Here is a 133,629-nt window from a genome sequence, read left to right as displayed (position 1 = left end):
ATAAACAATATGGATGAATATCTCAACAATTTTATCTTCATACATTTCATGTTCAGTTCAACCTTACTGTTAGGCAGGATCTGGAGATTATAAAACGGTAAATAACATTCCCCGGAAGGTAGACACTCTACCCTAACAGGCATCTGAAAATGTGTCATTGAAAAAAAAAATTGAAATAATCCACCCCCAAATATTTTGCATCACATAAGGCTGCTGAGGGGAGAACGGCTCATAAAAATGTCCGGAATGGAACAAATGGAATGGCATCAAACACCTGGAAACTATGTGTTTGATGTATTTGATACCATTCCACAAATACCGTTCCAGTCATTCCCATGAGCCCGTTTTCTCCAATTAAGGTGCGACCATCCTCCTGTGCTTTGCATGTAGCCTCTTACCTCCTACTGGCTTCTTGTTTGAGCCACAATTTCAGACAAAGGGTCAGGGGATTTAGATAAGTAAGTACGGGCCTCAGCAAGTTGTAATAAAGTCTGGCTGCATGTACTGATTACTGAAGTTAAACCACACAGTTGTCACACACACACACCGCTCTGCAGATTTTGATATTAAGAAGAGCAAGGGGATATATTTTTCAAAAACTAACAAATAGCGACACTCAGTGGTTATGAAAGTGAAACTGCGGCTAGACAACCAACATCATCGTCTCCAAATCTTGCCAAATAAAAACACAAATTCAATAACAGATCGGAAAGCGTATCACCAACGTTTTGTCTCTCAGACATGGTTGGCATAGCCGTCATTGCCATCCTCTGTGTCCAGAGTTTTGGTGCGGTCCGTTTGCACTGAGGCATAGAGGTCAGAAAGCACAGAGACCGTGTCAGCGTTGTTGTTGGCCACATTCACCTTCTCCACTTCCTGTGGCCCCTGTAGTGTCACTACGTCAGAGTACTCAATCTGGGGCTGTGGGGAGCTGCGGCCAGACACCATCTTTGGGGCCTTCAGAGTCAGGTTGGCATAACAGTCCTGCCTTTTAGAGGGCGCCTGACAGGAAGAAGACACATGGTAAATGTATGTTTAATAAAGGTCCAATGCAGCCCTTTTTATCTGAATATCAAATCATGTCTGAGTAACGGCAAAGTACCTTACTGTGATTGTTTTAATTAAAATAGTCAAAAAGAAACAAAAATAGCTTCTTAGCAAAGAGCAATTTCTCAAGAAAGAATTTAGCTAGGACTGCCTGGGAGTGGTCTGAATGGGGAGGAGAAAACGGAAAATTAGCTGTTATTGGCAGAGAGGTTTGGAACTCTTTTTCCTATTGGTCTGCTAACTAATTTACCGCTTGGTGATTTCACCAGGCAGGCCAAAACTTCATCCTACCAATACAGGCTGAAATTTCAGGTAGTCTTTTCAAACAGTTCTTACACAAAAAGGGTATTATCATAATTTCCACAATTTCGCAGTATAATTCCAACCACAAAGGGAAATCACATTTTTGACTATACTGGACCTTTTATATATAATCTTGTCGACCAGCCAGCACTCTCTAGCAATTGAGCCTGGGGACAAGGTTAGGTTTAATATACTATAGGACCTTTTGGTATGGGCCTATCCATGACACAAAGAGATAGGTAACACAAATAATGAACAATAACAGGAGACATCTGTGTTTCACAAGGAGAAGGTGTAGAAAAAGTAGCACCTGAGAACCACTTTTGATCGGACGATCTCTGACGGATGAGGAACTGAGTGGAAGTTCTACTCCTGTCAACAAAGAGAAACCAGTTGTGAAAAAGAGGATAATTCAACCCTGGGTCACTCATCACATCGCAGTGCACATATTCCATGCAGTAAGATGGAATTGTATTTTCTTGATGTTATTACATGTAACTACATAGTAACTATACTACAAAACACATTTGAAAAACTAAATTACCTGTTTCATTACATTACGATTCACAATGCTTTGCTTTCGGGTGCTTATGATATACTCTGACAACAGTGAAACATTGACATTGAAAATGAAATTCAACTGAAATTCTGCAAGCAAGCATCTTCTGGGAACTTCTTCTCACTTGTCTGGGTGTAGCTGATGTTCCCATAGATAGGGTTGTCCTCCATGTCCCTCAGTCTCAGACTAAGACTGGTTGATTCCCATCGAGGATGAGGAGAGAGGAAACAGTGAGGTCATTAGCAAAACAGATATTAGCATGTAATAATAGTCCAAAACCATCATGATCAAACCAGATAAACAACTCTAAAGATGAATAAAGACAAAAAATCTGTGATCCAGAGCCATGTAGATACTGTATCTATATCTGTCTATATACTGTATATATGGCTCTGCATCATTCATTGCAGCCCCATCAGACAGACAATTAATCTGTCATTAAACCTTTGTGTCCCTTTGTCCCTCATTTGTCCCTCTGTCTAATCATTACAGTTTTTCTCAATTGCCTACAAGCATTTTTTGGAACAAAACAGTAAATACATTTTCCAGATGTAGTTGCCTTCTCAAAACATAAATACATTAATCAAAACTATATTATACCGTCAAAATTGCAAATTCATGAATCAAAATAACACGAATGCCTGCAAAAAGAATAACACAACCATATTTCCCTTAGTCCAAGCAGACAAAACACAGTTAGTCTGTCTTTTAAATATCCCAGTAGATAAATACATTGTTTTTGCAGTCACTAAATCATGAAGATCAAATTTGGAAGAGCAACTATCCAAAGGTGCAGAATTATGGGCAATTACTCTCCGTTTTTGCATATTTCAGCAAACAATTTCATACACATCAAATTATTCAAATAAAAATAATTTAAAAAATACATTGTTTGCAGGATTCAGATTGAGAGATTCAGATTCAGAGTGTTTAATAGTCACATGTACAGGGTTGCAGGTGTTATTGCAGGGTACAGGGAAAATCGTAGGCTCCAAGCTCCAGCATGCAGGACTTAGTGAAATAAAATAATTAAAATGGTAATAAAAAACAAAACAATAGAAATAGCCCTATATACATCCTAACTGTAGTAGTGATGAATAAATAAGTGTTCATTGGTGTGGAGGCAGAGTAAAGACTGTTTAGGGGTGTGGGGGAATGACCATAGGGTGAGAAGCATGACCATTGAGGGGGTGTGAAATAAAAACAATCAAAATAATATACACTGCTCAAAAAAATAAAGGGAACACTTAAACAACACAATGTAACTCCAAGTCAATCACACTTCTGTGAAATCAAACTGTCCACTTAGGAAGCAACACTGATTGACAATAAATTTCACATGCTGTTGTGCAAATGGAATAGACAACAGGTGGAAATTATAGGCAATTAGCAAGACACCCCCAATAAAGGAGTGGTTCTGCAGGTGGTGACCACAGACCACTTCTCAGTTCCTATGCTTCCTGGCTGATGTTTTGGTCACTTTTGAATGCTGGCGGTGCTTTCACTCTAGTGGTAGCATGAGACGGAGTCTACAACCCACACAAGTGGCTCAGGTAGTGCAGCTCATCCAGGATGGCACATCAATGCGAGCTGTGGCAAGAAGGTTTGCTGTGTCTGTCAGCGTAGTGTCCAGAGCATGGAGGCGCTACCAGGAGACAGGCCAGTACATCAGGAGACGTGGAGGAGGCCGTAGGAGGGCAACAACCCAGCAGCAGGACCGCTACCTCCGCCTTTGTGCAAGGAGGAGCACTGCCAGAGCCCTGCAAAATGACCTCCAGCAGGCCACAAATGTGCATGTGTCTGCTCAAACGGTCAGAAACAGACTCCATGAGGGTGGTATGAGGGCCCAACGTCCACAGGTGGGGGTTGTGCTTACAGCCCAACACCGTGCAGGACGTTTGGCATTTGCCAGAGAACACCAAGATTGGCAAATTCGCCACTGGCGCCCTGTGCTCTTCACAGATGAAAGCAGGTTCACACTGAGCACGTGACAGACGTGACAGAGTCTGGAGACGCCGTGGAGAACGTTCTGCTGCCTGCAACATCCTCCAGCATGACCGGTTTGGCGGTGGGTCAGTCACGGTGTGGGGTGGCATTTCTTTGGGGGGCCGCACAGCCCTCCATGTGCTCGCCAGAGGTAGCCTGACTGCCATTAGGTACCGAGATGAGATCCTCAGACCCCTTGTGAGACCATATGCTGGTGCGGTTGGCCCTGGGTTCCTCCTAATGCAAGACAATGCTAGACCTCATGTGGCTGGAGTGTGTCAGCAGTTCCTGCAAGAGGAAGGCATTGATGCTATGGACTGGCCCGCCCGTTCCCCAGACCTGAATCCAATTGAGCACATCTGGGACATCATGTCTCGCTCCATCCACCAACGCCACGTTGCACCACAGACTGTCCAGGAGTTGGCGAATGCTTTAGTCCAGGTCTGGGAGGAGATCCCTCAGGAGACCATCCGCCACCTCATCAGGAGCATGCCTAGGCGTTGTAGGGAGGTCATACAGGCACGTGGAGGCCACACACACTACTGAGCCTCATTTTGACTTGTTTTAAGTACATTACATCAAAGTTGGATCAGCCTGTAGTGTGGTTTTCCACTTTAATTTTGAGTGTGACTCCAAATCCAGACCTCCATGGGTTGATAAATTTGATTTCCATTGATCATTTTTGTGTGATTTTGTTGTCAGCACATTCAACTATGTAAAGAAAAAAGTATTTAATAAGAATATTTAATTCATTCAGATCTAGGATGTGTTATTTTAGTGTTCCCTTTATTTTTTTGAGCAGTGTATAATATATATATATTAATAACTGCAAAAGTGATGAATGTCGTCGGTGTGGGGGCAGAGTAAAAGTCCCTTGGGGGGGTGTCCATAGTGGGAGTAGCAGGGGAGAGGGGGGAGCAGGTAGCTGACTAGTGGTGGCTATTCAGCAGCCTGATGGTCTGAGGGTAGAAACTATTGGCCAGTCCTCCAGTTTTTACCATGATTCTCCTGTACTCTCCACGTCTGAGTGATTGAAGCAGGGAGAACAGGCCATGGCTTGGGTGGCTGGAGTCCCTGAGAATCGGCCATCCTGCAACACCTGGTGTTGTAGGTGTCCTGTAGGGCAGGCAGTGTGTACCCAATGGTGCGTTCGGCTGCACGTATCACCATCTGAAGAGTCTTGCAGTCCGCAGAGGTGGAGTTACCGTACCAGGCTATGATGCAGCCCGACATTATGCTCTCAATGGTTCTCCTGTAGAACACTGTGAGGGTTCTCGGGGACAGGCCGAATTTCTTCAGCATCCTGAGGATGAAGAGTCGCTGTCGTGCCTTCTTCACCACGTGTCCATGTGGTTAGACCATTTCAGCTTCTCTGAGATGTATACGCCGAGGAAATAGAAGTTATTGATCGTTTCCATGGCGGCCCTGTTGATGAGGATGGGGGCGTGCCCCAGCCTGGTTCCCCCTGAAGACCACAATCAGCTCCTTTGTTTAGCTAACGCTGAGGGAGAGGTTGCTTACCTGGCACCACACCGTCAGAGTGCCTACCTCCTCCCTGTAGGCTGTCTCGTCGTTGTTGGTAATCAGGCCTACTACTGTTGTCGTCATGGAACTTGATGATGGAGTTGGAACTGTGTGATGCCACACACTCGTGGGTATACAGGGGAATACAGGAGGGAACTGAGAACGCACCCTTGTGGGGCACCCGTGTTGAGAATCACTGTTGAGGAGGTAATGTTGCTTACCTTCACCACCTGGGGGCGCCCGGTCAGGAAGTCAAGGACCAGTTGCATAGGGAGGAGTTCAGGCCGATCGCTGTGAGCTTTCTAATGAGCTTATAGGGCACTATGGTATTGAAGGCCGAGATGTAGTCGATGAACAGCATCTTATGCATTTCTTTTGTCCAGGTAGGTGAGGGCAGTGTGCAGTGCAATGGCGATTGCATCGTCCGTGGAGAGGGTCGAGAGTGTTGGGGAGGGAGGAGGTGAGTGCTACTGGTCGGTAGTCGTTCAGTTACTTTCCCTTTCTTTCATTTTTTTATAGCAGAGTTTTGACTGTTAGATGCACATCAGCTGTAGTGATGCATAAAACAGTGGAAAGAGGCATGCTGCTAGCCACCATTGTAACGGAGAACAAGCACCCACACGTGGACTATTTGGCCTCCCCATCTTTCCAGACCAGATTTATACCCCCCAGAAAGGCTGGATGTTCTGCCCCTGCCTGCTATGAGAGTGAGTAAGTGAGCCAGCCAGCCAGCCAACACTTTAGCCAGATTCATTCATCGGTATCATCACAATCTAATTCCATGTAGTCAATACATAGGCTGATTTGTTCATAGTTTTGGAGACTTTCCTTTGGTGCACAGAAACAAAATCCACAGTAGAAATAAGGAAAGGTGAATACAATGGAGGAACACAATTGATATGAATGTATAGCCCTCAATCTATACCAAAGTAATTATCTATAATGGAATGTAAAATTGTTGGAGATTATGATTTAAGATTGCCGGAAACAGAACACAATTGCCCACATTTCTCCTCTGACAAAAACGTTGTGTTAATATTCTGATGACATATGTATTTAAAGTTTTGCAAAAGGTGGTCTAAGATATGCAAGTCAGGTACAAAACCAAGAATATGATCAGAAGATCTGTAAATGGATTTGAGCACAGATCAAAAAATTGCTTGTATGAAATTGAGAAACTGCAATTAGATACACACCTCCTTCTGAAGCGGGGCAGAAATGTATTTCCTTTATCTGTAACAACAAAAGAGTGTTCTCTGTCAGTATTTTCTTTTAAATCAGAGGTTGTGTTAACCATTGACTTCAGTCTTACCTGTACAATGTGTTGCGATACAGCAAAGAATATTCCAGCACACTGAAAAGACCAACATTGTGCTGACAACTGACAGTAGGATCCACAGCTCAAAAGACCCGCAGAAAATACCAAAAACTATGGGGAGTACAACAACAAGAAAGAGAACAGGTGTATAACCGTTAGTATATGTTGTTTTCTTTGCATTGGGCTGACAAGACTTTATGGCAAGTCTGACAAAGACTTTCGGGTCTAAATTTTGCACAATAAAACGGCAGGTGCATGGAATAGTGTGTGGGTATTCATCTTTCTTTCAAGATTTGATGGCTTGTCATGTGTAATATGTCTATAGCTCCAGAAGACACTGAATTGAATAAATAGTTCAAAGTAAACTAAATGAACCAACACACTGTTGTATTTCCTCCCACATGTCTTTTGGGAGCCTACAACAGTGTGTGGGTTCATTTGGATTACACTGTGTAATACATTTTCAAAAATGTAACGTTGACACCTTTGAGCTTGAAGAGTTTTGAGTTTCATTTTTTTTATGGCATGTAAATTTGACCTTTTTGACCTCTTGATGAGAATAAAATATTGTCTAACTTCAAACAAGCTTTTAAAAAGGACACCACAATATCCACTGTTCCTAGGCCGTCATTGAAAATAAGAATTTGTTCTTAACTGTCTTGCCTAGTTAAATAAAGGTAAAAAAATAGAATATTGTGAGTTAAAATAGATCAGACTTACCTGTTGTTTGAGTGCTGCTGTTACAGCTATCTGCCATGATTGCGAGTTTATAAACCTGATAAATTCAGACTCGCTTGACAAAAATAAAATAAAAAATAATTTAATCCTTCCCTGCGACTCTCTAAAATATTGATCCAAGATGTAATTGTATTGAAGCGTAATTCTGTACTAAACTATTATATTTGTATTTTAAGGTGTTGGTTTTAGTGATGCAGGTTCATCTAGGGTTCTTTCTGGGAGTTTGCTGCAGGATGTTAGCTTGTCATTTCTTTTGTGCATCAGCAGGGCAATCTGCAGAAAACCACAATCCTTCCTATGAAAACAACTCATGCTGAGCCACATTTTGCTAATGCGCAAAAGAGAGAGAATATTTTGTGTGAGTTTTATACCAAGGGATGCAGCACCGCTTTATTTTTGACTGAAAGATTAGGACACATTTTAGGTTTTGTACGTTTTGGGACATGTACTAATGTGTTTGCTAGTGTGCTAAAAAAAAGAAAAATATAGTGTCTGCAAAGATATTTAAAAAATATTATAAATATTTAGACAGCGTAGGCCTAAAATGATCTACAATGGTTAACTATACTGAGAACCCCCCCCCCCCCCCCCCCCAACATAAGTTAATTTAATTGTCGATTATGGATGGAAGAATGACATGTGCTTTTGTTGTTGTTGATTCAATCAATTTCTCCTAAACAGTTTGACAATACCTATACGTGCTTAGTATGGGCGTGACTTAAAACTCTTATCCCACGTCTTCTCTAACTTTTCTTCCTTTTCCTGAGTGCTGATGTGTATGTAGCAAGCTACGAACTTGACGCAGCAAAATGTTCAATTTCGGATCAAAAATACTTTTACTTTTACTCGTGGCTTTCCCATGTGGCCTGATATCCTTCGGTAAGTCATTTTATCCTTCTGAATTTGTATTCGTCACTCCAGCGGTGCAGAGTTCATTGCAATAATGAAACGTTAACAAAGTTAACATTGACGTGGCATAACGCAGTTTTTCATTCAGTGATATTTAACGTTTGAAGACTGCATTGTCTTAAAGCTTCGTGCTCAATATCCATATTTGATTAATTAAGTAAACAAATGCATTTAACATAAAATTATAGCAGGAACATAAAACTTTGGGAAGCTTTCTCAATATATGCTTGTTGAGACATCGCATGCTTATGCAAATGAAACATTTCCATAGATGTAGTTTTATGGTGAAAGACAATAAGAACCTTAAATAGAGAAACAAAAATGTCACATTTTTCAGGACAAAATGTGTCTGGTAGGCAATATTGTTTCTATACACAACTAGTATTCTGCACTAGAGCGCAAAAAAAAATGATATTCACAAAGTTTAGCATATCTTTGCAGGGGGGCTCTTATTTTGAATTGTGCTGCCAGCATAATATACTGCTGCTAGGAGAACGGTAATCTCTACTCTGAGTTCCCCTTTTTCTATGGTGACGTGTCCCAGGATCATCGTTGCGTTAGTACTGTGTTGATGCATTGTAACACCCGTGTGAGGCGCTGACTTTTACGTTGTATCTTGCCTGTTACATAGTGTTCAAATTGTTACAATAGGGCAGGCCTACTACTAAATGATTGGCTTTGCAATTTGTTATACAAAGTTTATACAGCATTTTCGATTAATTAGGCCTACCAATCATGAAGCATAACAGGACCTAGTTTTAGCCTTTAGGCTAAACATTCTTTGTGAACGAGCACAATGAACTAATCTCTTTTCATGATCACTTGTATCTATTTAGTAGTGTCACTAGTTTACATTTATTTGATCCATTGTATCCTATGTGTATTTTTTGTGAAGATGGACAAACTAGGGGTAACGTCAGGTTAAGAGGCCTGGCCTTTTTAACAGGTGGCGAGTTGAAGTCACAATTATCATCAGATATTATAGCAATTTATGCAATGTGTATGTGTTTAAATGCACACATTGCTAATGGCTTCTTCTCTCTGTTTGGACAGGCCAAGTATCTGCAGACTCTGAGTCTGCGGAGGACATTTCCCCAGATTCAACAGTCGATGAGGAGGAGGAGGAGGAGGAAGAGGATGAGGTGCTGGTGGAAGAAGATCAGGTCCCAGGCTCAGTATGTGACGTTGTTCGAACTGGGATGAAAGCGGCTTCTATTGTCCCTGCCAAATGAACCAGACAGTTGTTTGACATATTGCTATTTGATTTGATATTTTGAAATCTCTCAGGAAACAGAAGATGACATAGATGAAGATGCTGCAGTTGGAGATGTAACCTCTCACCCTGATGCTGACACCACCATTGTCTTTGTGACTGGGGAAGGTTGGCCTTCTCTTCCTTGATGAAGACTTTCATATCATTTTACACTCAGTCATTCATTGTAAATTTAAAGGCTAATATGCAAGACAGTGTTGAATGTAATTATTCATTCACATCAATGGTTTAATTTGTATATCTTTGTGCCCTCTATCCAGAGTTCCCAGCCAATGAGATTGTGAAGTTCCTGGTGGGTTTCACCAACAAGGGAAGCCAGGATTTCACTGTCCATTCCCTGGAGGCCTCCTTCCGTTACCCTCAGGACTTCCAGTTCTACATACAGAACGTGAGTCTGGGCTCTCGGATGCATGACGCCTGCATGCCTCATCTGAGGAATAGAAAGTCCCCATGAAAACACACATGATTCTGTAACACTTCATACATTATAATGGGGTTTGTAATCTGTTTACTTCCAATTTATTAACTAACAATTACTATAATATTAACTTATTATAAAGCCTTTACAAACCCGATAACATATGTATTACCTATTATAGATGACAGTTAGTTCAAAAACAGTGTGTTGTATTTACCAAATATACATGGAATGCCCTGTAAAATGTAGTATTGGGAACTTTCTGCCATTGTTGATCAGAAAAGTAGACAAGATGTTTTTGGTATCTAGTTCACAGCCTTGCCCCTGAGCACTGTGGTCCAGCCCCAGAAGCAGGCCTCCTTTGAGTACTCCTTCATCCCTGCTCAGCCTATGGCTGGTCGTCCCTTCGGCCTGGTTATCCTACTCAACTACCAGGACAGTGAGGTGAGACTAGATTTATTGATTGTTTTTATTATTGGAATGTTTTGCATCTTCAGTATGCCCAGCTCATATGGGTTGTTGACCAGGTGTTCAGGCATCACCCTGACCAGGTTCAGAAGTTCCTTGGAATGTATGTCCTGAGGCGCTGATCTTGTGTTTTGACTGTTCCGCAGGGCAACGGTTTCCAGACGGCCATTTACAACCAGACCGTTACTATCGTTGAGCTGGAGGAAGGACTGGATGGAGAGACGTAAGCATTTCTTTGCATACATCAATTCTATTTTTATGCCAGTATTTGGTTATTTTAATTTATGTTTTAGGTACATTTGTTAAAATATTTTAACTCATTTTTATAGTATGACATGTTTTCCTTTGTTTCTCCTCCAGAATATTCATGTATATCTTCCTGACTGGATTGGTTGTCTTGGCGGTCTTTGGCACGTACCAGGTGCTGGAGTCTAGGACGGTACGAGTTTCATGAATCTAAATTGTCATAGTCTAAAATATCTCCACCTCTTTACATATGGTGTTGAATGTTACATTAAAAATGAGCACCAGGGTGAATGAAGTGATGACCTTTCATCTATGTTGTGCAGAGGAAGAGGTTCCCTGTGAAGGTGGAGACGGGCACTGGTGGGATGAACGGTGTGGACATAAGCTGGATTCCCCAAGAGACCCTCAACATCATGAGTAAGTTGAGCTTTGTCATGAGCTTTAATACTCTGTCATAGCTTTGTGCAGGAAGACAAATTCAAACTCTGCTTATAACAACCACTTTTTTGGAAGTGTACTTGAAAAGGCATCCTCTGTTTTAATCTTGTCTGTACAAAGATGAATATCAACTCAAATGGCTGTATTGACCATCTCTCTTTCTCTCACACTCTCTCTTACTCTCTTTGTCTCGCTCTCTCTTACAGGCAAGGCATCGGCATCCCCTAAAGCCTCCCCAAGGAAACGCACCAAGAGAGCGGTGGGAGTAGATCAGTAAACCATTCCAAGATGCGGCCGTCTTCATATCAATGTCCACCAGGCCCATGTTCAAGGCCCATGACATCACAACCGTCAACACCATCAACCTCTGCTCAACCTCTGGGTGGACCTAGTTAGTTATCCAAGAGCTTTTCGCCGCTGATACATAGGCATACGCCAAATGTCTCAATGTCAAGGGTTCTTGGACTGAAGAGACTGGTGTCACGAATGTGTCCCATTTAGACACCACTCTAGTTGAACATGGTCATAATTGTGCAAATTTGGCCCACATTTTGTTTAATTAAAGGAACTTGTTTTTTATCACTGTGTGGTTGAAACACTAAAGGACTGAGTAATTTAATCACCATGCCAGCTCCATGGAAGACATGGGGAAGACTTGGGGAGTTTTAGACCTGCCAAAGAAAGCTATAATGCTACACCAAGTATTTCAATCAAAATCTTTTTTTACTTTTACAAATGTATTTAAATACTTAAATTCCTGAAGTATTATGATATTGAGCTTTTAGTTCTATTTAATTCAGTGCCTTAGTGGCTGACTCCCTGTCTGCACGGTCAGGAATTGAGATAGTGACCAAAAGGGTCTCCCAAGTTCCTCCAAGGGAAAGTTTTCCTTAATGTGGACCAGGTTTTTCAGTGTCATACTTTGGAATATCATAAAGATGCTTTGAAAGGCTCAGTGAAGAGAATTTCAAAAGAAAAGGCCATCAGCTACCAGGTTACATTGTTAAATGTGAATGATACAAATGCATTTGAAAAGGTACTTGCTTTCAGAGTCAGGTTTCATTTTTCCCAAACCATACTACAATAAATGTAACTGGTTGAATTATGAATTATAATTTTTTTCACACATACTACGCTGACACTCCAACACACACAAACGACATATGCTCACACACACAAAACACACATGCTTATTGCCGCCACACACTCTTTCACACTCTTCACACACTGCAGCTACTCTGTTTATTATCTATACTGATTGCCTAGTCACTTTTACCTACATGTACATGTTACCTCAGTCACCTCAACTACCTCGTACCCCAGCACATTGACTCAGTACCAGTACTCCTTGTACTGTATATAGCCTTGTTATTGTTATTTTATTGTGTTTCTATTTCCTTTTTATTTTATATAATTGTCTTTTTAAATCTGCATTGTTGGGAAAGGGCTCTTAAGTAAGCATTTCATGGTAAAGTCTACACCTGTTGTATTTGGAGCATGTGACAAATACATTTGTTTTGATTTCATGCCTCAATTTATGAAGCTCTGAAATAAGCACTTTATTTGGACTTTTGATTTTGCTCAATATTATTCTCAGAGAAATCAAAGATGACTGATGTCAGATTGACAAGGGATCCGACTGAGAGGAGAGTGTCCATATGTACCAATGGGCTATTTGTCCGTCAGCAAATGAGAGACATGGGATGGCACTAAACGTATCTCTGGCGAAGAGCGTTGATGAGGTGAGAGAAGCGCTCTGAGACGAAGCACGCACGCGAGGGGCAGGTTAAGTAACGTCACAGTTGTTATCATGTTTTGGATCGAGAATAAACTGCAACTGATACTGCAAATGTCAATCGCCTCCTGGTAACCAGATAGGACGTCATAAGTAATTTATCTTGATCGATTCATCTTACTTCGCTTTGATTTTTTTTCTCAATTTATGAGCGACTTTGTCGGATCCCACAGATGGCGAGAGGCACCCTCCGCTGGGTTTGATATGGGAATGGGATTTACGTCAGCGAAGATTCTAATATGTTGTGCATGTATTACATTAGGTAAGACGGGTTCAATTATCGTTCTAGATACATATTTATTTGTAGAATAATAATTTGTCATTACAGGAATTTATTTTTCGACACCACTGTATTAGCTCTGTTTTTATAATAAATTGGATGAAACGTAATATTTTATTAATTAAGGGTGTAGGCTAAATGTAGATGTTGCATGCAGGGTGAGAATAGAGTTGTAGCCTACTATTTGACAGTGCCAAGCCTTTTTCATATTTTAAGTGCTTATCAATAACTCATTGTCACTCAGGTGTGTGCAGTTAGATTTTGGAGTGCTTGAATGATATTTGACCAGAAATAGACTTGCAGTGTTGTGCTGGTTTGGGGTCACAAAGTACTGGGTATGGCTGGAGGGTGGTCCGGAGGGGGACTAGGCCCCATCCTGAAGTTGGAGAATTGTGCATTTTTCAAACACCTGAAACATTTTTTCCCCTGCAATCAAGAGCCATAATCATTATGCTTAATTCTATGTAAAAAAAAATAATAATATGTACATTTCTCTGCATATTTAAGTTTACCTCTTGAGCTGTATCCTCCTGACTGGTGTTTCTTTTTTTAAAGAAACAAAATATGCTTCTCTGGTAAAATGATTGAAAGGAATGTGAGTTGTATTCAGTAATTGCTTGCTTTTCTGAAGTCTACCAACCTTGCCAGCAGGTATGGCAGCTATTTAATTGTGTCCTTATTTTACCAGGTAAGTTTTATAATCTACAGGTACAACCCGCAGAATAGTTACAGGGGAGCAGAATGATCCAATTGGAAGCTGGGGATGATTAGTTGGCCATGATGGTATGAGGGCCAGATTGGGAATTTAGCCAGGACACCAGGGTTAACATTTAGCCAGGACACCAGGGTTAACACCCCTACTCTTACAATAAGTGCCATTGGATCTTTTAGTGACCACAGAGAGTCAGGACACCTGTTTAATGTCCCATCCAGAAGACAGCACCCTACACAGGGCAATGTCCCCAATCACTGCCCTGGGGCATTGGGATCTTTTTTAGATCAGAGGAAATAGTGCCCTCTACTGGCCCTCTAACACCACTTCCAGCAGCATCTGGTCTCCCATCCAAGACCAATCCTGCTTAGCTTTAGTGGCAAGCCAGCAGTGGGTTGCAGGGTGGTATGCTGCTTGATTGATAGCATGAAATGGCTTCTTGGTAGCTAGTTATGAGGTTGGGAGATTGGTAACCTATCTAGGCTAGCTAAAGCCAACGTCATATAATTGCTAGGTGGCCAGTAGTATTACAGCTAATATATATTTTTAAATATCATTATTATTATACAGTGCCTTGCAAAAGTATTCATCCCCCTTGGCGTTATTCCTATTTTGTTGGATTACAACCTGTAATTTAAATAGATTTTTATGTTGATTTCATTTAATGGACATACACAAAATAGTCAAAATTGGTTAAGTGAAATTTTAAAAAATTACTTGTTTCAAAAAAAGTGGTGTGTGCATATGTATTCACCCCCTTTGCTATGAAGCCCCTAAATAAGATCTGGTGCAACCAATTACCTTCAGAAGTCACATAATTAGTTAAATAAAGTTAACCTGTGTGCAATCTAAGTGTCACATGATCTGTCACATGATCTCATTATATATACACCTGTTCTGAAAGGCCCCAGAGTCTGCAACACCACTAAGCAAGCCGCACCACCAAGCAAGCGTCACCATGAAGACCAAGGAGCTCTCCAAAGTTGTGGAGAAGTACAGATCAGGGTTGGATTATAAAAAAACATCTGAAACTTTGAACATCCCACGGAGCACCGTTAAATCCATTATTAAAAATTTTTAAGAAAATGGCACCACAGCAAACCTGCCAAAGAGAGGACAGCCCACCAAAACTGACGGACCAGGCAATGGGTGTGCCACAGGTGCCACAGGGGGGTGCCACAGGGTTCAATCCTATGGGGGTGCCACAGGGTTCAATCCTCGGGCCGACTCTCTTCTCTGTATACATCAATGATGTTGCTCTTGCTGCTGGTGATTCTCTGATACACCTCTACGCAGACGACACCATTCTGTATACTTCTGGCCCCTCTTTGGACACTGTGTCAACTAAACTCCAGACGAGCTTCAATGCCATACAACTCTCCTTCCGTGGCCTCCAACTGCTCTTAAACGCAAGTAAAACTAAATGCATGCTATTCAACCGGTCACTGCCCGCACCTGCTCGCCCGTCCAGCATCACTACTCTGGACGGCTCTGACTTAGAATACGTGGACAACTACAAATACCTTGGTGTCTGGTTAGACTGTAAACTCTCCTTCCAGACTCACATTAAGCATCTCCAATCCAAAGTTAAATCTAGAATCGGCTTCCTATATCGCAACAAAGCATCCTTCACTCATGCTGCCAAACATACCCTCGTAAAATTGACCATCCTACCAATCCTTGACTTCGGTGATGTCATCTATAAAATAGCCTCCAACACTCTACTCAACAAACTGGATGCAGTCTATCACAGTGCCATCCGTTTTGTCACCAAAGCCCCATACACTACCCGCCATTGCGAACTGTACGCTCTCGTTGGTTGGCCCTCGCTTCATACTCGTCGCCAAACCCACTGGCTACAGGTTATCTACAAGTCTCTGCTAGGTAAAGCCCCGCCTTATCTCAGCTGTCTAGTCACCATAGCAGCACCCACTCGTAGCACGCGCTCCAGCAGGTATATCTCTCTGGTCACCCCCAAAGCCAATTCCTCCTTTGGTCATCTTTCCTTCCAGTTCTCTGCTGCCAATGACTGGAACGAACTGCAAAAATCTCTGAAGCTGGAAACACTTATCTCCCTCACTAGCTTTAAGCACCAGCTGTCAGAGCAGCTCACAGATTACTGCACCTGTACATAGCGCATCTATAATTTAGCCCAAACAACTACCGCTTCCCCTACTGTATTTATTTATTTATTTTGCTCCTTTGCACCCCATTATTTCTATCTCTACTTTACACTTTCTTCCACTGCAAACCAACCATTCCAGGGTTTTTCTTTTTTACTTGCTATATTGTATTTACTTCGCCACCATGGCCTTTTTATATTTTTATTTATTTATATATATATTTTGTTTGCCTTCACCTCCCTTATCTCACCTCACTTGCTCACATTGTATATAGACTTATTTTTCACTGTATTATTGACTGTATGTTTGTTTTACTCCATGTGTAACTATGTGTTGTTGTATGTGTCGAACTGCTTTGCTTTATCTTGGCCAGGTCGCAATTGTAAATGAGAACGTGTTCTCAATTTGCCTACCTGGTTAAATAAAGGTGAAATAAAATACATTTAAAAAAAATCCAATTGAGAATCTGTGGTATGACTTAAAGATTGCTGTACACCAGCGGAACCCATCCTACTTGAAGGAGCTGGAGCAGTTTTGCCTTGAAGAATGGGCAAAAATCCCAGTGGCTAGAAGTGCCAAGCTTATAAAGACATACCCCAAGAGACTTGCAGCTGTAATTGCTGCAAAAAGTGTCTCTACAAAGTATTGACTTTTGGGGGGGGGGGGGGTGAATAATTATGCACGCTCAAGTTTTCAGTTGTTTTGTCTTATTTCTTGTTTGATTCACAATTTTAAAAAAATGTCATCTTCAAAGTGGTAGGCATGTTGTGTAAATCACATGATACAAACCCCCCAAAAATCTATTTTATTTCCAGGTTGTAAAGCAACAAAATAGGAAAAATGCCAAGGGGGTGAATACTTTTGCAAGCCACTGTATTTGGGGAGGGGGCATTGGATTTAATGTGAAGTGGGACACTGCAAATGATCCAGGCAAGCAACCAAATCTGGGGGCAGTTGCTCTATTCTCAGAATCCCAATATTACCCATGCCTTGATATACTTCAATGTTTTCTATGCCTTAAAATCAATCATTCAAGCTTATATAACAGACAGTGGCTATTACAGTGGCTTTGGACACCTTATCCCTGACACCTGAGCCTAAGTGATCAATAAGGGGGTGGGAGGGAGGAGGTAGATGGGAGAGAATTGTGACATGAACCATTCTCACAGGTAGCCTATGCTGATTATATCTATTAACGGACATATCTGCTGATGGCATCATCCACCCTTTGAAGCATCTCTAAATCACAGGAGGACAAATATCTCCAAAGCAATCTCGTCATTAAAACTACATTGAGAGGCCATTTTGAAAGACTGGAAGAAAAACGTTAGCCAAACTTCCTGGGAGGGATGCTGAGAGCTGTTATGTCTCTGTTTCCTCCATTTTAACTCCAAGAACAACAAAGAAGGAGGGTGACCTACTTTTGGCATCCTCCCATTTGTTTCAGAAGACACTCTTCGCTTCAAACAGGGAGATGGATAAAGATCTGGATCAGTGGAGGCTGGTGGGAGGAGCTATAGGAGTACGGGCTCATTGTCATGGCTGGAATGGAATTAATTGAACGGTATCAAAAACATCAAACATATGGAAACCACATGTCTGACTCCATTCCATTCACTGCATTCCTGCCATTACAATGAGCCCGTCATCCTACAGCTTCTCTCACCAGCGTCCACTGATCTAGATAAAGATGATACTAGAGCCTATTGTTATTCTATCATGACATAAAACAATTATATTTGGCCTCTGTAAGAGCAATGGCTGAATTGTACAATAAAACCTATGGTAAAAATGAACAAGCAGGATATGTACCATATGGATACAATATTATTTTTTTCACAACAGGCAATATAATGGCCTTTCTTTCCTTAATGCATTTGGATGTATTTTTCTCTCTGTGTGTGTTTTGCAGTGTCCCTGGCTGTGGCAAGAGACTCAGCGGCGGATGTGAAGTGTGAGAATATTTACAGGGACTTCTCTGACTGTGTTCTGGAGCTGGGGGAGAGCATGGATAACTACCAGGAGAATGTGACCAGCGAGATGGGAGTGGAAGCTGTGTGTAGGTGAGAGGGGTGTGTGTGTCTGTGTGCATGTGTGTGTGTGCAACGTACAGCATCCTCTACATAGCTGCATCTGTGTTTGCAATGCACCGGGATCTCATGGGACCTGATTACTCTTACGACTGGGGTGAAACAAGTTCCCTGTGCAGCATCAGATCTAATTTCTGTGGCTACAAAATAAAGCTGGGTTGATCTTGCAAAACGCTAGAATAAAAACTGTTACAGTTTCACTGGACAGTAGTATAAAAAACATTAATAAACCAAAAATACTCCTGTAAAACACACCTTTGGCCATGTGTGTTACAGGTGAGCTTTGAAGCCTGGCATGTGAGGCGATTAAAGTGCCAGATAAATCAAATCAATGACATTCTTCAATCCAATAGATTGAAAACCAATGGCATGTTTTCATGTCAAATATGTAACAGGTAGTGGATTTGTGGAAGACCCTCTTGTAAAGCACTTTGAGACAACTACTGATGTAAAAAGGGCTTTATAAAATATATTTGACTGATTCATTGATTGATCTTTCATCCCTAGCCACTGGGAGGCGTTCCACACGTGTGCCCTGACGGCACTGTCCGGGTGTCAGGAGGAGGTGGGCTCCATCTGGGAGACCCTAAGAGAAGACTCCAGGAAGATCCGCTTCCAGGGCAGCCTCTTTGACCTGTGCAGCCCTAGCTCGGCCCCAAGCCTGCGCTCGCCTCTACCCCCTCTACCCCTGCTGTTCCTGGGCTTGCTGATCCTGGGAGGGCCCATCTGGCCCTCCACATAGGTGGGGGATGCCTCTCTCCTCCTCCTCGCTTCCGCCCCCATGCGCTCTCACATTCCCCGAGGCGGGGTGAGTAGCGAGACGATCAGTGAGTAGAGAGGGGATATGGATTGAAGATTAGGTTAGCATACATAGCCATGTCTCTATGAAGACACCATTGATATCTATAGTACTGGGTAATCAGAAGGCTATGATATCACAGAGCCATTATGTCTATGGAGAGATGAATGGATACCTATGGCTCTGGGTTACCCACCATAGATGTCTATGGCACTAAGTAATTATATGGTTATGTTATCAGGGCCTTAGATGTTAATGTCATCAATATCTAGGAGTCTGGATAAACATACATATCCAAGACCCAAGCAATTGTAATGAAATTACCTACTACAGTATACGCCTATGAAAAAAAGCCATTGGTCTGTTTTGTTGACAATCAAATTAATTCTTTATAAACAATGTCCTTTTGACCCCTACACACCAGCCCCAAATGGTTGGAGTTGCATGGCTGCTATAATGACACCAAAAAGGTATTTTCTGTATGTTTGCTCTGTTAAACCGTTTCTTTGGTCATCCTGTTAGTCAGTAGGTGCTGTTAAAGTCAGGTAATGCTCTTAACTGAAAATATTGTAAAAATTTGTTGAGGTAGATTATGCTCTTATCTGAAAATATCGTTCCTTGCTTTATTATGCACCTTACAGTAAAATGCCTAAATTATTGTTAGTAATTGTGGATGAAGGACAATAGTCTAGTTAGTTTCTCTCTTGCCAACTAGTTATTGTACCTGAAAATGATCGCTGGTTATGTGAGAATGTTCAGCGTTGTTTTATGAACCTGTGTTTTGTATGGAAGTCCAAGTGTTTGGCTGTTAATTCATTTTATATCATTGACTCCACAACTATATACAATTGTACACAGTTCACTTCCAAGCACATTCACCCTTACACAAAACGCACAGCATACTGAGTAGAAATAAAGACGAGGTAATGCCACAAATATTCACTTTATTATGGAAGCTAAAATATATAGGACTTAAGTCATAGGATTCTCCTATGGCACCACCCTGCATTGTTAGGGCTAATGCCTCAATGCATTACAATATTTGATGTTGTCAACAGTTGTAATATAACATCAAACTGAGTCAATATAAATGTAAAATGTAAGTAATTTGTAGTTTTATAGCAACATGTGGTGTTATTGTATAGCTTCTCCGTTTCTACTCTCAGACTGAATAGGCAATGAGGGGTGAATCCTGATTTAGGAATTTATGCCTTTCCTACACACTTCTCAGTATATTCAGACTTACCTTATTGAGTCGCGTAACGTGCTCTGCAGGCATGGCTACCTTGCGCACTCTGAATAAATGTAAAACCCTCCCACTTGCTGGCCACCATATTTTCTAGATGAGTTTTCATTCAATGGTGTTTTCAGTACATTTATCTTAAGCCATCCCTTTAAATACAGTGTAACTTATTTTTTTAAATTTCACCTTTATTTAACCAGATAGGCCAGTTGAGAACAAGTTCTCATTTACAACTGCAACCTGGCCAAGATAAAGCAAAGCAGTGCGACAAAATAAAAAATACAGTGGTTTGAGTCAAACTGAAAGCTGTCATATTCAAGTTCAATCCATAAAATATTTGAAGGTGGAAAAAAAGAGTACAATAGAGGTTGAACAATAATCCTATAAATCTACTCTAATTCCCACTAATCATGGAATTGTATGACAACAGTCCAGTCGTGTGTTCTTAGTTCCATAATGATTCAAATAGGCTACATGTCCCAACTTATTGCACAGCGTTAGCCGAATATGATCCACTAATGCTAGGAACCCTCAGGAACAATTTACAAGGACATGAAAACGGAATGGAATGAAATGATGCAAAAATAAATGTATGTGGGTATTACTGACGGTGGCTCGCGATAGTGGCTAATATTTAACGTGATACAAATTGTAAAATAAAACGGAGAAAAGCCTGGGCATATAATAAAAACATTCTAAAGAGCATACATCAACTTGGCAGGTTCAGCCCTACAGAAGCCTATAAACTATGGTCTCCAAATTTCATCAATGCAAATTTTGAGGGCACACAATTACAATTGTGAATAATGACACAGCAATTTTTGTTTTCTATTTCACTGTGTTAAAGGGGCGGCAATACATGTCATGTTGATATGATTTTCAGTTTGCTTCTATATGGCTGGTGTCACATTTGTCTCCAGGGATTATAAGAAAATATTATCTAAAACAACTGCCATGTTTATTTACAATCCCCTTCTCCAAACGGAATACTCATTTACCTAGCTCTTATTAATAGCTCTTATCAATATATAAATTACAGTGCATGGAGAATGCTGTTATTTAAATTAGAAAAAAAGAAAGCAGATGCTTTTTCCACTTGGAACTGTCAGGCTAGCTTGACCTTATTCATGGTTTCCTCGCACGTTAAAATGGCAGAATTATGAGGGGAATTAAATCAAGGTCAAAATACGACGTATCCGTAGACACACCTCCACCACACCTTCATTTATTCGAGCTCCACCTCAAACGAATAGCAGGTGAATATCATGCTATTCTCAAGCTTAAATTCAAGGTCATAATATGCATAGAGAGAAAAGCGCATAAAAAGGTAATTACCTTCCATTTACGCACGCTTAACTTGGGTCGGAATCGAGGCCTTAGTACTGAGATTTTTGTGCAAATCTCTCATTGATAAGAATGCATGATTTACGCCTAAACTAAAGCTACATCCACATCCATGTATCTTAAATTAGGATTTGACCCAGAGAGAGCATGTCAAAATATTCACACTGCTTCAGCCAACATAGGACATTCTTCTTGTATTCTTTTGTACCCTCCCAACAGTACCTATAGTATGAATGGATCTCTCTCTGCATGGTTGTGTCTAGATATTAGGTTAGATATTCAGTTGAAAATACATTCCCAAGAGACATCCTATCCTCTATCAGCATGTTTGTACTGGTTGTCCTCCACACCTAGTCTGTGCTCCTGATTGTGGTAGCATTCTGTCACCCAATCTGTGTGCCTGGTGGCAAGAGTCCACATTTGTTTGTTTTTTAAACAGAGTTGTGCTATTCACAAAGCATGAGCAATATGTATGGGAAACACTTGAGGGACCAACTACTTCCCTTTTCTGTGAGATCGGCAGCTAACGAAAGCATGAAAAATATCACATTATTAAAGGGAGATATCATAAACACTAAGCATATCATTATGTATCACTGATTATTGAAATGATTACTGCATAGAAAAATAGGCCTACATCAGGAAACAGTAATAATTCAAAATGTATGTGGTTTTTCAGCGATACAAACTACAGAGTACATTAAGTAATGTATTGCAAAGTAATGTGTTTGAAATAAAGTATCAAGTTTGGAAATATGACATATTATTCTGTTTATACCTGCATGACCACAGAGGGATCTGCTAGATCAAGATCATATTTGCTCCTACTCAGTATATGCTTTATCACAGTTATAGAGGATAGATTTTAGCCACGAGACACTTATTGTTGATATGATGTCCCTCCCCTGCACCATGGTTTCTTTTTTAGTCGTCCTCGTGGCAAGGTGCTAATAATCAGGACTGGATCCAGTATGGAACAGCCCAGCTGGCAGTCAGCCGCTTGTTAGTGGGCTACCATCTGTTCTCCCCAACCTGGCCACAAAGAATGCAGAGAGGGAGTGGGGGAGAGGCAGAGGGTGCAGCAGGGCTCAGGGCCCCCAGGACTCCCCCATGGGAGGCTAACATCCATGTGTGGTGGTGGTGTAAGCCTCTCATTATGTTGCCTCCCCCGTCGTTGACATTTCTACAGTCCAGTTTATCACCCACATTACAATGCACACGATCCCTTTGTCTGTGCCAATGATAATGCACTTAATAAGAAAGTAGGTCTGTATTGCATGTTGCAGTAAGTAACTTCTTCCTGCACTGTCTAGTAATGCTCTGATGGATAGAAATCTGATGACAAGTAATGAATGACTGAATATTCAGATCTATCTATTCAGATCTAAGACAAATAATCTTAACGTGGATCCAGTGATGCAATAAGTGGAAACTACAGCATTGCACTTCTTTACAGAGAAACCTTACAAAGTCCAAGAAAATTAGCTGAACCATGACTTTCCTGAGTGCTTATCATCTAGTCTAGTCGAATAGATTATTCCCACACCAAGAGCTAATTTTCAACAAATGCATCTACAATACTGCAGGCAATTATGATTTCATTAAACCGCAAGTCCTGAAAAAACAGGACTTGTGGTTTAAAATCTGAGAATAACCATCCCAGATAATCTCAGAGTATATGTTAAGATCACATATGAGTCAAATATGTGATGTGAAGAGAAGCACTCTTTGTGGTGACTATAAACCAAAAAAAAAGATTTGGTCTTAAGACACCAAATGGTCCCACTTATTATCAAGAGTTCAATACCTTGGTTATATAAAACCACGGCAGCAATGCCAGAGGAAAAAACTTAACAGGTGAGGTGTAGAAAGCTCTCACTGCATACTCCAGATTTTCACCGCAATTCAAGTAAAACCTCTGTGATCTCACACAAAGTTCAAAATGATATAAAAATGTGTAAGGTCCAGACAGGCTGAAAATCATTTTTACAAATAATAGGATATGAGAAGGAAAGAGAAAGTGCATTGAAAATCAGCAGAGAACCAGGAGCACTAAGCATGCTTACTAAAATAGGTTTATGTATAATTTGACCATAGATGGCAGTCACTGCACCATTGAGCACACAGTCAGGCACACACACAGTGACAGCATCTTGTCAGAACACAGCTGGTGGCTGACAGACCATCCCCAGAGGAGCCATCTGCTCTCCACAGCATCACATCTTGTACACACACAACACTATGATCATGCTAAGCGATGATTATCAGATACTTGCTGCTCCTATAGCGTTGTCATGTAAACTTCATAATGTTGACGTATGGATGAGCATTGCTGATTCCTTTCACCCCGCAAGCTCACAAACTATAATGAGGAATAAAATAGAATTCCATATGTGGTGATCTGTTGTTTACATGTATGACTAGTTTGTTATCGTTTTTATTTTTCTCAACTGGAAAGGACATAACCGAAAGCATGTGCATGACAATCATGTGATATCATCATTATTTAATCAAATCATGAAACCATTAAGATCTTTGTAAGACAAACTAAACTCTGCTTTGAACTGTCTCAAAGCAAGTGATATCTTAGTGGGTCGAGGAAAAAGTTGGCATTCACTGTTAGACAGGTAGTACGTGTTTACAAATAAATACAGCAACCAGCCCCATTTCAGTTAATTTCCAAGTCCTTGAATCTATTGAGAGGTGTGCAATGTTCCAACTTGGAGCATCTCTGTCTCTAGATCCAACTACTGCGTTATTGCAGCTCACATCCCAGTCCCACCAAGTCTTTGGGCACAAATGTCATAGCCTACATCATACTGGGCAGAATACTGTCAGTGAACAGTTCACAGGGAGTGAGCCAGAGTCACAGAGTGGGGTCAGGTCAGGTGGTCAGCAGTCAAAGGTTAGACTTAGGTCCACTGTTGACTGGGATGGCCCTGAGCTCAGTCCGCATGCATAGGTACTCTCCAATCACGGCCATCAGAGCCATGCAGGCCACGTTGACCAGCCACCAGGACAGGGCCGCCGGGAGGTGGGCATTGTAGATCCAACAGCCTATCATGTGGAAGAAGTGCACGGTGATAGTGAAGTCCAGACACTGCTTCCCTCGGCGGATAAAGAACAACAAGCCCAGGGCACTGACGAAACAGCGAGACAGATGCACGATGAAGGACAACATGCCACAAAACAGGTTGGTCATTCAACTGAAGTGTGTGTGTAAATGTTATGATCGTTTTTGATTCATAGCTCGTAGTTAGGCTAAGTTTACCAAACGTTAAGATTGTCATCTACTATAAAGCATCATGGATTATTGACCTCATAACAAACCAGCCTTTCATCAATGGTATATGACTAGACTTCTTCATACCAAAGTGTTGAGGGAACATGCAGCACTCGAAGTCAGCCCATTAACTTACCAGGTAAGTGAGTTCAAGATGAACGCCATCATTGAGAGTCTGCCCTGCATTGTTGCAAATCCAAGAACCTGCAAGCATAGAGCCATGTTGTGAATCAGTCCACTGTCAACTCAACAGACAAAAATTTGGAAAATGTAGGAAACATTTCACAAAGACTCACCTCATAACTGAAGATCTGGTCCAGTGATCTGTTGGTTTGTACAAGACTGTCCACAACAGCCAGCCACAGACCCAGGAAGCTGTAGTAGATGCCTTGCATCAACACAATCTGAGACAAAATGAGGACCGGGTCCCAGATGTAGCTGCGGAAATGACTGCCCATTCCAAAGCTTTAGGAGGGAACACAGGGACCACCGAACAGCTGAAAAGTAGGGAGTGTCAGTGAATCAAAACCTGAAATTAAATTGTAGACATTTCAAAGGTCCATTATAGTTGAGTTAGTACACGATAACCTAACGTTAGCTATAAGCTGTTCTGTTACAAGCATTATTCAAGATAGTTAGCTGGCTAGATATCTAACAACGTTGCTAGGCCTACTTGTTACAGTAGTTATCTAGCTATGTGACATAGTTAATTTAGCTAATTTAATCGAGCAAATTAGCTAACGTTACAACCAAACTCGTGTTTACATTGTCCTCTTTTGAAAAAATCTAGCTACCTGAAATATTTGATAGCTGGCCGACATTAGCTGATTGGCTAATTGGATTAGCTTGGTAGCTAGCGAACTATGTCAACAACTGCTTGGTGACATAGCTACCTAGCTGGTAACGTTAGCAAGCTATTAACTTGTTAGCAGCAGTGATTGTTATTGAGTTTACAAACTGTAGCCTACTTTTGCTGATAATCAATATCGAGTCGGGGTGTTTGGTAGTGAGATATCCAAAAGTACAACACATGAAATGCCACGATAAATCTACCAGATAACGTGGAGCTGATGACGAATAACAGAAACGTGAAAACAACAACGCCACCAAATTTTGACCCGGAAGGGATTAACCTCTATTACATTCATTTCAAAATAAAAGTATGTTGAATCTGGAATGAGAAGGGATATCCGGCTTTTTGAAAAATAAATGAACATCTTTAATAAAAATGTTATTTCACTGATTTTGGGTGCCGAAATTAATACGTCTGGTGATACGATTTTGTTTTAAGGCCTTTACAAGTTGCAGTATTTTATTTCATTCTTCTGATACTTTTATTTTGACAGAAATTCCTAGAGCTCACGTTTCTTTCCTAATTTTCTCCCACTTCTTCACTGAATGGGCCCTGCAAGTTTGCCTGGCAAGGTGGACGCCCAAGAAAAAGCTGCAAGCAGTCAACACTTTGCCAACAGTCGTGCATATGAAAAATAGGCGGTAGGTATCAAATACAATGCCATATAAACGTTCTTAAACAATTACCAGTCCCAAAATGCTTTGCTCACTTCTCTCTCAGGCAGTGGTAAAGAATTTACGCTGAGACTCAGATGTTTCATTTTAAAATGTATACCATACAAAAACCATTGATGTCAAAGTTTAACAAACCATACAACTCTGTGCATAAGGACCACTTTTAACAGAACTTTGTACAAAAACCCATTTCCAGGAAGAACTGTGCAGATAAAATGTTTATCAAACTTTGCATCTGCAGTTTTTCCAGTAAATGTTTTTGTTTATTTACTGTGTAAATTGTTCAAAGTAGTCACTGTGCATAGAGTTGTATGGTTTGTTAAACTTTGAAATCAATGTTTTTTGTTTGGCATACATTTTAAAGTGACAAATCAGAGTCTCAGAATAATCCCATTACAAAATTAGGTGGTAAGAATGACAGCTGTTACTAATCCTATTCATCACTGCACATATGCATTATAGGCTATTCCAGGGGTCTACAACCTTTTCTAGCATGAGAGCTACTTTTTTTTTTTTTATGTACGTAGTGAGCGAGCTACTCATTTTTTTCTACCTTTCAAATAGGCACATTCTTCTCTTCTCTCCCCTGCAACCCTTCTCTGGGTCCTTAGTGTACAAGATAAACTAGAGCACTATGTTTTCTGTCAATATACCTGGTAAAATAATGGTTAATAAACTCTAAAGAGGGGCCTATAAAATGTATTTTTTTTCTCCCAAATTCTTCAGTTTGATATTATCCCAAACTATGTTTTGTCAGTAAAAATAAATCCTGGTTTTAGATTTAGTTTGTTTTTCACTGTCAATATTACATTTGTTCATAGATAAACAACGAAATTGGATGTTCTGGGTCCTTGTCAATGCTTAAATCACATCAGGAGACTATTTTTTAGATCTGGAAGAAAACGAACACATTTGGATTTGTTAGTGTAATTCCCCTTTAATGTGCCGGTCTCTGTACTGCTGCTGCTGCTCATTTCATGGCAAAGTTAGCAAATAAACAAATAATAGATACACATGATATACTTACTCAATATATACTTCTGCTTGGTAAGCCTACTTTGCAGTTAACATTTTAATTGAGAAAGTTTTGGGGGGAAAATGTCTGTCAACCCACAAGACAGTTATCACGTCAACTGGCTACACAGGGAGTGATAGACAAACTCGCGCACCACACAGACAGGGTCAATATTGTTGGAAATGAATTGGTAGACAGTCGCAGACAGTTTGAACCTCTCATAAGGCAAAGAACTGTACCCAGCTAGTGTGAACGCTGCGTGTAACACATCCGGTGTCAGGATAAATAAAATGCAAGGTCTGCTAACTTTCTTTAATTATGTTTAATTACCGCAAACAATGAATGGCAAATGCAATTTTCGTATATACGGGTTCGCTGTTTCACCGCGCAGGATGAACAGAGAACTGGCAAGAAGTACGTAAACAGCTGTTCTTATACCGTGATGACGTAGTTTCAACGCGTCTGTTAGCCTATCACAGTAGAGGCTGGGCTTGGTTTAGACTTTGCCCCCCTTTGCTGGCCCTTTGTCCAAGCCCCTTGGCGCGTTCCTTTGTTCACATCTGGTTGCTGGGTAGATTAGCTCCGTCTTGGGTCTGTCGATTCTACACTAAAACAGTTCCTAATATGGTATTGTCCAGTATTCTAACCTCCTCGTTGGTCTAGAGAGATGCACCCCTCCCCTCTCCAGACTGTCCACAACTTTTATGGCCTGTGTTGGTCAGTCCTTACACCTACACACCCACACCCCTCTGTATAGTTTGTGTATGTGTGTAACAAAACAATATTCCTCTTCAACCAATATGCTAACAGGCTATTATGCTTAAACATAAATCCTAACACTAGCAATGAGGAATCGGTCCAGAAGCGGCCCTCCGGAACTGATTGAATCGGGTGTCGGACTCGGCCCGGAATCAAAATGAATGACTGCCCAGAATCTTCCCAAGCACATCGGGCCGTTTCCGTCTACCGGATTTTAGCCGACTTTGCTGGCATCTTACCAGAATCCCCTACAGAAGCGTCCCGATGCACATTTAAATTAATTAATACAAAATTACCCGATTTAGTCATTTTAAATATTACTATTATACATTTTATACATACACATTATACCCATCAACAATTGTTTTTTGTGTCCCCTAAATCGGACGACGCTGGGCCAATTGTGCGTCGCATGGTGACGGTGTCAGCGTGCATGCGCCTGGCCCGCCACAGCGCGATGGAGCAAGGACATTCCGGCCGGCCAAACACTCCCCTAAATCTGACAAGGATGGGCCAGTTGTGGGTCGCCTCATGGGTCTCCCGGTCGCGGCCGGCACGTGTCTCGAACCAGCATCTGTAGCAACGCAGTTTGCACTGAGATGCAGTGTCATTCGGGAGGCTCCATCCACAAAGTTTTTAATGCTTATCAATTCCCTTGCACAAAGTATCAAAATACTACTTAAACAGGACTCTTAAAGAATTTTTATTTTTTGATCACAAATGTTAATTATATAAAGCAGCCCGTGCAATCATCTGCCGGAGAGTAACCCCAATCGGCCCGAGCCACAAGTAATACATTTGGGCCAGATAACTCTCACAGGGTTCGGCCCGAGCACCAAGTAATACATTTGGGCCAGAAAACTCACACCGGAATCGTCCCGAACTCAAACCTCGCATCATGGCCATAAGTAATACTGCCGAAGGCGGCCCAGACTCTCAGACTGAATCGGCCCAGATCCACTGTGCTAGCTGGGTACTGTAGTAGAAAGTGAACTCCTGGTATAGGAAGTTGGCACGTTACACAAAATAGAGATTGAAGGTCAGTGTCTGGCAGAGGGGGGAAACCATCTCGAACTAGAGAAATCTTGTCACGAATAGACTGACCTCACATTACTTCAATAATAGGCTACTACGGTAAGGTGACCAGATCGATTTTGGAAATGAAAATAGGGGGTTTATTTTTCAGAGTGATTTTAGTAATTTTAGAATGACACAAGTTTGGTATGTTGTTAGATGCTCTAATGGCCGCGCATGCTTGTTCATGTGGCGGTCCCAATGTATAACTGATCCAACGTTCTCATAGGTCTGCGGGAGCAAACGAGTTTGGTACAGGAATGTACATAATTTTTACATGCTAATATGATTACATACAGCGTTTGATTATTGACATTTCAACCTCAATTTAACTTTACAGTTGCGTTTTTCTGTTTGAGGGCTAATCGGAGACATTTCCAGCGACAGCTCCAGCCGAGGACAGGCCACCAAAATCAGGGAATGTCCCTGGGGACGTCTGGTCACCCTATACTAGGGGTAATGCTGTGTTCATAACCAAATGGGAAGGTGGTACTTACCAGTTGTGAAGTCCTAAATAATAGTTGGATGCATTCACCTGCTTTGGACTGCAGATTGGCTAATGGAAAACAAGCTGTTTCAACCATAAACTAAAAGTACAGCTATCATGCTTGTAAACGAATTATAGTGTTCAAAAATCATATAAATAGATAGCTTTTTATAAATAATGTTTTGTTGCATTTAACTGCCTAAAATCCTGTTATCAAGGTCATTTTTTTGTAGGTGATGTCAAAGGTCAGCATGTGGGAAAATTCAGAGCTCAGGGATGATAGACAAGTTTCACACTTGTAATTACCAGTTGGAGGGGCGTTCAAGTGGATTTATTCCCATCGTATGTGGTATCTACCAGCTTCCTAACTGGTTATGAACACAGCATTAGACAACAAAAACACTTAACAATATTAAATTTTCTCATATATATGTTTGACCGTTGCACAATGTTATTCTCTACACAGGGAGTACTGAAAGACCAGTATGCTAAGAGCACACGTGTGTGTCGGCGCTATGTCATCTCTCAGAGACGTTTGTGCTTCGATGGGTCAACATCCGCAGGAAGATAGCATGTTTGCAAAGTGCAGTGGGTAAGGAATGGATTGATTAAAATACGTCATATCCCTCTGGAAGCACATTACATTGACCAAACTTTTGTCCTTGTCAATACAGAAGATTTTGTTCTATGTGACTATCCAATCTTTCTTTTACCTGGACTTTCCCACATTTTCCATTTATTGAAGCGCCTATGTCACACCAGGGCTATGAAGCAGTCACAGTCTACATCTTTATATTTTGTCCTTTTACATTGTAACTAAAATGCACAAAGTGCAAAATCCCGTCTGATCCCATGTTGTTTTGGTGTGCTTCTCAGGGCCAGTGAGATGGAAGACGTCCTGCAGCCCAGCACCCTTTTTGACAGCCATGCCTACCCGTGCTCTCATAGATGAGCCAATTACCCTAGAGGGGCATCACCTTCCCCCTCACTCACCTATCACGGTGCGCGCCTATATGCATAACGAGGACGGTGACCTATGGGAGGCGCTCTCTCACTACAACACAGACTGGAGGGGTGTCGTCAACAGTGAGTCACATCACTGACAAAGAAATATAATTACTAGTTTATATTAGTAGTAGAATTATTAGCAACAATATTTCTATGATCACTGGCTATAGTATGCAGGAGCTAGGAATCTCGGATGGCAGATTGTTTTGTCTGAACAGCTATTATTATTTAATCTTAGACTATCTCACTCTCTCCATCTCTCTATTTACTCTCTCTCTCCCTCCCCTAACCCTCTTCTTCTCACAGTGACCACAGATGTGTCTGTAGGGGGTTCCTATGTGGGCTGTGAGCCCATGGGATTGTTTTGGGCCCTGCAGCCTGCACCTGGAGAGAGAGAGGGTCTGAGGTTGGAACAGGGAATAAAACTAACAAAGAATGCGAAGCTATGGTCACATTGAAAATGATTCAGAGACAAATGCTATTGTTCAACGAAGTCAATATAAAGATTTTTAAAAGGGATAGTTCATCAAAATGATAAAAGTACGTATATATTGGGTGATTCCTCACAAAGCTAGAACAAAAAAAGACCATGATTTTGGGGATTTCATTGAAATGTAATCCATAGAATGGTAATTTGGAAGATGGAATGTTGACATACACAGTTGAAGTCGGAAGTTTACATACACTTAGGTTGGAGTCATTAAAACTAGTTTTTCAACCACTCCACAAATGTCTTGTTAACAAACTATAGTTTTGCAAAGTCGGTTAGGGCATCTACTTTGTGCATGACACAAGTAATTTTTCCAACAATTGTTTACAGACATATTATTTCACTTATAATTCACTGTATCACAATTCCAGTGGGTCAGAAGTTTACATACACTAATTTGACTGTGCCTTTAAACAGCTTGGAAAATTCCCGAAAATTATGTCATGGCTTTAGAAACTTCTGATAGGCTAATTGACATATTTTGAGTCAATTGGAGGTGTACCTGTGGATGTATTTCAAGGCCTACCTTCAAACCCAGTGCATCTTTGCTTGACATCATGGGAAAATCAAAAGAAATCAGCCAAGACCTCAGGAAAAAAAATTGTAGACCTCCACAAGTCTGGTTCATCCTTGGGAGGAATTTACAAACGCCTGAATGTACCACGTTCATGTGTACAAACAATAGTACGCAAGTATAAACACCATGGGACCAAGGAGCTGTCATACTGCTCAAGAAGGAGACGCGTTCTGTCTCATAGAGATGAACGTACTTTGGTGCGAAAAGTGCAACTCAATCCCAGAACAACAGCAAAGGACCTTGTGAAGATGCTGGAGTAAACAGGTACAAAAGTATCTATATCCACAGTAAAACGTCCTATATAGACATAACCTGAAAGGCCGCTCAGCAAGGAAGAAGCCACTGCTCCAAAACCGCCATCTGAAAAGCCAGACTACGGTTTGCTACTGCACATGGGGACAAAGATCGTACTTTTTGGAGAAATGGCCTCTGGTCTAATGAAACAAAAATATTGAACTATTTAGCCGTAGAACAGAATAGAAGTGTTTGGCCATAATGACCATCGTTATGTTTGGAGGAAAAAGGTTGATGCTTGCAAGCCGAAGAACACCATCCCAACCGTGAAGCACGGGGGTGGCAGCATCATGTTGTGGGGTTGTTTTGCTGCAGGAGGGACTGGTTCACTTCACAAAATAGATGGCATCATGAGGAAGGAAAATTATGTGGATATATTGACGCAACATCTCAAGACAGTCAGGAAGTTAAAGCTTGGTCGCAAATGGGGCGGCAGCGTAGCCTAGTGGTTAGAGCGTTGGACTAGTAAACAAAAGGTTGCAAGATCAAATCCCCGAGCTGACAAGGTACAAATCTGTCGTTCTGCCCCTGAACAAGGCAGTTAACCCACTGTTCCTAGGCTGTCATTGAAAATAAGAATTTGTTCTTAACTGACTTGCCTAGTAAAATAAAGATAAAATAAAATGGGTCTTCCAAATGGACAATGACCCCAAGCATACTTCCAAAGTTGTGTCAAAATGGCTTAAGGACAACAAAGTCAAGGTATTGGATTGGCCATCACAAAGCCCTGACCTCAATCCTAAAAAAAGAAAGACAATTTGTGGGCAGAACTGAAAAAGCGTGTGCGAGCAAGGAGTGCTACAAACCTGACAAACCTGACTCCTGCTCTGTCAGGAGGAATGGGCCAAAATTTACCCAACTTATTGTGGGAAGCATCTGGAAGGCTACCCAAAACATTTGACCCAAGTTAAACAATTTAAAGGCAATGCTACCAACTACTAATTGAGTGTATGTAAACTTCTGACCCACTGGGAATGTGATGAAAGAAAGTAAAGCTGAAAAAATTCATTCTCTCTCCTATTATTCTGACATTTCACATTCTTAAAATAAAGTGGTGATCCTAACTGACCTAAAACAGGGAATTTTTACTAGGATTAAATGTCAGGAATTGGGAAAACTGTGTTTAAATGTAAATGTAAGGTGTATGTAAACTTCTGACTTCAACTGTAATTAACATTTGTATCTTAAAGCATAATTGAGAAATAATTAGTTGAAGTCGGAATATTTGATTTTTTGGGGGGCCTTTCTGTAGGTGCTACAAAGCAAAAGTTGGTTTCACATGAAGTTTTACCGCATGCTCTGTAATATGAGTAGTATTTTGATATCAATAAGACATTTATGAATATAGAAAAAGATAAACATGAATATTGAAAATATAAATTTTAGATTTGGCAAATTGTTCTATATTGTTGAACATAATTTACTTTATGGGTTCCAGACTGGGATCTCTGGTAGTTTTAAAGTTATGGCCCATTTTCACTTTCACTCTGTTGGTAATGTTTACAAATTGGATCATACAGTAACTCTAATAGTAGCAGAGATCCCACTCTGGAACTTTGATATGCCCGTAGAGTATATTATGTTCAACAATATAGAACAATTTGCCAACAAATATATATATATTTCTATATTAATGTGTATATTTTTCGATATTCATAAATGTATTAAAGACATTTGTTATTGATATAAAAATACTACTCATTACAGAGCAAGTGTTAAAGCTTCATATGACACCAACTTTTGCTTTGTAGCACCTACAGATTAGGCCAAAATGTCACAAATATTCAAATTTCAATTAATTATTTCTCAATTATGCTTCATTAAAGAGGCAATCTGCAGTTGCTATATAATTTTTTTAAACTTAAATTAATGATATGAACCCATTGATTCTTGAAGAATATACCTTGTAAATGCCGCATGAGCTTAGATCAGCTGTCGTACCCCATCAGAACCAAAAATATAAGCATGTTTTACTCCAATGTGTGTAAACTAAATAAATGTAAACAAACACTATATAGCCTCAACATGTTTAAAGCTATAATTCTGATATCATGGATGGTGGTTACATTTCTCTTACCAAAACAGCGGCGGAGAGGCCGCTTTGTTACTGTTTGCCGCATTAAGAAACAAATGTCAAATATATGTCAACAATCTTTCCTCCAAAGGACCCTTGGTCTTGTTTTGTGAGGAATATTCAATTTCCTTATTTTGAAAGTACTCTATGGGCCAGGAGTTATTGCGATACAATCTTGGGGTTTGCATACATAGCCCATGATGGTGACAATTTCATCCTTGTATTTTCCCACAGGCTGCGGAAGAGAAACGTTGAGACTCCGTACTCAGTACAGTTGTCCTTATTAGAGGGTCACATTCCGGTTCTACCCAGTGAGGGTTCCAACAAGGAGCAGCAGCAGAGAGGGGAACAGGAGCTGGCTGCAGTGACTGTTGAACGCTGGTACATGGCACCAGGTGTCCGGAGAATAGAGATTAGGCAGAACGGAGTAGTGGGGACCTTGTTCTTACCCCCAGGTAAGAACTAGGTCTGAGGGAAAAAGGTGATTGCTTTGTTAAATTGTACATATCAAATCACATTTCAAATCTTTTATTTGTAACACAAGATTAGAGTATCTTTACAAAAACTATTATGACTGAGGCTTTACTCCAATACTGAGGGTGTTGTGGTGTCCTCTTTTGTTGCCTCCATAGGTCCAGGTCCTTTCCCAGCCATGGTGGACCTGTGGGGTATGGGCGGGGGGCTGATAGAGTACCGCTCAGCCTTGTTTGCTTCCCGGGGATTTGCCAGTCTCTCCCTGGCCTACATTGGCCACAAAGACATCCCTGGTCCACTCAACACTATCAATGTGGGAGATGCCTACTTTCAGGTAGGCGGTAGTAATAAGGTGGTAGTGCATAGCCAAAAGAAATGTAGGACAACATGGGCTTATAGGAACACATTTCATTCCATGCATCAACCAGCTATGAAGAGATGGCTCTCGCTGTGCAACAGGTGATCCTATTACTCTCAAACTCTGAATGCCAGGGCTCTCATGAAGAGTTTGATTTGATTTTTGATTGGATTTGCATTGATGTTAGTGTGATTAGATGGAACAATAGAGCCCTGAGTGCCGGCGATTAGCGACTGTCAGTTAGTAAGTTTGTTGGGCTACTAATGACCATCAGTGGCAGTGTAGTGTTGGAGAAGCCTAGTTACCGTGACTCAATGGTGACATGGAATTTGACTGCGGTCAGGACTCGTGACTACCGGTGTGGCGGTAATATGGTCACCGTAACAGCCCTAGGTAGTGCTAGGTTTCAAAGTAGCTAGGTGATGCTCCCCTGTATGACGAAACATTCTGGCACCTCTGCAAAACTCTCTTTCCTCCTTGTTTTCTCAATGGGCGTTGAAAGACTGCATTCCAGTTTCTCCAGGACCACCCCCAGGTGTGTGGGGACAGGCTGGGGGTCATTGGCCTCTCGTTCGGAGCCTACCTGGCTCTGCGAATCGCCACTCAGATTGGTGTCAATGTAAGTCTGGCCATACAACCCCCTGAAGCGGTCATCTGGACTATTCCTTACCAGTCATCAAACAACTATTAGCTTTCCAAATATGAAATCATGTTTATACCTCTTGTGATGTGTTCGGGAGTTGGTATGTCCGATGTAGTCTAAGGTGGAATGACCAGAATTTGGGTAAAAGAGAAAGTTGAGAATTAAGGCTATATACAAATACGAAAGGCATATGTCATGAGTATGATGCGTTAGTGAGCTCCAAAAGTATTGGGACAGTGACAAGTTTTTTTGTTTGTTTTGGCTCTGTATTCCAGTACTTTGGATTTAAACAGATACAATGACTGAAGTTAGAGTACAGACTGTCAGCTTTAATTTGAGGGTATTTTCATCCATATTGGGTAAACCTTTTAGAAATTCTAGCACATTTTGTACATAGTCCCTCCATTTAGGGGACCAAAAATATTGGGACAAATTCACTTGTGTATCAAAAGTTTAGTACTTGGTCCCATATTCCTAGCACGCAATGATTACATCAAGCTTGTGACTTTACAAACTTGTTGGATGCATTTGCTGTTTGTTTTGGTTGTGTTTGAGATTATTTTGTGCCCAATAGAAATTAATAGTAAATGTTGTAGTGTCATTTTGGTGTCACTTTTAATGTAAATAATTGTTAAGAGCGTTGGGCCAGTAAGCGAAAGGTGGCTGTTTCGAATCCCCAAGCCGATTAAGTGAAAAATCTGTCTGTGCCCTTGAGCAAGGCACTTTACCCTAATTGCTCCTGTAAATCGCTCTGGATAAGAGGGTCTGCTAAATGACTAAATTCAAAGTGTTGGCGTACTGAGCCAAAACAACAAAAAATGTGTCACTGTCCCAATACTTTTGGAGCTCACTGTATCTGCATGTGGAACTGCATCTGAATAGAAATTCCTGGGATTCCCATTCACTCAGTTTCTTTCTCTCAGCCCAGGTGTGTGATCGGAGTCAATGGTCCAATAGGAAGTATCAACAAACTATCAGACAGCGACGGCAAGACCGAAAGCTTTGAAGGGTTAGTTACCATGGAAACACAGAAATAAGCTTTTGAAGAACTGTTCTTAACATTATAGCAATTTTGAAATATAGTTAACCTATTTAAGTATTGTGATGTTTTAAAAATGATGGTATGCCTGAAAGATGACTTTACAGGGACTAAATTAGATAATTCTCATTATATTGTGTTATTGTCAAGAGGGATGCAACTCTTTTCTTATCCCACCCATTGTTATGTTATAGGGATCAGAAGCACTGGAGTTACGATGAACAGGGCTACGTCAGCTTCAGAGAAGTGTCCACACCCAACAACATTCCACCTGAGAACAAAGCAAAGGTACGACCCTCAAGTGTTGATGGGGTCAAGAACCCCCTCCAGCCAGCTGCACAGAAAACGTTATAATACTCTTATCATATCCTATTATTTTATTTCTAGTATAGTAATACCTGTGCAGCTAGTGTGGTATTGGTGGAAATGAATGTAGAATTTGTTTCCTAGGGTTACATCAACAATGATATCCTCTGTTCGTGCAGGTTGAAAACCTGTGTTGCCCCCTACTGTACATTGTGGGTGAAGATGACTTGAGCTGTGCAGCTATTGAGAACGCAGATGAGGTAAGCCTACTTCAAGGTATGTCCTTACCATTAAACCTACCATATGACATACTATGGTAGTATATAGCTAGTGTCCTAGTTATAGTTGCTGATAGTAATAACTTTTCCAATATCCTGACGAGTCAAATGTCATGAACATTTGAATGAACATACTGTATATCTCCTTGGTTTTCAGATTGAGAAGAAGCTTAAAGATGCTGGTAGATCCCACCTGTTCACCCGCCTGTCATACCTGGGTGCTGGCCACCTGATTGAGCCGCCCTACACCCCCAACGCCCGAGCCTCCATGTGGACCACCCGACCAAAGAAACGTGGGTCCTCCTTTCCTCCCATACACACCTTCATCTCTGTCATATTTAGTTTGTCATGCTGTTATGACCTTGTTTTCAGTGGTACTTTTTGTAAATATTCTTGATTGTATCCTAAATGATAATCATAATTTGAATTTGTCTTGAAGTAAATTTCTCAGTCCTTTATTCTTGATCTCTATCTCCAGTTAGATTGTAAAGGGTTTCCAAAAAAGGGTAATAGACATTTTAATTAACATATATCAATGAGAGGACGACAATGTGATTCATTTTTCCAGGTTATTTCCCATGCTGTCCTGTTATGTATTTTTTCTTCTATAGTGATCACTCTCTGGGGAGGGCACCTGGCACCCCATGCTGCCGCCCAAGAAGATGCCTGGAAGAGGACCCTGGAATTTATGGAACGCCATCTAAGAGGGTGAAGGGAGAGGAGTAGTGACCACTTTGTGATAGAATGGTACATTTCATGTCTCCACAATGCAAGACCCAAAACTCAAAATCAACTGTCCAAAATCAGGTGGACTGTGTTCTCGTGAATGTACTGTAATTTCACAACACATATTGTTATGTAGGCATCTATGTATTGTCATTGATTTGTAAAATGTTTATGTATACAACTATTATACCATAATAAATTCAATGGCAGGTAAACAAAGTAGCTTCATCATCATTTCATCTTTGTGAGAGGGTTACACTGCATGTGTGTTGACTGAAACAGTCACGCCTTTACATTGTGCCACTAATGGTTGTGATCTGGGCTGAAGAGGTCGTGGCATGCTGATGTCACCATGGCGATCAACACGATGATCTTTTGGAAGTCAATCTCCAGGTCTCTGTTTTGGTCCAGGTCTGCAAACATCTCATTCAGAGTCTGATTCTCTTGTATTTTCTTAAATGAGACAAGAAGAGTCAACAGTAAAAATGAATCTGTCAGATTATAATTTGTGTCAGGTTATTTTAGTTAAAAATGTTCTGTATAGGCCCGTACAAGTTTATAACAAGTAATAACATATAGACCTGCAGGCTTTAAGTAAAGTGCAATAATCTAATAGTCATCTAAATCATTACAGCTGTTCAATGTAATTCTTTATTGTATAATTTTTTTATTCATACAGAAGGCTAAAAAACGATTATTCTATTTCGAATTGGATGAGCCCGTAGGGCTCTGGTCAAAAGTAGTGCACTATATAGGGAATAGGGTGCCATTTGGGATACAGTGGAGAGTGACTCACGATGATGAAGTGACTCATCTCATTATTGATAAGATCTTTGAGCTCTGCCTTCTTCAGCTTGCACTTGTGGCCAGAGTATTTATGGAACACATCGATGATGGCGATCATGGAACTCTAGTTCTGACATGCTCCGCTCAGTTCTCTTTCAGGAACACAGTACCATATAATTACATATAGAACACACTCTATGCACAAAACCCAGATACAGCAAGCACACATCACCTATCAAAACTATATTTCAATATTATTCAAGTAAATTGTCATTAAATACAAAAGTATTTGAATGACCACTGTTTTTAACTTGTTTCATAGAGACTCATAAGATTAGGAATATAGCCGGTTTTATAAGGCATATTTAGAATTGTATAGCATCTTACCTGGTTAAATAAAAACATTTGCCTATGATTTCATTGTATGTTGGTCTCATATTGCTCCTTAGCTAAACTCAATGTTCAAATAAATGTACATTGTGTTCACCTTATCGTCTTATAAATGCACACAAATGAAAGCTCATTCAGATCATCTGACCATAGAGTGAAATACGAAAGGACATGGACAACTATAGAATAACACTAGGCGTGGGACAATACACCAAAATGATTTTCCTCAATTATCTAAACAAACATTCCATGCAAATGCAATCATTACTGCTCAATTATTTGCTTTATTATATTACCTGCATTTGAAGACAGAAACCCACCCTTCTTTCGCTGTATTGTGAGACTTGGCAAACTGATGCTCTAAGACTGACACACTCCTTGTCAGTGTCCCAAAAGGCACCCTATACCCTTTATTAGGATTATTTTACTGTTGTGTTCATATCAAATGACAATGCATATACAGTTGAAGTCGGAAGTATACATACACTTAGGTTAGAGTCATTAAAACTAGTTTTTCAACCACTCCACAAATGTCTTGTTAACAAACTTTAGTTTTGGCAAGTCGGTTAGAACATCTACTTTGTGCATGACACAAGTAATTTTTCCAACAATTGTTTACAGACAGATTATTTCACTTATAATTCACTGTATCACAATTCCAGTGGGTCAGAAGTTTACATACACTAAGCTGACTATGCCTTTAAACAGCATGGAAAATACCAGAAAATTATGCCATGGCTTTAGAAGCTTCCAATAGGCTAATTGACATCATTTGAGTCAATTGGAGGTGTACCTGTGGATATATTTCAAGGCCTACCTTCAAACTCAGTGCCTCTGCTTGACATCATGGGAAAATCAAAAGAAATCAGCCAAGACCTCAGGAAAAAAAATTGTTGACCTCAAGTCTGGTTCATCCTTGGGGGCAATTTCCAAACGCCTGAAGGTACCACGTTCATCTGTACAAACAATAGTACACAAGTATAAACACCATGGGACCACACAGCCGTCATACCGCTCAGGAAGGAGACGCGTTCTGTCTCATAGAGATGAACATACTTTGGTGCGAAAAATGCAAATCAATCCCAGAACAACAGCAAAGGACCTTGTGAAGATGCTGGAGTAAACAGGTACAAAAGTATCTATATCCACAGTAAAACGTCCTATATAGACATAACTTGAAAGGCCGCTCAGCAAGGAAGAAGCCACTGCTCCAAAACCACCATAAAAAAGACAGACTACGGTTTGCAACTGCACATGGGGACAGAGATTGTACTCTTTGGAGAAATGTCCTCTGGTCTGATGAAACAAAAATAGAGAACTGTTTGACCATAATGACCATCGTTTTGTTTGGAGGAAAAAGGGGGATGCTTGCAAGCCGAAGAACACCATCCCAACCGTGAAGCACAGGGGTGGCAGCATCATGTTGTGGGGGTGCTTTGCTGCAGGAGGACTGGTGCACTTCACAAAATAGATGGCATCATGAGGGAGGAAAATTATGTGGATATATTGACGCAACATCTCAAGACATTAGTCAGGAAGTTAAAGCTTGGTCGCAAATGGGTCTTCCAAATGGACAATGACCCCAAGCATACATCCAAAGTTGTGACAAAATGGCTTAAGGACAACAAAGTCAAGGTATTGGAGTGGCCATCACAAAGCCCTGACCTCAATCCTATAGAAAATTTGTGGGCAGAACTGAAAAAGCGTGTGTGAGCAAGGAGGCCTACAAACCTGACTCCATTACACCTGCTCTGTCAGGAGGAATGGGCCAAAATTCACCCAACTTATTGTGGGAAGCTTGTCGAAGGCTACCCGAACCGTCTGACCCAAGTTAAACAATTTAAAGGCAATGCTACCAACTACTAATTGAGTGTATGTAAACTTCTGACACACTGGGAATGTGATGAAAGAAATAAAAGCTGAAATAAATGATTCTCTCTACTATTATTCTGACATTTCACATTCTTAAAATAAAGTGGTGATCCTAACTGACCTAAAACAAGGAATTTTTACTATGATTAAATGTCAGGAATTGTGAAAACTGAGTTTAAATGTATTTGGCTAAGGTGTATGTAAACTTCCGACTTCAACTGTATGATAACATTTGTTTTGGTCACCTTCAGCCTCGCAAAGCCGCCTGATCCCGCGAGTTTACATGAATGTTGCTGCATAGGTCACCTTTACCTTGGATTAAGCATTAACCTAGGTTTGAGCATTTAGAATTGATGCAATGATTATTCTTCTCCCAGATTTCTAAATGTTGTGTTGCATAGCTTTTGTCCTTTTACCTTTCTATGTAGAGAGAAATGTATTGGGGATGTAGAATAAGTATATGTTGTAGGAAATAAACAGCGCTACTACGCCGTAGGCGGGTCCAGAAGTGTTGAAGTTCAAATTGTTACATTGTAGTGTAGCAGTGCTTACTTTTACTCATGCTAAATTAGGTTACATTGTAGCAGCATACAACTCTACAATGGTAGGCTACAGTAAGCATTACATTCTAAACTCCGCCCTCGTTGTCTGCGCAGGAAAAGCCTTCGCGAGCTCAGTGGAAAATCCGCCACTTCCCATACGCAACATCTGCACCGACGTAATCAAACAATAGGCAACCCCTTCCCTGAAGTAAGGAATTGAGATCCCCTACATTGGAGTTTTGCCCATAGTGCATTTGTTTTTGTAGCCGATTGTAGACTAGCCTACACGGCTTGTGTTGATATCACAAGTTTACTGGAGAACTGAGACGAAGTAGAGACTCTGGACATTATCAATTCAATTTTAGGAATTATGGAAATACCAACATCACAATAGAGGAAAAATACAAGTCAGTTTTCAGCTCGGCGGCTGCACCACGGGCCAAAAGAAAACTCAGCTGTCCTCCCAAAAGTTATCAACTAGTGAGTCTCGTGAAAAGGCCAATCTTACACAACATTTCAAATTAACATTTCCACATTTGTATTTTATTACATAACAACTTTAATACATTGATCGCAGGTTAAGTTCTTCACAGTGCATCTAGTTAAGTGCCAAGTCAACCATTTGCCCGACTATCTGAACTTGTATTTTTGTTTTATTTTGTTGATTCCCCCTAGGTAACTTCCAAGTGTTTTAACCAATCAAATGTTGTTAAGTCTGGGGAACCTTTTCTAGACTTGGATTCTCACGGAATTCTCACTCAACCCGACTGTCTGAATCTTTTTATCAAGTCAGTTACAATTATAACACAATACATTGGATTCTCACGGCTTCTACCCGACTATGTGGATCTATCACAACACACATTTACTTAGATTCTCACGGCTTCTACCCGACTATATGAATCTGAGTCTCACGGCTTCTACCCGACTATGTGACTCTCTATAAATTATTTGGATTCTCACGGCTTCTACCCGACTATGTGAATCTCTCTTCAATTACCTTAGAGTCTCACGGCTTCTACCCGACTTTGTGACTCTGAGTCTCACGGCTTCTACCCGACTATGTGACTCTCTATATCTCAGATATCTTTACATGTTTACTTTTACATTTACAATAGACATTTATCATAAATTTGACAGTAACCCATACTCAACCTCAGTACTTCTGATCTTTAATTTGGATTTTCCTAATATACAATATGCAGATTTTTGATTTAACAGGTTTCTGCTTACCTTTGTTTTGTAGGCCTTATAGATCAGTTTCCTGAGGTGAGCTGGATTCCCGGCTGCTCCTTCGACAGGTCACCCTTCCTTTCTGATCCGTCTCTCACTTGTCTCTTTTCTCTATCAACTTTTTATGGACCGAATTCAGAGAAGAAAACCATCCTCTGCTACCAATTTGTTGATATCACAAGTTTACTGGAGAACTGAGACGAAGTAGAGACTCTGGACAGGGTGGATAAGGTTTAATTAAAAGCAATTTATTCAGAGGTAAAGATATCTGAAATAGTGTGCACGGACCCTTTCATCAAGCTCAAATGGAACTCTCCGAAAGAAGCCCAGATAACAGAGTGCATAGACATTTTATACAAAGATAGAAAGTAGGTTGAGTCTGGAAGTTCTTGTCCTCTGGTTGGTCCTGATGAGTTGGGCGAGGTCCCCTTCAGGCTAGTATCGCTGTCTCATTGGCTCTGAGTAGATTTCTTTGTCTTCAGAAATGTTCAGCTAAAACAGGAGATTAGGTGTGTGCGTAGATGTTCCTATTTTGACATTTCTGTGTGTCTCTGTAAAATGTTCAGACTGAAGAGGAGATTTTGTGTGTGCGTAGATGTTCCTGTCTTATCAGTGTTTATGAAAGGTTTGCGTCAGCCCTCTGTCCTTGAGTATGTGTGTGTCTCAGTATCTCGTGATATGCAGTACCAGGCACCCTTTTCTTATCAGTCTTTATGAAAGGCCTGTGTCAGCCATCTGTCTCTGGGTGTGTGTGGGTCTCAGTATCTGCTTATGAGTTTGTGAGAAACCCTGTTTGGAAAGAAGTTAGTTATAACAATGTAATAGCAAATATGCTTGTGTTATAATAAATGATATTTATTACACTTGACTCCCATTCTGGAAATCCCCACCCTGTGTGCATTTACACAGGAAACATTTGCCGTGATCGTGACAGGCCAGCTTCGAAGGGCGATAGACGAGAAAAGAACAAAGTACGAATCAGCCGGAACCTTTCCCGGTAAGAGTAGAATAAGCTTTAATGCTTTTATATTTTACTTAAGGTAGCATCCACTGTTGATAGTATTTTTATAATAATGTAACGACCCGGTATTGTGTTCTGTGTTTGTGGGTGTGTTATGGTTCTCATGGCTACTAGCAGGGGTTAAATATGTCAGGACAGATGGAAAGGTTGGGGGGGTATGATGGGTAATACCGCGGGATTTGGAAATGCATAAATAGGGATTACTGTCTCATTGTTCTCTCTCTTCTGTTCGTGCCTTGATCTGTTCCTATGAGAGTGACTCTTGACCCGACAGGGTAACATTGTGTACGTTCGGCATTTAGCGGCGTGGGTTGTGGCCGGAACAATAGCCCAGTTTATGAATAACCCTGTGTTCTGACCTGCACACCTAGAGTCCGTCTCTTTTCCCTTTATGACCCAGCCGGGTCATTACATTGGTGTCAGAAGTGCTTTCGAACTACGGGATAGAGACTAGGCGAGTTAGCTGTTCAGTATAGGCCGGGTTGGCGTTAGCGTGACTCGCATCTACGGTCATGATGCTTGGGGCGAGGCGGAAAATTAAGGAAGAGTCGGACAAAGTGTCCGTTGTGGGCTCGGGGGTACCCGGTCGGGAGGGTCAGGCGGCGACTGCCGTAGGAAGGCTGGAGAGTCACATGGCGGGAGTTAAATTGTCAGTCAGCAAGATGGCAGAACTGGCGGGTTTTCCTTCACACCGCTCGAGAGCAGACGTCACGGCGACGGGGATATCGACGTCACCGGGTGCGGAAATGGCTGGGCCTGCTAAGGTAAACAGAGATGGCGGCGACCTATTGCCATTAGCCACGGTAGCGGCTAAACTACCAAAGTTCAATGGACAAGGTAAATGGGAAGTTTTTTTCACTCAATTTGAGTTGTTGGCTAGAGCCGGGAGGTGGTCTGACGAGACGAAAGCGTTACAGCTTGCCCTGAGCCTGGCAGAGGAGGCGTCGGAATGCCTGCTAACGCTAGCCCCGGACGAAAGGGACGACTATGGTGCGCTAGTGGAGGCATTGGGGGGCCGTTTCGGCAGCGACGCGCAGCCCAACATGCTGCGGATTGAACTGAGTAACAAAAAGAGACTTCAGGGGGAATCATTAAAGGCGTTGGCAAGTGATATTCTGAGCCTGACCAGGCGGGCTTATGCAACTATGCCGATTGGGGTGCAGGACGAGCTGGCACGGGACAGTTTTATTAGAGCGCTCTCTTCCACCGAACTGGGTAAGCATGTTCAGATGGCGGACCCACCATCTCTGCGGGCTGCAGTGGAGATAGCCAGGAAGAGGGAGCTGATCTGGGGTGAGGGAGTGAGAGTGGAAGTCGCCAGTCAACCAGAGGTGAGAGCAGCGGTGGCTGGGGTGCCAGGGGTCACAAAACCGGAGTGGGTTGACGAGTTGGGCGGGCTAGTCAAGACTGCTTCGCTTGTCATGGAGAGGGGCTCCAGGCAACGTCGCAGTGTCAGCTCAGCTCCTATTGTCTGCTGGGGTTGTGGCCAGCCTGGCCACATTCAGCGAGAGTGTGACAGATTCCCCCGTCACCAGGGAAACGACAGCGGGTTCGCGCGCAGTGGGCTGCGCGGGCCCACCCCCCCGCCCCCGAACCCACTGTAAGCAAAGAAGGTACCCAGCAGCGCAGACAAGAGGGTGGGGACCTGCTCCCCCAGGGTGTAGCTGCCGCCGGGTTTCCTAGTCCTGTAGTTGTGGTGGGACGTACCACCGTTGGGGACTTCTGCAATGTCATCGTCAAGGTAGAGGGGGTGGAATGTTTGGCCCTGGTCGACACGGGCTCTACAGTAACCCTGGTGAGACCAGACATACTACCTGTTGGGGTGCGGGTGGAGCCGACCCTTGTCCAGCTACGGACTGTCACGGGGGAGCTAGCCCCCATGTTAGGGAAGTGTCAGCTATCTGTGACCGTGGGGGGGAGAACTGTGGGGTGTCCGGTGTGGGTAGCAGCGGTGCAGGACCCCTGTATACTGGGAATGGACTTTTTGAAAAACTGTGGGGCTCAGTTGGACTTAGCGTCGGGCACTTTGAGGCTGTCGGGGGGGCCCACAGTGGGAATGTCGCCTTCGGGAGGGCCAGCAGGGGGCAGGGCTGTCCCTCCGTCTTCCTCCAAGCTTGCAGAGACTCCACCGGTCATCCCGGCTGCTCCCTTGGTCGTTGTGCCATCCCAGCAGCTGTCTCCGGCGGCGACGGCCTTCACTCCCCATGATGGTGCAAGCACAGGCAGCCCAGTAGCCCAAAATACACTGGCTCCTTCACCCCATCAGCCCGACGGGGGGAAGGAGGAAGCTATCGACGCCGTCGAGGCTGTGTGGCTGAAGAACTGTCAGGGTCTGGATGAGGGACAACAGAGACAGTTAAAGCAGCTGCTGTTGGACTTTAAAGATAGCTTCGCTTGGGGGGAAGATGAGGTAGGACAAACGCACCTAGTCCAGCACGAAATAGACACTGGGGACGCCCGACCCATTAAAATTCGGCCCCGTCGTATTCCCCTTGCCAGGAGGGAAGCAGCAGACACAGCTATTGTAGACATGTTGCGGGCTGATTTCATTGAGCCATCAGATAGCCCATGGTCCGCGCCGGTCGTCATGGTGCCTAAGAAAGGGGGTAAACTTAGGTTTTGTGTTGACTACAGGGGCCTAAATTCTGTCACCACTAAAGACTCTTATCCCCTACCGAGGATTGATGAGTCGCTAGACCACGTGAGAGGGTCCTCGTGGTTCTCCTCCCTTGATCTGCGCAGTGGCTACTGGCAGGTGCCCCTCTCGCCAGGGGCACGTGAAAAAACGGCCTTCTCCACGGATAGGGGCCATTGGCAGTTCAAGGTGCTGTGCTTCGGGCTCTGTAATGCTCCTGCCACCTTTGAGAGGCTCATGGACAGAGTGCTGGCGGGGGTTCCGAGAGACGAGTGTGTTGTGTACCTAGACGACATATTGGTGCACGGCACATCGTTTGAGGGGGCACTGGGGGCAATTAGGCGAGTGTTGGAGAGGATCTCGGGGGCGGGGCTAAAATTACACCCGGGAAAGTGCCATTTCATGCAAAGGGAGGTGGCGTTCCTGGGGCATCAGCTGGGTGGTGAGGGCATCAGCACGATGCCAGACAAAGTAGAGGCTGTGAGGGGGTGGCCAGTTCCAGGGGGGAAAAAAGAGGTTAAGAGCTTCCTGGGGCTGGCATCCTACTATCGTAGGTTTGTGAAGGGGTTTGCGGGGGTAGCGGCTCCTTTGAACCACCTTCTCAAGGAGGACACTGTTTTTCAGTGGACCGAAGAGCACCAGCGGGCGTTTGAGGCCCTCAAACGTGCCCTGATGGAGGCCCCTGTCCTGGCCTCACCAGACCCGAACCGTCCGTTCATCCTGGACACCGACGCAAGCAATGAGGGCTTGGGGGCTGTGCTGGCTCAGCGTGGCCCTGATGGGGAACACGTAGTAGCTTATTACAGCAGAACTTTTGATAAGGCTGAAAAACGCTACTGCGTGACAAGGAGAGAGCTTTTGGCTGTCGTGGCAGCAGTACGCCATTTCAAGTACTACCTGGGGGGCCTGCCGTTTGTGGTCCGGACGGATCACTCCGCCCTGCAGTGGCTTCTCTCCTTCAAGGAGCCAGAGGGTCAGATTGCCCGCTGGCTGGAGGAGCTGCAACCCTACGACTTCCAGGTGGAGCACAGAGCCGGCCTTCGCCACAGCAATGCAGACGCCTTGTCCCGCCGCCCGTGTGCTGAGGATGGCTGTGGGTACTGCGCCAAACGGGTGGAGCGAGAGAGAGAACTGTGCAGGGAGGAGGGAGTCACCGCCACGGTGAGTCAGCTGAGTGTGACAGAGTGCCGGGAGCTTGAGGCTGTGGACGTTGGGGAGTGGAGGCGTCTTCAGGAGGAGGACGCAGAGCTGCGTCCTGTGCTGCGGTGGGTGGAAGAGAGAAGACGACCGCCGTGGGGGGAAGTAGCCCCTCTATCACCAGTCACCAAAGGACTGTGGGCTAAATTCACAGTCCTTAGAGTGGCTGAGGGAGTGCTCCAGAGGGGGTGGAAAAAGCCAGCGACTGGAGAAATTACGTGGCAGGTAGTGGTGCCCAAAAGGCTGCAGGGGAGCGTGTTACAGCAGCTTCATGGGGGAGTAGGCGCAGGGCATTTTGGGGTCTCCAAAACGTTAAAGCGCATGCGTAAAGGCTTCTATTGGGCAAGGCACAGGAGGGATGTTGAGGACTTTTGTAGGCAGTGCGACGAGTGTGCTGCTAAAAAAGGACCTCCAGGTCAGTCACACGCCCTCCTACAACAATTCCCAGTAGGGGAGCCCATGGAGAGACTGGGGGTAGACATAGTAGGGCCGTTTCCAACCACAGACAGCGGTAACAGGTGGATTCTAACCGCCATGGACTACTTCACCAAGTGGCCGGAGGCTTACGCTCTCCCAGACCAGGAGGCGGGGACAGTAGCTGATGCGTTGGTGGGGGGAATAATCAGTCGGTTTGGGGTGCCACAGTCTATTCACAGCGACCAGGGAAGAAACTTCGAGTCACGGGTGTTCTCAGAGTTGTGTAGACGGTTAGGCGCGGAGAAGACGCGCACTACTCCGCTTCACCCCCAGAGTGATGGGCTGGTGGAAAGATTTAACAGAACATTAGCACAGCAGCTGGCCATCGTTACCTCAAAACACCAGAGAGATTGGGACACCCACTTACCGTTTATTCTTATGGCGTGTAGGTCGGCTGTTCAAGAATCGACTGCGTGCTCCCCAGCACTACTAATGTTAGGTCGTGAGTTGCGCACCCCAGCCGAACTGACGTTTGGCCACCCTCCTGATAATGACGACGGGGTTTTGCCTGGCCCCAACTATGTGTGTCGTCTGCAGAACCGGTTAGAAGCGGCTCACACCTTCGCAAGAGAGCAACTCGAAAACGCAGGGGTGCGCCAAAAGCGCCACTACGACTCGCGCGCTAGGGGGAGGCACTTTGGAGCGGGAGAATGTGTGTGGCTTCACAACCCCACGCGCAAGAAGGGGCGGTGCCCAAAGCTGGACAGTGCATGGGTGGGGCCGTGTCTGGTGATAGAGAGAGTGGGGGAGGTGACGTACCGGGTGGAGGTTCCCCCACGGAGCAGGAAGGTGGTGGTCCACCGGGATCGATTGGCACCCTACAGAGGGAGGAAAACGGTAGGGAATGGGAGTGAGGGCTCTGATGTGAGCCCACGGGAACAGTCTAACGAGGAGACTCTAGCACAACCTGAGCCTGGGGAGGGGGCTGCTTCTTCGGAGGGCGCTGGAAATGACATTGGGGCAGAGGAGCGTTCTGGGGGGCCACCGCTGAGAGTCACGGGGAGGCCCAAGAGACTGATGCGACCTCCGGGTCGTTTTAAGGATTTTGTTGTGTAACCCTAGGGGCTAGGGTTTAGAAAGGGGGGGGCTATGTAACGACCCGGTATTGTGTTCTGTGTTTGTGGGTGTGTTATGGTCCTCATGGCTACTAGCAGGGGTTAAATATGTCAGGACAGATGGAAAGGTTGGGGGGGTATGATGGGTAATACCGCGGGATTTGGAAATGCATAAATAGGGATTACTGTCTCATTGTTCTCTCTCTTCTGTTCGTGCCTTGATCTGTTCCTATGAGAGTGACTCTTGACCCGACAGGGTAACATTGTGTACGTTCGGCATTTAGCGGCGTGGGTTGTGGCCGGAACAATAGCCCAGTTTATGAATAAACCTGTGTTCTGACCTGCACACCTAGAGTCCGTCTCTTTTCCCTTTATGACCCAGCCGGGTCATTACAATAATTACTAGATCAGATAATCTACTCAAGTGCGGAGTGGCTGGGTTGATCGTTTTTGTCTTCTATTACGGTAAAGAACTACAGCTGCGTGAAATATGCGCACGTACAGTAGCCAACAGTATATTCGGAAACTATTCAGACCCCTTGACCTTTTCCACATTTTGTTACAGGCTTATACTCAAATTGATTACATTCAATGTTTTCCCCATGATCTAAACACAATACCATATAATGACTAAACGAAAACAGGTTTTTAGATATTTTTGCAAATGTATTAAAAATAAAAAGCATATCTTATTTACATAATTATTCAGAGCTTTTGCATGAGACTCGAAATTGAGCTCAGGTGCATCCTGTTTCCATTGATCATCCTTGAGATTTCTACAACTTGATTGGAGTCTACCTGTGGTAAAATCAATTGATTGGACATGATTTGGAAAGGCACACACCTGTCTATATGTCAGATGTATGTCAGATGTGAAGGTTTGGAGCGAGTAGTCGCATTCCGCTTTCCGCTCCGCTTCATTTTCATTTTCATTACAGTACAACGGTTTGATTTGTTTGATCTTAGCTAGCTACATAGCCGTCTTTGTATCAAAGATAATTGTGTAGTTATTGAGGTTCGCTAGCCAGCTATTTTCGTCGTAACGTAACGTAGTCAACACTGCTAGCTAGCCAGCTAGCCAGCTAGCCACCGAATAGCAGCACTGCAGAAACGATTACATTACAACGGAACGACTTGATTAGTGTAGTGTTAGCTAGCTACATAGTTGTCTTTGCTATCTTTGTATCTAAGATAATTGTGTAGCTTAGAGTAGTTTAGAGTAATTATTCGGTTAGCTAGCCAGCTATTTTCGTCCGCCGCGCTGCCGTTCCCCTACCTAGTCAACACTGCTAGCTAACACTGCTAGCTAGCCAACTTCTACCGAATAGCAGCACTGTAGAAACTCACATTACAACTTACATTACAACGGAACGACTTGATTAGCGTAGTGTTAGCTAGCTACATAGTTGTCTTTGCTGTCCTTGTATCCAAGATAATTGTGTAGTTTTGAGAAATTGTCGAGGATACCTAGCCAGTTAGAGGTTACCTAGCCAGCTACACTTTCAAACAAAGTCAACAACGCAGCCACTGCTAGCCAGCCTACTTCACCGCCAGCAGTACTATATCATTTTAGTCAATAAGATTTTATTTTATTTTTGCAACGTAAGCTTAACTTTCTGAACATTCGAGACGTGTAGTCCACTTGTCATTCTAATCTCCTTTGCATTAGCGTAGCCTCTTCTGTAGCCTGTCAACTATGTGTCTGTCTATCCCTCTTCTCTCCTCTCTGCACAGACCATACAAACGCTTCACACCGCGTGGCCGCCGCTACCCTAACCTGGTGGTTCCAGCGCGCACGACCCACGTGGAGTTCCAGGTCTCCGGCAGCCTCTGGAACTGCCGATCTGCGGCCAACAAGGCAGAGTTCATCTCAGCCTATGCGTCCCTCCAGTCCCTCGACTTCTTGGCACTGACGGAAACATGGATTACCACTGATAACACTGCTACTCCTACTGCTCTCTCCTCGTCTGCCCACGTGTTCTCGCACACCCCGAGAGCTTCTGGTCAGCGGGGTGGTGGCACTGGGATCCTCATCTCTCCCAAGTGGACATTCTCTCTTTCTCCCCTGACCCATCTGTCTATCGCCTCCTTTGAATTCCATGCTGTCACAGTTACCAGCCCTTTCAAGCTTAACATCCTTATCATTTATCGCCCTCCAGGTTCCCTTGGAGAGTTCATCAATGAGCTTGACGCCCTGATAAGTTCCTTTCCTGAGGATGGCTCACCTCTCACAGTTCTGGGTGACTTTAACCTCCCCACGTCTACCTTTGACTCATTCCTCTCTGCCTCCTTCTTTCCACTCCTCTCCTCTTTTGACCTCACCCTCTCACCTTCCCCCCCTACTCACAAGGCAGGCAATACGCTTGACCTCATCTTTACTAGATGCTGTTCTTCCACTAATCTCATTGCAACTCATTGCAACCCTCCAAGTCTCCGACCACTACCTTGTATCCTTTTCCCTCTCGCTCTCATCCAACACTTCCCACACTGCCCCTACTCGGATGGTATCGCGCCGTCCCAACCTTCGCTCTCTCTCCCCCGCTACTCTCTCCTCTTCCATCCTATCATCTCTTCCCTCTGCTCAAACCTTCTCCAACCTATCTCCTGATTCAGCCTCCTCAACCCTCCTCTCCTCCCTTTCTGCATCCTTTGACTATCTATGTCCCCTATCCTCCAGGCCGGCTCGGTCCTCCCCTCCTGCTCCGTGGCTCGACGACTCACTGCGAGCTCACAGAACAGGGCTCCGGGCAGCCGAGCGGAAATGGAGGAAAACTCGCCTCCCTGCGGACCTGGCATCCTTTCACTCCCTCCTCTCTACATTCTCCTCTTCTGTCTCTGCTGCTAAAGCCACTTTCTACCACTCTAAATTCCAAGCATCTGCCTCTAACCCTAGGAAGCTCTTTGCCACCTTCTCCTCCCTCCTGAATCCTCCTCCCCCTCCTCCCCCCTCCTCCCTCTCTGCAGATGACTTCGTCAACCATTTTGAAAAGAAGGTCGACGACATCCGATCCTCGTTTGCTAAGTCAAACGACACCGCTGGTTCTGCTCACACTGCCCTACCCTGTGCTTTGACCTCTTTCTCCCCCCTCTCTCCAGATGAAATCTCGCGTCTTGTGACGGCCGGCAGCCCAACAACCTGCCCGCTTGACCCTATCCCCTCCTCTCTTCTCCAGACCATTTCCGGAGACCTTCTCCCTTACCTCACCTCGCTCATCAACTCATCCTTGACCGCTGGCTACGTCCCTTCCGTCTTCAAGAGAGCGAGAATTGCACCCCTTCTGAAAAAACCTACACTCGATCCCTCCGATGTCAACAACTACAGACCGGTATCCCTTCTTTCTTTTTTCTCCAAAACTCTTGAACGTGCCGTCCTTGGCCAGCTCTCCTGCTATCTCTCTCAGAATTACCTTCTTGATCCAAATCAGTCAGGTTTCAAGACTAGTCATTCAACTGAGACTGCTCTTCTCTGTGTCACGGAGGCGCTCCGCACTGCTAAAGCTAACTCTCTCTCCTCTGCTCTCATCCTTCTAGACCTATCGGCTGCCTTTGATACTGTGAACCATCAGATCCTCCTCTCCACCCTCTCCGAGCTGGGCATCTCCGGCTCGGCCCACGCTTGGATTGCGTCCTACCTGACAGGTCGCTCCTACCAGGTGGCGTGGCGAGAATCTGTCTCCGCACCACGTGCTCTCACCACTGGTGTCCCCCAGGGCTCTGTTCTAGGCCCTCTCCTATTCTCGCTATACACCAAGTCACTTGGCTCTGTCATATCCTCACATGGTCTCTCCTATCATTGCTATGCAGACGACAGACAATTAATCTTCTCCTTTCCCCCCTCTGATAACCAGGTGGCGAATCGCATCTCTGCATGTCTGGCAGACATATCAGTGTGGATGACGGATCACCACCTCAAGCTGAACCTCGGCAAGACGGAGCTGCTCTTCCTCCCGGGGAAGGACTGCCCGTTCCATGATCTCGCCATCACGGTTGACAACTCCATTGTGTCCTCCTCCCAGAGTGCTAAGAACCTTGGCGTGATCCTGGACAACACCCTGTCGTTCTCAACTCACATCAAGGCGGTGACCCGTTCCTGTAGGTTCATGCTCTACAACATTCGCAGAGTACGACCCTGCCTCACACAGGAAGCGGCGCAGGTCCTAATCCAGGCACTTGTCATCTCCCGTCTGGATTACTGCAACTCGCTGTTGGCTGGGCTCCCTGCCTGTGCTATTAAACCCCTACAACTCATCCAGAACGCCGCAGCCCGTCTGGTGTTCAACCTTCCCAAGTTCTCTCACGTCACCCCGCTCCTCCGCTCTCTCCACTGGCTTCCAGTTGAAGCTCGCATCCGCTACAAGACCATGGTGCTTGCCTACGGAGCTGTGAGGGGAACGGCACCTCCGTACCTTCAGGCTCTGATCAGGCCCTACACCCAAACAAGGGCACTGCGTTCATCCACCTCTGGCCTGCTCGCCTCCCTACCTCTGAGGAAGTACAGTTCCCGCTCAGCCCAGTCAAAACTGTTCGCTGCCCTGGCACCCCAATGGTGGAACAAACTCCCAGGTCAGCGGAGTCAATCACCACCTTCCGGAGACACCTGAAACCCCACCTCTTTAAGGAATACCTAGGATAGGATAAAGTAATCCTTCTAACCCCCCCCCTCCCCCTTAAAAGAGTTAGATGCACTATTGTAAAGTGGTTGTTCCACTGGATATCATAAGGTGAATGCACCAATTTGTAAGTCGCTCTGGATAAGAGCGTCTGCTAAATGACTTAAATGTAAATGTAATATATAAGGTCACACAGTTGAAAGTGCATGTCAGAGCAAAAAAACAAGCCATGAGGTTGAAGGAATTGGCCATAGAGCTCCAAGACAAGATTGTGTCGAGGCACAGATCTGGGGAAGAGTATAAAAACATTTATGCATCATTGAAGGTCCCCAAGAACACAGTGGCATTTGTTATTCTTAAATGGAAGAAGATTGGAACCACCAAGACACTTCCTAGAGCTGGCTGGCTGCCTGGCCAAACTGAGCAATCGGGGGAGAAGGGCCTTGGTCAGGGAGGTGACCAAGAATCCAATGGTCACTCTGACAGAGCTCCAGAGTTGGGAGATGGGAGAACCTTCCAGAAGTACAACAATCTCTGCAGCACTCCACCAATCAGGCCTTTATGGTAGAGTGACCAGACGGAAGCCCCTCCTCGGTAAGAGGCACATGACAGCCTGCATGGAGTTTGCCAAAAGGCACCTAAAGACTCAGACCGTGAGAAACAAGGTTCTCTGGTCTGATGAAACCAAGATTGAACTCCAAGCGTCACATCTGGAGGAAACCTGGCACCATCCCTACGGTGAAGCATGGAGGTGGCAGCATCATGCTGTGGGGATGTTTTTCAGCGGCAGAGACTAGGAGACTAGTCAGGATCGAGGGAAGGTGAACGGAGCAAAGTACAGAGATCCTTGATGAAAACTTGCTCGGGACCTTAGACTGGGGCAAACGTATACCTTCCAACATGACAATGACCCTAGTACACAGCCAAGACAATGCAGGAGTGGCTTTGGGACAAGTCTCTGAATGTCCTTGAGTGGCCCAGCCAGAGCCCAGACTTGAACCCGATCTAACATCTCTGGGGAGACCTGAAAATAGCTGTGCAGCGATGCTCCCACATCCAGCCTGACAGAGCTTGAGAGGATATGCAGAGAAGAATGGGAGAAACTCCCCAAATATAGGTGTGCCAAGCTTGTAGCATCATACCAAAGAGGACTCAAGGCTGTAATCGCTGCCAAAGGTGCTTCAAGAAAGTACTGAGTAAAGGGTCTGAATATTTATTTCAGTTTCTTATTTTTAATAAATAAAAAAGTTTTTGCTTTGTCATTATGGGGTATTGTGTGTAGATTGATGAGGGGGGGAAACTATTTAGCCCATTTTAGAATAAAGGCTGTAATGTAACTAAATGTGAAAAAAGTCAAGGGGTCTGAATACTTTCCGAATGCACTGTGGATGGAGGTAAGACATTACTGAGTGACTGGCGACGCAATTACAATTGAAATTATTTAGCATTTACAGTGAGTGTATTAAACATTAAGAACCCCAGAATAGCCTCAATTCGTCAGGGCATGGACTACAAGGTGTCGAAAGCATTCCACAGGGATGCTGGCCCATGTTGACTCCAATGCTTCCTGCAGTTGTGTCAAGTTGGCTGGATGTCCTTTGGGTGGTGGACCATTCTTGATACAAACTGGAAACTTTTGCAGTTTTCTGTGTTAGTAAACTGGTGTTCTCTGTAGTAGCCTATTCTTGACCGTGCACTCTAGTCATATTTGAAGATTGTAATCAGAGTAACTCTTGAATTGTTTGTCTCCAAACAACTTGTTAGCAGGGCCATAACCAGAGAAACACTGGCTGTACAAAAATACCCAATGGGGCAACCACACAGCTGCATCAACTTGCCCAAATGCCATAGATTGTTTTGACTTACAGCAGCGAGGAGGAACCAGAAAGATAAGTTTTAGGCGACTGGACTTCTTTGAAGTTTTTGTATGTGGATACAGTTTGCATGTGGATAGAGTGCGTGGCTTCATTAAACAGGTTAGGTTATTTCTTATTAAATGGGGTCATTCTTTTCCTTTGCAGTCACGTAGAGATGTCCTGGTTTCATCATTTGAGAGGCTATAATTATAAAATTGTAACCCCTCAGTTCAGCCACGCCGTGGCACAACATGTTTTTTGGAAAACACCTTCTTCCAGAAATTCTGATCCCATATCTAAGGTACTATCTATGGACCCTCTAGCCTACACGTAGGTATTTAATGTGTTAACCCTCTCACTCAGGTCAGGTGTCAGTTAGGTATGGCTGATCTGCTGAAGCTGCTGCTGCGTGTGGCAGAGAAGGCGGCCAACGTGGCCCGTGTGTGCAGGCAGGAAGCCCCTCTCTTCCAGCTGCTGATCCAGGAGAAGACTGGGGTGGACAAGAACAAGAAGTTTGTCCAGGACTTCAAGACGCTGGCCGATGTGGTAATCCAAGAGATGATCCGCCATGATGTTGGAGCTCAGGTACAGGAACCAAAACACTTCTCATGTTATCATGAGGATTGTTTCATGTCTGAAATCCAGGCAACCCTCTGAAGGATTTGTGGCATATCCCTCTCTAGTATGATCAAATGTTTTTGGCAACCCTAACCCCTCCACTGGTTTTTATTATGTTTTACCTTAGTTTCCCGAAATTATTGATCATATACAAGGAGAGGAGTCTAACAAGTTTGAAAATGGACTAGGTTAGTAGAAACAGCATCCACAATTACTATTATTACTATGAAACATATACAGCTACTTGGGTAATAACAGTGTTACTTACTACACAGATAGGTAAGATCAGCAATTCCACTATACCATCTAATTTTTTAATAACACTGGACTTGTCGACTACCTGTTGGCTCTGTGTTCATGCGTGCATCCCAGGTGAGAGTGTGATAGTCACAGTGTGTGGGACAGAGAAGGAGACGGCCGCGTTGCTGGCCACGGTGCTGGACGGGGACCAGATGGCGGCGACTCTCCTGGCGTGTGCCATCCACCAGGACGCTACGCTCAAACTCACAGGCACAGACGACCTCCACATACCCCTCAGCCCCTCTGACCTGGGCATCTGGATTGACCCCATCGGTAATACCTGACCAGGAGTCACTATTTTAAAAACCCGATTTGTCGTCTTCGTAGATATACTTGGAATGATATTATGGATAATGTTAGAAGGGATGTGTGAGCACTGAGCAGATCCACTTATTGTGTGGTGTAAATACTACACAAATTCCAGGGCAGAGATTTTACCTTGTGTTAGGAGTGTGTATTGGAGGCGAAGTCAGGTGCAGGAGAGCAGAGTGTAGTGAACAGGCGCACTTTTTATTCCGGTCCAAAATGACAGCACAAAGTAACATAAAATGTGCCCGAACATAGACAAAAAGTAATGCGCGTAACAATAACCACAATACCAAAATACACGTAACACAAACAATCTTACACAAAGACATGATGGGGAACAGAGGAATAAATACATATGGATTGATTGGGGAATGAAAACCAGGTGTGCAGGGAACAAGACAAAACAAATGGATACATGAAAAATGGAGCGGCGATGGCTAGAAAGCCGGTGACGTCGACCACCGCCCGATCAAGGAGAGGAGCCGACTTCGGCGGAAGTCGTGACACCTTGTCCTTTAAGACTGTTAATTCACATATTAATTGTACATACACTACATGACCAAAAGTATGTGGACACTAGAGGTCGACCGATTAATCTGAATGGCCGAATAATTATGGCCGATTTCAAGTTTTCATAACAATCGGTAATCGGCATTTCTGGACACCGATCATGGCCGATTACATTGCACTCCACGAGGAGACTGCGTGGCAGACTGATTACCTGTTATGCGAGTGCAGCAAGGAGCCAAGGTAAGGTGCTAGCTAGCATTAAACTTATCTTATAAAAAACAATCAATCTTAACATAATCACTAGTTAACTACAAATGGTTGATATTATACGCCTTTCTTAAAATCAATACACAAGTATATATTTTTTAAACCTGCATATTTAGTTAATATTGCCTGCTAACATGAATTTCTAGGGAAATTGTTTCACTTCTCTTGCATTCTGTGCAACAGAGTCAGGCTATATGCATCGGTTTGGGCCGCCTGGCTCGTTGCGAACTAATTTGCCAGAATTTTACGTAATTATGACATAACATTGCACAACCTTCAATGTAACAGGAATATTTAGACTTATGGATGCCACCCGTTAGATAAAATACGTAACGGTTCTGTATTTCACTGAAAGAATAAACGTTTTGTTTTTGAAATGATAGTTTCCAGATTTGACCATATTAATGACGTAAGGCTTGTATTTCTGTGTGTTATTATGTTATAATTAAGTCTATGATTTGATATTTGATAGAGCAGTCTGACCGAGCGGTGGTAGGCAGCAGCAGGCTCGTAAGCATTCATTCAAACAGCACTTTTGTGCGTTTGCCAGCAGCTCTTCCCTGTGCTTCCAAGCATTGAGCTGTTTATGACTTCAAGCCTATCAACTCCCGAGATTAGGCTGATGTAACCGATGTGAAATGGCTAGCTAGTTAGCGGGGTGCACACTAATAGCGTTTCAATCGGTGACGTTACTCGCTCTGAGACCTTGAAGTAGTTGTTCCTGTAATAAATACCATTTAAAATAACACAAGCATATTGCTATTACGTTGTTATAACTAACTTCTTTCAAAACAGGGTTTCTCACAAACTCATAAGCAGATACTGAGACCCACACACACCCAAGGACAGAGGGCTGGCACAGACCTTTCATAAACACTGATAAAGCAGGAAATGCCTTGATCAAAAGGGTGCTTGGGTCTGCATTTCACGAGATACTGAGAGACACACACACCCAAGGACAGAGGGCTGAGGCAAACCTTTCATAAAAACTGATAAAACAGGAACGTCTACGCACACACAAAATCTCCTGTTTTAGCTGAACATTTCACAGAGACACACAGATATGTCAAAATAGGAACATCTACGCACACACCTAAACTCCTGTTTTAGCTGACAAAGAAAAAAAAAAAAAAAGAACTCTACTCAGAGCCAATGGGACAGTGATACTAGCCTGAAGGGGACCTCGCCCAACTCATCAGGACCAACCAGAAGACCAGATCTACCAGACTCAACCTACTTCATTTATCATATATAATGTCTGCACAAAATGTTTAGAGGGCTTCTTTCAGAAAGTTCCATTTGAGCTTGATGAACGAGTCCGTGCACGCTATTTCAGATATCTTTACCTCTGAATAAACTGCTTTTTATTAAACCTTATCCACCCTGTCCAGAGTCTCTACTTCGTCTCAGTTCTCCAGTAAACTTGTGATATCAACATTCCCCTTGCTCTGCGAGGGCCGCAGCTTTTGTGGAGCGATGGGTAACGATGCTTCAAGGGTGGCTGTTGTCGATGTGTTCCTGGTTCGAGTCCAGGTAGGGGCGAGGAGAGGGACGGAAGCTATACTGTTACACTGGCCTATAAGAACATCCAATAGTCAAAGGTATATGAAAAACAAATGGTATAGAGAGAAATAGTCCTATAATAACTACAACCTAAAACTTCTTACCTAGGAATATTGAAGACTCATGTTAAAAGAAACCACCAGCTTTCATATGTTCTCATGTTCTGAGCAAGGAACTTAAACGTTAGCTTTTTTACATGGCACATATTGCACTTTTACTTTCTTCTCCAACACTTTGTTTTTGCATTAAACCAAATTGAACATGTTTCATTATTTATTTGAGGCTAAGTAGATTTTATTGATGTATTATATTAAGTTAAAATAAGTGTTCATTCAGTATTGTTGTAATTGTCATTATTACAAATAAATACATTTTTTATACTTTGTTTTTATTGTAGGAACACAAAGAAAGTACAAATAAAGTAAAATAAAAGAACAACAAAAAAGATCTGGCAGTTACAGTGCACTTCATACCTTCATCATCATATCATCATATTAGTTACATTGGCATCTTTGAATTAGACCTTTTCCAAGTACAAAACCCATTTTTCCCAGTATTCCTGACCTCTCTCCTGTTGAGTTCTTAAAGCAAAGGTCATACGCTCCATGTGGTGTATTTCTTCTACAATGTCTATCCATTGTGTCACTGTGGGAGGGTCTTTTTGTAGCCATTTCCTAGTGACAGCCTTTTTACTGGCTGCCAGTAGGACCTTCAAGAGGTACTTTTGTCTATTGTGTAAGTTATCAGGTATTTCACCCAAGTACAAAGAAATGAATGTTTGTTCTATGTCAAATCCCATTATTTTTCCAATGTTAGATCTTATTTCTCCCCAATAAGTTTCGATTGCGGGGCAGGACCAAAAGATAATAAATACATTTTTTAATTAAAATAATTTAAAAAACTTTTTTTTTTTTTTTTTAACGGCCGATTAATCGGCTTTTTTTGGTCCTCCAATAATCGGCATAGGCGTTGAAAAATCATAATCGGTCGACCTCTAGTGGACACCTGCTTGTCGAACATCTCATTCCAAAATCATGGGCATTAATATGGAGTTGGTCCCCTCTTTGTTGCTATAACAGCCTCTGCTCTTCTGGGAAGGCTTGCCACGAGATGTTGGAACATTGCGTCGGGGACTTGCTTCCATTCAGTCACAAGAGCATTACTGAGGTCGGGCACTGATGTTGTGCGATTAGGCCTGGCGGACAGTCGGCGTTCCAATTCATCTCAATGAATTTGAGGTCAGGGCTCTGTGTATGCCAGTCAAGTTCTTCCACACCGATCTCGACAAACCATTTCTGTATGGAACTCACTTTGTGCACGGGGGCATTGTTATGCTGAAACAGGAAAGGACTTCCCAAAACTGTTGCCACAAAGTTGGAAACACAGAATCGTGTACTATGTCATTGTATGCTGTAGCGTTAAGATTTCCCGTCACGGGAACTAAGGGGCCTAGCCCGAACCATGAAAAACAGCCCCGGACCATTATTCCTCCTCCACCAAACTATACAGTTGGCACTATGCATTGGAGCAGGTAGCGTTTCCCTGGCATCTGCCAAACCCAGATTTGTCCATTGGACTGCCAGATCGTGAAGTGTGATTCATCACTCCAGAGAACGCATTTCCATTGTTCCAGAGTCCAATGGCGGCGAGCTTTACACTCCTCCAGCCAACGCTTGACATTGCGCATGGTGATCTTAGGCTTGTGTGCGGCTGCACGGCCATGGAAATCCATTTCATGAAGCTTCCGACGAACAGTTATTGTGCTGATGTTTCTTCCAGAGGCAGTTTGGAATTCTGTAGTGAGTATTGCAACTGAGGACAGACAATTGTTACGCGCTTCAGCACGCGGCTGTCCCGTTCTGTGAACTTGTGTGGCCTTCCACTTCGCAGCTGAGCCGTTGTTGCTCCTAGACGTGTCCACTTCACAATAACAGCACTTACAGTTGACCTGGGCAGCTCTAGCAGGGCAGAAATTTAATGAACTGACTTGTTTGAAAGGTGGCATCCTAGGTGCATGGGATGCAAACTGCTGAGGGCCCAAAAAGGTGACACTTTTTTTTGTTGCACTGAAACATGCAAAGCAATCCCTGCTAGGGGGAAATGCAGGTTAACTAATTAAACAAAAAATAATATGATCTACATGATCAGTCTCTGTGTGTAAAATAAAGTGGTTAACCTTTTCTCAATAGGGGGGCGCTGTTTTCACTTTGTAAAAAATCGTTCCCAAATTAAACTGCCTCGTACTCAATTCTTGCTCGTACAATATGCATATTATTATTACTATTGGATAGAAAACACTCTCTAGTTTCTAAAACCGTTTGAATTATATCTGTGAGTAAAACAACTCATTTTGCATTTTAAAAATCGGAAATGATGGCTGGATTCACAAGATGTGTATCTTTCATCTGGTGTCTTGGACTTGTGATTTCATGATATTTAGATGCTAGTATTTACTTGTGGCGCTATGCTAGGCTATGCTAGTCAGCATTTTTACTGATGAGGGTGCTCCCGGATCCGGGATTGTGACCAAGTAGAAGTTAACGTAGCTCTTTATTAGCTAGCTATAACTGGCATGTTCACGTATCGCCAACCAGGATCAAACTGACCATCACCTAACCATTTGGGTGGTCTTAACCAATCATAGCACAGTATGATATGGCGGTAAAATGCATCCAATTATAATTCAGTATGTTTACACATATGAATATTACAATAACCAATTCGCTATTGTAATGAAACAGCAGGGAGCAGGTCTCGAACCCTCGACCTTCTAGCCCGAAGTCCGGCGTGCTATCGACTGTGCCGCAAAAACATGCTCGTGCGGCAGAGTCGACTGGTGTACGACTCCTTGCCATTCCTCAAGCTATAACAGGTTAGTTGCTTACTGGATCCTTTGTGAAATGTTAACGAACTAACCACTATCTGTTAACTAATGTTTTCCCCCTACAGTATGTGGTTAATTTTCAGAATTAGGTGAAAATGAGGCGTTGCTTGTTAAACAAGTGTATTCAGGGATCAAGTGTAGCTGGAGCTGGACCTGGCTTAAACTTGATGCCACTATTGAGGTGAAAGGAACACCACACACTTTCCCTCTTTCTCACTTTTGCTGGCACATTGTGGAACAGATGTCCACAGGCAGAAAGTGTACAATATAATAATGTGCAGTGTAGCCCAAATATATTGCTTTTGTTGTGTTGAACTTGACAGTAACGTGAGGGAGATTATACTTTTTTTTTTTTTTTTCAGTGAATGTTATTTTTGCACACATGTAGCCTTGTGCACTTGATCGATGTCTATAGTGGCGATAAAAGAGCAAAAATAGAATGCCAGTTTGTTTCATTTCATTTCTACTTTAAGATGTTTTTTCCCCAAGTATAATATTTATGTGTGTGGTCACAAGCGTTCTATTATAAAGGCTGTCATGGCTAACTGCAATATTAGTGTATTGTTTTTTCTCAAGACGAGTGTCATTTGCAGTAAAGTCTAGGCAACAAATGACATTGGATTGCTTTCTTAACATTTTTTAGCTGTGAGTTAGGTTCACATTAAGAAATATCCTGTAGTACTGCATTTTATTATTTTGTACAAAGTGTGCAAAACAAAACATGGTGTCAGAGTAAAAGGTCTTAAAAGATGGATTTTTCTGGAGTTCCTTTACCTCGAATGGACTGGGAGTCTACAAACTTACCCGATGCATGGGTAAGTACAAACAGCATGTGGAGCTCATGTTCACGGGTCCTCTGAAGGAAAGAGAAGAGGAAAAGTGCAGCTACCTACTCCTCTGGATCGGTAAAAAAGGGAGAGATATTTACAACACATGGACACTTACCGAGGCTGAATCAAGGGTACTGAAAACATACTACGATCGTTTTGAAGCATATGTTGTGCCGAAGACCAATACGATTTTCGCTAGGTACAAATTCCATGAGAAAGTACAGGGAGCTAGCGAGTCTTTTGAAAAGTTTGTGACAGAACTGCGTCTGCTTGTGAAAGACTGATTATGCAAACAAGGATGAGATGGTCAGGGACCGTATTGTATTTGGAATACACTCACCGCGAGTGAGAGAAACTTTTGAATGTTGGGTCTGAGGTAACGCTGGACAAAGCTATCGACATAGCCAGATCTCACGAGCTAGCACAGGCTCAGATGAAAACCATTTCGCGCGGCAGCACGAGCGCATCACGTGAACAAGCAGTGCACGCAGACATCAAAGGACACCTCCGGTGCGCAGAGAGCGCGTTTTAGAACGGAGAGACATAACTCCAAAACAGCGACACATACTCAAAATGCCCCAAACATGTGGATATTGCGGATACAAAATTGTACAAGGAAATTGCCTAGCTAAAGGCAAAGTGTACTAAATGTGGAAAATGGAATCACCTTGCAAAGGTGTGCAGAGCTTACCGTGGAAAAACAGTACACACAGTGAGTGAAGATGAAATGTCAATCATAGAGTCAAACGCCGATGAACTGTTTATTGATTCAGTGACACAGGAAAGTCAAATATCAGAGACAGAGCAAGCATTTGCTGACATTGAGATAGGAACACAAGGCACAAAGCTAAAGTTCAAACTAGACACTGGTGCACAAGTAAACATTATTCCTCTGAATAAGTACCGCAGCTTGACATCTGAGTGCGAGCTACAGCCCACCACACGCAGACTGACTGGTTATGGTGGTGAACAGCTCCCAGTAAAAGGCACCATGCACCTTCAAATGCAAATACAAGGAAAGTGACATGATGTTGGACTTTTATGTTGTTGACACTAGAGCACCTGTAGTGCTAGGTCTTAAAGCATGTTTAGACATGGACCTCATCAAGCTAGTTTTATCAGTGACAGCACCAGTAGACAGACAATGTACTGGAGGAGTTTGCTGATGTTTTTACAGGAATAGGATTATTCCCAGGAGAATGTACCATTCACCTTGACCCAGACGCAACCCCTGTGGTCTACCCACCGAGAAAGATTCCCCTTGCTCTCCGTGCCCGTCTGAAGAAAGAGTTGGAGAGCATGGAGCAATCTGACATAGTCACCAAGGTTACAGAACCGACTGACTGGGTAAACGCCTTAGTGGTGGTGGAGAAACCATGCACAGGCAAGCTCAGAGTATGTCTCGACCCAAGAGACTTGAACAAGGCTATCAAACGCCACCATTACCCTTTATCGACGCTAGATGGCATCACACACAAGCTAGCGGGAGCACACTATTTCAGTGTCATGGACGCTAGATCAGGCTACTGGGCTATCAAGCGCACAGAAGAGTCATCTAAGCTCACAACATTCAACACACCGTTTGGACGCTACAGGTTCCGTCGCCTGCCTTTTGGGATTATCTCAGCCCAAGACGAGTTTCAGCGAAAGATTGACGAAGTGTACGAAGGCCTCGACGGAGTTGTGGCAATTGTGGACGACATCCTTGTCTATGGTCGAACCAAAGAGGAGCACGACCGAAACCTCTGCGCGATGCTGCAAAGGTCCCGCGAGAGAGGAGTCCGGCTCAACCTCGAGAAGAGCACAGTCGGCGCTACAGAGGTCAGCTACTTCGGACATCTTCTTACAGCGACTGGAATCAAGCCAGATCCACAGAAGATCTCAGCCATAAAAGAAATGGAGCCACCAAAGAACCGTGCAGAGCTGGAAACAGTGCTTGGCATGGTCAACTACTTAGCCAAGTTCGCACCCAGCCTCTCCAATGCTAATGCACCCCTGCGTCAACTGCTAAAGCAGTCCAGTGAGTTTCTCTGGGACAAGCAACACGACATTGCTTTCCAGAATGTGAAAGACTTGATCACGAGAGAACCAGGACCAATCCTTGCCTACTACGACCCCGACAAAGAGCTCAGACTCCAAGTGGACGCGTCGAAGTATGGACTAGGTGCAGTGCTACTGCAAGAAGGAAAGCCCATCAGCTACGCTTCCAAATCTCTCACAGACTGTGAAATCAACTACGCTCAAATTGAAAAGGAGCTCTACGACATTCTGTTCGGATGTAAACGTTTCCATCAGTACATATATGGACGACAAGTCATTGTGGAATCCGACCACAAGCCACTTGAGTCAATTATGAGGAAACCACTAGCCGCAGCCCCGCCAAGGCTACAGAGAATGATCCTTCAACTACAAAAATACGACTTCACAATCACTCACCGTCCAGGCAAAGACATCCCTGTCGCAGACACACTCTCCAGGAAGTGTCTTACCTATAAGGACAGCAGCCTCAGTGAAGGCATGGACATGCAAGTGCACACTGTGTACAGCAACTTACCAGTTAGTGACACAAAACTGAAGGAGATCCAAGCAGAAACAGAAAAGGACTCACAACTCGCACAGCTGAGGAAAGTCATACAGGATGGATGGCCTGAGGAGAGGAGAAAATGCCCTCAGAGCGTCTCAGAATTCTGGAACCATCGTGATGAACTATCACAGATCAACGGAATAATTTTCAAAGGAGAGAAAATCATTATTCCTACCAGTCTCAGAGAAGAGATTTTGACAAAGATCCATGCTGGACACATGGGCATGGAAAAGTGCAAACAGAGAGCACGGGACATTTTGTTTTGGCCCGGAATGTGCAAACAAATAGAGGACATTGTTGGTAAATGCGCCATATGTCTTGAACGACGCCCCTCAAACACCAAAGAGCCAATGTTACCTCACTGTATCCCTGTCACCACAAGCCCGCATTACCCTCAAAGTAATGGCCTTGCTGAAAAATCAGTGCAGATAAAGCAAAAGCAGACAAGAGAGACCCCTACCTCAGTCTCCTTGAATACCGCAACACTCCAGTTGAGAACTTCAAATCACCAGCCCAGCTGTTGATGAGCCGCAGACTTCGCTCAATCCTTCCCAGCACCAACCAGCAGCTACAACCTGAGGTCGTCAGCTACAAGGAAATGCATGAAAAACGTGCACAGAGACAACAACAACAAAAGCGATACTACGACAGGTCAGCTAGACCACTGCCACCACTGATCGACGGAGAGTCAGTTAGAATCCAGGAGCATGGCCTCTGGAAGCCAGCAGTCGTCATCCAGCCAGCTGACACTGAACGTTCAAATCACGTTCGCACCGCAGAAGGAGCAGTGTACCGCCGCAATCGTCGTCACCTACTGAACACAAAAGAACAACACACTGATGAGATGAACTGTTCCCCTGAAAGAGAACGTGATGGACTAAACACACACACAGCACAACATACACCATACTTACCTGCAACACCACAAGAACTGTTGACTGACACAGAAGCATGCTCAGCATCATATCGCACAAATCAGGAAGAGAGGTCAAGCCCAGAGCTGTCCTAGACCTGTGAAATGTCAAAGGGTGTAGGCAGATAGCTGCCCTAAAAGAGTTCCAGACTGTAAACTTGTTATTGAAAGTTCACTTGAAATGCTTTGGTATTGTATTTGTTTGAAATGTTAAGATGTTATTTCTACAGTGAAAGCTGAGTTGCTGAGAATCCCTTGTTTGAAAAGTAACAGTATGTTGGATTATTGTTTCAGAGTCTATGTTGATTCAGTTGGTATAGTATGCAATATAAAAGTTTACTTACCTTGAGTTCAAACTGCAGAGCATGTTTTCAAAAGAAATGCTTAGAATATGTAAACATTTTTCTTTTGTTTTAAAAGAAGGGGGATGTAATATTCATATGTGTAAACATACTGAATTATAATTGGATGCATTTTACCGCCATATCATACTGTGCTATGATTGGTTAAGACCACCCAAATGGTTAGGTGATGGTCAGTTTGATCCTGGTTGGCGATACGTGAAAATGCCAGGCATAGCTAGCTAATAAAGAGCTACGTTAAGAAATATCCTGTAGTACTGCATTTTATTATTTTGTACAAAGTGTGCAAAACAAGACAGTTATATATTTTTATTTGATTTAACTTGGCAAGTCAGTTAAGAACCAACTCTTATTTACAATGACTGCCTAGGACCAGTGGGTTAACTGCCTCGTTTCAGGGGCAGAACGACATATTTCTACCTTGTCAGCTCGGGGATTCAATCTAGCAACCTTTAGGTTACTGGCCCAACGCTCTAACCACTAGGCTACCCGCTGCCCCAGGGTTACTAATGTTAGCTCATCTGATGTTGTAACGTTAGCTGTCTGACTTTATTAGCAAGTTAATTTTCACAGCATAAACTCAATTATTTTGTTGCTCAACATTTCTCTGGCTAGTGTAAGAAATTGTATAAGATACTGGTAACTTGTTTTAACCACTTCTCAACATAAGCTATTCTTGGCACAACATGCACCCATCCCCACTACTTTGTCAGACCCACACACACATCCCCTCCCCCATGAATAGGGCCTGTGAAAACAAACGCACATGCAGGATGCCTTTGGATGTGACTAGGACAAAGAACTGTGTGAAAAGCCAATGGAATGTCGACATCAGGCCGAACAGGACTACCCACGACCCAGATCGACCAATCGGAAGGCCAGACGACAAGATCAACCTACTTTGCTTGTTGCCTATATAATCTGTATGTACTGCTTAGAGGGGCGCTACAGATAGTCCAAAACATGGCAATAAAAATGGCTTACAGACTACCAAGATACATCAGCAATCACTACGCTAACAGCATATCTGGACTGACATCAATCAACAACAGACAGACAATCATTGGTCAGAAGTTCATCAACAGAGCCACTCACAACCCATCATTGAAGGAAGCCGTGGGACAGGCCAAATGGACCACAGATACACCCATGTCCATAATGCTGAAACTGACCTAGAAGAAGGGAAAAAATAAAACAAAAAAAAATAAAATAATAATAATAATAAACAGAAAAATACAAACAAAAAAATACTAAAAATACAAAATTCTCAAAAAAATATAATCAATCGTGTGTGTATGAAAATGTGTAGATATATGTGAATGCACTCCTTAGCGCCCCCACCCCTCTCCCCCTGCACAGTTGTGAGCTATACTTTTAAGGAAGTTTTTATCTTTTTATTTTTTCTATTTTTTATTCTCTATTTTTTCAAGCCGGGAAAAGAAATGGGCGAAACTAAACGACACCCATTCTGATAACAATCTTAGGGCATCTAGCCCCGGGGGATGCCTTGCTTGACCACACCCTCCTTCCCTGCTCCTGGCCTGCCCTGCCTCTTCCACCAATCCAATTGTTTCTTATGGACAGAAAAGAGCAGAAGCTCTGAGCTGTCCCATCAGGTCCATTGTCTGTCTACTAGAGGGGCGCTCTTCTCCGACGATTCCATAAGAATTAGACAGAAAGGGGCCGTGCACGTTTTTGCCTGATATCTTTACACTTAAATAAAACGGCCTTATTATACAAATATCCACCTCGTCCTATGTCTCCACTTGGTCTCCTGTCTCCAGTAAACGTTTTATTAACTCTTCGTTACCGTTCAGGGGACACGCTGCTCTAACTGGCAAGCTGACTTTCCAGAGCGCGCGCTGATGCTGTAACTAGCACATTGTTTGTCTCTTATTCCTTCAGTCGCGTGCTGCGCTGCATTCTGTTGTTATGTGGACGATTGGCTGAGCCTTGGATACAGCCAGTATTGCTCCAAACGCGCATCACTCGTTCGCTTACAGCCAGTAGAGCTCCAACCCCAACTCCCCTTAGTTTGCATCCCTGTAGGCGACGTTGAAATTCAGTGAGCTCTTCCATGCTCGTCTTTATACACCTATCAGCAGCAGCTGTGGCTGAAATCACTGAATCCACTCATTTGAAGGGGTGTCCACATACTTTTTTATATATAGTGTATGTTGTTTCTATGCGTTTGGTTTTCGTTCAGATGCCACTAGCCAGTACATTCAGGGTCGTGAGGAGGTGGTGGAGGAGGGCTGTCTCTGTTCTTCAGGTCTGCAGTGTGCCCTGGTCCTGATCGGGGTATACATCCGCGCCACTGGGGAACCGGTCATAGGGGTCATAAACCAGCCCTTCAACCACAAAGACCCAACAGGGTGAGACTCTTTACTTTTCTATTATTTATCTATTTTCTTTCTCTCTGAATTGTTGGGAAGGGCTTGTATTTAAGCATTTCACTGTTAGTCTACACCTGTTGTTTACAAAGCATGTGACAAAAACAATTGGATTTGACTCTAGAACCAGAACAGCAATCATTTTGACACCAGTGTTAGGGTCAATGCTATTTAAGTTGTCGATTAAATTACAATTTTTTCCCCAATTTAAGTATTGGAAAAGGTATTTTCATTTGCAATTACTATTTTCAATCCACTTACTGAATTTAAATAGAGTTAACTATCAAACACAGAAATAACATACTCAGTAATGCTCAGACTTCACCAACTAAGCTTCCTTTAATGACATTTGGTTGATGTGATGTGCATATTTGTTGCAGCTGGAAGGGGAAGCATTTCTGGGGTGTGTCATATGGGAGCGTCAAAGCCTGCTCGGTGCTCCGACCTAAAGACAGACCTGCAGAATGTCCAGGACTATCGGTGGTGCTGAGCTCCAGTGAGAAGCAGGCGGTGAAGGAGGCCTTGGCCCCTCTGTGTGGGCCTGACAGGCTGATGTACGCCTCGGGGGCCGGATACAAGATCCTGTGTGTGATCCTGGGCCTAGCTGACGTCTACGTCCTCTCCGAGGGCAGCACCTTCAAGTGGGACTCCTGCGGCCCCCATGCCCTGCTCCTTGCACTGGGTGGGGGGATGCTGGACCTTAAAGAGTGCCTCCACTTCGGCCACTGTGAGGGGGGGCACCATGACCAGGGGGAACTAACCTACCACCAATCCCACTCAGAGAGCACTGGGGCAGACCGCTGGGCCAACCAGGGTGGCCTGGTGGCCTACCTAGACTGTCAAATGCTTCATAGGGTTATTGGGGAACTGAAGGGAAAGTTTTAAAGGAAGAGGCATTGATTATGGTGAAGGGCACAAGTAGCTGTATCATTGCTTATACGGACGTGCTGCTTAATGTCAATTTTTGGAGGAGCTGTTTTAAAAAAATCTACTATGCTGTTAAAGTTATTTTGTAAAAGCTAGATGTATATGCAAATATATAGTAAGGAATGTAAACATGTTAAACTATCTACAGTAGGTGGTATGTTAAAGGTGTTTCGTAAAAGATTAAGCTGCATCTAACTTTTACAGTTACTGGTTTTCTCATTGACAGGAAGCGTGTTGGTGGCAAACAAATCTAACTTCAGGAAAGACCTGAGTGCTGTTTAAGTAAAACTTATTCCAAAGCAAGATAATCAGAATCGAGAGACTGGTATGAACAGGAACAAGCATGGTTCAGAGAACAGTAGCACACACTGCATAGCTGAAACATGCTTTTTGTCTGTCATACCAAAATGTGGCACATGGCAATAACCCTGCTTTTGATTGGTTAAGGATCTCTGCTGGACTTACCTGAATATTACTTGATGGCCTAGTTGAAGTATAGTGGGACAGGGAGACATAGTAAATATCCCAAGTGTCCCCCCTTGACAGAAGCACTAATGGTGTGTGTGTGACAGGCGAGAGCTGAGAGGACTCAAATAAACTGGCTTCTGGGAATCTGCAGCGGCCCAGAAAAGGCCTTTTATGGAAAAGAGGTGCATTTGACACTGTTTCCATAGCTCTAGCTGTATGACTTAGGATAAATCAGGGCAGAGGATGGAAAAACACGAGGTGCAGCAATCAACAATGAAACGGGGGCTAGTGTTCATTTACTGTAAATTAAGGATTAAACCCCTTTTGAAGGAAAGAAGGGGAACTGTCACACAGCCAGGTTAGTTGATTTCTGGAGATATAGCATGATTCAGGGGTATTTAAACCCAGTCAGGTACTCCATTTATTGAATAAAAAGAGTTACAGGATTAGGTTTGTTTAACATAAGTCCACCTGTCCTGTACCAAGGGGGTGGTGTGGAGATTCATTTTTATTATTTTCCACAACTATCACTTGCACCACTTCATTGGCACACCCAAGAATCTATTGGGATGCGGTCCAAAGTGGTTGTCATTACTAAATGTGGCTGTCTATGGCCTTCCATCAGAAAAGCATGACAACCACTCAGGTCTGTGTTGTGGACCACTTCTGTATAAAGACTGGTTTGATCTACTGTATGTTTAAAATTTGTGTATTGTAAAAGGCCATTTCATGAGTGTGCTCCAGAAGTGCCGTTAGCAGGTCCCCTGGTTTCTGCTCCATTGGAATTATCCACCATTCTCCTGTCTTGTGAGTCAGAATTTGAAGACGGAATTCAATCCACAAAACAATGAAAGTCCATTCATCCATCTGAAATCAACTTTACTATGAAATCCAGAGAAAAGGAAAATCAACTGAACACTGATGTTTCACAATTGTAATAAACTCTTGCCAGCAAACTCACTTTCCTACCCAAAAAACTGAAAAAAATGCAAGTGCCCCGCACATTTAACCCTGATGATTGTCTGATTTTTTGCAATATTTGTTTTTGCATATACCGTTTAAAGATATCTCAAGAACAAATTATAATCTGCGATATTGGCTCTTCTTCCACAGTGGGAGCCCTTAGTTGACTTGCCGCTTTAGACTGCCACTTAAGCCATACATTCTCAAGTCAACTAGGGTATCTAAACATTGACGGTATTGATAATTCAGGCTAAAACTGAGAATAAATTAAACCTCAAATACCTCCATAAAAAAATAAAAAGCAGGTGGACAATTGCACTGAAAACCCTTTTCACTTCAAGGAGAACAAATAAACATGTGCAACAAGGGACCTAGGCCCTTTAAATCAAAGCTACAACCCATCTCCCAACATCCACAGAATAACACAAATCAAAAGGTAAAATGGAACCGATACCTGGGCAGGGCACATATTCATAAAGCGTCTCAGAGTAGGAGTACTGATCTAGGATCAATTTAGCCTTTTTGATCATAATGAATAAGATTACATGGAAAGGCCTGAACCTAGATCAGCACTCCTACTCTGGGGCGATCGATAAATATGGAATCAGACCTATTAACGTTTGAATGTTTTATCTCCTTCACTGGAACCTAGCTAGTCCTGTGGCTTATAAAAGGAATTAGATTATCAACTTTCACCACATTTATTTCCAATACTGTATCTCCACAGGAAAAACACAATGATTTGCCATAATAAGTACAGGCAGATTGTTAGAGATCTGAATACTATCCCTCTTCAATCTGGAGCATACTGACTAATGAGAAAGGGGCGAAAGAGGGCAGTGGTAGCTTTTCTTTGAAATAAAAAGTGGTGGTAGGACTGTTAGTCTTGATATTCAGCTCCCCTGTCATTCAATCAACCTTTAAACTGTTGGTAAGTATCTGCCAAAGAATAATCTCTGATAACAATATTGTACACTGCTATAGTCATTGTGTTCTCAATGGAAGTTCAGTCACCTCCAATCTTAAAGGGTGTCAAGATGCAATTCGGGGCGGATTGCATCTTGACATTCTCTTGAGCCACAGGAACAACATGATGCCTTCTAGACAGGTCCTCTGGTTTCTGCTCCATTGGAATTATCCAGCATTCTCCTGTCTTGTGAGAGTCGAAACTTGAAGATGGAATTTAATCCACATAACTCACAAAACAAACAAAGTCCATTCATCCATCTGAAATCAACTTTACTAGAAAATCAACTGAACACTGATGTTTCACACCAATACTAGGGACTGCAAGCAGTAAATAGCCTAGGTCCTTGACTCACAATATAACCGTCTTGATTTGAATGTGAACCTGCTAACCTCTGATACCTCAAAGTGATTCTAAGTGGGCTTCAATGTTTTGAGAGACAGGTTAAACATACAGTATTCACTGTAGCTAGACGGAGTTGATACACTACATGGCCAAGAGAATGTGGATGCCTTTTCAAATTAATGGATTCGGCAATTTCAGCCACACCCGGGTGTATAAAATCGAGCACATAGCCATTGGCAGTAGAATGGCCCGTACTACAGAGCTCAGTGACTTTCAACAAGGCACCATCATAGGATGCCACCTTTCCAACAAGTCAGTTTGTCAAATTTCTGCCCTGCTAGAGCTGCCCCGGTCAACTGTAAATGCTGTGATTGTGAAGTGGAAACATCTAGGAGCAACAACAGCTCAGCCGCAAAGTGGTAGGCCACACAAGCTCACAGAATGGGACTGCTGAGTGTTGAAGCGCGTAGCAACATGGTTGCAACACTCACTACCAAGTTCCAAACTACCTCCGGAAGCAACGTCAATCACACTTCATCATCTGCCAGGAGAACGCTACCTACCCGAATGCATAGTGCCAACTGTAAAGGTGGAGGAGGAATAATGGTCCGAGGCTCTTTTTCATGGTTCGGGCTAGGCCCCTTAGTTCCAGTGAAGGGAAATTTAACGCTTCAGCATACACTGACATTCTAGACGATTCTGTGCTTCCAACTTTGTGGCAACAGTTTGGGGAAGGCCCTTTCCCTTTTCAGCATGACAATGCCCCCGTGCACAAAGCAAGGTCCATACAGAAATGGTTTGTCGAGATCGGTGTGGAAGAACTTGACTGGCCTGCAGAGCCCCGACCTCAACTCCATCCAACATCTTGGGATGAATAGGAACGCCGACTGCGAGCCAGGCCTAATCGCCCAACATCAGTGCCCGACCTAATTCATTCTCGTGGCTGAATGGAAGCAAGTCCCCGCAGCAATGTTCCAACATCTAGTGAAAGAGTGGAGGCTGTTATAACAGGACCAACTCCATATTAATGCCAATGATTTTGGAATAAGATGTTCAACAAGCAGTGTATCTATGTTTGGCAGGGCGCATACTTGCACTCTAATTCAGGTGCAAAAGCATTCCCCACAAACCTACTTCCCAATATAAATTAGTGACAAACTTTCACTCTAACTTCATTCAAAGCAATAAAAATGGCAGAAAAGCAGTTGCTCAAATGATAACCTAACAATTTATCAAAGAAGGCAACAGGCGGAAGGAAGGGTGTGTACAAGCAGTAACAGGCAGAGGAGCCCTCTCTCTGGAGACAGTCTTCTCCCAGGATTCAGATTGAGCAGTTAAATTCAGAAATGAATCAATTCTGATTGGCTTCTTCTAGCCATGTCCCTCTCAAACATAAATGCACAGAGACCTGAAGCAATATTACATTACCATATCCCCAAAAATGTATCACAAAAGTCTCAAGGAATAAAAGAGTCCAATGGCATGTAATAATGCAATCGTGTATGCAGAATTGTGCAGGAAAGTAAGACCTAAGGAAATGTGTTTGCATTATAAGCAATAGGCTTGTGATTTCAGTGGCATGGCTACAGCTGTTTCATCAAAGAAGAAAACAAATGAGAGAGGGAGAAGCAGAAATACTGCCACCTCCTTACCCCAAATATATTTAAACTGAGTTAGTTTCTTCTTCTTATACATGGTCCAGTCTCATCTCTGGCTTGGGACCTATGTGTTGTCAGTCATTGATTTGGGTGGTAGCCCCGACCAATGTGAATCTTCCTGAGCTCGAGTGATCCTTCGACTCATGTACAGTAAGGGGAGGTCCGGGCTCGCTGACAGACAAGCAAGAAGACAGACATGGTCGTGTGTAGAGTGTCCCTGTGTTGCTACGATGACGTATCACAACAATGGCCGCTCTCACCTCTGGAAGGGCTTGCGGACCTTCTTCTTCCTGCGGGGTGGAGGTTTGCCTCCGCTCTCAGCCCACGTCTCGCTGGGCTCTGGTCGGGGCCCCCCAGGAGGAATGAAGAAGCCAGTCTGAGGTGGAGGAGGGGAGAAAGGTCCACTAGGTCCCGGTCCAGCACCAGAGGGGTGATGGGGGGGTGGTCCTGAGGGAAAGAAACCCCCGTTGGCAGCCATATCAGGGGGAGGTCCCCCCTGGAAGATGCGGTTGAAAAAGTCCTGCAGGTCAGCAGGGTTGGTCGGGCCTGGAGGAGGGTGCTCTGGGCCTGGAGGTGTCCTGGAGATCATGAAAGGAGAGTTACATTAATAAAAATATATATATATATATATTCAGCAGGTGACTCCAGGAAAATCAAGAAAAAGGAGCACTCCGTGTCTGAGTTTTATTCACGGGACAAACAAAAAACCATCAGATCCTTGGATAGCCTTTCATTCTGTTACATTCATTCTATTTCCATCTAGCCCACCAGGGATGGGCAACCGGGGGCACGTGGGCCAAATGGCCTTGGATCAATCCCACCCCCCCAAAAAAGTAACTCACTCGCAAGCAACTGCGGCCTCTCATAATGAGTTCAGATTTTTTTGTGGCCCCACCCCCATCTAGCCTATAGTTAAGAGAGATTGTTCTATCTTTTGCCTTGGCCAAGAGGCATCATTCACAAGCATCAGAGATGCTTGATAATCTGGAGCTCCAAAACTCATCTCTGTCCACAAATATGTAACTCTTTCACATGCAGGAGCACCTGCACTGACCAGAGCGTAATGGTATTTCAGAGAACAATCTAATTTAGGCCCCTTTTAGACGGTTGGTCACATAACACCTAGGTTGTGTCCCAATAATCTCTCCTTTCTCACGAAATATGCACTTGTTCCCTTCCCTTCATGGATTTGAAAGGATATGACTGGTATATGGAAACTCCCTCTAGCCCATGCATACACCAATACAATAATTTTACATTCGTGTGGAGTAGTTAACGAGTGCAAACTTCAGGAGGAAAATTAGATTGGAACACAACCCTCAGTGCCCTGGGACCTACCTGTGGCGCTGCGTGGAGTTGCTGTTGTTCTTGGATCCGAAGGAGATGTGGTAGGGAACGCGGTGTGTGTCTGGAGAGATTCCTATCCTCTGGCAGCCGGCCCACTCTAAAAGGTGGGAGCGGAAAAGGTGACAAATTAATCAATGTGACAATACTGAATCAAGCGGCAAGGAGGAGAAATAGTCAGTCTGACTTTAGCTGTCTTAACATTATTTAGCAGCTTAGAATTCAATTTAGTTGTAGAGCTCTTGAGCATGTCAGTTGGCTTGTTAAGAGTGCTTTTAGTTTACAGATGAAACAGAAACATCATTAAGTCAAAATGTACCCACAATGCACTACAGTTTTGATGCTCTCAAAAACTGTCATAGTCAAGCCAGTACCTGTGATGTCGTAGACCTTGCCATCCATGCAGGCGAAGTATGTGATGCGTAGGCCCAGCATGCTGGACTCGGCCCACAGGTCTCCCTCCTCGGCGCTGTGGCGTCTGTTACACTCTGCACAGAACCGAGCCTCCGCAGGCTCCCGGTCCATCTCAAACCTCCTGCACACACAGGGAGGAGTCAGGGCCTGTGCGTTTTGTATGTAACTAATTTTTAGTGATTGGGAGTAGTCAGGGTAGGTAAATTATATTACTATTCCAATCCCTCACTTTCACAATAGTCTGGTTATAAAAGTATGATACAGATATTATTAATAGATTATTAATATATTCAAATAGTACAGATATTAATTCAGTCAGTGATGTACCTGTGCTTGCCCTCACACTTGGTGCACATCATAGTGTTCATAGCTTCCTTCAGGTCATCCTGCAGTTTGGTGAGGAACTCATTCATCGACTTGGAGAGTTCCGTCTTCGACATGCGCTTCCTGAGGGAGGAGCAGGGAAACAAAAGTCAAAGCCATATTAACTACACCAAACATCCCACCGGCCTTCAGTGCAGTCATTTGATCACGGTTTATTGCATTTTAATTAAGTAATAGTCCAGTTTTTGTGCCTTCTACTCATATCACGTATTCTCTCCATGTTTCTGGGTTACTGAGAAACTAAACTAAACATCCCACAGGCCTTTAAATTGACTATAACATGCCAAGGACCACAGTTAAGGAATGCTTCTCCATCTGTAATCCTATTATGAAAAGGCCTGAGTTCTAACTTCAGATGTTTTTGTTAAAGGTGAAGTCATGTGATCATGGTTTCTTGCATTTGATATAAGTACTGGTCCAGTAGCTTGTGTGTCTTCTACTCACAGCTCGTATTCCCTCCGTATTTCTGGGTTACTGACGATGTCCCAGGCAGCCCTCAGCACCTTAAAGGCCTCCCCAGCACGCGGGTGCTTGTTCTTGTCTGGATGGACCTGAGAAGGGAAGGAAAAAATAAATACAAACAGAAGGGCACAGCAGAAAACATAATGGAATAGAGAGAAGAACTAAGGAAGAGACTACTTCTAGTCATTTTCTGATTACATTTTATATTGTGGATTAGAGGTCGACCGATTATGATTTTTTCAACGCCGATACCGATTATTGGAGGACCAAAGAGGGGACCAACTCCATATTAATGCCCATGATTTTGGAATGAGATGTTCGACAAGCAGGTGTCCACTAGAGGTCGACCGATTATGATTTTCCCATGCCGATACCGATTATTGGAGGACCAAAAAAAGCCGATACCGATTAATCGGACGATTTTTAAAATTACTATTTGTTTTTTTCCATTTAAAAATGTATTTATTTGTAATAATGACAATTACAACAATACTGAATGAACACTTATTTTAACTTAATATAACACATCAATAAAATCTATTTAGCCTCAAATAAATAATGAAACATGTTCAATTTGGTTTAATGCAAAAACAAAGTGTTGGAGAAGAAAGTAAAAGTGCAATATGTGCCATGTAAAAAAGCTAACGTTTAAGTTCCTTGCTCAGAACATGAGAACATATGAAAGCTGGTGGTTTCTTTTAACATGAGTCTTCAATATTCCTAGGTAAGAAGTTTTAGGTTGTAGTTATTATAGGACTATTTCTCTCTATACCATTTGTATTTCATATACCTTTGACTATTGGATGTTCTTATAGGCCAGTGTAACAGTATAGCTTCCGTCCCTCTCCTCGCCCCTACCTGGACTCGAACCAGGAACACATCGACAACAACCACCCTTGAAGCATCGTTACCCATCGCTCCACAAAAGCCGCGGCCCTCGCAGAGCAAGGGGAACAACTACTTCAAGGTCTCAGAGCGAGTAACGTCACCGATTGAAACGCTATTAGCGCGCACCCCGCTAACTAGCTAGCCATTTCACATCGGTTACACCAGCCTAATCTCGGGAGTTGATAGGCTTGAAGTCATAAACAGCTCAATGCTTGAAGCACAGGGAAGAGCTGCTGGCAAACGCACAAAAGTGCTGTTTGAATGAATGCTTACGAGCCTGCTGCTGCCTACCACCGCTCGGTCAGACTACTCTATCAAATATCAAATCATAGACTTAATTATAATATAATAACACACAGAAATACGAGCCTTATGTCATTAATATGGTCAAATCTGGAAACTATCATTTAAAAAACAAAACGTTTATTCTTTCAGTGAAATACGGAACCGTTACGTATTTTATCTAACGGGTGGCATCCATAAGTCTAAATATTCCTGTTACATTGAAGGTTGTGCAATGTTATGTCATAATTACGTAAAATTCTGGCAAATTAGTTTGCAACGAGCCAGGCGGCCCAAACTGCTGCATATAGCCTGACTCTGTTGCACAGAATGCAAGAGAAGTGACACAATTTCCCTAGTTAAAAGAAATTCATGTTATCCGGCAATATTAACTAAATATGCAGGTTTAAAAATATATACTTGTGTATTGATTTTAAGAAAGGCATATAATATCATCAACCATGTGTAGTTAACTAGTGATTATGTTAAGATTGATTGTTTTTTATAAGATAAGTTTAATGCTAGCTAGCACCTTACCTTGGCTCCTTGCTGCACTCGCATAACAGGTAATCAGCCTGCCACGCAGTCTCCTCGTGGAGTGCAATGTAATCGGCCATGGTCGGTGTCCAAAAATGGCGATTACCGATTGTTATGAAAACTTGAAATCGGCCCTAATCAATCGGCCATTCCAATTAATCGGTCGACCTCTATTGTGGATATAAAAAAAAGATGCATGCAGCCATGCACAGCCAAGTGCAAAACTGCTTTTGGATTGCGTTTGACTATAATCGCTACACTCTCCATTTGATGAATTCCAAACATTTTTATACACATGTACTCAAAAGATGTAATGCACATCTCATTGCAACCGTAAACTCACCTGGACAGCCAGCTGTCTGTAGGCCCTCTTTAGCTCAGCTTCAGTGGCGTGGGCCTCCACCCCCAGCACTGTAAAAGGGTCCAGCTCCTCCTCAGGGACTTGAGCCAGCGCCAGCAGTCTCTCCAGCTCCTTCCCAGGCTGGTATCTGCCTGCTCCACCAGGAGAATCCGGGGTGAAGGGGGGCACCTGGGTGGCTCTCCTCCTGAACCAGCTGCTGACCCTCTCCACCAGCGAGGCCACACTCCTCCATACCCTGGAGTCCTGCATGGCTGTCCACCACCGCTGGGCCCTCTCCCCGCCCAGCCGGACCAGCGTGAACCGGGCCCACTGGAACCCCAGCAGCACCACGGCACAGAAGAGGCCGAAGCAGGTTAGGGAGGCCTTCCGGACCCATTTCACCAATCGAACACTCTTATCCACCAGGACCGCCCCGGCGCACCTCGCCCTCTCCAGCACGCGTTGGGCATCTGTCTTCATCCCCGGCACGTCAGTGACCCTGTTGAGCATCTGTGAGCCCAGGTCGTAGAGGGCCACCACTCCGACCTCCACGGCCACTCCGCATCGGTGGGTCACGATGACAATGACCTCCACCACCATGTGGATGCAGGAGATGCACCAGGGGCTGAGCGACTCCGACAGCAGCTCCCTGAAGGCCAAGGCCAGCTGGGTGCACGTCCGCCGCCGCCCCCGGCCCTGTTGATGGTGGTGGTTGCGCCTCCGGGTCTGCTTGTTCCTACCGCCACCCGACGACAGGGAACCTTTAGGGAGGTAGGAGGACGACAATGTAGCCTGAGTGTTTTGCTCCGAGGCTGCCCCCCCTCCTCCGCTGTTCCGGGACCGGACTCTCCTCCCTCCGGCCCCTGAGTTCCTCCAGCCTGACTCCCCATTTATGCTTGGCTCCTTCCCTCCGCTCTCCTCTTCATCTCCACCCTCTGTCTCCTCATCTCCTTCTCTCTCCACCCCCTCCTGTCTTAGAGAGACCTCATTGTCCTCTGCAATCCCACAATCCTCTGCTTCTACATCTTCCGAGTCCTCCTGGTTGACTAGGGATTGGATATCCTGAGGGGTAACTTTGATATAGTCAGTCATGTCCTTATTGGGAACTGGTTGTTGAGTTTCCTCCTCATCTCCTCTGACTTCCCACTTGTCGGGCATGGCGGTTGAAGATGGGAGGAGAGGAACACCTGAGGGCAGCTCTTCAGGACTCTCCTCAGTTGCCTCTACAGTCCATGTCTCTCCCTTCATCTCCACCTCCCTCTCAGCCACCTCGTTCTCCATCTTCCTCCCAGTCTCTTGATTAAAGTTCCAAAAAATTATCCAATGTCATGTCAGGTGGGGGCCTTGATCCATTCTCACTGACTGCACCTTCTCCGACACCACACCTCAGCAGGGCCAAAGAGTCAGACAAGGACGGCTGAATAATACTGCAATGGCAGGCATCATTGTCCTTGGTACCCTACCCAATGCAGACATTGAATCAAGGATCAATCGTTATAATCCTTGGACCCGACTGGCTTCATCTTGTATCTGGTTCTTGCCTGTGGAGACAGCAAGTTTAAACATTAGCCTCCCTGTAACACGTTCACTTTCCCAAGCACCAGAACTAGGGGTCAAATCTAAAGTTCACCGAAATGTGAAATCAAACGGGATGTGGAGCTTCTGCATTAATCGTTGTTGTTGTCAAAGTTCTAACATGTTATTGGCAATAATGTCATATTTGATGACCACAATATCCACTCAACGAGCTGATCCGCAGCGCCGACATTTTGAAAAGATAAACCAAACTCTTTAGCTAGCCATCTGGTTATCAGCAGTTGCACTAGCTAGCTATCTAGAAATGCAATTCATTTATTCTACAAGAAATGACTGGGACGGGATATCAGAGGATAGTTGGGGCAATGTTAGGTTCTAGCTAATAAGTTATGTCGTCACCGTCGCGAACAAAATGACCAACTGTCTCGAGACGAATAGCTAGCTGTCTCGTAGCTAAAACGCTAACTAGTTTACAACATTAGTTTGCTCGTATATAACGTTAGCTATCTAGCTAATGTAATTTTAATAATATTAACGGTGGATTGTTGACAATGTTATTTTAGCTATTTGACTGCTAACACTGACTGGAATAACATTGGGAAAGATGACAACCAACGCAACTCACCTTTCTCTTCCGTAAAAAGGGAAGGCAAGATTAGGTGACACAATGTAGGCTAGCTGGAGCCCTGTAACGTTAGCGTCGCTCCTATAAAATGACCAAATGTGGCAAACTGATCAGTTCTTCTCGTAGAAAGAACATTCATCCTCTATTAGCAGAGTGTGTTCTTTTTCCTAATTCAAATATAAAAAATTTCTTATTATGTTCTTGGCTAACGTTGTCCTTGTTGTTTGTCTTACTATTTTTCACTTCCGAGTGAAACAAACCACAACCTCGTTTCCGCTGTATTAACCCTATCCTTGCCAGAACAAATTTACGCACAAACGTTCCGAATTAACTTTTATTGGCCACTGAATGTAAAGAGAAGAGGATGAATGTAACGTTAATCCCCAGGTTTCTCTTTATATCAAAGCAATTACATGGGTCTACAATTGTATTATCTTCAAGAAGCCTAGGCCTAATAACGAAATAATAATTAAAAAACTAGAATTAACAAAACAAGTAATTGTTTATTCAACAATGTAAACATGGATATCATGCAGTCACTTTTTCCTACTCTCAAACACCATCCACTCTCTCATGTCTGCCTTCTCCACCCACCTACACACTCCCTGGATGCATTGCATTCTCTAGCCTATTTCTGCCCATTCTGGATGCTGTGTGTTCCTCAAGGAGTGTGTGTGTTTGTGTATGCAAGATGTCTGTGTGGGCCAAGTGTCTAGTTAGTTAGGCTGGAGATGGATACAGAGAGCACGTGCCCCCTCGGATTTATCCTGTGGGTTTCCAATCTATCAACCTCATAACTAGCTACCAAGAAGCCATTTTAGGCTATCAATCAGTTAGAGTATCTAGCTTGTCTAACTATCTTAGCTGGCATGCCTGCTGGCAAGGTTGGTAGACTTTAGAAATAACTAGATGTACTTTACAATAATCACATTCCTTTCATATTTTACCCAGATTTGAGCAGCGATACAGAGAAGCATATTTAGTTTCTTTAAAAAAAGAACCACCAGTCAGGAGGATACAGACAGCTCAAGAGGTTTGCTTAGATATACAGAAAAATATAACATTTTTTGTTACATAGAATTAAGCATAATGATTATGGCTCTAGATTGCAGAAAAAAAGCTGATTCAGGTGAAATTTTTTAAATTATCCAATTTACGGATGGGGGATCTAGCACCCTCCGGACCACCCCCCGCCATCCTCACGTAACTTTTGCCCCCTCAGATTTTTGGGGTGCATGACATCCTTGGATGGATATAAAGGAAGTGGGATGGACTGGACACAGTATGGATGTCCTCTGCCTCAGAAGACCAAGAAGTAGAAGACCTCTCAGAATCACCTTTATTTGACCTACAGTCAATCTGATATTTTAAGAGGGCAATCATTATTTCTTATTCATAAGAAAATCAGAATTCTCTGGTCCAATTAGGCCTACTATTATAAGAATTTTAGGAAAGTGAACAGTGCATCCGGAAAGTATTCAGACCCCTTGACTTTTTCCATATTTTGTTACGTTACAGCCTTATTCTAAAATGTATTAAAACGAGAATCTTGTTTCTCATGGTCTGACTCCTTTAGGTGCCTTTTGGCAAACTCCAAGCTGTCTGTCATGTCCCTTTTACTGAGGAGTGGCTTCCGTCTGGCCACTCTACCATAAAGGCCTGATTGGTGGAGTGCTGCAGAGATGGTTGTCCTTCTGGAAAGTTTTCCCATCTCCACAGAGGAACTCTAGAGCTCTGTCAGAGTGACCATCGGGTTCTTTGTCACCTCCCTGACCAAGGCCCTTCTCCCCCGATTGCTCAGTTTGGCCAAGCGGACAGCTCTAGGAAGAGATGGCCACTGTGTTCTTGGGGACCTTCAATGTTGCAGAATTTTTTTGATTCCCTTCCCCAGATCTGGGCCTCGATACAATCCTGTCCCGGAGCTCTACAGACAATTCCTTCAATATTATGGCTTGGTTTTTTCTATGGCATGCACTGTCAACTGTGTGACCTTATATAGACAGGTGTGTGCCTTTCCAAATCATGTCCAATCAATTGAATTTACCACAGGTGGACTCCAATCAAGTTGTAGAAACATCTCAAGGATGATCAATGGAAACAGGATGCACCTGAGCTTAATTTCAAGTCTTATAGCAAAGGGTCTGAATACTTATGTAAATAAGGTATTTGTTTTAATATTTTTATAAATTAGCAAAAATATCTAAAAACCTGTTTTTGCTTTGTCATTATGGAGTATTTTGTGTAGATTGATGAGAGGTTGAAAAAATGTAATCCATTTTAGAATAAGGATGTATGGTAACAAAACGTGGAAAAAGGGAAGGGGTCTGAATACTTTCCGAATGCACTGTAGGCCTAATAAAAATTGTTCAGCCTAGTAGAAATAGTGAAGCCTATAGTTTAGTTTTCATTAATAATCTAGACTTTCTTTTCACACACACAGATTTTGATAAATTTAAAAAAAGATTGCTTATTTGGTTGAGAGGGCGGAAATAGAACGTGTCAGCATGCTTCAACGCCTACATGGTGACCCGAAGGACACAGAGACAGTGGTGCTTTGTGCAAAATCACACAGCTGTGGTGAACATATAGGCCTACTCAACATAAACCATATAACCAATTCTTCCCAAGTTAAACCAATCAAAACAATCATGGCCAGACATGTTGGAGCCTAAATGCCATTAATTTACGCAAAATCAACTTCGGATTTTGTTCAATTAATTTAAGATAGCCTATTTATCACAACAAACCTGCAACGCTGTAGGACTACTGTACATCAAATTCACAGTGATGCCTGTTGCATCATTGGGGAATCCCCTATCTTATGCGTCATGCAGAGAATCTACCCAACCGATCGGAAACAGTCCTTCACCACTTGCCACCCACTTTATGATTCTGCTGCACAAGGCTATTACTGTATGTCCATTCTGTTTACACGACTGCGCTGTATATCAATACGATATATCTGTGAAACAGCACCCAATATAAATAACTGATCTAGTGCAATAAAGGGAGATTAATTAAATCGAAGGTTATGCTATTATCAGCATAGGCTATCATACAGCTAACCTCACACATGTATGTGACTGACCAGAATGGTAGCCTATGTGGTCCTCAGTTTGTATTGAATAGGCTTAGACAGGTGCATCTTATTGCGAAGTGGGCAGACAAAATCAGAAAATGAAAGGGTTAATAAGCAAACCTCAGCCTTTCAAGCCCCCGCCTCCCACATCTCCAATTTGAAAGCCGCCTCTCTACCGGGAGAGGAAAGCTCTTTTTCGGTCAGATGGCGTGCTGCAGTCCGCCCCCAGGTTTCTCGCACCCACACAACCAGCAAAAAGGCAGCCAGCAACCAATACGGTTCGTCAGGGGAGGATATCTGCTAACGAATCCAGACGAGTTACGATATGCTCAGGGATTTAGCTGATGACAACACCACTCCGAAGTGAGAAAGAAAACGATTGTACAGGGAAAGAGAGCGATTATACAAATCAATTTAAGGTATTTACAATAGGCTGTTGATCACCGTTTCTTATTATAATTTTTTGTCTCAGCCCTTTCATTGATAACAATTTAACGGGATTGGATGGGACTTTCGACAAGGTTAAAAGTGAGATAACCATTAGGATTTTGCTCATTTACCTTTAGCATTCCATAATCGAGCCTATTACGAGGCGGCACATATTGCGCGAAAACTGGATTCTGTTGCTGGAGACACCACTCGGTCACTCACTGAGCGCGGGTCCCCTCTGCCAATTCAGCCGTCGGACGACGTGGACGAGGTAAGAGATTACATTAGTCATTTAAATGTTTTATTCTGAAATTTTACATGCGTGTGTAATTCCATAGATATATGCATTGTCTGGTATTGGGCTTGGACGGATGTGCGCGTAATACTATTGTCATAGTTTTTTCAATTATTGTTTTCGTAACCATCGCTTTGTGCGTAATATGAACTATCAAATTCGGGTCTCATAAGAATAGACAAACTGTTTTTAATTCTCACAACTTGAATAAGAGATAAAAAATTGTGCATTTCTAAACTGTAGGCCTACATTTCCCCAATAATACCATGTGTACATATCCTGCATATTTGAGGTATAGAGGGTTGGGCACCCACATGTGAAATGTTGCCAAAGATTATCACCAATAATAATATACTATCAGGAAAAGTAGGCTATTGGAGTATAAGTATCTAAATTAGTAATTTTGGTAATTTTTTTTTAAAGATATTGACATTGTCTTCTTATACAAGACATCTGATGGATATGGACTTTAGGTGTTCTTATATGAGACATCTGTTCCCAGATATAGCATCACAGCAGTAGTTACCACTACACCACAAAAAGATTGGTAGAAAATTGCTTCCAAACATTCCAAAGAAAACATAACCCGAAATAACAATACATATAGATTATACCATATAGCAAACAAATGAATAAAGCATTCTGTACACACAACACAATACTCCTACCATTGATTGATGAGCCATTTATTAAAACTTAAGACTCTTGAGTAACTCTCCTCCGGTCTGTTCCTTCTTTCCCACCTCCAGACCTGCACCATGTCTCTGCCACGCACGCTGGGCGAGCTGCAGCTGTACCGGGTGCTGCAGAGGGCCAACCTTCTGGCATACTACGACACCTTCATCCAGCAGGGTGGCGACGACGTGCAGCAGCTCTGTGAGGCTGCAGAGGACGAGTTCTTGGAAATCATGGCGCTGGTCGGCATGGCGACCAAGCCACTGCACGTGCGCCGTCTGCAGAAGGCCCTCCGCGACTGGGCGGCCAACCCAGCCCTCTTCAACCAGCCCCTGGCCAACGTGCCCCTGGGGGGAATCCCTCTGTTCAAGGTTGATGGGACGGGTGCTAGCGGGACCGCTGCCGGAGGACTCAGGAAGTCCCTGAGCAACGGGCAGCCGGGGTCACCGTGTGACAGAGAGGACAGGGCATGCCTCACCCCTATGCACAGCGGGAGCCCCAGAAGCCCATGCTCCCAGGCCTCACCGCAGCCCCAGGACACCCACTACAGGGACAAGCTGTCCCCAATGGACCCCCACTGGCTCAGCCCTGAACAGGACGGGAATAGCGCCTCAGCCTCAGGGGTGGACGAGGAGCAGCCCAGCCCACCTCTGCTCCCCCCTCGTCCCCCAGGTCCCTCCACGCCCCCGGCATCCTCCTCATCTCTCTCTCCGGCAGCCCTCTCGGCCTGGCCCGGGGGCCAGCTGGATGGGGAGATGGCGCAGGCAGTGGGGGAGAGCGTGGACAGGCTCCTGAGGACCCTACCCAGGTCGGACCCCAGAGAGGTGAAGACACTGCTGAGGATGAACAAGAAGATGGCCAAGACGGTGGGCCACATCTTCAAGATGGCACCCCAGGATGTGGCCAAGGAGGAGGAGATCCGTAAGTACAGCCTCATCTACGGCCGCTTCGACTCCAAGAGGAGGGAGGGAAAGCAGCTCACACATCACGAGGTAAGGGCATCAGTGTTTCCACTATTAGAGGTCTCTGTGTACCGGTATGTGTTAGGCTTGAGCCTTTTCTTTTTATCATGCTGTTCATATCATTCTACCATTCTCTTTCCCCTTTCACCTTATTTTATGTCCTCCTCATTTTCAGCTGATCATCAATGAAGCGGCTGCACAGTTCTGTATGCGTGACAACGCTCTGCTTCTGCGACGGGTAGAGCTCTTCTCATTGGCTAGACAGGTGGCGAGAGAATGCGCCTACACCTCCACACTCAAGCATGCCAGGTAAGGGCACGAGCCTGCGCAGTTTAGGGTCTTCCCTACCCCAATCTGATGACCATCCCACCCTCTGTCTCTTCCTCTATAACTAGGTTTTATCCCCTATGGGCTCTGGTCAAAAGTAGTGCACTACATAGGGAATAGGGTGCCATTTGGGACGCAAACAAAGAAACCCAAATAGAGAGAGTTACGATATTAGAAATTCAAATGTTATGTTCTGCTTTGCCTTGAGAATATATGATTCCTTTTCTCAACCAGATATGATCATAGAGAAACTACTATGTGGTTGCAGGCAGCATAGGGGCGAAGAGAGGTGGGCGTATAGAACAGAGGGAAAGCTGGGAACTCCCACAGCACACATAGCTAAGCCTAGCCAAGGTCATGCTATTAGTCAGACAGCACTGCAGTCAGTGCATCAGCTTAAAAACAAAGTCATACTGTGTAACCAACTAAATTAAAGCACATTCAAACACTCAAGCGTCTCATATAATCAATAACAAAAAAACATCTTTCAAACTCAATGAATAATGTATGTGTTTACTTTTAGTCACAAATAGCCTCGAGGTTTGGTTACTCAACATCAGTTTTTATATTGTAATTGGATATAGTGAGCTACTACTTGCTAATGAACAAAACAGGACCAACTGAATTCTGGAGTTTGCACAAGAGGTTTGCTCTTCTTTTACTGCCTTTTTACTTTATTATACCTTCTCTTATTACAGATCAAGTGCAGATGACTGCAGCTTACCATCCCAAAAGAGAGTAAAAAGTGAGGTGAGTGGGCTAAAGTCTCTGAACCCCTAACAGGAAAGAGTAAAACTATACCAAACTCTATCTCACTCTTGTTTAATTGTGTTATTGTGGGTGTACAAAAGCTGTTTTGTCAACATAATATTGGTAATCTATTGGATACGGCATTGGTAGACAATGAATGAGCTGTAATGGGAATAAATTGCAATAATTTATATGCTGTAATTTATACCATGGCTACAATTCAATTAGTACTTTACAATATTTAATCTATAAGGCCTGAGGAGGTGTGGTATATGGCCAATATACCATGGCTAAGGGCTGTTCTTAGGCATGACGCAAAGCGAAGTGCCTGGACACAGCCCTTAGCCGTGGTTTAATGGCCATATATCACAAACACCCGAGATGCTTTATTGCTATTATAAACTGGTTACCAACATAATTAGAGCAGTAAAAATAAATGTTTTGTCATACCCATGGTATATGGTCTGATATACCACGTCTGTCAGCCAATCAGCATTCAGGGCTCAAATCACCCAGTTCATAAATCATTTTATACCATAGGTACTTTTCAGTAGTAATTGCATTGTAATACACACAATATTACGTTTTGGTGTGTGTTTCGGGTGATAATGTGGAAGTGTGTGTTTGAGATGTTTTGTGTGTTTAATGGTTAAGTGTGTGTGTTTCAGGTGATAGTGTCGGAGTGTGTGTCCTCCCTCCATGGTGTTGAAGGGTCAGAGGGCGTGTCCCAGAGGGCTGACGAGGACAGCCTGTCAGGAGAGAGTCTGGACAGCCTAACACAAGGTATGTATGGTGTCCAGATCCAAATATTATTTCTTAGTAACACTAGCATTTATATCGGCTTAAGTCAAGTAAGTCTAGCATGTACAGTATATACAGTAATTGTTGAACACATTTAGCACTGATCTTGTAGTGTCACTTAATCACATTCCATTCCCAGACATTCTTTATGTGTTTCTGTAAATGTCACAGAGCCCCACTGACTTTAAAGCACCATTTATAATCAAGGCCAAATAGTTAATGTTTTCTGTGGTGTCAAATGTGTCCCAAATGGCAACCTATTCCCTATATAGTGCACTACTTTTGACCGTAGCCCAATAGACAGGTTGGCTGACATCGTCACAAAAAATGTGTGAGCATCGATGAGGCAGAAGGCCATGTGGTGTTATGATTCTGAACAGTCAAATAACTAGCAACAATGACAAGAAGCTGTCATATGGGGAATCGTAAGTGGCTCGTTTCAGCTCTTTGTATCTTGTTATTGATACCATGTATTCTTTTGAGGCGTTTTGACTCATGTCTATGCTAATATGGCTAAAATTCGCTAGCTAGGGCATCAACAACTGTAACTATGTATTTGAGAGACAAGTGCTCATTGTGCAAATGTATTTGTTTTTAATAAACATTTGGGGACTAAAATGTATTTACATTTTGTCAACAATCTATGCCAACCCCATCTTTTTTGCCCCATAGTTGCGCACGTGTCGGTTTTGTTGCTAATCAACCAAACCGTCTATGGGGAATAGGGTACCATTTGGGACGCAATCTCAGCCTTGTCAAGAAGCAGCTATATGTGATTGGTTCAAAATGGCATTCACACCTAACCTTGTCTGTCTTAGACGTAGGCTCACAGTGCAACCAATCTCCATCACCCCGCCCCCCCACCGACACCTCCATACCTGCCAACTGGAATCGCCATCTCATGCAACAAACGCTCATGGATGAGGGGCTGCGATTGGCTAGGATGGTGTCACATGACCGTGCTGGCAAGGTCAGCCTTAGGTCAGAGGGGACACATACCACAGGTGACTTTCTGAATAATGGCTTACAAACATTATCATGCAAGAGTTATCATACTAACACTCTTAAAGTGATAGTCTGAATTTTTCAGGGATAAAAGGTTTTTGTGATGTTGAGATGACTCTGTCTCACAACATTTGTTGTGTAGATTCGGCTACGTCTCAATCTCAAATGAATAGGAAATATGCACTGTCTCATTTCATTGTTTTTAAACGGTGCCTATCTTTCCCATTAATTTGAGATTGAGACATACAGCCAAATCTCACTAGAGCTACGCAACAGATGGCGTGGGACATTGACTGGCACATTGACTCATCCTGATATTAAACCACTTTCGAGGCCTGAATCTTTTTAACAAACTTACATTTTGAAGTGAACTATCACTTTAACATACTGTCCCTGTTGCCAGTATCGTTTACATTGATAACAAGTAGAAACTGAGGTAGGGCTAAAAGGCCGGAGAGTTTTGCTACCGTCATTTAAAGACTGTTTCAAGGATCTTCGGTTTGAACCCAAGTGAGTCAGAATCTCTATTGTGATTCCTCCCACTAGCCAGGTCTGAGTTCTAACTAGCTGGGACAGGAGAAGAAAGAAGGAAAATTAGTTGGGGGATAGAGAGGGGAGGAGGTAGCCTATCAGCTACAAACCATACTGAAAATTGACATGGATGTCAATACAGTCAAATTGCCATGAGGTCTAGTAGCGTATGTAAATAACTGATTATGACACTTCAAATGATTGTACTTAACCCTTTACCCTGTCACATCTTATAACACATCATTAAAATGTTAAAGGTACAGCCATTCAGATGTGAATAAAACTACTGTGCCGTAGCACTAGGCTGTCACAGTAGGCAGGGTGGAGAAGATACAGGGAGATCGAGTGGGAGAAAGAGAGAATGATAGCGGGAGGGGCAGAGGAAGTGCTGTGGGGCGGTAGAAACAGACCCCCTCCCTCGCTCCGCCACCGGCTGACGTCACAGTGTGTTAGGCATGTGGGCTGAAGGGCGGGATGGATGGAGAGAGGGGGCGAAGGAGTGGGCTGTAATTGGAGGGGCGTTGCATTGACTCACCGAGCGACAGAGAACAAAAATAAAAACCTGTGGGCAGGGAAATGGCACAGGCTTATTTTTCTCCCTCTCCCTCTACTTAAGAAGTAAGTAGAGGGGGAAAAACAACCATTTCATCTCTCTATGACGTCGGTCTCCCTCTCACTTCCCCTCCGTCGTCCTTTGTTCTTATCACTCACCTTGGTTTCCTTCTCCTTTTCTGTTTCACTCACTCAACACGACCCGTCTCCTCTGACTATACTTTAACTGCACCTACTCCCTCTACAGTGTTATCCTATTAGCCTGTAGGTGGGCTCATTCTGTCAGACAAAACCCTTGACATTTAATATTCCATTTCAAATATTCAAGTTTGCTACCATAGTTGAATGGTGTTGTTGTATTTCCAGTTTTATTACTTTGAGTAAGTGAAGTACTCGTAAAAGTTATGACCCTAACCAACCTAGTATGCATTAATTGGTGTACAGTTGACCATAGCAAGCACTCAAAGGTTCAGGGGGAGTAATAATGTATTGTCATCATATTGTCTCAGTCGGGCATATAGGCTAACAGCCCTCATCTTTCCCATTCAAGACTTTGAGGCTAAGGCGGAGAGGAGGAGCTCAGTAGCAGTGTGCAGGAGCAGCAGCCCTGGCAGCACCAAAGATGACTCGGACCAAGGGGGAAAGTAGTGAAACCAACCACTCATCATCCTGAGAACCCATCAACAACCCTGCCTCTCATCACCTTCAATCCTGGAGGGCCAAACTCAGCAGGCTTTCCATCTGTACTTAAACCACTAACAGTAGTAGTACAGGGAAGGGGGAGGGGACGTGGAATAAATAATTCCAATCTAAATCAAATGTGCATCCTAAATGGCACCCTACATAATGCCCTACTTTTGATCAGAACCCTGGTCAAAAGCTGTGCATGATTTCGGGAATAGGGTGCTATTTGGGACAGAACCCATGATTGGCTGAATCGGGTGGTTCAGGCAGAGGCAACACATCCTAAACCTGCAAATACTACGGCCCTCCAGTACTGAAATTGAGAGACAGGTGCTCTACAACTTTACCTCTGTATATAGTGTGCCCAAACCCTCCGAGGGCATTAGCCACATCTCCACAGGACTACAGTAACACTTACACAACTGTGGGAGGTTTGTCCCCTATGAACATAATCCCAATAATCCCCTCCTCCCCCACTCCGCCCCCGGGACAATGGATGCAAAATGTTGATATCATGACTAACTTTTGGTGCTATTTTTGTTCCTTCTATCAGAAGGTTGTAACTGAGAAAGGACTTGTGATGAGGATAAGTATCTGTAATGACAATGCCGTTAAAGCTTGGTTTGCAAAGTGTCACTCGTTCGAGTGTTGACCGTTTGATAGTTAGATGATAAACAGAAATATGTGTACAGAGACGATAATCAGGTTCAGAGGCCTTTTCCTCCCAATACTGCAGCAAGTGTCACTTACACCCACTGAGACTATGTTCATTTGGAGAGGTGGGTTTGGATGTTAATATGTAAATATTATTGAGCCCTTAGATTAGATTTATTGGTGAACTCAACATTCTTTGATTTAACTTAAGGCTTAAACAAGCAACAATAATTTACAAGCAACAATCATTTGCATAACTGTTACTTGAGGCAATTACTTAGGTAACAATGACAAATGATCATCTCCCAATGTTTTATTTTTTTATACAGTATGTATGTCATATTAAAACACTAAATTCTTTGACAACGGAGTTTTGGATAATTTAACTATTTTTTTTATTAAAGAAAACATCATCAGATGTTACTGGGTATGAATGTTGAAAAGAAAGGTGTTTGGATGATTAAGAAATCAGGGTGAATCAAGGACATTTCATTTTCTGCATCCCAAAAGGCCTTCAATATCCTATATAATGAACTACTTTTGACCAGGGCCCATATGGCTCTGGTTAAAGGTGGTGCTCTATAGAGGAAATAGAATGCAATTTGGGATGCACACATTATTACCATGAGGTACCTAAACTGTAACCTCCTGCCTCACAAGCATTAAACAACCTCAGTTTGTTATGTTGAACAGAAAATTATTTATTTTGTTAAATCTCAATAAATGTTATTTTATTGTTTTAAAAATCTTGTGGCCCCATTTGTTGCACTCCTTTTGAGGATATCCATTTTGACGGAGCATAAGAGTCAAATGTACGATAAGGCTGAATAAGCCTTCGTCATTCGAATGCTGCCAGCAATTAGGGAACTAATAGAAAAGCACTAAGTCCAAACAGACATTCCCACTCTCCCCCCAATATCACCACCACCATCATCACCGCCGTCAAGTTGTTTGTTCCTTCCAGTTCTGTGCTGAGTGCTAATCCTGTACAAACGATGCTTGCATGACTCACCTGTATCTGTGATGTCACCCTCTTTTCACTCCATGTGAGTCTGCGCACCCCCCACCCCCCCACCACCATGATGAGATAGCAGACTAAATATAGGGAGATATAGCTGCCAATCTGGTGGCTCGTTGAGGAGTTCTGCTGTGTGCTTTTGCATCGCTGCGTTGATTGTGAAAGACAAAGGTAGCATCCCAAATAGCACCCTATGATATAGTGTACTACTTTTGACCAGGGCCCATGGCGCAAATTACTGATCACTGTGGCAACAAAATAACCCTCTGGGAAAAGACTTGTTGAATCAACATTGTTTCCATGTAATTTCAACCACAAAAAATCTATGCGATGATGTTGAATCAACGTGGAACCAGAGTTTTAGCTGATGTGTGTGTGGAGATGGCGCAGGAAGTCCCCCCTGGTGGTGGTGTAGCCAGGGAACACAGCATTGCAGAAGTCACACACCTGAGACTGCATTGCCACCTCTGACATCAGCATCATTCCCCCGGTCTGGCTCAGGAACTCACTGTCCAAGAAGGAGCCACACGCCGAGGGCATCTAAGGAGGGGGTGACTAGTCAAATGATTAAGTCTAATAAAACATTTAAATATGAATTCAAGGGGAGAAACCTACCCGGAACATTTGTCGGGTCGTATCATCACCCCAAAATCGACCTGCTTGCTTCGAGTCCCCAGAGACACTGGAGGGTGCCACCTCTCCATTATTACCCCCAGGTAGATCCAGAGGCCTGAGGGGGGCGGCTTTGAGGACCTCATTCCTTTCTGTCCCTGGATGAGCAAAGTCCAGCCGTAGTCTGCCCAAATCCCCCTCCAGGAGATCAGAGAGTGAGCCAAAGGCTCCAGATAGGACTATACCGCCACGGTGTGCAGCAGGGTTGTGTGTTGGTACCATTGGGGGTTCTGGCCGTGCAGGGAGAGACCCCAGGCCATCCTGGGTGCACTGGACTGGGATTGATGCCATTACGCTGGGTTGTCCATCAGGAACAGGGGCTTCTCCTAAGGAAGGAACCAGATTTTATAAGTCTGTCAAACATCTTGACTGTCTTGTAGCCTACTAGATTAATTTTTATTGTATATACAGTACGCACCAAATTCACAGATTTTGGCATTCATCGTAACACAAAAAACCTGCAGAACAGGCATGTATGAGAAGCATATAATTTCTTATCATATAAAAAGGAGATGGGAGTGACCTCGCTGTCTCCTCAGTGTCTCTGTGAGTTGCTGGAGTAGAGCAGCCTGCTTCAGACATAGTGAGCGCAGTCGGAGGAACTCCCTGTACAGCTCTGTGTACGCCTCCTCCATCTCAGCAGCATAGGGATCTTTACAAAGCCATTGAAAAAGAGACCCGTACATTACAATGATGTACATGAAAAATGATCACCTTTGAGTCCAAAAAATAAATGTTGAGGTGGTACTTCTGCTCCCGTGAGTGTAATATACTGTTATGTTATGCTATCGTCAGTTGTGTGCAAGGTCTAGTTTCCCTCCCTCAACTTGAGTCTAAAGAAGGAAGTGATAAGGAAAAAGGGAACCAAGTCGAGGGGAGAGAATGGGGCCCTATCATACAAAACATCTGTGGGGTCTATGTCCAAAGTCAAACACAGAAATCACTGAACACTTTTTACAGTATAACTAAAAATACCTGGCTCTAAATGTACTAAATACAACTGATACCTATCAAACGCCTTTATTTCAGGCATAATAAAATCACATTTGTTTTTTTCCAAGAGGCATATTCTATTTGTGACGAGAATTGTAAACTGTACAGGAACTCATACCACTTCATAAAACAGAAAGCATTCATAACATAACAGGAAAATACTGTCAATTCCATTACATGTGTATGTCTTATACAGGCTTTCTAATAAGGTAATGTAAAAGTTTCATTCATGTTTGATACAGCCAGCCTTCAAATTACCACTTCAATCACACGTTGAAGTGTATATGATTATTGTGAAAACTTATTAGAGCTGTATTTGAAAACCTGCATATACTATTGATTTTCCATTAAATAACATACTGCAATTGTTGAAAACAAAGCATGTTGTTCCCCTAGCTTCAAACTTTGTTTTTATTGATTGAATTTCTTGTGAGATAAGGTCAACTCTGATAATTTTGGTACAGGCATTTTCAAGACGTGGACGCACTTAAACTGACAAAGGTGAAGATTAATATAACTTACGATCATACGAGTGGTCTTTCTCAATGACACAACGGGAAATCACGTTGAACACGCTTTCATATCTTTCATGTAACGTTATTGAGAAGAGGACTTGTCCTAATGTTGATTGTAGCCTGCCAGTGAAACAAAATCAACCCCGAAACAGGAACAGGAAAAGTTGTTCTTCGTAAACTGTTCTTTTGAATACCATTAACCGGATCATTTTTGAACTTTCAATGAGAGGAGCACAACAGAGAAGTTGAGTTGTTGCAGGAAAAAGGCAGAGTATATAAGATAAGGACACGGAACTTCGATATAGTTACGACCGTATGTTACTTTTTATAGCAGGTTAGGAATCGAATTATCCTAACCTGCTGCGAAAAAGCCACTTCCGGTCGTAGTTGTATCGAAGAGGTGTGTTTTTTAGGGAATCTCGATAAGGATACGCATGTAAAACGACTAACCAACATCTAAAACTGACTTACTTTAACCAATTATGAAATAAAATGTTGGTTTGCAGGTCAGGAGTGTCCTGGGTAAACTTCCTGAAGGCAGTGCGTCGCGTCACTCTGTCAATTGAATTTAAGGTGAGAAGTTTAAGGAAGTCTGTTTGAGGCCTACCAGAGTTAAGCATTATATTGTTAGATTATATGAGTATCTTTATAAAAAATATTCGGATCGAAATTGATCTAATTAGCCTCCTGTACGTCTATATCTGTATAGTAGCCGCAACAGCCATCTGACAAAGAAATGCATATCTCTCTGGTGTTAGGACTAAGCTTCTCTTCCTTTATATAGACCTTTCATATAGATTGATATACAGTACCAGTCAAAAGTTTGGACACACCTAATCATTCAAAGGTTTTTCTTTATTTTTACTATATTCTGCATTGTAGAATAATAGTGAAGCCGTCAAAACAATGAAATAACACATATGGAATCATGTAGTAACCAAAAGAGTGTAAAACAAATCAAACTATATTTTATATTTGTAACGGAGATGCTGGGAGTCGAGAAGCAAGTGCAGGAGGTGAGTTTAATAATACTATAAACATGGAACGATACAAAAACAAGAGTAGCGCCTGAACATGAAACACAACCAATACTGCCTGGAGAATGGAACTAAGGGAGTGACATATAGGGGAGGTAATCAGTGAAGTGATGGAGTCCAGGTGTGTCACGATGAGGCACAGGTGTGTGTAACGATGGTGCCAGGTGTGCGTAATGATGGTAGTCAGAACCAGTGATTAGTAAACCGGCAATGTTGAGTGCCGGGGAGCAGGAGTAGACTTGACAATATTTTAGACTCTTCAAAGTAGCCACCCTTTGCATTCTCTCAACCAGCTTCACCTGGAATGCTTTTCCAACAGTCTTGAAGGAGTTGTTGGCTGCTTTTCCTTCACTCTGTGGTCCAACTCATCCCAAACCACCTCAATTGGGTTGAGGTCGGGTGATTGTGGAGACCGGGTCATCTGATGCAGGACTCCATCACTCTCCTTCTTGGTCAAATAGCCCTTACACAGCCTGGAGGTGTGTTGGGTAATTGTCCTGTTGAAAAACAAATGATAGTCCCACTAAGCGCAAACCAGATGGGATGGCTTATAGCTGCAGAATGCTGTGGTAGCCATGCTGGTTAAGTGTGCCTTGAATTCTAAATAAATCCCTGACGGTGTCACCAGCAAAGCACCCCCACACCTCCTCCGCCGTGCTTCATAGTGGGAACTACACATGCAGAGATTATCCATTCACTATCGACATGGCGATTGGAACCAAAAATTTCAAACTTTGACTCATCAGACCAAAGGACAGATTTCCACTGGTCTAATGTCCATTGCGTGTGTTTCTTGGCCCAAGCAAGTCTCTTCTTCTTATTGATGTCCTTTAGTAGTGGTTTCTTTGCAGCAATTTGACCATGAAGGCCTGATTCAGGCACTATCCTCTAAAAAGTTGATGTTGAGATGTGTCTGTTACTTGAACTCTGAAGCATTTATTTGGTCTGCAATTTCTGAGGCTGGTAACTCTAAGGCCAGCATACCGGAGTCACCTCTTCACTGTTGACGTTGAGACTGGTGTTTTGCGGGTACTATTTAATGAAGCTGCCAGCTGAGGACTTGTGAGGTGTCTGTTTCTCAAACTAGATCTCGAATGTACTGTCCTCTTGCTCAGTTGTGCACCGGAGCCTCCCAATCTTTTCTATTCTGGTTAGGGCCAGTTTCTGGCCATTTTGAGCCTGTAATCGAACCCACAAATACTGATGCTCCAGTCTAAAGGCGGCCAGTTTTATTGCTTCTTTAAAATCAGAACAACAGTTGTCAGCTGTGCTAACATAATTGCAAAATGGTTTTCTAATGATCAATTAGCCTTTTAAAATGATACATTTGGATTAGCTAACATAATGTGCCATTGGAACACAGGAGTGATGGTTGCTGATAATGTGCCTCTGTACGCCTATATAGATATTCTATAAAAAAAATCTGCTGTTTCCAGCTACAATAGTAATTTACAACATTAAATGTCTACACTGTATTTTTGATCAATTTGATGTTATTTTAATGGACAAAAAAAGTGCTTTTCTTTCAAAAACAAGGACATTTCTAAGTGACCCCAAACTTTTGAACGGTAGTATGTATACAATTAAAATATTAATATTATACAGTGGACATCTAAGCCTAAAGGCCTATGCATGCAATGCCCTGATGCAATTTAATATTCAAATCTCTGAAAGCTGACCCGTGAGGTGGACAATTATTGTTTTAGGAAAGTTTAGGAAAGCAGACAAAAAAATAGGCTATGAAGTTTAGCATACACTACACATCAAAACACAAGGAAGTGTTTTTGTAATTTCTTATAGCTGTTTAAGGACACGTAAATGTGGCTCATTTGACCAACATCCCTCTGTTATTTATGGCGCTAGTTGCGCCAGGTCAGATCTGAATGCATATGTCTGGTAAATTAAAATCTTCCCTGTCATGTTGTTCGACGCCAAATTTTTCAAGAGGAAACTCAAATGGTATATTGTTTTTATGAAGATTTTAGAATATTGGTATGAAAATCTGTCGCCAATTGGATGGAAACCTAGCTATAGACACCCTAAAGACTAGTCCAATGTCACTTCTTTATGCCTGCACATCAGGATTTACCAGCAGCCCTAAACATCTAAAGAATAAGCTACCAGCAAAACAAGCTTGTAAGAATTATAATTAAAATCCCCCCTCATACTCATCTGGAGGTTGAGAATATTTTTGTCTATCTATGTAAATGTTTTGTATTTACAGTGCATTCTGAAAGTAAACCTTTTCCACATTTTGTTACATTATATCCTTATTCTAAATTGATTCAATATTTTTTCCCCTCATCAATCTACACACAATACCCCATAATGACAATGCAAAAATAGTTTTGGGATTTTTTGCAAATGTATTAAAAAATACTGTAAGTATTCATACCCTTTACTTAGTACTTTGTCTAAGCACCTTTGGCAGTGATTACAGCATGGAGTCTTCTTGGGTACTCTATAAGCTTAGCACACCTGTATTTTGGGAGTTTCTCCCATTCTTCTCTGCAGATCCTCTCAATCTCTTTCAGGTTGGATGGGGAGCGTCGCTGCACAGCTATTTTCAGGTCTATCCAGAGATGTTCGGGCTCTGGCTGGATCACTCAATGACATTCAGAGACTTGTCCCGAAGCCACTCCTGCGTTGTCTTGGCTATGTGCTTAGGGTCGTTGTCCTGTTGGAAGGTGAACCTTCGCCCCAGTCTGAGGTCCTGAGCGCTCTGGAGCAGTTTCTCCATCAAGGAGCTCTCTGTACTTTGCTCAGTTCATCTTTGCCTCGATCCTGACAAGTCTCCCAGTCCCTGCCGCTGAAAAATATCCAAACACCATGATGCTGCTACCACCATGCTTCACCGTAGGGATGGTGCCAGGTTTCCTCCAGACCTGACGCTTGGCATTCAGACCAAAGAGTTCAATCTTGGTTTCATCAGACCAGAGAATCTTGTTTCTCATGGTCTGACTCCTTTAGGTGCCTTTTGGCAAACTCCAAGTGGGCTGTCATGTGCCTTTTACTGAGGTGTGGCTTCCGTCTGGCAACTCTTCCATAAAGGCCTGATTGGTGGAGTGCTGCAGAGATGGTTGTCCTTCTGGAAGGTTCTTAGTCACCTCCCTGACCAAGGCCCTTCTCCCCCGATTGCTCAGTTTGGCCAGGCGGCCACTGTGTTCTTGGGGACCTTCAATGCTGCAGAATTTTTTGGGGTACCCTTCCCCAGATCGGTGCCTCGACACAATCCTGTCTAGGAGCTCTACGGACCATTCCTTCGACCTCACGGCTTGGTTTTTGCAATGACATGCACTTATTTTTCTATGGTATATTGGCGATCACACAATTTAATGTGCATCCCGCCACCTACTATGAGGGATGGAAACAGGATTCCTCCAAAAAACAAACAAAATAATTTACTAAATAAATAACTAAAAACAGATCTGATCCCTACACAGGCTCAATGAGAACCTGGGAGGGCAGGTCTTCCTGCACCAGTACCACTTGCAAGTCTTCCTTGAGTCCCAAAAACTTTTCTGCTGCAGCCACAATAATGTATAGTTTCTTCAACTGCTTTGAGACTTGCGCGTACAGTTTATAACTGTGGCAATGAACACAAAATATTCCACCTTCTTAACACACAGGGTATCTTTTGTCTGGCAGCAAACATTTACTACCGGCTGCATCACTTGTTGTCTCAATTATTTTAATCACCTCGCATAGGAGATTTGATTGACCGCTCTAACTTTTGCCACCTCAAATTCCTTCACCCTTACAGGGCACTCCAGGAACTCAGGATCATGAAACTCACCACAATTGCAACACTGTCATCTTTCTACACACCTTTCTTCAGTATACTCTGTTCGTATGCACACGCTTGAAACATGGTCAAATCCTTTACAATTCTTACACTGCAGTGGTTTGTGGACGAAAGCTCTTACATAACCAAGCTTCACATGCGTAGGTATTTGCTCTTTATCAAAAAACAGGACCGAATTTTCTTTTTCTCCATTCACCCAGCGGGTCAGATGCTGGGCACCAACCACTCCAGGAATTCTCTTCAGGTATTCAACTTGAACATCCGTCGTCACCCCTGAGATGACTCCTACTCTAAAGTTCAAAACACAAAACTTCTGTTGTCTGGATTCTTTTAAGGCCCACTGCAATCTCCCACTGTTCTTAAGAAATACAATTAATCAAAATAAGACCACTCCTGGCCTCTCCTACATTTGACACCTCAAACGGATTTCCTCACATACGCATCCTTACTCTTCCTGTCCTCACCGCACCCTCTTCTGGATATTTTGTCAGTCATGCCTTCTTTTGGGTAGTCGAAGATATTCAAACCTGTCCCCCCCAATATTTTGTCAGTCATGCCTTCTTTTGGGTAGTCGAAGATATTCAAACCTGTCCCCCCAATCCCCCATATTTTGTCAGTCATGCCTTCTTTTGGGTAGTCGAAGATATTCAAACCTGTACCCCCATTACTGTTGCTCTCTATAGCAGCCTTTTCCCAAGAAAAACTGCTGAGCTTTAGAGCAGAACTTGATACATTGTTTTCTGGTTCGTGAATCAAGGGTTTGAAGTAGACAGAGATTGATGAGCATAGATACAGACAAAAGGTTTATAGATCTTGTAGTGTCATACACATGAACACTGTGCTTTTTTTTTTTTTGATTTACCTTATATTAGGTGAAACTAAATATGCACCTGCATCTTTTGGTTGCAATATGGTTTCCAGTGGTATGCTTGTTATAAATAAATTCAGATAATAAAAAATGTAAACAAATGTCTCCTTATGTCTCAAATTTATTACGGTAGGCCTATATAAATATGCACCTTAGACTGGTGTTCTGACAGACTATCATTTTACAATGCACCATACTTTACCAAGTCAAGAAGTTAACTAAAGGGACACTTACATTAACACATAGAAAAATGTCCCATACTATCTCCTTTAAAGTATCAATATACAGCCCCACAGGACATTTATACATTTTGGAAGAGCAAGGTACAGCTGGGCTGCATTGGCATATCTGGGAACCCACTTCTATGCTGAACTGGGAACCCACTTCTATGCTGAACACCAGTTGGTAGACTGAAATGTTTGCATGCCAAATAAAAGTTTGAGTGTGTGCGAGCTTCTTCTTTTGAGTCACTTTATCCAGTGCATCTCTTTCCAATTCATTCCACAAGACATATGCGTGACGTCTATTGTGTGTGTGTGTACGTACACGTGTGATTGCAACCAAATGTGTGACATCAATTGACTGGAATGAATAAAGACATACAGCACAGTAAAAGTCAATGTCATCCATGCACTGAATCATTGATTCTCTACATGGTAACAATTGACCAGTTTAGATCATTCTTTCCCTTTCTATCCCAAGAAAATGAGATGACAATTGTCGCTGTTCCATTAGACTTTCTCGCCTGACAGCAATTAATAAATATAATAAAGTCTGGTTGCTGCTGCATGCTTTTGTTCCTCTGGTCAGGAGCTGGGGTAGTTTACTGAGAGCAGGACCATGTTGTGCAGCAGAAGAGATGTCTCTGATTCTAGAAAGCACAGAAAGAGACCCATAAGACAAGGATAGTGAATACTATCTGAGATTCATGAGTGACAATTGGAAAATAAAGAATTAACATTAATGTCAAATTCAATAATTTTCACAGCTCGACAGGCCGTAGCACCATCTGTGGAAGTATACACTTCTAAATATTAATGCATATAAAAAATGCATTAAAAATTACTTTCAGGTGTTTGTGTGATAAAGAAATTAAATGGCTACTTTCTGGTATAGGCTACTTCAAAGCATTCAACACCATTGTAGCTATGAAATTATATAATGACAGTCTTTTCATTAATCCCCAATAACTGTGAAGTGTAATATCTGTAATTACTATATAATAACCATATTTACCATGTCATTTCTTTTGTAAATACCAGTGCCCAGTTTCCCAAAAGCATCTTAGACTTAAGTTCATCATTAGAATTTTTGAAGGAGCATCGTTAAATCCCCTGACTGTTTCCCCAAAACCATCGTTACTCAAGTTACACTTAAATGCTTGTTATTTACAGACTGCCTTATACCACTTGTAGAACAGCTAAGTGCGGTGTTAAATGCTTTTTATGCCCTTCCCCGCCACTTCATAAACTGAAGGAATCCACTAAACATAGAATAAAGCCGTTTGTCTCTCTGACCACTGACAACTTGAGCGAAGTTAACTACAAATACAAAGTTGCAATGTCTTTGAAATTATTACAAACAAGTAACAATTGTGAAAATGGCGCCGACAGATAGTGCAGCCGTGCTTCCAGTTCCTAGGCAACTTTGCAGTACTGTTTTTTTGTGTTATTGCTTACATTATTATCCCTAATTTGTGTGTTATTACATACAGCCGGGAAGAACTTTTGGATATCAGAGGTAACTCACCAGCATTACGACCAGGAATACGACTTTCCCGAATCGGATACTTTGTTCGTACCCCCCAGGGCAATTGAACTGATTCCAGAGGCTGATCCAAAACACAGGCGGAGAAGAGGTATTTGGAGTGGACTTCTAGTCCGACTCAGGAGGTGCGCAGACAACTCTCCGCTTCCCGAGTACATTACTCGCTAATGTTCAGTCTCTGCATAATAAAGTTGACGAGCATTTCCTTCCAGAGAGACAGATTGTAACACTCTGTTTCACAGAAACATGGCTCTCTCAGGATATACTGTCTGAGCCTGTACAATCAGTTGGGTTCTCAGTTCATCATGCAGACAGGAATAAGTATCTCTCCGGGAAGAAGGGCAGGGGTGTATGTTTCATGATTAACCACTCATGGTGTGATTGTGATAACATACAGGAACTCAAGTCCTTTTGTTCACCCGACCTAGAATACCTCAAATGCCGAATGTATTACCGCGTCGTGGACACCGACGTCTTGATTCCGGACAAGCTAAATACCTTCTTTGCCCGCTTTGAGGATAACAGTGCCACCGACGCGGCCCTCTACCAAGGACTGTGGGCTGTCCTCCGTGGCCGACGTGAGTAAGACATTTAAGCGTGTTAACCCTCGCAAGGCTGCTGGCCATTGTGTTTACGGACATATTCAATCTCTCCCTATCCCAGTCTGCTGTCCCCACATGCTTCAAGATGTCCAACATTGATTTCTTGGGTACAGGAACAAAGGTAACTGAACTAAATCACCCCGTAGCACTCACTTCTGTCATCATGAAATGCTTTGAGACTAGTCAAGGATCATATCACCTCTGACACCCCAGACCCACTTCAATTTGCTTACCGCACCAATAGATCCACAGACGATGCAATCGCCATCACACTGTACCCTGCACAACCCATCTGGACAAGTGGAATACCTATGTAAGAATGCTGTGCTATATATTAACACCATTGTACCCTCCAAGCTCATCATTAAGCTCGGGGCCCTGGGTCTGAACCCTGCCCTGTGCAACTTGGGTCCTGGACTTCCTGACGGGCCATCCCCAGGTGGTGAAGGTAGGAAACAACACATCCACTTCACTGATCCTCAACACAGGTGCCCCACAAGGGTGTGTGCTCAGCCCCCTCTTGTACTCCCTGTTCACCCATGACTGCGTGGCCACGCACGCCTCCAACTCAATCATCAAGTTTGCAGATGACAACAGTAGTAGGCCTGATTACCAACAATGACGACACAGCCTACAGGGAGGTGGTGATGGCCCTGGGAGTGTAGTGCCAGGAAAATAACCTCTCACTCAATGTCAACAAAACCAAGGAGCTGATCGTGGACTTCAGGAAACAGCAGAGGGAGCACCCCCCATCCACAGAAGGTGGAAAGCTTCAGGTTCCTCGGCGTATACATCACTGACAAACTGAAATGATCCACCCACACAGACAGTGTGGTGAAGGCACAACAGCGTCTCTTTGGCTTGGCACTTAAAGATAAACTTCTCCTTAATGCAACCGCTGTGTCAGGTTTCAAAAAAGCTTTACGGCGAAAGCACACCATGCGATAATCCGAGTACAGCGCACAGCCACCAAAACAAACCATACAGATACCCGCCAAGTTGTGAAGTCAACAAAAGTCAGAAATAGCGTTATAAATATTAATTTACCTTTGATCTTCATCGGAATGCACTCCCAGGAATCCCAGTTCCACAATAAATGATTGTTTTGTTCGATAAAGTCCATCTTTATGTCCAAATACCTCCTTTTTGTTTGCACGTTTAGTTCACGAATCCAAAATGCAAAGCGGGGGCATTAAGTCCAGACTAAAAGTCAAAAAAGTTCCATTAAAGTTCGTAGAAACATGTCAAACGATGTATATAATCAATCTTTAGGATGTTATCATAAATCTTCAATAATATTCCAACCGGACAATTCAGTTGTCATTAGAAAGGAAACGACCGTCGCGCTCACGGCCACTCCCGAGACTAAACTAAAGGCTTTCAGCCTGACCACTTGTTGAAACAGCTCTCCCCTTTCACAATAGAAGCCTGAAACAACTTTCTAAAGACTGTTGACATCTACTGGAAGCCTTAGGAAGTGCAATCTGACCCCATTTACACTGGATAGGCAATCACTTGAAAAACTACAAACCTCAGATTTCCCACTTCCTGGTTGGATTTTTCTCAGGTTTTTGCCTGCCATATGAGTTCTGTTATACTCAGACATTTTTTAACAGTTTTGGAAACTTTAGTGTTTTCTAGCTTCTGGACCTGAGTAACAGGCAGTTTACTCTGGGCACCTTATTCATCCAAGCTACTCAGTACTGCCCCCCGTTCCCAAAGAAGTTAACCTCTCTGGGTTAGGAGGCAGTATTTTGACACCCGGATGAAAAGCGTGCCCAAAGTAAACTGCCTGTTACTCAGGCCCAGAAGCTAGGATATGTATATAATTGGTAGTTTTAGATAGAAACTTGTGTTTTCTAAAACTGTTAAAAGTATGTCTGTGAGTATAACAGAGCTGATATGGCAGGCAAAACCCCAAGGACAAACCCTTTCCCTCAAAAAACAAATTCAGCTTACCACTATTTTCAAGGGCTAGTACTATAATTATAAGCCCAAGTCCTCACAATTTGCAGTTCCTAGGGCTTCCACTAGATGTCAACAGTCTTTAGAAAGAGTTTCATGCTGGTTTTTGGAAAAATGACCCGGAAATTGTATTTTTTCTAGGTGACTCCCATTTTGGCTGTAGTGTTTCCAAGCGAGTGGAAGAAGGCACGTTCTTTCTTATTTATCTCCGGTAATGAACATGCTATTCTCAGTCTTAAATTTGTATAGTTTATTTGTGTATTAGGATACCTAAGATTTGATTATAAACGTTGTTTGACTTGTTTGGAAAAGTTAACGTTAATGTTTGGGATTCATTTTGTATGCATTTTGATGGAGGGAAACTGAGTGGATTATTGACTGAAGCGCACCAGCTAAACTGAGTTTTTATGGATATAAAGGACATTATCGAACAAAAGGACCATTTGTGATGTAACTGGGACCTTTGAGTGCCAACAGAAGAAGATCAAAGGTAAGGCATTTTTTATATTGCTATTTCTGACATGTGTGTCACACCTGCATAGGTTGAAATATGATTTCAATGTGTTTTTATGCGGGGTGCTGTCCTCAGATAATCGCATGGTTTGCTTTCGCCGTAAAGCCTTTTTGAAATCTGACATGGCGGCTGGATTAACAAGAAGTTAAGCTTTATTTTGATGTATAACACATATATTTTCAAGAATGTTAAATATTTGAATTTAGTATTTTTGAATTTCGCGCTCTGCAATTTCACTGGATGTTGGCCAGGTGGGACGCTACCGTCTCACATACCCTAGAGAGGTTAAAATCCTTAAACTTTTTTACAGATGCACAATTGAGAGCATCCTGTTGAGCTGTATCGCCGCCTGGTACTGCACCGCCTGCAACCGCAGGGCTCTCCAGAGGGTAGTGCGGTCTGCCCAACACATCACCGGGGGCAAACTACCTGCCCTCCAGGACACCTACAGCACAGGAAGGCCAAAAAGAAATCAAGGACAACAACCACCCAAGCCACTGCCTGTTCACCCCGCTATCATCCAGAAGGCGAGGTTATCAAAGCTGGGACCGAGAGACTGAAAAACAGCTTCTATCTCAAAGCCATCAGACTGTTAAACAGCCATCAGTAGCATCTTAGAGGCTGCTGCCCTATATACAGACTTGAATTCACTGGTCACTTTAATAATGTTTACATATTTTGCATTAATCATCTCATATGTATATACTGTATCTTAGTCTATGCTGCTCCGACATTGCTCATCCAAATATTTATATATTCTTGATTCCATTCCTTTACTTTGGATTTGTGTGTATTGTTAGATATTACTGCACTGCTGGAGCCAGAAACTAGCATTTCGCTACACCCACATCTACTAAACACGTACAGTGGGGAGAACAAGTATTTGATAACACTGCCGATTTTGCAGGTTTCCTACTTACAAAGCATGTAGAGGTCTGTAATTTTTATCATAGGTACACTTCAACTGTGAGAGACTGAATCTAAAACAAAAATCCAGCAAATCACATTGTATGATTTTTAAGTAATAGATTTGCATTTTATTGCATGACATAAGTATTTGATCAGCTACCAACCAGTAAGAATTCCGTCTCTCACAGACCTGTTAGTTTTTCTTTAAGAAGCCCTCCTGTTCTCCACTCATTACCTGTATTAACTGTACCTGTTTGAACTCGTTACCTGTATAAAAGACACCTGTCCACACACTCAAACAGACTCCAACCTCTCCACAATGGCCAAGACCAGAGAGCTGTGTAAGGACATCAGGGATACATTTTAGACCTGCACAAGGCTGGGATGGGCTAAAGGACAATAGGCAAGCAGCTTGGTGAGAAGGCAACAACTGTTGGCGCAATTATTCGAAAATGGAAGAAGTTCAAGATGACGGTCAATCACCCTCGGTCTGGGGCTCCATGCAAGATCTCACCTCGTGGGGCATCAATGATCATGAGGAAGGTGAGGGATCAGCCCAGAACTACACGGCAGGACCTGGTCAATGACCTGAAGAGAGCTGGGACCACAGTCTCAAAGAAAACCATTAGTAACACACTACGCCGTCATGGATTAAAATCCTGCAGCGCACGCAAGGTCCCCCTGCTCAAGCCAGCGCATGTCCAGGCCCGTCTGAAGTTTGCCAATGACCATCTGGATGATCCAGAGGAGGAATGGGAGAAGGTCATGTGGTCTGATTAGACCAAAAATCTCTATTTTTGTCTCAACTCCACTCGCCGTGTTTGGAGGAAGAAGGATGAGTACAACCCCAAGAACACCATCCCAACCGTGAAGCATGGAGGTGGAAACATCATTCTTTGGGGATGCTTTTCTGCAAAGGGGACAGGACGACTGCACCGTGTTGAGGGGAGGATGGATGGGGCCATGTATCGCGAGATCTTGGCCAACAACCTCCTTCCCTCAGTAAGAGCATTGAAGATGGGCCGTGGCTGGGTCTTCCAGCATGACAACGACCCGAAACACACAGCCAGGGCAACTAAGGAGTGGCTCCGTAAGAAGCATCTCAAGGTCCTGGAGTGGCCTAGCCAGTCTCCAGACCTGAACCCAATAGAAAATCTTTGGAGGGAGCTGAAAGTCCGTATTGCCCAGCGACAGCCACGAAACCTGAAGGATCTGGAGAAGGTCTGTATGGAGGGGGCCAAAATCCCTGCTGCAGTGTGTGCAAACCTGGTCAAGAACTACAGGAAATGTATGATCTCTGTAATTGCAAACAAAGGTTTCTGTACCAAATATTAAGTTCTGCTTTTCTGATGTATCAAATACTTATGTCATGCAATAAAATGCAAATTAATTACTTAAAAATCATACAATGTGATTTGCTGGATTTTTGTTTTAGATTCCATCTCTCACAGTTGAAGTATACCTATGATAAAAATTACAGACCTCTACATGCTTTGTAAGTAGGAAAACCTGCAAAATCGGCAGTGTATCAAATACTTGTTCTCCCCACAGTATGTGACCAATACAATTTGATAAAAAGATGCTTCAAATCAAAACGACTGCATTAAAAGATACAGTATAGGCTACATAGGCCAATATATTGATTTCAATATGACTGAAATATAATGTTCAGTCATTTGAGTTATTTTTTGCAAATTGTAGGCTACACTGTAAAAAACATTTTTGAAGTATGTAACAAAATGTGCCAAATCTGTGATATAGTACATTACAGGGTAAGCATAAAAATAAGCTGCCTCAATATTTGCAACCATATAAGTGGTATCTCTCTAGGAGCTGATCCGTCATCATTATTGTGGAATAATTGCAATGTTAAGGTTAGATTTTAATGGAGATAGCTGGTCTTAGAGAAGCACGGTCTGAGAGAAGCACGGTCTTTCGATCCTATCAGTATCGACACATGCTCCAACGAACGTTCTTTCTGCGCAGTGTTTTGGGAAACGCATGTTACATCTTAGGCTGTTGTAGGAACGATGCATCTTTAAAACCCTCATATGCCTAGGTTCCATCGCTATCGGGAAACCGGGCCCAGGTCAATAGCATAATGCTGTATAGCAGGTGCACTGTGAAAGCCAGGATGTGCCATGATAAAAGTAGAGTGTATAGAGCAAACTGGCATTGTGAACCAAGCTGTCATAAATATGACAGCAAGCAATCCCCGGTGTGTAAAACAGATCTGGGTTCAAATACTTTTTGAAGTCTTTCAAATATATTTGAGTGATTGCTTTAGCCCGCCTTGCGTGCCACGGGAGGGGTTTGCACTTTAGCGACAATTCTATTGGTTCCATCGCGCCAGGCAAGCTCAATTGAAAACCCCAAATATATGAAATTATTTAAAATAGTATTTGAACCCAAGTCTGCCTGTAAGTAAAACGTGTCAGACCTGTGAGCTGGGTAGACAGCTGAAGCCACTGGAGGAGCCACTCTCGACACTGGCTACTGGTGAGGCTACTGGGATTGAGACCCCGCAGATAGCAGGCCTGGGGAAGTGGAGGGAGGAAGAGAAGCAGTGTATCACGCTTAAGATAAAACATTTCCCTTGTAAATTTGTAATTCTGATTTACCAAAGATTATTATGTATGTTTATTTTTTGTGCCATAAACCATACACTGGAGGATCAGCTAGCAGTTCCAACTGCTCTCTTATTTAGAATATAGTGCTACACTGGAGTTGTAGGTTTTTTGTATAGAGGGAGTACCGTGTTGACTTTATTTAGATCTTTAAATGGTAGTCTTGAGATGGGATTATATGGAGGTGTTGTGGGGAACCTGACCTCTCTAATCTCTGAGTCAGTGAGTTGGCCCTGTCCCAGTGTGTCTAGAGCCTGATCCAAGTAAAGCAGGTCCAGGGCTTTGACCCTCAGCCGTCGCCGGAGCAGGAACCCAGGGAGCCAGGGGTTCAGCAAGAGGTGGGAGCACAGCAGCCTCTGAGAGAGGGAACAATGGAATTAGAAGAGGATAAGAATATAGGAAGGGGGAAAGAAATGGGAAGAGGAAGCATGGGGAAAAATAAAGATCAGGAAAGAAAGAAAGAGAAGTGTAGAGAGGAATAAATGGGGAGAAAGAGTGAGAAAGACACCTGTCAGATGAATCATCCATGTGAATTGAATCCCCAAACAAATCAAAAAGGGTTAAAATAACCTGAAGCATATTGTGAAACCCAAGACCAAACACAGATGAAACAAAACTATTTTTATACAGGAATGACCCTCTCTCCTAATCTGCTCTCTCCAAGTTTCTTATAAAACACAATTGCATAACGATATGAAATGCGATGCTCTTTACAAGCAGAGGCCCACTGAAATAAACACCAAAAATCCTTACCATGTGACCAGAGTCCATGCCTGTTAATCCCAGTGGTTGTCCGGAAAACACGCCTCTCACTGCACTGATGTCTTTCACACTGGGGTGAGCCCCACTCTGCACCTGCATAACAAACATTTCAAATCACCCCTCCCATTCTGCAGATACACACCAACTGGACCAGGCAGGACAGGTTCAACTGCATTCTCCACACAAAAAACACCCACTTACAGTCTTGTACTCTTTCATAACACAAAAGGCCTCAACCAATCACTGGTGTGAGAAGTTATCACACTGTATTATTAGCATGATATGGGTGTGGACCTTTCCCTTTAGCCATTAACACAATTTCTCACTGATCATCTATGTAATGATAATTAGTAAACACAGAATTGTATAGCTGGGATAACCCTTAGATGATCTGTAATATTTACATACACTGACATGTATGTAACCGGTTATGCATTTGGTTATGCATTTCAAAATTGTGATGAATCATTACCTACAGTATAGGCCTAGAATAAAATAAATGCATGGCAACTGTTTGAAATGTCCGTGTTAAATTAACAAACATGCTCAGAGTTTAAAGAGCTAAATGATTAACCTTGCTGATAAGAGTAAGCAGATGGCTGCGGAGGGTCCACTCTTTGATGTGAGGTATTGACCAGGCCACACCCTTCAGGATGTTCTCACGGTATCGGCATCTCTGCTCGTGGTACAACCTCTGGAAGTCCTGCTGCTGCTGCGGAGTCCACAGGTGACGAATCAGGAGCTGCCTAGGAAACAGGCACCTACCGAGGAGAGGGGACACATATCAGATTAGGGGTTGGAGGTAACCCATCATTCACCACTCATTTAATACCCCCCCAAAAAAGGCATTTTGGAAGCATGCATGACTCCCCTAAATGGACTTAATTTGCACTCTTTTCAATCAGTCTCTTAAAACTGTTAGCAAATGATAGTCAATATCAGGTTGGTTGATTCACAACAACTCACATAAGAGTGAAAACCAAAATGATGGCAAAAGGCGGGATAGATATTATCACCAGCGGAATGGCTTTTATCATGTCTTTGCGAAACTGCAAGAAAAAGATAGCGAAAGAGGTAGACAGAAAGAGAGCATTACATTTGAATATTTTATCACGTTCTCTGCTGTAGAGTTTATGACAGTCATAAACTGCCTCTATGATATGTGCATCCCAAATGGCACCGTATTCCCTATAGTTAACTACTTTTGGCTAGAGGCCCTAGTCAAAAGTAGTGCACTATGTAGGGGATACAGTGCCATTTGGGACACAGTCAATGTGTCTACTGCACAAAATGTATGGCTGCCAGGGTGGAACTGCAAAGTGTGACTCACTGACCAGAATGATGGTCTCCATCTCACGGTAGGGCAGCTCTTTGAGTGAAACATCTTGAGTGAGCATTTTCATCCTTATCCTCTTCGTTTCCCTCACATCGTGTACCATGAGCTGAAATCCTGAACACAAAAAAATATTGCAAAAATGCTTCATGGTATTGCCTCAAAGAAAAACACAAATACACTTTGGGCAGCACAATCTAGCGGGAAAGGGGCTATCCAATTCCAACAGGAAAATGTTACAGCTGTAGACCGTCTATGGAGAAGTTGCACTGAGGTAACTAAGAAGTAGCTTGGTTGTTGCGTAGGGTTGCTTGCAACCTATGCATGTAAGTAATAATACATTATTTCTCGGGGGTGCTAAGCCTGTTCTTGAGGGGGCTTCAGCACCGTCAAACCCCTCCCTGGAGCTGCCCATGAGAAGTTGTCAGTTAGGCATTAGAGGGTGTTGTTTTGGTTAGGGGGTACTTACCTTTCACAAAGGTGGTATAAAGGATGTAGAGGCGGGGGAATCGATGTTCAAGGAATTTCTCATACCTCTCACTGGCTCTCTGAAATATGCCTTGTCTGCCCTGAGATAACGAGTAGTGCCTGCAGGATAATACACTATACAAGAGAGAGGGATATCAGATTTAGAGACAAATTACATTAAAAACACCTTGTGACATTGTGTTTTTGTTAGTCTCTCCCCCCATCATCCCAGTGTTCATAAAATAATTTGGTTCTGGGTTTCAAGATTATGTTTTTGTATACAGTGGGGAGAACAAGTATTTGATACACTGCCGATTTTGCAGGTTTTCCTACTTACAAAGCATGTAGAGGTCTGTAATTTTTATCATAGGTACACTTCAACTGTGAGAGACGGAATCTAAAACAAAAATCCAGCAAATCACATTGTATGATTTTTAAGTAATTAATTTGCATTTTATTGCATGACATAAGTATTTGATACATCAGAAAAGCAGAACTTAATATTTGGTACAGAAACCTTTGTTTGCAATTACAGAGATCATACATTTCCTGTAGTTCTTGACCAGGTTTGCACACACTGCAGCAGGGATTTTGGCCCCCTCCATACAGACCTTCTCCAGATCCTTCAGGTTTCGGGGCTGTCGCTGGGCAATACGGACTTTCAGCTCCCTCCAAAGATTTTCTATTGGGTTCAGGTCTGGAGACTGGCTAGGCCACTCCAGGACCTTGAGATGCTTCTTACGGAGCCACTCCTTAGTTGCCCTGGCTGTGTGTTTCGGGTCGTTGTCATGCTGGAAGACCCAGCCACGGCCCATCTTCAATGCTCTTACTGAGGGAAGGAGGTTGTTGGCCAAGATCTCGCGATACATGGCCCCATCCATCCTCCCCTCAACACGGTGCAGTCGTCCTGTCCCCTTTGCAGAAAAGCATCCCCAAAGAATGATGTTTCCACCTCCATGCTTCACGGTTAGGATGGTGTTCTTGGGGTTGTACTCATCCTTCTTCCTCCAAACACAGCGAGTGGAGTTTAGACCAAAAAGCTCTATTTTTGTCTCATCAGACCACATGACCTTCTCCCATTCCTCCTCTGGATCATCCAGATGGTCATTGGCAAACTTCAGACGGGCCTGGACATGCGCTGGCTTGAGCAGGGGGACCTTGCGTGCGCTGCAGGATTTTAATCCATGACGGCGTAGTGTGTTACTAATGGTTTTCTTTGAGACTGTGGTCCCAGCTCTCTTCAGGTCATTGACCAGGTCCTGCCGTGTAGTTCTGGGCTGATCCCTCACCTTCCTCAAGATCATTGATGCCCCACGAGGTGAGATCTTGCATGGAGCCCCAGACCGAGGGTGATTGACCGTCATCTTGAACTTCTTCCATTTTCGAATAATTGCGCCAACAGTTGTTGCCTTCTCACCAAGCTGCTTGCCTATTGTCCTGTAGCCCATCCCAGCCTTGTGCAGGTCTAAAATGTATCCCTGATGTCCTTACACAGCTCTCTGGTCTTGGCCATTGTGGAGAGGTTGGAGTCTGTTTGAGTGTGTGGACAGGTGTCTTTTATACAGGTAAAAAGTTCAAACAGGTGCAGTTAATACAGGTAATGAGTGGAGAACAGGAGGGCTTCTTAAAGAAAAACTAACAGGTCTGTGAGAGCCGGAATTCTTACTGGGTGGTAGGTGATCAAATACTTATGTCATGCAATAAAATGCAAATGTATTACTTAAAAATCATACAATGTGACTTGCTGGATTTTTGTTTTAGATTCCTTCTCTCATAGTTGAAGTGTACCTATAATACAAATTACAGACCTCTACATGCTTTGTAAGTAGGAAAACCTGCAAAATCGGCAGTGTATCAAATACTTGTTCTCCCCACTGTATATATCCCATGTGATGTTTCGTAGTTGTATGAGGACAGGGAAGAGTTTAGGACACCTAAGCGTATAAGGTTTCAGTGGAAATGTAATAGATTTCTGTTGACAATAGTCTGCTTAACCTCTGGATGCAGCATAATGTGCTAGCCTGCAGATGTCTCCTAAAATCAGGGAAAGAATTATCAATTTGGATGTGGTTATATGTTGTGAAATATGATGACTTTGACTGAGTGGTCTTTGCTCTTTCACGTGCACCTGCCGCAGGGGGGGGAAATCACAAAATATAACAGGAAGGCAAATGTATTTGGTTACATTGTCACCGTTTAAACAGTGCTGTTCTCAGGCATAAGCGGCATAACTGTCCGTTCTGCTTGTTAGTCACTGACAGTCACTCAATTAGCCCATGTCAGCTGACATTTTATAGATAGCTGGCTAGACTAACTTACCTAGCAATCGATTTTGTTAGTCACTTTAAAATCACATATCATAATAACATGGCATAAGTCATGGAAAAACGTGTAGAAAGCAGGAAATTAGCTTTACATTTTTCTCGTCATCCCATGGCAAAATGTGTAGAATTACAGGAAATTTGCTTTAAAACCGCAAAATGTTCACTCTGCCCCATGGGAAAATGTGTAGAATTGCAGAAAATGTTTTCTAACCCCATGGCGAGGCACTCCCCCCTCGCTTACCAAAATGGTTTCCACTAGCTTCTATAGGCATAGTCAGATTTCATACACAAAAACTAAATGAGCACATAACAAAATATATTCTTTCTGGTCTTAATACGGTTAGGCTTAGCCATAAAGTTAGCAGTGTGGTTAAGGTTAGGTTTTAAATCAAATTTTAATTAGATATAGAAGACCGGAGTTTATGCCTTTGTGGCTATAGAAGCTAACGTTAGTACCGACCACCAGAAACTGCCCGGCGTTTAAGACGAGAAGGCTGCATGCCAATGCTGTTAGCGACATTGTTTATTTCGCGTGCTTGCAACATTAGAATGATCACTGTTAGCCCTAGCTGGAAAGACAAGAGAGAATAACCAACGACAATTACCGACAAAACATTTCGAGTAGGCTAGCTACTCTCCATCTTCCAGTGACATTCGAGTTATTCAGTACCTTAATCTGGAGTAGGCTAATATTGGAGTGTATGTCGACACGGTTGAGATCCCTTGAAATGGATAACTGCATCGTATTTTCGTTGTAACACAGCATTGGACCCCTCTCTTGCACAGCGCCATGGTGGTTTTTACACTGCAGGGTGCGTCAATGAGGGGGTTCGATTAATCCCGCCCGGGCGCCCGTATTGGCGTGTTTTGCGTCGGCTGAATGTTGATTGCATTTGATTTAGAACCGGGCTGCCTCCCGGTCGACTCAAGAGTAAAGTATTTACGCGCGTGTTGTAATTAGTAGGATTCAGTGTTTCGCCATTCAATCGTGATTGTCTTCATTGGGAAGGCTTGAATTCATTTCAAGGCGCTTTATTGGCATGGGAAACATGTTAACATTGCCAAAGCAAGTGAGGTAGATAATATACAAAAGTGAAACAAACAATAAAAATGAACAGTAAACATTACACTCTCAGAAGTTCCAAATGAATAAAGACATTTCAAATGTCATATTATGTTTAAATACAGTGTTGTAATGATGTGCAAATGGTTAAAGTACAAAAGGGAAAATAAATAAACATAAATATGGGTTGTATTTACAATGGTGTTTGTTCTTCACTGGTTGCCCTTTTCTTGTAGCAACAGGTCACACATCCTGCTGCTATGATGGCACACTGGTATTTCACCCAGTAGATATGGGAGTTTATCAAAATCTGGTTTGTTTTCAAATTCTTTGTGGATCTGTGTAATCTGAGGGAAATATGCGTCTCTAATATGGTCATACGTTTGGCAGGAGGTTAGGTAGTGCAGCTCAGTTTCCACCTCATTTTGTGGGCAGTGTGCACATAGCCTGTCTTCTATTGAGAGCCTGGTCTGCCTACGGCGGCCTTTCTCAATAGCAAGGCTATGCTCACTGAGTCTGTACATTGTCAAAGCTTTCCTTAAGTTTGGGTCAGTCACAGTGGTCAGGTATTCTGCCACTGTGTACTCTCTCTTTAGGGCCAAATAGCATTCTAGTTTGCTCACTTTTTTGTTAATTCTTTCCAATGTGTCAAGTAATTATCTTTTTGTTTTCTCATGATTTGGTTGGGTCTAATTGTGTTGCTGACCTGGGGCCTAATTCGGCTCTGTATGCATTATTTGGTGTTTTACGTTGTACACTGAGGATATTTTTGCTGAATTCTGCATGCAGAGTCTCAATTTGGTGTTTGTCCCATTTTGTAAATTCTTGGTTGGTGAGCGGACCCCAGACCTCAACCATAAAGGGCAATGGGTTTCTATAACTGATTCAAGTATCTTTAGCCAGATCCTAATTGGTATGTCAAATTTTATGTTCCTTTTGATGGCATTGAAGGCCCTTCTTGCCTTGTCTCTCAGATCGTTCACAGCTTTGTGGAAGTTACCTGTGGCGCTGATGTTTAGGCCAAGGTATGTATAGTTTTTGTGTGCTCTAGGGCAACGGTGTCTTGATTGAATTTGTATTTGTGGTCCTGGCGACTGGACCTTTTTTGGAACACCATTATTTTGGTCTTACTGAGATTTACTGTCATTGCCCAGGTCTGGCAGAATCTGTGCAAAAAATCTAGGTGCTGCTCTAGGCCCTCCTTGGTTGGTGACAGAAGCACCAGATCATCAGCAAACAGTAGACATTTGACTTCAGATTCTAGTAGGGTGAGGCTGGGTGCTGCAGACTGTTCTAGTGCCCTCGCCAATTTGTTGATATATATGTTGAAGAGGGTGGGACTTAAGCTGCATCCCTGTCTCACCCCACGGCCCAGTGGGAAGAAATGTGTGTTTTTTGCCCATTTTAACCGCACACTTGTTGTTTGTGTACAGTACATGGATTTTATAATGTCGTATGTTTTTCCCCCAACACCACTTTCCATCAATTTGTATAGGAGACCCTCGTGCCAAATTGAGTCAAAGGCTTTTTTGAAATCAACAAAGCATGAGAAGACTTTGCCTTTGTTTTGGTTGGTTTGTTTGTCAATTAGGGTGTGTAGGGTGATAATATGGTAAAAAGCCAATTTGACATTTGCTCAGTACATTGTTTTCACTGAGGAAATGTACGAGTCTGGTGTTAATGATAATGCAGAGGATTTTCCCAATGTTGCTGTTGACGCATATCCCACGGTAGTTATTGGTGTCAAATTTGGCTCCACTTTTGTAGATTGGGGTGATCAGTCCTTGGTTCCAAATATTGGGTGAAGATGCCAGAGCTGAGGATGATGTTAAAGAGTTTAAGTATAGCCAATTGGAATTTGTTGTCTGTATATTTTATCATTTCATTGAGGATACCATCAACACCACAGGCCTTTTTGGGTTGCAGTTTTTTTTTTTTTTTTTTGTCCTGTAGTTCATTCAAGGTAATTGGATAATCCAGTGGGTTTTGGTAGTCTTTAATAGTTGATTCTAAGATTTGTGTTTGATCATGTATATGTTTTTGCTGTTTGTTTTTTGTTATAGAGCCAAAAAGTTTGGAGAAGTGGTTAACCCATACATCTCCATTTTGGATAGATAATTATTTGTGTTGTTGTTTGTTTAGTGTTTTCCAATTTTCCCAGAAGTGATTAGTCTATGGATTCGTCAATTACATTGAGCTGATTTCTGACTTGCTGTTCCTTCTTTTTCTGTAGTGTATTTCTGTATTGGTTTTGTGATTCACCATAGTGAAGGCATAGACTGGGTCTCTATGTTTTCTGGGTCTCTATGTTTTTGGTTGGACAGGTTTCTCAATTTCTTTCTTAGGTTTTTGCATTCTTCATCAAACCATTTGTCATTGTTGTTTATTTTCTTCGGTTTTCTGTTTGACATTTTTAGATTTTTAGATTTGATAGGGAAGCTTTATCTGCCTTCCCAATAAAAACGAGTTAGACAATTCTAAAATGTATTGAATGGAAAAATATATGTTGGTTGTTTCTGGATGATGCACCATGCAGCCTTGTTGACAAAATTACCGAGTACTGTTCCCCGCTTTTGCCCGATGACGAGATGGGCATATGCCCGGTGCCCCGCGGCTCAGCGTAATCGAATCAGCACATTAAAACCGCCGTCGCCACTCGCCCGTCGCGGTGCGTGAAAGTACAAGCGACCCATAGAGATGTATGGCAACGGTGATCTGTCCCATAATAGCTTCTGTGACCGGAAGGGCAGCGCCATTGAGGCTGTATACATTTTTAAGTAGTCCATTTTCTTCTTTTACTACTATTATGATGTAATATCATGTTATCTCAGCATGTAGGCCACATTTGTCTAAATATTAAACTGAATGAACTTGTAGGGACACTAAATAGCCAGCAGATAGCAATCTTGTACATCACATCAGGCTGAGCTGCTGCCACTAGTTACCACAGCCACAAAGTCATAATTATGGCTAAACCCCACCCATTTCTACAATTTATCTTTTTAAAATCTGATTTGAACCCTAACCTTATCCATAACCATAAACACACTGCTAACCTTATGCCTAACCCTAAACTTAAATTACATTTTTGTTGTCATACATTTTTACGACACAGACAATTTTGACTTTGTGGCTCTGGTAACTAGTGACAACCACTGAGTAGGGCAGTCTGCAAAAATGAGTTGGCCTAGATGTTGCCCACTGATGCGCTCTAGACTAGTTATTATAGGTGAAGACCTTGGGGTCAGAATAAGTAATTGTAAATACAAGTTCAGAGTGAAGTATTAATGTAACTTATAATGTAGGATATTCAGTTGGTACCTGACACTGCTTTAATAAAATTATATACAGGGGAATTTGAACCATAAGATGAGGGTGAGGTGAGACACTAGCTATAAGTGAGATACTTGCCTATAGCTGATGCAACAGTACAATGCTGGCTTTAGCATGCAGTTGATCTAAACTAGACACTGGTGGAGGGCCTGGTTCAGAGAGCGTGTCACTAGAAAGAGCCGCAGTGCGTCCAGGGGACAGCCTGTCCCTCGAGTTTATCGGTCATGCGATATCTCTATCTTGGATCTATATTGGTCCCTGACTGAGCATCGCAGGGAAGATTTGTAGTGGCTAGTTCCGAGAAAGTCCTAGGACCTAGTGGGTATCTCATGATGTGGTTGGAAAAGTTACAATATGTACACACTAAGCTCTCCCAGGCAACATCTGCTATATTTTAATATTGTAGAGAAAACAAGGCAGTGTGTATTTTGAGGATATTACCTGGTTTTTGATCATCATCTATAACTTCACCATGATGTTTTTTTCTTCAGTCTATGGTTTTTGACTGTCATTGATGTGTTACAACTGAAGAACTAACTATTTTAGTGCAAACTGTAAATGGACAAATGCAAATGCTATGAATAAAGTATCAAGTGATTTTTGGAAATGGATGTATGTATGCAAAGATATTTGCAAATGAATGAAATTGAAAATGACCTAACCTTGACAGTTCTAGCATCAATTATGCCAGTCAAATGGAAGATGATCATTGAATGAAGATACAGATCTTAATTTCTCCTGCAACAGGGTGATGAAATTAAGATCTTACATCTGCAAAGGCCCAACAACATTATTTGTATAGGCTTTGTGCACTGGAGTTCCCCACAGGCCTTTTTGACGACCGACCGCTAGTGGTGTTGCCATCCAAATGTGGTAGTGATTACCAAGCACAGAGAGCGCTAATCCACGGAGGGTCCTTGCCGCCAACACACACTCTGTCACTTCTAAGTGGCATTATTGATTCCATGTGATGAAGCTCTATTTTTAAAGCCAGGACAAGGCTAATATTGGAAACATTCTTATGATACCCACCCATCCCGAGCCTTTTACCCCTTTGCCACTCCTCCTTCCTCCCCATCGTCTGCGAAGATAAAATGTGAGTTACATTACCGTTACATTACTGACTACAATTTTGAACACAAGGAGATGCAGCCGAGCTCTAGTTTGTATCCAAGGTACATGTGCCACCTGCTGATTGTTATTTTCAAGCTGAACTGTCAAAGTTAGTTGAGAAAATATTCAGCAACTCTTGGTAGGCCAAGGTAGTATTTCTTTTAAAGGAATATTCCATTGTCATGAATGAATACATTCACCAAATATAGATTTTTCAAGCAATCTTCATATCATCAGTTTGGTCCACTTTGCATTGTTTGCTTAATTTTGGATTTTGACCTAATTTTACGGTCGTGGTCAAGGTCAAGTGCCTGGGGCAACGTTACACAAGGATATGCTGCCTAGTCCTAGTTTGCATAGGAATGTTAAGTCCGCTGTAACATAAATAAAAGTTAACATTGGTGTTCCCTTATGTGTTCCGAACGCACTAGATGACCAGTTCTTATAGCCTTTAGGCGTACCCTTATCCTACTCCTCCTCTGTTCCTCTGGTGATGTAGAGGTTAACCCAGGCCCTGCAGCCCCCAGCACCACTCCCAGTCCCCAGGTGCTCTCATTTGTTGACTTCTGTAACCGTAAAAGCCTTGGTTTCATGCATGTTAACATTAGAAGCCTCCTCCCTAAGTTTGTTTTATTAACTGCTTTAGCACACTCCGCCAACCCTGATGTCCTAGCCATGTCTGAATCCTGGCTTAGGAAGGCCACCAAAAATCCAGAAATGTCCATCCCCAACTACAACATTTTCCAACAAGATAGAACTGCCAAAGGGGGCGGAGTTGCAATCCACTGCAGAGATAGCCTGCAGAGTTCTGTCATACTATCCAGGTCTATGCCCAAACAATTCGAGCTTCTTGTCACGCCCTGACCTTAGAGAGCCTTTTTATGTCTCTATTTGGTTTGGTCAGGGTGTGATTTGGGTGGGCATTCTATGTTCTTTATTTCTATGATTTGTGTTTCTATGTTTTGGCCGGGTATGGTTCTCAATCAGGGACAGCTGTCTATTGTTGTCTCTGATTGGGAATCATACTTAGGCAGCATGTTTTGCCACCTTAGGTTGTGGGATGTTGTTTTTGTTAGCTCTGTGTAGCCTTCAGAACGTGACGTTCGTTGTTCTTTTGTTGTTTTGTTCGGTTTTAATAAAGAAGCATGAACACGTACCACGCTGCACCTTGGTCTCATCCTTCCGACGAGCGTTACACTTCTACTTTTAAAAATCCACCTTTCCAGAAACAAGTCTCTCACCGTTGCCGCTTGGACACCATATGTGAATTTATTGCCCCCCATCTATCTTCAGAGGTCGTACTGTTAGGTGACCTAAACTGGGATATGCTTAACACCCCGGCTGTCCTACAATCTAAGCTAGATGCCCTCAATCTCACAAAAATTATCAAGTAACTTACCAGGTACAACACTAAATCCGTAACCATGGGCACCCTCTTAGATATTTTAAAAAGCATTTATTTTAACCTTTATTTAACTAGACAAGTCAGTTAAGAACAAATTCTTCTTTTCAATGACAGCCTACAAACAGTTTAGGGGCAGAACGACAGATTTTTACCTTGTCAGCTCAGGGATTTGATCTTGCAACCTTTTGATTACTAGTCCAACGCTCTAACCACTAGGCTACCTGCCACCCCAATCATCCTGACCAACTTGCCCTCTAAATATACCTATGCTGTCTTCAACCAGGATCTCAGCGATCACTGCCTCAATGCCTGCGTCCGTAATGGGTCCGCGGTCAAACGACCACCCTTCATCACTGTCAAACGCTCCCTAAAACACTTCAGCGAGCAGGCCTTTCTAATCGACCTGGCCTGGGTATCCTGGAAGGATATTGACCTCATCCCGTCAGTAGAGGATGCCTGGTTGCTCTTTACAAGTGCTTTCCTCACCATCTTAAATAAGCATGCCCCATTCAAAAAATTTAGAAATAAGAACAGATATAGCCCTTGGTTCACCCCAGACTTGACTGCCCTAGACCAGCACAAAAACATCCTGTGGCGTTCTGCATTAGCATCGAATAGCCCCCGTGACATGCAACTTTTCAGGGAAGTCAGGAACCAATATACACAGTCAGTTAGGAAAGCTAAGGCTAGCTTTTTCAAACAGATATTTGCATCCTGTAGCACTAATTACAAACAGTTTTGGGACACTGTAAAGTCCATAGAGAATAAGATCACCTCCTCCCAGCTGCCCACTGCACTGAGGCTAGGAAACACTGTTACCACCAATAAATCTACGATAATCTATAATTTCAATAAGCATTTTTCTACGTCTGGCCATGCTTTCCACCTGGCTACCCCTACCCCGGCCAACAGCTTTGCGCCCCCTGCAGCAACTTGCCCAAGCCCCCCCCCCCCCCCCCCGCTTCTCCTTCACCCAAAGCCAGACAGCTGATGTTCTGATAGAGCTGCAAAATCTGGATCCCGACAAATCATACAACACTCCTTCCGTGGCCTCCAACTGCTTTTAAATGCTAGTAAAACTAAATGCATGCTCTTCAACCGATTGCTGCCCGCACCCGCCCGCCCGACTAGCATCACTACTTTGGACGGTTCTGACTTAGAATATGTGGACAACTACAAATACCTAGGTGTCTGGTTAGACTGTAAACTCTCCTTTCAAACTCACATTAAGCATCTCCAATCAAAAATTTAATCTAGAATCAGCTTCCTATTTCGCAACAAAGCCTCCTTCACTCATGCTGCTAAACATACCCTCGTAAAACTGACTATCCTACCAATCCTTGACTTCAGCGATGTCATCTACAAAATAGCCTCCAACATTCTACTCAGCACTGGATGTAGTCTATCACAGTGCCATCCGTTTTGTCACCAAAGCCACATATACTACACACCACCGCGACCTGTATGCTCTCGTTGGCTGGCCCTCGCTACATATTCGTTGCCAAACCCACTGGCTCCAGGTCATCTATAAGTCTATACTAGGTAAAGCTCCACCTTATCTCAGCTCACTGGTCACCATAGCAACACCCACCGGTAGCACGCGCTCCAGCAGGTATATTTCACTGGTCATCTTCAAAGCCAACACTTCCTTTGGCCGCCTTTTCTTCCAGTTCTCTGCTGCCAATGACTGGAACGAATTGCAAAAATCACTGAAGCTGGAGTCTTATATCTCCCTCTCTAACTATAAGCATCAGCTGTCAGAGCAGTTTACCGATCACTGTACCTGTACACAGCCAATCTGTAAATAGCACACCCAACTACCTCATCCCCATATTGTTATTTATCTTCTTGCTCTTTTGAACCCCAGTATCTCTACTTGCACATCATCATCTGCACATCCATCACTCCAGTGTAAATGCTATAATATCTATGGCCTATTTATTGCCTTACCTCCCAACTCTTCTATATTTGCACACACTGTACATAGAACTATCTATCGTGTTGTTGACTGTATGTTTGTTTATGTGTATCTCTGTGTTGTTTTTGGCGCTTTGCTTTGTCCTGGCCAGGTCGCAGTTGTAAATGAGAACTTGTTCTCAACTGGCCTACCTGGTAAAAAAAAAAAAATGTGTGGTCCCTCAGCTAAAATGTGAATCAGTTAGAAGAGGAACTTCAGTTCCTTTATTGAAGGGTTTGCGCCTGGCTTTGGAGGAGAAGTGAGAGAACCTATGTTAGACTAATGCTGTCTCACTTCATACTTACATTTGATGACCGTGACTGAGCATGTTGTCCACAGCAGCTGGGTTCGGTGACGGTTCAGACCCATTTATCACAGTTTAATGTCTCATGATAATTCTCCTTTAACAGAGATGCATTCTAAATAGCACCCTATTCCCTATTTAGTGTACTACTTTTGACCATGGTGAATAGGGTGCCATTTGCGGCGCATACTGAAGCTGTCTCCTTCCTCACTGACCTGCATATTCAGTAACCAAATAAAATAAAATGTAATTTGTCACGTGCTTCTTAAACAACAGGTGTAGACTAACAGTGAAATGCTTACTCACGGGTCCTTCCCAACAATGCAGAGAGAAAGAAAATAGAGAAATAATAGAAAAAACAGGTAATAAAAATAGTTATAAAAATGCACAATGAGTAACAATAACATGGCTATATACACGGGGCACCAGTACCAAGTCGATGTGCAGGGGTATGAGATAATTTAGGTAGATATGTACATACAGTATAACTAAGAATAAAGTGACAGATAATAAACAGTAGCAGCAGCGTACTGTATGTGATGAGTCAAAAAAATGTGTGCAAAAAAGGTCAATGCAGATAGTCCGGGTAGTTATTTGGGTAGCTATGTTACTAACTATTTAGCAGTCTTATGGCTTGGGTGTAGAAGCAGTTCAGGGTCCTGTTGGATCCAGTCTTGGTGCATCAGTACCGCTTGCCGTGTGGTAGCAGAGAGAACAGTCTATGACCTTGGTGTTTTTTTTTTTAGGGCCTTCCTCTGACACTGCCTGATATAGAGGTCATGGATTGCAGGGAGCTCGGCCCCAATGATGTACTGGGCCGTACGCACTAACCTTCTGTAGCGCCTTGCAGTCGGATTCCAAGCAGTTGCCATACCAAGCGGTGATGCAGCCAGTCAAGACGCTCTCATTGGTGCAGCTGTAGAACTTTTTGAGGATCTGAAGGCCCATGACAATATCTTTTCAGCCTTTTTAAGGGGAAAAAGTCGTTATCTATATGATTTATTGTCATAGGCTGCTATGGGTACGGTATACATTCTGCTGGGCTTGCATAAAGTTATTCTTGGACATATACTGTGTGTTCTGTCTGTGCATGTGTGACTCAATAAATCTATGTAGATACATCATACAGTACAAGTGTGCCTGTCTTATTCAGACTGTGACCGCTGACTGGGCATTCTCTACTACTAGACCGTAAGAAGTTTCCCCTTTCGCAGTTTTAAGTGTCAATACAGGTTACTGCCTTGAAGTTATAATTGAAAACCCACATGCTCTGCACATTTATGAGACAGTGGGTCAGCTTTGGAGTTGCTACAGTTACTGAGTGTGGACAAGCCTGAATGACTGTCATTTTAAAGATGTGAGATTAAAACTAAGAGTGTGACAAAAAACATAAATGGACCAAACATTTTAGGAAGCCACTACAAATCAAAAGGGTGGAAAATATGTTTATGTGTTGTCAACAAACTCATTTCTGTCCTCTTCCCATCACAAAGTAGGTCTTATCTCTTTTCTTCATGTGTGTGGGTCTTTTCCATTTCTCTCTTTCACAAAGCCAGTCCTCCAGATGAACTCAGCCTGAGGTAATTATTGAAACCCGTCATAAAAACATGTGTGGGAGTGAGAGTCAAAGACAAAGTGAATGGGAGGGACCTCTTTAAATCATTTTATTCATGTCTTCCCTCCACAACCGTCATCTGCTGCAATGGTTCCTCTGTCGAACAACGGGCCTTGTTCTCTACTCGTTCAGTGGGAAACAGTTCCCACAAAAAAACTGTCAAACGCATCCATTCAGTGGAGATGAAATCTCTGGTAATGTGTGATGCAGGATTTCCAATGCCCACACATTCAAATATGTCTCCATTGCAGGGGAGGGGGGGTATGAACAAAAAAGTGACCAAAGAAAAGAAGGAAAATTATTTTGTTGGTGGTTTTTGTCAGGTTTTGTCAAGGGTAGAATTGTGTACAGGGGTTGGCGTTGTTATGAACATGCTGGCTTGATGATTCACACTATTGGCTTCTCTGGATAGTGTACATCATTGAATCCCTCAATAAGACTGTTTGTTATCCTGCTACACTGTAGTTACCCTCCACTTTATCAAGCACAGCTAGAAGTAGATAGTTAGGGGCTTGTACATACTATACTATCCTATTCTAATGCTATTTACCAATGTACTACTCTCCACATACTGCAGCTATATACTACTCTTTATGACACAAAAATATATTACCCGGGGCCTGTTCTCCCAATAGCTCCACACCAGCCCTGGTAGATGGGAAGTACAAAGACCTGTCATATCATATGAATAAATCAGACCGCACTGACGGTGCTGAATATAGACAGGCTAATAAATCTAACACAGAGAAGAAAACAGTCAATAGGTACTTGGGCACTAAACACTTGACATGGCATTATATTAATATATTGGCACCGCTGTCTACCGCGTCACAGACAGGGATATTCTGTGACAGGATGCTATGAGACCCTTGCTAATGCTTTATTCCCCAAACATGACCGTTAGCTGCAGAGTTGAGCTGGAGCCATTGTCTGCAGTCTGCCAGGCTATATTTTGCAGACACAGCAGTGCTCTCCAATCAGAACCCAGGCTAGGGTGTTGTAGTTGGGGCTGGGGTTGGAGGGGGGTGACGGTGGGGTGGGTGGGTGGGTGGGGGTGGGGGGGAGTTGGGATGTGGGAAGACGAGTCATGGGGCTGTGGCTGACATTGGTTCAGAAATAGCTCTGTACTTCCTGTCCCAAGACAGCGAACGGTACATTGGAGGTGGCATCCCCCCAATGGAGTGCGATAGATTTTGTCCTCTACGGCGAGCAGCAACTATACCTAAAAGGGCGCCGACTCCCTCTCCTTGTCCTCCAGCAGTATTACGTAACACTGCGTTCCAAAAAGGACTTCATTCTATGTAGTGCACTACTTTTGACCAGAGCCCTATGGGTAGTAGTGAACTACATTGAGAATAGAGTGCAATTTGAAACACATTGTTTGAAATGTATCAGACTCAGTGAAGGACAGCCTTCCCAGTGGTGAGAGGCCTATGTTTTTGTTATGCTGCTCCCCTTTCTTCACATTGTGCTAGAGCTAGCATGTTAATGCCTGTTTTAGACCTGGGGCCCATGCATGTGTTCTCAGGTTGCAAGAAGCTCATATGGACGAAATGTGGTACTTGCTTACTTAGTTATTGTTCTAGTACATGTAATGTAAGTGTCCACACATGAATAAGAGCTTTGGCATAAGTCTGGGAACAATTGACCCTTCGATAAGCCCCGCCCCAAATTTTGGGCAACTAATCGCAGCTCTCCAGCGCTGGATAGCAACTATCAGACAAGCTCATGTTTAAATCGCATGAAAGCCAGTGAGGTCTATGGCAAAAACTGATAGTTTTCTTTAAAAACTGTATGTTTAACTTCTCTGGGATATGTGGGACGCTAACGTCCCACTTGGCCAAAAGCCAGTAAAAATGCAGAGCACCAAATTCAAATAAACTACTATAAAAATCAAACTTTCATGGAATCACACATGAAAGATACCAAATTAAAGCTACACTTGTTGTGAATCCTGCCAACATTTTAGAATTCAAATAGGCTTTACCACGAAAGCACACCAAACGATTATGTTAGGTCAGAGCCAAGTCACAGAAGAACACAGCCATTTTCCAGCCAAAGAGAGGAGTAACAAAAAGCAGAAATAGAGATAAAATAAATCACTAACCTTTGATGATCTTCATCAGATGACACTCATAGGACTTCATGTCACACAATACATGTATGTTTTGTTCGGTAAGGTTCATATTTATATTCAAAAATCTGAGTTTAGGCGGGACGCTACTGTCTCACTTGGCCAAAAGCCAGAGAAAATTCAAATAAATTACTATAAAAATCTAACTTTCATTAAATCACACATGAAAGATACCAAATTAAAGCTACACTGGTTGTGAATCCAGCAAACATGTCAGAATTCAAATAGGCTTTTCGGCAAAAGCAAACGATGCTATTATCTGAGGATAGCAACAGAGTAAACAAAGAGAGAAGCATATTTCAACCATGCAGGCGCGACACAAAACGCAGAAATAAAAATATAATTCATGCCTTACCTTTGACGAGCTTCTGTTGTTGGCACTCCAATATGTCCCATAAACATCACAAATGGTCCTTTTGTTCGATTAATTCCGTCGATATATATCAAAAATGTCAATTTATTTGGCGCGTTTGATCCAGAAAAACACCGGTTCCAACTTGTGAAACGTGACTACAAAATATCTCAAAACTTACCTGTAAACTTTGCCAAAACATTTCAAACTACTTTTGTAATACGACTTTAGGTATTTTTTAACGTAAATAATATATAAGATTGAAGACGGGATGATCTGTGTTCAATACAGGATTAAAACAAACTGTAGCTAGCTTTCTGGTCACGCGCCTCTAACAGTACACTTCCAGTGACCCTCGTTCAAGATGGCCGTACTTCTTCATTACACAAAGGAAAAAAACACAACCAATTTCTAAAGACTGTTGACATCCAGTGGAAGTAGTAGGAACTGCAAGAAGGTCAATTAGAAATCTGTGTTCCCAATGAAAACCCATTGAAAAGAGAGTGACCTCAACAAAAATAAAATCTGAATGGTTTGTCCTCGGGGTTTCGCCTGCTAAATAAGTTATGTTATACTCACAGACATGATTCAAACAGTTTTAGAAACTTCAGAGTGTTTTCTATCCAAATCTACTAATAATATGCATATCTTATCTTCTGGGGATGAGTAGCTGGCAGTTGAATTTGGGTATGCTTTTCATCCAAACGTGAAAATGCTGCCCCCTATCCTAGAGAAGTTAAATAGCTTAATAATTGTACAGTGCACCAGGAGTACTTGCTACTGTGATTCCTGAAGTGCAGAGCCTATTGAAAAAATTATACTTTTGTTACATTGTTTGCTAGCTCAGCTGGTTAGCTGATTAGCTAGTTAGCTGGTTAGCTGGTTAACTCTCTTTGACAACCAAACATTGCTAATGCTAGCTACAGCATCTGGCCACTTAATACAACTTGTTTTCTTAAAATGTATGTTAGCTAACTAAGTTAGCAATGTTATGAATACAACTCCCATCTGCTGTCGACATCAGGATTCAATTTGAGAGCACTAGTTTGCTCCAAATGTGGTCATAGCTTTGACTGCATGCTGACAGTGAATTCAGAGCCATTCAGTGGTTAGCTACACTACAAACATCATTTTACCAGGTTCCCGTAAAGCAATTGTAATGAGTCTACTACAACATTCCCAGGAGTTTCCTGATTAGCAAGGGGTTTAATTTCTTTGTGTTTTAGAAACACAGTTTGGGATCATTGTGAAGGGATTTCACCAGCAGTGAAATGGGTAATTGGGCTTCCCGGGAAAATGTTGTCCGAGGTTGCAACGGTAATCAAGGGGGGGCGGGGGGCTTAGGGAAGGGCCAATTGTGGATTTATGTAGACAAGGAATCTAAAACGACCCCCAAAACTAAATTGTGAATTCAATTTTTATGGTAGTGGGCTAAATATTTTAAATAGTGTTGAATGCTTAGCAAGTTAAAATACCAACTTGAATTATCGGAATAAAGGGTCATAGTTATAGACTATAGATAGGGCTTGGAATTTCCTGTCCCAATTATAACTCCAATCAATACTAGCCTATATATGTAATCTACCAGTCAGGTTCAGGCATGATGCCTAAATGGTTTGCGGTCCTGTGTTATAGGTTGGAGGGGAATCAAAGCATCGCCTGATGGTTTCCCACCTGTACTAGTGTGTCTGACAGCATGTGTTCCTTCTGACCTTGTCCCCCCCCCCTTTTATATTGGGCCTTTCTGAAGTGTGTGTGTGTGTGTGTGTGTGTGTGTGTGTGTGTGTGTGTGTGTGTGTGTGTGTGTGTGTGTGTGTGTGTGTGTGTGTGTGTGTGTGTGTGTGTGTGTGTGTGTGTGTGTGTGTGTGTGTGTTGTGGGGAGAGGGGGGTGGCATGTGATGGGGTGGTTTTGCTGTGAACAACTTTCAGGCCGATGGCCAGACTGTCATCTGCCGGTGAAACCCAAGCCGTTGTGTGTGTGTGTGTGTGTGTGTGTGTGTGTGTGCAGGCTCTCTGTGGTTGAGGGATGAGAGTGGTGGGGTGTAATTTAATCTCTTTGAAGATTATAAATCTGTAGTGTTTTACCGTCAGACTGGGACACTGTCAGTACACTACGTTTTCTCAGCTGCAAGAGTTCTTCTTCCCAGGTGTAAGACAGCCATCTAAGGTACATAAACCCATGAACGAATGCATTTGTCTCGTAAGGAAAGAAACATGGTCAAACCATAATTAAAATATTAAATCCAGGAGTAAAACTCTACCTGGTCTATTCCTTGCTTCTAACCATACTGTCTCTCTCACACACTCATTATGCACCTGTTCATTATTATCCAAGATGGCGCAACAGTAAGACGTGTTTGTCTTTGTCCTATGTAAATATATATATACATTCTTTTTTTTGTTTGTATACATTTCAATATATTTCAATCTCTTTTTTCCATTTACGAATTAAATATACCTTCCTGCAACCCGCCTCACCCAATGTGGTACGGATCTGCTATTTTTTAGACCTTATAACTGGAACCTCCATTAGAAGCTAGCCATCAGAAGCTAGCCATCAGAAGCTAGCCATCAGAAGCTAGCCATCAGAAGCTAGCCAGCTAATTAGCTACTAGCTTTTTAGTCATTGTTAGCCACTGCTAGTGGTCTTTACCTTTAGCTCAGACACCAGACGCTTTAGCACGGATAGCCTGCTTAATACCTGCCAGTCTGCACAGCGCGATATCGGACCGATTTTTTCCCCCACTATATCACCGGATTCCTGCCTCAAGCTCTGGACCATTACATTGAATCATCGCAGCTAACTATCTGCTACCAAGTGGCTATTGTGGCTAACGCCCTTGTCCAGAAGCAAGCACCAGCTAGCCTCGAGCTGGGCCCATCAGCTAGCAAACGAAGTACACCAACTACAATACCTCTGTTGCCAATTGGCCTGGGCTCTTTGTCGACACGGAGCCCCGCCGATCCATCACGACTGGTCTGCTGGTCTGCTGACGTTATTCGGCCGATGTGCTCTCAACTGGCCTCTGCGTCATAGATGTCGGTGAAGACCCTTCTGCTATCCCCGGCCCACTAGCTTCCTGAACGCCGTGTCTCCCACTCGCCTAGCGTAGTAACGACTACCGAACGGCTTCCTGTTTCATCTATTGCTGCTCATTGGACCCTATGATCACTTGGCTTCACAGCTGATGCCTGCTGGACTGTTCATTAACACGGTACTTAATTTTGTTTATCTGTCGGCACCAGCCTCGAACTCAAGCCCTGTGTGTAGCTAACTGCCCCTCTCTGCCCATTCATCGCCATTTACCCGTTGTTGTTGTTGTCTTAGCTGTTTACCCGTTGTTGTCTTTACCCGTTGTTGTCTTAGCTCTCCCAATCAACACCTGTGATTGCTTTATGCATCTCTCTAATGTAAAAATGACTTGTATACTGTTGTTTAGGGTAGCTCTCATTGTTTTATTTTACTGCGGAGCCCCTAGTCCCGCTCAACATGCCTCAGATAGCTCCTCTGTCCCATCCCCCACACATGCGGAGACCGCACCTAGCTTAACTGGCGCCTCCAGAGATGCAACCTCTCTCATAGTCACTCAATGCCTAGGTTTACCTCCAATGTACTCGCACCCTACCATATCCTTGTCTGTACATTATGCCCTGAATCTATCCTACCACACCCAGACATCTGCTCCTTTTATTCCCTGTTCCTAACGCACTAGACAACCAGGTCTTATAGCCTGTAGCCGTACCCTCACCTTACTCCTCCTCTGTTCCTCTGGTGATGTAGAGGTTAACCCAGGCCCTGTGTGTCCCCAGGCGCTCTCGTTTGTTGACTTCTGTAACCGTAAAAGCCTTGGGTTCGTGCATGTTAACATTAGAAGCCTCCTCCCTAAGTTTGTTTTATTCACTGCTTTAGCACACTCCGCCAACCCTGATGTCCTAGCCGTGTCTGAATCCTGGCTTAGGAAGGCCACCAAAAATTCTGAAATTTCCATCCCCAATTACAACATTTTCCGTCAAGATAGAACTGCTGAAGGGGGCGGAGTTGCAATCTACTGTAGAGATAGCCTGCAGAGTTCTGTCATACTATCCAGGCCTATGCCAAAACGGATCAAACTTCTACTTTTAAAAATCCATCTCTCCAGAAACAAGTCCCTCACTGTCGCCGCTTGTTATAGACCCCCCTCAGCTCCCAGCTGTGCCCTGGACACCATATGTGAATTTATTGCCCCCATCTATCGTCAGAGTTCGTACTGTTAGGTGACCAAAACTGGGATATGCTTAAGACCCCGGCCATCCTTCAATCTAAGCTAGATGCCCTCAATTTCACACAAATTATCAAGGAACCTACCAGGTACAAACCCAAATCCGTAAACATGGGCAACCTCATAGATATCATCCTGACCAACTTTCCCTCTAAATACACCTCTGCTGTTTTCAATCAGGATCTCAACGATCACTGCCTCATTGCCTACGTCCATAATGGGTCTGCGGTCAAACAACCACCCCTCATCACTGTCAAACGCTCCCTAAAACACTTCTGCGAGCAGGCCTTTCTAATCGACCTGGCCCGGGTATCCTGGAAGGATATTGACCTCATCCCGTCAGTAGAGAATGCCTGGTTGTTCTTTACAAGTGCTTTCCTCACCATCTTAATTCTTGCAACTATAAGGGGTGCTGTTCCGCATTAGCATTTTTTGGTCTCCAAATTAAACTGCCTCGTGCTCAATTCTTGATCGTACAATATGCATATTATTGTTATTATTGGATAGAAAACACTTTCTAGTTTCTATAGCCGTTGGAATTTTGTCTCTGAGTGGTACAGAACTACTTCTACAGCACTTTTCCGGACAGGGAGTCAGATTTCAGAAATTTTGACCCCTGATCTGGGGTCGGTTTTAAGGTGCCAGTAGATGCTATGGAGAAACCGACACTGCCTACGTCTTCCTCTGGGTGTCAGTACGTCATCACGCTTTGAATGGATTCGATTGCGCAATCAGAGCCACTATAAAACACAAAAACGTGGAAGTACCGCTCTCTTCCTGCATGCGTCTTGCGCAAGATGGACATCAGACCTGCCTCCTTCCAAATGGTTGTTTAGCCAGTGATATTTCTCCGGTCATGTTTTTAGTCGTTATAGTTGTTAAAAACATCATAATGTAGTTAATTTGAACCGTTTTATAGCAATTTATATCCGTTTAGTGCGATTTTGAGGAATTTCTTTGTCGTGCACTCTGAAACTTTGGGCACGTTTCGGGGTCCCGTTCGATCGTTAGTGGATATTTCGAAGGACAGAGGACATCTATCGACCAAAAGAAGATTAGACCCAAGAAAGGATACATTGCCCAAGAATCTGATGGAAAATCACCTCATAGTAAGAAATATTTAATATGATAAATCGTTGTTCTGTCGAAATATTTTAAACGCATATTACGCCATTTTGTTTGTTATAGCTTCTCTTGGCGAACGCTGTATAAGAAAGTAAGGATAATTTTAGAAATGTAAATCAGCGATTGCATTAAGAACTAATTTGTCTTTCGATTCCTGTCAACCCTGTATTTTTTAGTCAAGTATATGATTAGCTTTCGATTAAACTAGATCACTCTGAAAGATGACGTCCGACATTTTGAGGCTTGATTTCATACTATTTTCATTGTGTAACCACGGTTTTGTATGGCTAAATATGCACATTTTCGAACAAACTGTATATGTATGTTGTAAAATGATGTTACAGGAGTGTCATCGGAAGAATTCTGAGAAGGTTAGTGAAAAAATTAATATATTTTGGCGATGATTACGTTATAGCTCTCTTTGGCCTGAATCGATGCTCTGGTAACGTTTGCACATGTGGTATGCTAACTTATCGATTTATTGTGTTTTCGCTGTAAAACGCTTAGAAAATCTGAAATATTGTCTGGAATCACAAGATCTGGGTCTTTCCATTGCTATGCTTTGTCTATTCTTATGAAATATTTTATGATGAGTAAATTGGTCATACACGTTGCTCTCTATAGTAATTCTAGTCGAGTTGTGATGGTCGGTGCAATTGTAAACTGTGATTTCT

The 133,629-nt window shown here is 43.0% G+C and overlaps 8 protein-coding genes and 1 long non-coding RNA gene across 17 annotated transcripts; 5 read left to right on the top strand and 4 right to left on the bottom strand.

Moving 5' to 3' along the window:
- Window positions 1–8,199: 8,199 nt before the first annotated feature.
- On the top strand, window positions 8,200–12,329 carry LOC139535956 (translocon-associated protein subunit alpha). The gene is made up of 9 exons (XM_071335959.1): window positions 8,200–8,354; window positions 9,438–9,559; window positions 9,672–9,765; window positions 9,918–10,045; window positions 10,385–10,519; window positions 10,690–10,766; window positions 10,904–10,982; window positions 11,113–11,206; window positions 11,434–12,329. Exons 1-9 carry the CDS (start codon window positions 8,285–8,287, stop codon window positions 11,502–11,504), a joined length of 870 nt encoding a protein of 289 aa, XP_071192060.1. The 5' UTR covers window positions 8,200–8,284; the 3' UTR covers window positions 11,505–12,329.
- Window positions 12,330–12,459: 130 nt separating this feature from the next.
- On the top strand, window positions 12,460–22,372 carry LOC139535957 (neuritin-like). The gene is made up of 3 exons (XM_071335960.1): window positions 12,460–13,284; window positions 18,050–18,200; window positions 18,735–22,372. The coding sequence occupies exons 1-3, from the start codon at window positions 13,170–13,172 to the stop codon at window positions 18,967–18,969; spliced, it is 501 nt and encodes a 166-aa protein (XP_071192061.1). The 5' UTR covers window positions 12,460–13,169; the 3' UTR covers window positions 18,970–22,372.
- Window positions 22,373–24,015: 1,643 nt separating this feature from the next.
- Window positions 24,016–26,069, bottom strand: LOC139535958 (protein SYS1 homolog). 3 transcript variants are annotated; one of them, XM_071335961.1, is made up of 4 exons: window positions 25,865–26,069; window positions 25,193–25,393; window positions 25,033–25,100; window positions 24,016–24,753 (listed from the first exon to the last, which is right to left on the bottom strand). In XM_071335961.1, the coding sequence occupies exons 2-4, from the start codon at window positions 25,352–25,354 to the stop codon at window positions 24,513–24,515; spliced, it is 471 nt and encodes a 156-aa protein (XP_071192062.1). In that variant the 5' UTR covers window positions 25,355–25,393; window positions 25,865–26,069; the 3' UTR covers window positions 24,016–24,512. The 3 variants fall into 3 exon arrangements, with proteins under 3 accessions (XP_071192062.1, XP_071192064.1, XP_071192063.1); XM_071335963.1 differs by having other exon boundaries at window positions 25,691–26,011; XM_071335962.1 differs by having other exon boundaries at window positions 25,193–25,425; window positions 25,865–25,976.
- Window positions 26,012–38,233, top strand: LOC139535955 (acyl-coenzyme A thioesterase 1-like). Of its 4 annotated transcripts, none has more exons than XM_071335953.1 (12): window positions 26,012–26,390; window positions 30,225–30,350; window positions 30,635–30,844; window positions 31,073–31,172; window positions 34,436–34,656; window positions 34,834–35,009; window positions 35,536–35,652; window positions 36,600–36,685; window positions 36,910–37,003; window positions 37,201–37,281; window positions 37,457–37,592; window positions 37,911–38,230. In XM_071335953.1, the coding sequence occupies exons 3-12, from the start codon at window positions 30,685–30,687 to the stop codon at window positions 38,009–38,011; spliced, it is 1,272 nt and encodes a 423-aa protein (XP_071192054.1). In that variant the 5' UTR covers window positions 26,012–26,390; window positions 30,225–30,350; window positions 30,635–30,684; the 3' UTR covers window positions 38,012–38,230. The 4 variants fall into 4 exon arrangements, with proteins under 4 accessions (XP_071192054.1, XP_071192057.1, XP_071192059.1 ...); XM_071335956.1 differs by lacking the exon at window positions 26,012–26,390 and adding an exon at window positions 28,992–29,727; XM_071335958.1 differs by lacking the exon at window positions 26,012–26,390 and having other exon boundaries at window positions 30,253–30,350; window positions 37,911–38,233.
- Window positions 37,739–63,652, bottom strand: LOC139535961 (uncharacterized). The gene is made up of 4 exons (XR_011667230.1): window positions 63,321–63,652; window positions 62,955–63,047; window positions 38,320–38,478; window positions 37,739–37,999 (listed from the first exon to the last, which is right to left on the bottom strand). It is a non-coding gene; the product is annotated as an uncharacterized lncRNA (long non-coding RNA).
- Window positions 42,630–70,846, top strand: LOC139535959 (inositol polyphosphate 1-phosphatase-like). Its single transcript, XM_071335964.1, has 6 exons — window positions 42,630–43,845; window positions 56,063–56,284; window positions 56,445–56,505; window positions 56,690–56,890; window positions 69,046–69,214; window positions 69,613–70,846. Exons 2-6 carry the CDS (start codon window positions 56,081–56,083, stop codon window positions 70,115–70,117), a joined length of 1,140 nt encoding a protein of 379 aa, XP_071192065.1. The 5' UTR covers window positions 42,630–43,845; window positions 56,063–56,080; the 3' UTR covers window positions 70,118–70,846.
- On the bottom strand, window positions 67,134–81,646 carry LOC139535954 (dnaJ homolog subfamily C member 14-like). 2 transcript variants are annotated; one of them, XM_071335951.1, is made up of 8 exons: window positions 81,373–81,646; window positions 79,215–80,752; window positions 77,147–77,253; window positions 76,646–76,765; window positions 76,279–76,439; window positions 75,899–76,004; window positions 74,821–75,138; window positions 67,134–68,011 (listed from the first exon to the last, which is right to left on the bottom strand). In XM_071335951.1, the coding sequence occupies exons 2-8, from the start codon at window positions 80,490–80,492 to the stop codon at window positions 67,918–67,920; spliced, it is 2,184 nt and encodes a 727-aa protein (XP_071192052.1). In that variant the 5' UTR covers window positions 80,493–80,752; window positions 81,373–81,646; the 3' UTR covers window positions 67,134–67,917. The 2 variants fall into 2 exon arrangements, with proteins under 2 accessions (XP_071192052.1, XP_071192053.1); XM_071335952.1 differs by lacking the exon at window positions 67,134–68,011 and having other exon boundaries at window positions 71,490–75,138; window positions 81,373–81,645.
- Window positions 81,647–84,528: 2,882 nt separating this feature from the next.
- LOC139535953 (NGFI-A-binding protein 2-like) lies at window positions 84,529–92,479 on the top strand. Of its 3 annotated transcripts, XM_071335949.1 has the most exons (8): window positions 84,545–84,870; window positions 85,018–85,151; window positions 85,925–86,842; window positions 86,988–87,121; window positions 87,838–87,889; window positions 88,558–88,672; window positions 89,509–89,694; window positions 91,329–92,479. In XM_071335949.1, the coding sequence occupies exons 3-8, from the start codon at window positions 85,934–85,936 to the stop codon at window positions 91,424–91,426; spliced, it is 1,494 nt and encodes a 497-aa protein (XP_071192050.1). In that variant the 5' UTR covers window positions 84,545–84,870; window positions 85,018–85,151; window positions 85,925–85,933; the 3' UTR covers window positions 91,427–92,479. The 3 variants fall into 3 exon arrangements, with proteins under 3 accessions (XP_071192051.1, XP_071192050.1, XP_071192049.1); XM_071335948.1 differs by having other exon boundaries at window positions 84,545–85,151; XM_071335950.1 differs by lacking the exon at window positions 89,509–89,694 and having other exon boundaries at window positions 84,529–85,151.
- On the bottom strand, window positions 92,415–115,208 carry LOC139535952 (mitochondrial proton/calcium exchanger protein-like). The gene is made up of 11 exons (XM_071335947.1): window positions 114,966–115,208; window positions 111,973–112,106; window positions 111,505–111,620; window positions 111,137–111,219; window positions 110,745–110,931; window positions 110,162–110,263; window positions 109,612–109,764; window positions 109,222–109,318; window positions 94,330–94,458; window positions 93,750–94,132; window positions 92,415–93,674 (listed from the first exon to the last, which is right to left on the bottom strand). The coding sequence occupies exons 1-11, from the start codon at window positions 115,085–115,087 to the stop codon at window positions 93,495–93,497; spliced, it is 1,686 nt and encodes a 561-aa protein (XP_071192048.1). The 5' UTR covers window positions 115,088–115,208; the 3' UTR covers window positions 92,415–93,494.
- Between the last annotated feature and the right edge of the window lie 18,421 nt (window positions 115,209–133,629).

The sequence above is a fragment of the Salvelinus alpinus genome, chromosome 12 (genome assembly GCF_045679555.1).
Source record: "Salvelinus alpinus chromosome 12, SLU_Salpinus.1, whole genome shotgun sequence".
Lineage (NCBI taxonomy): Eukaryota > Metazoa > Chordata > Actinopteri > Salmoniformes > Salmonidae > Salvelinus > Salvelinus alpinus.
This window is presented reverse-complemented; position numbering and strand designations above follow the sequence as displayed.

What these genes read in the sequence shown, in the direction of transcription:
- LOC139535953 (XM_071335949.1), top strand. Translation starts at nt 85,934, where the DNA reads ATGTCTCTGCCACGCACGCTGGGCGAGCTGCAGCTGTACCGGGTGCTG. An exon ending in AGCAGCTCACACATCACGAG is followed by an intron (nt 86,843 to 86,987) that starts GTAAGGGCATCA and finishes CCTCATTTTCAG; the next exon opens with CTGATCATCAATGAAGCGGC. An exon ending in AAAAGAGAGTAAAAAGTGAG is followed by an intron (nt 87,890 to 88,557) that starts GTGAGTGGGCTA and finishes TGTGTGTTTCAG; the next exon opens with GTGATAGTGTCGGAGTGTGT.
- LOC139535958 (XM_071335961.1), bottom strand. Translation starts at nt 25,354, where the DNA reads ATGGGCAGTCATTTCCGCAGCTACATCTGGGACCCGGTCCTCATTTTG. An exon ending in ACCAGATCTTCAGTTATGAG is followed by an intron (nt 25,101 to 25,192) that starts GTGAGTCTTTGT and finishes CTATGCTTGCAG; the next exon opens with GTTCTTGGATTTGCAACAAT. An exon ending in ATCTTGAACTCACTTACCTG is followed by an intron (nt 24,754 to 25,032) that starts GTAAGTTAATGG and finishes CTGTTTCGTCAG; the next exon opens with TGCCCTGGGCTTGTTGTTCT.
- LOC139535956 (XM_071335959.1), top strand. Translation starts at nt 8,285, where the DNA reads ATGTTCAATTTCGGATCAAAAATACTTTTACTTTTACTCGTGGCTTTC. An exon ending in TCAACTACCAGGACAGTGAG is followed by an intron (nt 10,520 to 10,689) that starts GTGAGACTAGAT and finishes ACTGTTCCGCAG; the next exon opens with GGCAACGGTTTCCAGACGGC. An exon ending in AGAGACCCTCAACATCATGA is followed by an intron (nt 11,207 to 11,433) that starts GTAAGTTGAGCT and finishes TCTCTCTTACAG; the next exon opens with GCAAGGCATCGGCATCCCCT.
- LOC139535954 (XM_071335951.1), bottom strand. Translation starts at nt 80,492, where the DNA reads ATGGAGAACGAGGTGGCTGAGAGGGAGGTGGAGATGAAGGGAGAGACA. An exon ending in ATACGGAGGGAATACGAGCT is followed by an intron (nt 76,766 to 77,146) that starts GTGAGTAGAAGA and finishes CTCCTCCCTCAG; the next exon opens with GAAGCGCATGTCGAAGACGG. An exon ending in CAAGGTCTACGACATCACAG is followed by an intron (nt 76,005 to 76,278) that starts GTACTGGCTTGA and finishes CCCACCTTTTAG; the next exon opens with AGTGGGCCGGCTGCCAGAGG.
- LOC139535955 (XM_071335958.1), top strand. Translation starts at nt 30,685, where the DNA reads ATGCCTACCCGTGCTCTCATAGATGAGCCAATTACCCTAGAGGGGCAT. An exon ending in CTGGAGGGGTGTCGTCAACA is followed by an intron (nt 30,845 to 31,072) that starts GTGAGTCACATC and finishes TTCTTCTCACAG; the next exon opens with TGACCACAGATGTGTCTGTA. An exon ending in CACCTGAGAACAAAGCAAAG is followed by an intron (nt 37,004 to 37,200) that starts GTACGACCCTCA and finishes CTGTTCGTGCAG; the next exon opens with GTTGAAAACCTGTGTTGCCC.
- LOC139535952 (XM_071335947.1), bottom strand. Translation starts at nt 115,087, where the DNA reads ATGGCGCTGTGCAAGAGAGGGGTCCAATGCTGTGTTACAACGAAAATA. An exon ending in GCATGGACTCTGGTCACATG is followed by an intron (nt 109,765 to 110,161) that starts GTAAGGATTTTT and finishes TCCCTCTCTCAG; the next exon opens with AGGCTGCTGTGCTCCCACCT. An exon ending in CTGACTCAGAGATTAGAGAG is followed by an intron (nt 109,319 to 109,611) that starts GTCAGGTTCCCC and finishes CCACTTCCCCAG; the next exon opens with GCCTGCTATCTGCGGGGTCT.
- LOC139535957 (XM_071335960.1), top strand. Translation starts at nt 13,170, where the DNA reads ATGAGCGACTTTGTCGGATCCCACAGATGGCGAGAGGCACCCTCCGCT. An exon ending in TTGTGCATGTATTACATTAG is followed by an intron (nt 13,285 to 18,049) that starts GTAAGACGGGTT and finishes TGTGTTTTGCAG; the next exon opens with TGTCCCTGGCTGTGGCAAGA. An exon ending in GGAGTGGAAGCTGTGTGTAG is followed by an intron (nt 18,201 to 18,734) that starts GTGAGAGGGGTG and finishes TTTCATCCCTAG; the next exon opens with CCACTGGGAGGCGTTCCACA.
- LOC139535959 (XM_071335964.1), top strand. Translation starts at nt 56,081, where the DNA reads ATGGCTGATCTGCTGAAGCTGCTGCTGCGTGTGGCAGAGAAGGCGGCC. An exon ending in CAAGTTTGAAAATGGACTAG is followed by an intron (nt 56,506 to 56,689) that starts GTTAGTAGAAAC and finishes CGTGCATCCCAG; the next exon opens with GTGAGAGTGTGATAGTCACA. An exon ending in CATCTGGATTGACCCCATCG is followed by an intron (nt 56,891 to 69,045) that starts GTAATACCTGAC and finishes GTTTTCGTTCAG; the next exon opens with ATGCCACTAGCCAGTACATT.